The sequence below is a fragment of the Hyla sarda genome, chromosome 10 (genome assembly GCF_029499605.1).
Source record: "Hyla sarda isolate aHylSar1 chromosome 10, aHylSar1.hap1, whole genome shotgun sequence".
NCBI lineage: Eukaryota > Metazoa > Chordata > Amphibia > Anura > Hylidae > Hyla > Hyla sarda.
This window is the reverse complement of record NC_079198.1, coordinates 101,903,923-102,048,101: the sequence shown is the minus strand read 5'-3', so window position 1 is coordinate 102,048,101 and position 144,179 is coordinate 101,903,923. Positions and strand designations below refer to the sequence as shown.

At 43.0% G+C, this 144,179-nt stretch overlaps 1 protein-coding gene across 2 annotated transcripts; it reads left to right on the top strand.

Moving 5' to 3' along the window:
• Positions 1-27,318: 27,318 nt before the first annotated feature.
• SKI (SKI proto-oncogene) lies at positions 27,319-103,365 on the top strand. 2 transcript variants are annotated; one of them, XM_056542057.1, is made up of 7 exons: positions 27,319-28,846; positions 90,663-90,782; positions 91,652-91,755; positions 91,855-92,126; positions 92,954-93,255; positions 94,257-94,487; positions 96,388-103,365. In XM_056542057.1, the coding sequence occupies exons 1-7, from the start codon at positions 27,938-27,940 to the stop codon at positions 96,574-96,576; spliced, it is 2,127 nt and encodes a 708-aa protein (XP_056398032.1). In that variant the 5' UTR covers positions 27,319-27,937; the 3' UTR covers positions 96,577-103,365. The 2 variants fall into 2 exon arrangements, with proteins under 2 accessions (XP_056398032.1, XP_056398034.1); XM_056542059.1 differs by having other exon boundaries at positions 27,320-28,846; positions 91,855-92,120.
• The last annotated feature ends 40,814 nt before the right edge of the window (positions 103,366-144,179 follow it).

Sequence of the window (144,179 nt, the reverse complement as noted above, 5' to 3'; positions counted from 1 at the left end):
TACAGTGGAAATTCTTTTCCGTTTGAAACACAGAGCTCTCTGCTGACATCATGAGCACAGTGCTCTCTGCTGACATCTCTGTCCATTTTAGGAACTGTCCAGAGTAAAAGGAAATCCCCATAGCAAACATATGCTGTTCTGGACAGTTCCTAAAATGGACAGAGATGTCAGCAGAGAGCACTGTGCTCATGATGTCGGCAGACAGCTCTGTGTTTCAAAAAGAAAAGAATTTATGCTGTAGTATTCAGCAGCTAATAAGTACAGGAAGGATTAAGATTTTTTAATAGAAGTAATTTATAAATCTGTTTAACTTTCCGGCACCAGTTGAGTACCCCTTTAAGCGTAACGGTAGCTTAACTGAGGTAAGACAGATGGTACAGTCTATGCAGTTCAGCCAATATCCCAGAGAGGTGGCCAGTGGCACAGGGAGACCTCGCAGGCTTGCTGGGACTTGCAGAGACTTGACAGACTATAATGCAGGCCACAGTGACTATACATGACTTGACTTGAGATGGTGACAGACAATTGAGATGACTTACTCAGGACCGACTGGTGGCTGCAGTAATTTAGACTTGAGGCCTCCAATGACTGAACACAGGCACTGGAACACTTGACTGCACTGGATCTCAGCAGAAGTAGCAATGTGCTAAGAGAGAGATTGCAGCTCCTCTCCTTATATAAGGGGGGCTGTGCAAGGAGCCCATAGGTCATTTGGGAGGTCACCTGGTCACTGGGGTTCTCTGGGTAACAATACAATCATGTGGTACAGATTTAAGGGCATATTACATTTATAATACATAACTACACATAACCTGTAAATACTATATGATTTGCTGCAGGAGAGCCCCAAGGGCACACAGGGACTCTGCCTGACAGGGCAGAAGTACAGTACGGCAACATCCTGTACTGGGACATTACACACCATAAGGTGATTTTAGTACGTACCTGGCAGACAGTGATGGACATGCTTAGGAAGGATCTGCGCTTGTCTTGGGGCTAAATGGCTATGTTGTGAGATACCATAATACTGTTTGAGTTTTTTTCTTTGCCTACAAATGTTTTGTTAATAAATCCCATCTCTGCTCAAGACTTGTCGCCTGTGTGACAGTGGCACAGAATATTGCAGATTTGGAGCAGAAAGATTACTGTAAAAGATTACAGTAAAAGCCTGCCGGCATACCTTTGTTAGCAGTCTCTTTATTTTATTTAAAAAAAAAACAAAAAACATTTGATGGGGTGTGCGAGTGTCAAGGAGGCGTGGGCTAGGATATGCTGTGCCATAGCCCTGCAATGCCTTTGTGGTGTTCCTAATCCCCACCCTGTTACAGCTTGATAGACAGGTAGGTGTCAGCTTGCAGCCCCGAGCCCTGCTAAAATCCAATACACATGTTGTTGTTTCCCAATGCGGCACAAGGATGGTGAGCTATTGAAGCATCAAAATAACCTCATGATTGTGCTAAGAGAAATCTGTTCCAATCTCTGGTGGTGCAGGTGCATTGAAGGTGGCAAATAAGGTCACAGCTCCAATACATCACCGTGTTGGTGCCACAATGGGAAACAACGGCACGATTTAGCGCGGTTTTGCATTGTAAGCCGAGCCCTGCCTGTCAAGCTGCAGGAGAGTCAGGGACTTGACAAACCTCCTTTGCGTTCAAATGGCTGCAAACAAAGGGGATATGGGTAGGTTTTTGCCATAAACGTTGCAACAATGCTCATGGGTCAGGTCTTAAGTTGGGGTGACAGATGCAGTTTAAAATGGCAATTCTTCTGGTAGGATTTAGATCAGTATCATGGTCACGGAAATACCCATTTAAATCAATGGAGTCAGATTCCAGGCACAATTCACACTGAATAAAAGTTAGAATATGTGTCAAAATCAGTGTAGCTTCTGTCTGAAAAATTGTCCCTTCCTCTTAAATGTTTATAACTAAAGCTCTTACAAGATCACTACTGTACTTTATGTCATTATTTAGGCCTGGTTCACGCTGCAGAATTTCTGACGGGAATTCCGCTCAGGAATTTTGGTAAAAAATTCCGCTGCATGAAGCTTAACATGCAAGTGAATGGGGTTTCTGTGAACTCATTCACACTGCGGAATTTTCGGGTCAGAATTTCTCCAAAAATTCTGCCAAAACATTGAACCTGGTCAATGTTCTGGCAGAATCCACTCTGCAGACATTTCCTTCTATGGGGACAGCAATGTCTGCGTGGTCTTAGCACTGACTGATTCAGTCGACACTGGACTCGTTCGGAGGAAAAGGCTTTAGCAGCCTTAAAACGCGTTGCATGTACTTAATTAAGTTGTATTCTTATTCATGGTTTCTACTACATTGTATTTACCTGGCAGCGTGATTGAATCTTTCACTTTCCTTTGTTTCTGATTGATTTCCCGTAGATAATAAATATGGCCATATTATAGGTCCACATGTGAGTCATATTTCATGCCAAGAATGCCAGGCGACAGTTCACCTGTTCACCCGCACTATAACTTGGTGTATTGTGTTTAGTGTGGGTGCTCAGGATGACCATTTTTCTTTAATCATTGACTAATCCCCAGTTTGTTCTCACATACAATATATAAAGGGGACTATACACCATCATTAGCTGTTGGCTGGACAGCTATCTGCCATGACAGCTATCTGCCATGATCTGCCATAGACCGCTCTAGCAGTATCTTATCTCTCAGAACAAATGGTTGGGTAGTTGAAATCACACATGCCAGATCTTTCTCTCCTCTGACAATATCTGTTGTGGGAGAGTCACAAGGCCCTCACACACCTAAAGGGGTACTCCACCCCTGGAAATCTTATCCCGTCTCCAAAGGATGTCTGATAGTGGGGGGTCCAGTCGCTGGGACCCCGCTTGATCTTCGGGTGTCCCCCTGGCGTTCAGAACATTTTTGCTGGGTTCAGGAAGCCGTGGGGTTGCAACGCCCCACCATGCCTCCTTTATTCATGTCTATGGGAGGGGGCGTGACAAGCGACCTCTGCCGCCACAGCCCCTCCCATCGACATGAATGGAGGGGGTGTGGCGCAGACTGCAGTGTTTTTTATTTATTCACATATTTTCAACAGATAATTAAATGAATTCTATGTTATGGATCAGATAGCAGAAAACATGAAAAAGGGGTGTCAGAATAATAAATTAATTCAAATATTTGTATTCACTATATATCAATTCTGAACTAAAGGTGGCTGTATATATTAGATAGCTAGCTTTTTCTGAACCCCATACACATGTGCTCTGCTCATCTGAGTATACATGTATTTTAGTGAAGGGAGGCAAGCTGCTGCCAGACTCCTCTGGTGGCTTATCTTTCCTGAGAACAACAGGATTAGACAGTTAAAATCCAACTGCCTGATCCTTCTTTACTCACATAATCTGTCAAGGGGAAGGTCACAAGGCCCCTATACACATTAGACAGGCACCCTGTCTAGACTGATTCTTTGGGAATATTTCTGCAGCCTGATATTTTTGGTTGTGCATGAAAATAACAACTCTCAGTGGAATTATCTCTGTTGCAGGTTGAACTACATTTTTGCAGATAGTAGTTACTCTTTTAGTACTTTATTATTCTGGAGCATTATCTCTGGTCTTGCCCGCATAATTAACAGGACTGAAGTGCCTACATCTACCGTCAGGACCTTCAAAATTCGCCATCACCAACACATGCATACTGTATACAGTCACCAAATTCATCTCTTTTACTTGTCATTTAGATTTGATTAATTTAGTGACTGTTACGCCGAGCGCTCCGGGTCCCCGTTCCTCCCCGGAGCGCTCGCCTCATCTTCGTTGTTGCAGCGCCCCGGTCAGATCCACTGACCGGGTGCGCTGCGGTCCCGCCTTCAGCCGGGGTGCGATTCGCGATGCGGGTAGCGCCCGCTCGCGATGCGCACCCCGGTCCCCGTACCTGACTCGCTCTCCCTCGGTCCTGTCCCGGCGCGCGCGGCCCCGCTCCCTAGGGCGCGCGCGCGCCGGGTCTCTGCGATTTAAAGGGCCAGTGCACCAATGATGGTGCCTGGCCCAATCTTCCCAATTAGCTTATTGTGTTCACCTGTGCACTTCCCTATATCTAGTCACTTCCCCTGCACTCCCTTGCCGGATCTTGTTGCACTTGTGCCTAGTGAAAGCATTCCCTAGTCTGTTCCTAGTCCGTGTTCCTGACCTCCTGCCGTTGCCCCTGACTACGATCCTTGCCGCCTGCCCCCGACCTTCTGCTACGTCCGACCTTGCTTCTGCCTACTCCATTGTACCGCGCCTATCTTCAGCATCTTCAGCAGCCAGAGAGGTAAGCCGTTGCTAGTGGATACGACCTGGTCACTACCGCCGCAGCAAGACCATCCCGCTTTGCGGCGGGCTCTGGTGAAAACCTGTAGTGGCTTAGAACCGGTCCACTAGCGCGGTCCTCGCCATCCCTCTCTGGCACAGAGGATCCACTACCTGCCAGCCGGCATCGTGACAGTAGATCCGGCCATGGATCCCGCTGAGGTTCCCCTGCCAGCTGTCTCTGATATCGCCCGACAGGTCGCCCATCTAACCCACCAGCTGTCGGAAGTGTCCACCATTTTGCACCAACTTCTTCAGCAATCATCTCCTCCGCCAGCTCCTGCACCTCCTCCGCAGCGAGTGGCCACTCCTAGCCTCTGCCTGTCCTTGCCGGACAAATTTAATGGGGACTCTAAGTATTGCCGTGGCTTTCTTTCGCAATGTTCCCAGCACTTGGAGATGATGTCGGACCAGTTTCCTACTGAAAGGTCTAAGGTGGCTTTCGTGTTCTGCCTTCTGTCTGGAAAAGCCCTGTCATGGGCCGCACCGCTCTGGGACCGCAATGACCCCGTCACTGCCTCTGTACACTCCTTCTTCTCGGAAATTCGAAGTGTCTTTGAGGAACCTGCCCGAGCTTCTTCAGCCGAGATTGCCCTGCTGAACCTGGTCCAGGGTGTTTCTTCCGTTGGCGAGTACGCCATTCAGTTCCGTGCTCTTGCTTACGAGTTGTCCTGGAATAGTGAGACTCTCTGCGCGACCTTTAAAAAAGGCCTATCCAGCAACATTAAAGATGTTCTGGCCGCACGAGAGACTCCTGCTGACCTACATGAACTCATTCATCTAGCCACTCGCATTGACATGCGTTCTTCCGGATGGCGTCTGGAGCTCCGCCTGGATATGGACTTTGTTCGCACGAAGCGTTTTTTCTCTCCGGCTCCTCTCTCCTCTGGTCCTCTGCAATCTGTTCCTGTGCTTCCCGCCGCGGAGGCTATGCATGTTGACCGGTCTTGCTTGACACCTCAAGAGAGGACACGAAGCCGCATGGAGAATCTTTGCCTGTACCATGCCGGTACCGAACACTTCCTGAAGGATTGTCCTATCCGTCCTCCCCGCCTGGAAAGACGCACGCTGACTCCGCACGAAGGTGACACAGTTCTTGATGTCAACTCTGCTTCTCCACGCCTTACTGTGCCTGTGCGGATATCTGCCTCTACTTTCTCCTTCTCTACTATGCTCTTCTTGGATTCCGGATCTGCAGGAAAATTTTTTTTGGCCTCTCTCATCAACAGGTTCTACGTTCCTGTGACCAGTCTCGCCAGACCCCTCTACATCTATTGTTTTTACAATAAAAGATTGGACTGTCTCGTACGTTTCCACACAGAACCCCTCCTAATTTGCATCGGACCTCTTCATGGAAAAATCGAGTTTTTTTTTCTCAGGTTCTTTGGCCCCAAGAAGAGGGGGAGACCCAAGGGGGGGGGTACTGTTACGCCGAGCGCTCCGGGTCCCCGTTCCTCCCCGGAGCGCTCGCCTCATCTTCGTTGTTGCAGCGCCCCGGTCAGATCCACTGACCGGGTGCGCTGCGGTCCCGCCTTCAGCCGGGGTGCGATTCGCGATGCGGGTAGCGCCCGCTCGCGATGCGCACCCCGGTCCCCGTACCTGACTCGCTCTCCCTCGGTCCTGTCCCGGCGCGCGCGGCCCCGCTCCCTAGGGCGCGCGCGCGCCGGGTCTCTGCGATTTAAAGGGCCAGTGCACCAATGATGGTGCCTGGCCCAATCTTCCCAATTAGCTTATTGTGTTCACCTGTGCACTTCCCTATATCTAGTCACTTCCCCTGCACTCCCTTGCCGGATCTTGTTGCACTTGTGCCTAGTGAAAGCATTCCCTAGTCTGTTCCTAGTCCGTGTTCCTGACCTCCTGCCGTTGCCCCTGACTACGATCCTTGCCGCCTGCCCCCGACCTTCTGCTACGTCCGACCTTGCTTCTGCCTACTCCATTGTACCGCGCCTATCTTCAGCATCTTCAGCAGCCAGAGAGGTAAGCCGTTGCTAGTGGATACGACCTGGTCACTACCGCCGCAGCAAGACCATCCCGCTTTGCGGCGGGCTCTGGTGAAAACCTGTAGTGGCTTAGAACCGGTCCACTAGCGCGGTCCTCGCCATCCCTCTCTGGCACAGAGGATCCACTACCTGCCAGCCGGCATCGTGACAGTGACCATTTCTTTTCTTGGACCTACTTAAATGCACTTGCTGAAGCCAAGAGTCATATCAGGACAAAGCTCCTGGCATATCCAGAGCAGGCCAACAATAGTTAACAATAAATCTCTATTATATGTCTGTGGGCAGATTACTATGCGACAATTGTAAACATTGGGGTTAGGCTGCTGATAGGTGTGGGCACCAGTGATGCAGAAAGGAACTTTAATACAAAAAGGACTTATGCCAGGAAAAAATGCCATAATTGCCAGATCAGATGATACTGGATTAAATGAACTCTACATACAGTGATCACTGGGTACACACACACAGTATTTTGGTCAGTATTCAGTCTGTAATTTCAGCCATACCAGTAGTGGAACAGACACAGAATATGGTACGGACCCAGCCCATTTTCACCTTAAGGACCCGGCCATTTTTTGCACATCTGACCACTATCACTTTAAGCATTAATAACTCTGGGATGCTTTTACTTTTCATTCTGATTCCGAGATTGTATTTTCATGACATATTCTACTTCATGTTAGTGGTAAATATTTGTCGATTTGTCGATACTGTGTCGATATGTGTATGTCAAGTGTTCAGCGGGCGCAGTAGAGGGCTCAGAAGGGAAGGAGCAACAATGGGATTTTGGAGAGTGTATTTTACTTAAATGGTTTTTGGGGGGTATGGCGCGTTTAGGAAGCCCCTATTGTGCCAGAACAGCAGAAAACCCCCACATGGCATACCATTTTGGAAACTACACCCCTCAAGGCAAGTAACAAGGGGTCCAGTGAGCCTTAACACCCCACAGGTGTTTGACGACTTTTCGTTAAAGTCGGATGTGTAAAAGTGCAGTTTTTTTACCCAAATTTACCATTTTTACAAAGGGTAATGGGAGAAAATGCCCCCCAAAATTTGTAACCCCATATCTTCTGAGTATGGAAATGCCCCATGTTAGGATGTAAAATGCTCTGCGGGTGAACTACAATGCTCAGGAGGAGAGGAAATGCTTCTGGAAAGCAAATTTGATTAAATGGTTTTTGGGGGGTATGTCGCATTTAGGAAGCCCCTATGGTGCCAGAACAGAAAAAAAAACACATGGCATACTATTTTGGAAACTACACCCCTTAAGGATCATAACAAGGGGTACAGTGAGCCTTAACACCTCACAAGTGTTTGACAATTTTTTGTTAAATTTGGATGTGTAAATGAAAAAAAAATTTCACAAAAATGCTGTTTTTTCCCCAAATTTTACATTTTTACAAGGGGTAATAGGAGAAAATGACCCCCCAAAATGTGTAACCCCATTTCTTCTGAGTATGGAAATACCCCATGTGTGGACGTCAAGTGCTCTGCTGGCAGACTACAATGCTCAGAAGAGAAGGAGCGCCATTGATCTTTTGGAGAGAGAATTTGTTTAGAATGGAAGTCAGGGGCCATGTGTGTTTACAAAATTTGTAACCCCATTTCTTTTAAGTATATAAATACCCCATATGTGGATGTAAAGTGCTCTGCGGGTGCACTACAATGCTCAGAAGAGAGGGAGCGCCATTGGGCTTTTGAAGAGAAAATTTGTCCGCAATTGAAGGCAACATGTGTTTACAAAGCCCCCATAGTGCCAGAACAATGGACCCCCCCACATGTGACCCCATTTTGGAAGCTACACCCCTCACAGAATTGAATAAGGGGTGCAGTGAGCATTTACACACCACTGGCATTTGACAGGTCTTTGGAACAGTGGGCTGTGCAAATTAAACATTAAATTTTTCATTTTCATGGGCCACTGTTCCAAAAATCTGTCAGACACCTATGGGGTGTAAATGCTCACTGTACACCTTATTACATTACGTGAGGGGTGTAGTTTCCAAAATGGGGTCACATGTGGGGGGGGGGGTCCATTGCTCTGGCACTATGGGGGCTTTGTAAACATATGTTGCCTTCAATTGCGGACAAATTTTCTCTTCAAAAGCCCAATGGCGCTCCCTTTCTTCTGAGCGTTGTAGTGCACCCGCAGAGCACTTTACATCCACATATGGGGTAATTATATACTCAGAAGGGGTTACAAATTTTGGGGGGCTTTTTTCCTATTTTCCCCTGTGAAAATAAAAAATGTAGGGTAACACCAGCGTTTTAGTAAAAAAAAAAATGTTTTTCATTTTCCCATCCAATTTTAATGAAAATTCATCAAACACCTGTGGGGTGTTAAGGCGCACTATACCCCTTGTTACATTCTGTGAGAGGTGTAGTTTCCAAAATGGGGTAACATGTCGGTATTCATTTTTTTGCGTTTGTCAGAACCGCTGTAAAATCAGCCCCCCCTGTGCAAATCACCAATTTAGGCCTCAAATGTATATAGTGCACTCTCACTCCTGAGCCTTGTTGTGCGTCCGCAGAGTATTTTACGCCCACATATGGGGTATTTCTGTACTCAGGAGAAATTGCGTTACAAATTTTGGGGGTCTTCTTTTTCTTTTACCGCTTGTGAAAATAAAAAGTATGGGGCAACACCAGCATGCTGGTGTCAATTTTTTTTTATTTTTTTGCACAGACTGGTGTATCCCCCAACTTTTCCTTTTCATAAGGGGGTAAAAGGAGAAAAAGCCCCCCAAAATTTGTAGTGCAATTTCTCCCGAGTACAGAAATACCCCATATGTGGCCCTAAACTGTTTCCTTGAAATACGACAGGGCTCCGAAGTGAGAGCGCTATGCACATTTGAGGACTACATTAGGGATTGCATACGGGTGGATATAGGGGTATTCTATGCCAGTGATTCCCAAACAGGGTGCCTCCAGCTGTTGCTAAACTCCCAGCATGCCTGGACAGTCAGTGGCTGTCCAGAAATGCTGGGAGTTGTTGTTTTGGAAACACTGCCGGACAATAAGTTTTCCATTTTTTTGGGAAGGACTGTGTAAGGGGGTATATATGTAGTGTTTTACCCTTTATTATGTGTTAGTGTAGTGTAGTGTTTTTAGGGTACATTTGCACTGGCGGGTTTACGGTGAGTTTCCCGCTAGGAGTCTGCGCTGCGGCGAAAAACTTGAAGCAGAAAACTTACTGTAAACTCGCCCGTATGAATATACCCTGTACATTCAATTGGGTGGGCAAACCTCCAGCTGTTTCAAAACTTCAACTCCCAGCATGTACTAGCAGACTGTGCATGCTGGGAGTTGTACTTTTGCAACAGCTGGAGGCACACTGGTTGGAAAACCTTCAGTTAGTTTCTGTTACCTAACTCAGTATTTTCCAACCAGTGTGCCTCCAGCTGTTGCAAAACTACAACTCCATGCATGTACTGATCGCCGAAGGGCATGCTGGGAGATGTAGTTATGCAACAGCTGGAGGTGTGCAACTACATCTCCCAGCATGCTGAGACAGCTGTTTGGGCATGCTGGGAATTGCAGTTTTGCAACATCTGGAGGGCTACAGTTTAGAGACCACTGCACAGTGATCTACATACTGTGGCCCTCCAGATGTTGCAAAACTACAAATCCCAGCATGTCCAGAAAGCAAACTGCTGTGTGGGCATGCTAGGAGTTGTAGTTTTGCAAGATCTAGAGGGCCACAGTTTAGAGACCACTGCACAGTGATCTCCAGACTGCAGCCCTCCAGCTGTTGCAAAACTACAAATCCCAGCATGCCCAAACAGCTGTCTCGGCATTCCCATAAAGCACTGCCTGAAAATAAGTCTCCATAAACCACTGATCTCTTCAATGAGATAGAGCACATTCATTCCTCTCACCCCAACAAAGTCAACCACATATAGGCCTGCTCCGCTGATTACATATACATGCCACAATTACAACGGCTATGGAGATCAGAAGAGAAATTTTTTTACTCGGTCACAAAAATTTTACGACCAAGACATAGTTTTTTTTAATTGGTCGTAAATGTTTATTTAATCTGCAGATCATTTATTACTTTGTGGGTGTAAATGCACCAGATCTTATGGAAACTGCTTGACAAAGTAGCAGGCAAATGTAGTGTGCTAATACTTAGGGATACATTTACACATAGCATTACAGTGGTCCCTCAGGTTACAATATTAATTGGTTCCAGGATGACCATTGTATGTTGAAACCATTGTATGTTGAGACCATAACTCTATGGAAACCTGGTAACTGGTTCTGAAGCCCCGTAAATGTCATCCAAAAATAGGTAAAAGTGAGGATTAAACAAAAATCAGTAGATAACTAATACAGATAAAGCAAATCCTTACATATAAAAGTAAGAAAGATCTGCTGGGAGCTGTAAATCACTGTCTATGTAGAGGACAGGAGCTTCTTCAGGGTCCTGTACAGTGAACAGTGTCCAAAAAATGTAAAATGGTGCTACACCCACTTGGAGCACCTATCCCTATCACAGGTAAAGAGTAGTACAGAACATGTAGTACCTCTCTATACTGTAGGGGGCGCCAGTGGCGTTGCGACCGGGGTGCGGGGGGTGCGGCCCGCACCGGGTGACACCATCCTGATGGGGTGACACCAGGTACGCCGCCGGTCCTCAGTTGCGCTGCCTGTCTCCATACTAGCAGCCCCCCACTTGCGCTGCCTCTGTAAGAGCATCCCCCCGGTCCTCACTTGTTGCGTCTCCGTACTAGCACAAACCCTCCCCCCGTCACCTGCACAGTGAACCGGCCTGCGCCCCCACGTCTTCTGTTGCGCCGGTCCGACGTCACTCCGCAGGGCCGGCGCAGGAGGACGTGACGTCACTCGCAGAGCGACCGGAGAGAAGGAGCGCTGCGCTGGATGGGTGAGTGAGTGTCTGTCTCTCTCTGTTTGTGTGTCTCTGTCTGTGTGTGACTGTCTGTGTGTGTGACTGTGAGTGTGTGTCTCTCTGTGTGTGTGACTGTGTGTGACTGTGAGTGTGTGTCTCTCTGTGTGTGTGACTGTGTGTGACTGTGAGTGTGTGTCTCTCTGTGTGTGTGACTGTGTGCGTCTGTCGCAATCTCTGTGTGTGACTTTCTGTCTTTGTGTGACTGTGTGAGTGTGACTGTGTGTGTCTCTCTGTGAGTGTGTGTGTGTGTGTCTCTCTCTATCTATCTGTGTGTGTGTGTCTCTGTGTTGTGTGTGTGTGTGTGTTTTTTTTTTTGTGTGGGGGGGGGGGGGGAACCAGCGATCTAATGTGGGGAGACTTTGACCTATTGTGGGGAACATGCAAGGGAACCTGCGGCCTAATGGGGGGGAAACTACTACCAAATGTGGGGAATCTATGCTACCTAATGTGGGGAAACTGCTACCTAATGTTGGAAAATTGCTACCTAATGTGTGAAGGCTGCTACATAATGTGGGAAAACTGCTACCTAATGTGGGGATTCTGTGCTACCTAATGTGGGGAAACTTCTACCTAATGTGTGGAATCTGTGCTACCTAATGTGTGGAATTTGTGTTACCTTATGTGTGGAATTTGTGCTACTTAATGTGGGGAAATTACTACCTAATGTGGGGTAACTGGTACCAAATGTGGGGAATCTATGCTACCTAATGTGGGGAAACTGCTACCTACCTAATGTGGGGAACTGCTCCCTACCTAATGTGGAGAACTGCTACCTACCTAATGTGGGGGAACTACTACCTACCTTAAGTGGGGGAACTGCTGCCTACCTAATGCTCCCCCCCCTGGCAGTAGCACCCTCATCATCCACCAGCAACCCCCCACCCCCAGCAGGGGCACCTACATCAGCAGATCCTGATGGTGGATGATGGGGGTGCTCCTGCCAGGAGGATGATCCTGCCGATGGACGATGGGGGTGATACTGCCAGGGGGGATGGCCAGTAGCACCCTCATCATCCTCCAGCAACACCCCCCAGTACTAGCACCCCCATCATCCACTAGCAACACCACCAGATTTATATTCAGAGGGTACAGTATGTGGCAGATTTATATTCAGAGGGCACAGTGTGTGGCGGTATATTCAGAGGGTACAGTATGTGGCAGATTTATATTAAGAGGGTACAGTATGTGACAGATTTATATTCAGAGGGTACAGTGTGTGGCAGTATATTCAGAGGGTACAGTGTGTGGCGGTATATTCAGAGGGTACCGTATGTGGCAGATTTATATTCAGAGTGTACAGTATGTGTTGGTATTCAGAATGTACAGTGTGTGGTAGTATTATATTCAGTGGGTATGGTGTATGGAAGGTTTATAATCAAAGAGTATAGTGTATAGTAATATTATATTTAGAGGATACAGTGTCTGGCAGGTTTCTAATAATAATTGTTTTCATATAGAGGATGAGAATGCGCTGACATAGTGAGGAGACGTCTGGGCGTCACATTCTACAGACAGAAGTTTTAGCTGGACCAGGCGGTATGTACCATCTGAATTAGATAAGGGAAGACTATAGAGAAGACGTCACCTGTAGTCACTGATGTCATTGTACATTCTCCTCTCTATGTCCTATCAGAGCAGTAGTCACTTGTCAGTTCTACAGTTATGGTCAGTGAAACTACAACTCCCAGCATAACCTCACCACTGCATAAAGGGGTACTCTACTGGAAAAAACATTTTTTTATCAACTGGTGCTACAAAGTTAAACAGATTTATAAATTACTTCTACTTAAAAATCTTAATCCTTCCAGTACTTATTAGCTGCTGTATAAGTGATTCACAGGAAGTTCTTTTCCTTTTTAATTTATTTTCTGTCTGACCACAGTGCTCTGTGCTGACACCTCTGTCCATGTCAAGAACTGTCCATAGTAGGAGCAAATCCCCATTGCAAACCTCTCCTGCTCTGGACAGTTCCTAACATGGACAGACAGAGCACTGTGGACAGACTGGAAAGAACTACACAACTTCCTGTGGAGAATACAACAGCTTATATAAGTACTGTAAGGATTAAGATTTTAAATAGAAGTAATTTAAAAATCTGTTTAACTTTCTGGCACCAGTTGATATAAAAGTAAATGTTTTCCAGTGGAGAACCCCTTTAAGTAATTCTGGGAGCTGTATATTTAAATGGTGAAAACTTCTTTAACACTTTCCCATTCTGTGGCAACTGGTATATCTGATTATTATACTGGAATTTCTCACAATGCGCTACAACAGTGGTGTCTGTCACAACAGGCTAAAAACTTACTGAGGGGGGGGGGTAGGTATGGGGGTGACACCATTTTCTACCGCACCGGGTGACACCAACCCTAGCAACGCCACTGGGGGGCGCTACCAGACAGCCAGTCAGTACATACACTTCAGTAATACAGGTGTTGTCCCAGTGAAATGCCCACTCTGAAGGGCATTCTGTCATTTCTTCCAATCATTGACACGTTTTGCAGATCTGGACTGTCTGTAGCATTGTATGTTGAGTCTGGTTTCAAGTTACAAATTACAATGGTCCAGAAAAGACCACCGTATGTTGAAAATATTGTATGTTGCGGCCATTGTAAGTTGGGGGATTACTGTATTTGTTTATTTTTATATAATCTTTATTGACAGCAAATAAGAAAGACCCACAAAGAAGATTGTTAGACACGTATATAAAAACGTACGTCGTGTAGCATACAATGTATAAGTAGGTCCTTCATCACACAACCTTATTTTACACCACCAACAAATCCACCTTCAAAATTCACATTCTGATCTTGATGTGGATTTAGGTACGGATTTGCTGTAGATCACTGTGAATTTTACCCATTAAAATCTAGAGCAGGTACCATATTTTTCGCCCTATAGGACGCACCGGCATATAAGACGCACCCAATTTTAAAGGTACAAAATCTAGAAAAAAAGATTCTGAACCCAACAGTGATCTTCAACCTGCGGACCTCCAGGTGTTGCAAAACTACAACTCCCAGCATGCCCGGACAGCCGTTGGCTGTCCGGGCATGCTGGGAGTTGTGGTTTTGCAACATCTGGAGGTCCGCAGGGTGAAGACCACTGGATACTATAGGAGGTAATACTCACGTGTCCCCGCCGCTCTGGACCCGTCACCGCTGCCCTGGATGTCTCTCCATCGCTGTCGCCGCGTCTCCGTGGTGTCCCCGACGCTCCGGACGTCTTCTTCCCCGGGATCCACGTTCTCCGTCTCCATCATCACGTCGCTACGCACGCCGCTCCTATTGGATGATGGGACGGCGTGCGCGACGACATGATGATGTCGAAGGAGAGCGCCGGCCATGCAGGGGATCCCGGCACGGAGCAGACACCGAGGAGGCAGGTAAGGTCCCTCCCGGTGTCCTGTAAGCTGTTCGGGACGCCGCGGCGGTCCCGAACAGCCCGACTGAGCAGCCGGGTTAGTGTCACTTTCCCTTCAGACGCGGCGGTCAGCTTTCATCTCTGCGTCTGAAGGGTTAATACAGGGCATCACCGCGATCGGTAATGTCCTGTATTAGCCACGGGTCCCGGCCGTTGATGGCCGCAGGGACCGCCACGATAGGTGTGTGTATTCGCCGTATAAGACGCACCAACTTTTTCCCCCCCAGTTTTGGGGAAGAAAAAGTGCGTCTTATACGGCAAAAAATACGGTAAATTGCAAACCCACATCCGAATCTATAAACATAAATATAAAACATAAAACAAAAGCACAAAAATACAAAATATTTTCAATAGAAAAAAAAATACAAAATACTTTCAATTAAATATATATTTTCTTAAATAGTTCCCAACGTATATCCTTATCCTAGCATCCTATAATGACTTATGTTGTACATTTTCTTCTATTATTGAAATTCTCTACCGCCGTCGATCCACTCAGGAAAATAGCACTAAGGGCGCACGTCGGATAATTGTATGTATCCATCAGGCCCTATAGTTACGACTTCCAGAACAAGAATGCGTTTGTTTTAATAAAGCCGTGAAAGACTTTCCCTTCACTTATTAGAAGGCACAGGGGACCTTCGCCCAATGAAATTACTCAGCCTGCTGGAGAGAGCTGCTCTCTATCCAACGCATATCAAAACAAGCGAGGGAGGGCTCCCAGACGGAGCAACCAGAAAATTTACCTCTGAAATAATCAGGTTCTTCTCCAAAGTGAATGAAAATAGTGTCACAAGTGAACCTGGAGTCTCCAATGTGGGGCAAGAGGCTGTTCCATCTGACATGTGAGGACTAGAGATGAGCGAACTTACAGTAAATTCGATTCGACACGAACTTCTCGGCTCGGCAGTTGATGACTTATCCTGCGTAAATTAGTTCAGCCTTCAGGTGCTCCGGTGGGCTGGAAAAGGTGGATACAGTCCTAGGAAAGAGTCTCCTAGGACTGTATCCACCTTTTCCAGCCCACGGGAGCACCTGAAAGCTGAACTAATTTATGCAGGATAAGTCATCAACTGCCGAGCCGAGAAGTTCGTGACGAATCGAATTTACTGTAAGTTCGCTCATCTCTAGTGAGGAACATGTCCTAGGTGCGACTGGAGAAAAAAAAATGGCTTAATAATGCGTTTATGCAATTTCTCCATCCTCATGGTCACTGAGGGGATTCCATATACAGTGTAAGAGCATCATTACTGGATAATACGCTATTACATCAGTCTATAACATCAATAATAATGCTACAGTGATATATGGTTGGAGCATTAGTGCTTTATTAAATATAGGATTTTAATTAATGCTGCATAGGTGAGCTATAATACGGAGCGGACATTACTGCTCTTTAGTGCTATAGAACATCATCATCACTGGGGTATCTGTATTTCATTTGAAACATTGCACCCCACCCTTACTCCAGCCTATGGCACTACATTCCTATCACCTTTATGGTAGCGTTTCTGAACCAGTGTGCTTCCAGCTGTTGCAAGACTAAAACTACCAGCATGCCCGGACAGCCTTATCAGCAGCTGATAAGACTGCTGTATGCTCCATAGGAAATTGTGTAGTTTTTTTCCAGTCTGACCACATTGCTCTCTGCTGACACCTCTGTCCAAGTCAGGAACTTTACAGAGTTCCTGACACGGACAGAGGCTTCAGCAGAGAGCAATGTGGTCAGACTGAAATGAACTACCGTATTTTTCGCCCTATAGGATGCACCGGCATATAAGACGCACCCTATTTTAAAGGTCCAAAATCGAGAAAAAAAAAGATCCTGAACCCAACAGTGATCTTCAACCTGCAGACCTCCAGATGTTGCAAAACTACAAATCCCAGCATGCCCGGACAGCCAACGGCTGTCCGGGCATGCTGGGAGTTGTAGTTTTGCAACAACTGGAGGTCCGCAGGTTGAAGACCACTGGTATAGGAGTTAATACTCACGTGTCCCTGCCGCTCCGGACCCATCACCGCTGCCCTGGATGTCGCTCCATCGCTGTCGCCGCGTCCCCGTGGTGTCCCTGACGCTCCGGACGTCTTCTTCCCCGGGATCCACGCTCTCTTATTGGATGACGGGACGGCGTGCGCGACGACGTGATGACGTCAAACGAGAGCGCCGGCCATGCAGGGGATCCCGGCACGGAGCAGGTGGCAGGTAATCTCCCTCCCGGTGTCCTGTAAGCTGTTTCTCCGCGGCGGTCCCGAACAGCCCGACTCAGCAGCCGGGTTAGTTTTATTTTCGCTTCAGGCGCTGCGGTCAGTTTTGATCGCCGCGTCTGAAGGGTTAATACAGGGCATCACTGCGATCGGTGATGTCCTGTATTAGCCTCGGGTCCCGGCCGTTGATGGCTGCAGGTATTCGCTGTATAAGACGCACCAACTTCCCCCCCCCCCCACAGTTTTGCGTCTTATACGGTGAAAAATACGGTACACAATTTCCTCTGGAGCATACATCAGCTGATAAGTACTGGAAGGATTAAGATTTTTAAATAGAAGTAATTTACATATCTGTATAAACTTTCTGGCACCAGCTGATTTAAAAATATTTTTTTCCACCGGAGTACGCCTTTAAGTCTGCAGAAAAGAAAAACAACCTATTTAAATAATAATCATTCCCACCCCCTACATAGCCTTGATCCCAGCATTCATAATTGCTTTGCCTAAGTGCTATCTATATGTAGAACATACTCCTCAGTCTAGGCTGTGATTCAGGTTAGAGTTACACAGCACCCACATCGCATGGTGAAAGATTGTTGCATCGTACTGCCTGCATCGTGGCTAATGAAAGTGAATATGGTTGCATTGGGGCATGTAAATTGTCCTGGACTGTCATCAAAAATCCATCTGTGATAGACAACACTGCGATCATGTCAGAGTCACTATGCAGCCCAGAGTTTTGCAACCAGGGTGCCTCCAGCTGTTGAAAAATACAACTCCCAGCATGCTGGGAGTTGCAGCTTTGCAACAGCTGGAGGCACCCTGGTGGGGAACACTGATGAACATCAGGTCCATGCAGCAGACATACACCATGATTTTCTTTATTTACAAGATGCATATATCTGTATGAATGTATTCATATCCTTTCCCCATTAGAGCTGGCAACCCAGGTTCCGCAACACCAGTGCAAGCATGTACTCAGACAAGCTCCCTAAAGCACAATTTAACAACATGTCAGCCTACTACTATGTTTTGGGATAAGGGTGGAAACCAGGAGTGCCTTGCATGTGGGAGTCGCTGCTAGAGAATTCAGCATATTATTATATAAAAGCATGTGTTATCCAGTCTGCAGAAAAATGTTTGTCTGAACAAGCCTAGAGTGCTGCTGGTATGATACAGTCAGAGGAGTATGGGTCATGCAGCTTATCTTCTGTATATGCTCCTACTGTATATGAACTGCAAAACTAATCTTTACTTATATAGAACAACATATAAATATATATGTGTGGTGTCCCAGTACGGGATATGCTCCTACAGTCCTGTCAGGTTGAGTCCCTGTACGTCCTCAGGGCTCTCCTGCAGTGTTCCCCTATAATGTGAATAGGTTGTCTATTAAGTGTAAAGGACCTTTGACGTTGGTCACATGATTGTTAGTCACATGATAATGTTTGTCACCTGTTTAAGTCATATGTTTGTTACCCAGAGAGCACCAGGTGACCCGCAGGTAGCCAATGGACTCCTTGCACAGCCCCCCTTTATAAGATAGGGAGGAGCTGCAATCTCTCTCTTGTGATTTTTTCCTGCTGAGGTTCAGTCCAGTCCTGACGTCTCAGGGTCAGTGTCCAGCACATCTGGAGGCCTCAACCTAAATTGCAGCCACAAGTCATTAAGTCAAGTTGTCTTTATCATCTGTCATCATCTTCAGTCAAGTCAATTGTAGTCAGCGTGGCCTGCACCTATAGTCTATCAAGTCACTGCAAGTCCCAGCAAGCTGCGAGGTCCCCCCGTGATACTGGTTACCTCTCTGGGATCCTGGCTGAACTGTATAGACTGTACCATCGGTCTACCTCATTAAAAGCTACCGTTAACCTTAACCTGGCCTTGGACTATTATTTGCCCCTGCCTAACCTAGGACTAGTGGTGCTACCTTCGGGTGATTAAGGTTAAATCACGCCCTGATGTCACGAACACGAAGGGGTTAATACCATCTATCCCATACACCTCACCTCACACCCCTTGGCTCACCACATGTGTTAGGCCTCACTAAAAAGATGTGTTTTTAGGGCACAATTTAAATTGTTAATGATGGGAAATAACCTGATTGTTCTATTCCATCCCCCCCCCCCCAAAAAAAATATGCAGAGAGCACTCCCCCTTCCTGTGGTGCCTGAGCAATAGTGTAGTTCCTTCAATAGTGTAGTTCATTTAAGGTGTTTGTATTCTGTCTGCTGATTTGTGTTCCTGACCTCAGTGTGTTATGTTGACTCTGATCCCTTGGTACCTTTCTGCTTCTCATGTACATGACCTGAATTGTTGATCATGCTTTTATCTGCTCATCAAGCTTATTCCATCTGGCTGCATCTGAGCTCCTCAGCTTTGTTGTTCTAACTGCACTAGCTCTGCTATACACCTATCCAGCTCTGCTTCATCTGGCTCTGTTACTGCGCTTTTTCCATCTATAGCAGAAGCTTGCCCCACTAGTCTGTATCCCCGGGACATCCTGGCCTACTTGGCCAGCTGCCACTTAACCTGGACCACTATTGTGGTAGCGACCTGGTGTCACCCTTGCAGCTAAGACCAGCTTCCGCATCCTGGAGCGGCATAAAGGGTAAAAACCAGGGGAACACTTAGGCTCTGTTCCCCGAACCACATGGCAGAAAATGTGTGAAATGTCCGCACGGAAAACACGTGCAGACATTCAGCACATTTGACTAATCCGGCAGGCGCCAAGTAATTAATTTCCTTGGGAAATCTGCAGAAAGAATAAACATGTATATTTTTTCTGTGGCCCACAGAATCAAAATTTTGCCATGTTAACAGTGCAGCAGAATCCCATTTAAATCAATGGGACTCTTCTGCAGCGTAATGTCTGTGTGGAATATTCTGTGCGGACATTCCACTGTGTGAACATACCCAAAATTACACAGCGAGTGTAGGATGGTGTAGCACTGTGGAGAGCCATGTGGTTGATGAGATTTAATTATATCCTACATTGAATGGGTACCCAGTGGAGTGACTGGTACAGGGTAGAGGCACCCAATGCTACATCATTCTTATGGAGCTGGTTGAGAAAACTACTGCATGCCACACCGTCACTCCAACAAGTGGCAAATACAGGAAGGGCTAACCTGTGAATGTTGTATCATTTAATGCCATTATGTTCTAATAGGACCATAGATGTTTAGACACAAATCCTTAATATAACTTACTTGTCTTCTAAAGGAAGAAAACCTGTCTTAAATTGATTATGTTGGTTGATGAATCACTGACGAGTCAAATTTTCACAGTTTGGCTCATGTCTACTAATGTCTGATTCTTCTGCAGACACATTGTGGTAAAAGAGTCATAAAGGAAGGGTTCACCAATAAATAGTTTCTGATGCTGAACTGTAGACAGGTCAGGAGGTGTTAGGGTCTGTGCTTTCACTAAAAGGGACTTTAATGCACACACAATCCAACTGCAATTGAAACAGAGATTTAAAGGACTACGAGTGGCCATACACATTAGATGTAGGTTAAACATTTGAACGATCATTCGACGAACAATCACTTCACATATGCACCTATACACATTTTAAGTCCACATTGGTCATTAAAATTATTCAAACTAGGCCATATATTATTAATGACACCCGCCGAAAATCGAAAGTTCTTTCTTGGAATGTTCTAAAAATATTCTTTCACAAGCAATCCTTCATCAATGAACGTTCTAACGTCCAACTAACTGCCCAAAAAATCCAACATGGCCAACTTTTCTCTGGATGATAGTGGTTTGTCATTGGTCGGCTAAAAACAATTGTTCATTGTTAAATTTGACTTTATAAACAATTATTTTGGTTAAAATCATCCACTTTAATCCAACTCTATGGGAACCTTTAGAATTCTCAACATTTCCAAGCTAAAAGACAAAGGGACATAGCAGTCGCAGGAGCAATCAGAGGGGATCCATTATATCTTTTGATATATCTCAGTAAAATGTCAGAAAATGTGAACCCCCTTTTAATAATCTATGGGAAAAATTTATATAGACCTGTGCAGAGGAAAAGTTGGCCTGTTGCCCATAGCAACCAGATCACTTTTATCATTTTTAAAGGTCTTTTTAAAAATGAAAAAAGCAATCTGATGGGTTGCTATGGGCAACAGGCCAACTTTTCCTGTCATCAATCATTATAAAGAAGAGTCTTGAGTCCTAAAGATCAGTATAGTATAGAGCAGTCTGTTGTAGAACTAAAACTCCCAGCATGGAATTCTGAGAATTGTCATTTTGCAACAACTGGAAAGCCTGGGGAAAACTGGCCCGTGTTTTGTGTTTGCAACTAGTCATTGTTTTAATCTGCACCTTCTTCAGAACGCAAATTGTCAAAGTGTGGCGCATTTTGTCTGTTTCAAATTCACTATTGTTCTTTACTATACATTCCTTGTTTCTAGATTTGACTTTCGGCAAGACAGCAGTGGGTGCGTCATATGCAAAGTCACTTTTTAGACACTATTATTGTGTTAAGTTTGTTGTCTGAAAAACAATCACAAATTAAAGACAAAGGCAAACTGGCATAAAAATAGGAATTTTGTCTAATGTCATCCATTGTGTCCTCATTCTACTAACATTTTCTATGAATCTAAAAAGTGTATGCATTGTATTTTTTTTTAATATTTTTTATTAAATAACACAACTCATACATGCTCTTTAAATGGGTTTAAACACAGAGCTGATGTCTTCCAAAAACAGCGCCACCTCTGTCCTGTGTGGTTGTGTGTGGTATTGCAGCTCAGTTTCATTTGAATGGAGCCAAGTTGTAATACCACACACAACCTGAGGACGGAGGTGGTGCTGTTTTCGGAAGAAATTCTTCTTTAGTAAAGTAATATTTTGCATTTTCATGTACAATATCACATTAACATTACTTTGTTGCGGACTCTGTAGCTAAAGCACACACTTTTTAGCCAAAAAATCTTTGTGTCAAGTGAAAGAGTGAGGTTTTTATTTTGTAACTTGCCTGCTATCATAAGGCCCTGTGTCATGTATGTTAACCCTTAAGGCTAGGTTCAGACTATGGAATTTCCGCCTGCAATTCCTCTTTGAAATTGCAGGCAGAAATTCCGCTTGCTAAAATGTATAGTGTAGTGAATGGGTTTCCGTTCACAAATTCACACTTCGGAATTTGTGAACGGAAAATCCGCTTGGAAATTTCCGCCTGAAGAAAGGGGTTGCTCTTTCTTCAGGCGGAAATCCGCGCGGAACACATTGCAGTCTATTGGAGACTACAGTGTCTGCGCCGTCCTGGCGCCGACTGATTCAGTGAGCGCTGGCCGCACTCGGAATCTCCGGGCGGAAATTTTCTGCCCAGAGATTCCGTAGTCTGAACCTAGCCTTAAACTGTTCTCCATGGTAAAGGTCAGAATTTGTATGAATTCTTATCACTTTACAGCAATGTTTCCCAACGAGGGTATCTCCAGCTGTTACAAAACTACAACTCCCAGCATGTCTGGACAGCCAAAGTCTGTTTATCAAGCAGTGTGCCTCCAGCTGTTGCAAAACTACAACTCCCGGGCATGCTGGAAGTTGTAGTTTTGTAACAGCTGGAGGCACACTGCTTGGGAAACACTCGTCTCAATGTTCCAGCATGTGCATTTTTTAGCAGGACCAGCAGGGGGCACTCTGTACTGTGATGCACGCAGCCTAGGCACACTTGGGCACTGATGTCTAGGCTAATGATTTGTGATGGATAAGAAAATGCAAATTCGCCTTGTAATCCAGGCCTATGCCAAGGGGCATAGAATGGGAACAGTTGTGACAAATAATTTGTGCCAGAAACAGAACAGAGAGACAAATTTTTTTTTTGCCCTATGGCATTTTTATCTTTTATTAAAGTGATACATATAGAAAAAAATCCATTCAATATCAAAATAGGAACCAGAGAGGGAACTATATTTGAGCAGTTTTTGCCCTACCCTTGAAAAAAAAAAAAGAAAAGCCAACTGCTGCCAATGTATCGGCTTCCACGTTGTATCTCAACGTTAAATATGGAGGTAAATAGTGACTGGCCATATGTGTCCAATGTAGTGTCTGACACACCAGGCACGTAGGAAAATCGGATGTTTATAAGCTGCATGTTAATGGGATTTTGGGAGCCTCGTACACGACCCTCTGTTGTTGTAAGTCTCATTTGAATATTGTTGATCAGAAACCAGATGGCGTATCTCACGGCATTATGACCAAACAATATGTAGCATATGATAAGTGATTGTTCTTAAATAGATTATTCTCTCTGGAAGAATGACGGGAATCCAAGTAGATTTGTAGACAGACTAGGAAAAGCACTTGACCGTGAATAAAGAGCGTCCGGAGAGGACTTAATATAGACTACTAATGTTAATAGGCGCACAGCATGGCCGAAGGTATGCAGACACTACATTCCAAAGTTCAGGGGCAAAAGTATTGTGATACTGTTAAGGATTCGTTAATGTGCGGCCTTAATCTGTGAGTGACTACCACTGTACTAATTTCCGAGCGTCGACATAAGAAAATTCACACCAGGCCAGGTTGGTATGAGTTCCCTCCTCGGTACCCCAGGGAGTTCTGTTTATTACAGGAAGTAAATTTGGTTTTTACATTGTAGAAAGAAGGAGGGTGAATTATGACATCACAATTAGCATATTACATTCTGATTGGTTGTTTAAATATATCAGTATTAGTATATATATTGATCGGCAGTCAGAATCATTTCCGCCATCCATTCCATTTACTACTTTGTCAGACATTGCACCAAACAGAATCCCATCAGCAGACCCAACCCACGTCCCACGTTTCTTTATGCCCTTGTAGATTGTCAGCCACTGTGGTTTGGGATTTCATGTGTCTCTTTGCTGCTACAGTTCATAATGCACACAGCCGCGTAAGGTTTTTTTCACACTACTTTTTTTTGCAGTATCTGGTGGTGGTATACAACAAGCAAATCCCTGATGTATCACTTTGCTGTACACCTATGGGGCATACCAGTAAGTGGCCACCGTCACACAGACTTCCACGTTTAAAAAAAAACTTTATCAAAACCGGTCCAGAGGAAAAGTTGCTGAGTTGCCCATAGCAACCAATCAGATCGCTTCCTTCATTTGTAACAAGGCCTCTGCAAAATGAAAGAAGCGATCTGATTGGTAACTCAGCAACTTTTCCTCTGGACTGGTTTTGATAAATCTCCCCCATAGTGCACGGTGAAGAGGTCTGCAGTTTTTTGTCCAGCAAACAAATGGAAATCTTGGCAAAAATGCTCCAACAGAGCATTTTTTTTTTTTTTTGGGCCCAGGTTGTTGGTTGGGGGCTATGGATATGTTTGCCATATGCTTTAGGTGAAAAAAAGTTAAATAGATAATAATGTATTGCAAAACCAAGAACCAATGGAGCAGGGAAAGATGGTTAAGAAATTAAAATGGTGATATGCTATTCTTGTAATCCTGGTGCTGGGGCTAAATATGTCACACTGCCGCTCAGCCTATCTCCAGGACATCGCTGCGGCTGACGATTAGCTGAGCGGCAATGTGACAAGTCGACCACAAGAAGCAGGAGGAGGATAGCTGCAGAGGCCAACAGGAGGTAAGTCCAGTTTGTAATATAAATGCCAGCATTCTGGGCAAGTTGGAAAAATAAAACTACATCCCGGAGTACCCCTTAAATTGGTTATTTCCAATTATAACAATTATCCTCTATCCACAGGTTTCGCAGTCTGATTGTAGGGGGTCTGACTGCAGGGATCCCCCTGTGATCTCAGGAACCAGGACCTGAGTCTCCCTTACTAATGGAATTGGACAGTGCTTTACAACCAGGGTGCCTCCAGCTGTTGCAAAACTACAACTCCCAACAAGCCCGGACAGCCGGAGGCTGTCCGGGCATGCTGGGAGTTGTAGTTTTGCAACAGCTGGAGGCACCCAGGTTGGGAAGCACTGGAAAAGGAGGTCACTGCTGCTCCATCTATTGTCTGTGGGAGCTGCAGGAGATGGCCGAGCACTGTACTCGACTATCCCTGGCAGCTCCCATAGACAATGAATGGGGGGGTTGCATGTTTGCAACCGGCCGCTTCATTTTGTCAGGAGATTCAAGCCTGACTTCTCGAGATCACGGAGGGTCCCAGCCAACAGAACTCCCTCCACCTCCCTACAATTAGACACTTATCCCCTATCCATTTTAGCCATATACGCTATTGTAAATGACCTAGACAACACACCAAACCACGCATTTGATAACGTATATGGCCCAAATGGAGTCACTGGGGGAGATTTATCAAAACCTGTCGAGAGAAAAGTTGCCAAGTTGCCCATAGCAACCAATCAGATCGCTTCTTTCATTTTTAACAAGGCCTCTGCAAAATGAAAGAAGTGATCTGATTGGTTGCTATGGGCAACTGGACAACTTTTCCTTTGCACAGGTTATGATAAGTCTCCCCGACTAAGGGGGAGATTTATCAAAACCTGTGCAAAGGAAAAGTTGCCCAGTTGCCCATGGCAACCAATCAAATTGCTTCTTTCATTTCGCAGAGGCCTTGTTAAAAATGAAAGAAGAAAGCTGATTGGTTGCTATGGGCAACTTTTCCTCTGGACAGGTGTTGATAAATCTCCCCCTAAGTCTTTGTTTGGGCCACAGAAATAAATGGCACACTGGCTGCTCTCCTCCACGGTATACATTGGCATCCTGCTCTTGATGGAGACAGTGGAAACATAGTATAAACCTTAGCATTACGGGCAGAAATTCACCAAGGAAGGGATATTTCTTTTACAGGGGAAAAAAAATGCACAATACATGTAATTTCTGTGAGTCTACCATTAAAATCAATAGGAGGTGGTTTTTAAGTGAAAAGTGTTTTTTAAGGCAAAAACCTGAAAAACCACATTGATCGATTTGTCTGTGTGAACATGCCCCTAGTTCTGTTTAAGGTTCATGTTTTCTACACTTCAAAAAGGAAAAATCTGTATATGCTAATGAATGCTAAAAACAGATGCTTCTGTACGTCATCTATTTCCCACTTACTAACCTTATTTAAAAAATGGCAGCATATACAGTGGTCCCTCAACATACGATGGTAATCCGTTCCAAATGAACCATCGTTTGTTGAAACCATCACATGTTGAGGGATCCGTGCAATGTAAAGTATAGGACAGTGGTCTACAACCTGCGGACCTACAGATGTTGCAGGTTGTAGACCACTGTTAAAGAAAGTTGTACTCACCTGTCCCCGCCGCTCCGGACCGTCACCGCTGCCCGGGATGTCGCCATCCATCGCTATCGCCGCGTCCCCAATGCTCCAGCAAGGCCTCTGCTTCCCCGGCAACCGCGCTCTCCGTCGCCACCATCACGTTGCTACACACGCCACTCCTATTGGATGACGGGACGGCATGCGCAGCGACGTGATGGAGAGCACCGACAATGCAGAGGATCCCGAAGAGGACGCGCCGGAGCTCCGAGGACAGGTAAGAGACATCACCGGAGCTCACGGGGCACCGTAAACGGCTATCCAGTGGCAACTGAAGCAGTCAGCGCTGCCGGATAGCCGTTTATGCGATGGCCCCGACATAAAAAAGCATTGTATGCTCATGCTGCCTTCAACATGCGATGGTCTCGGAGAGGCCATTGCATGTTGAAATTATCATATGTCGGGGCCATCGTAGGTCGGGGGGTCACTGTATAGTTTTTCTTTACCATTTAACGCATACATTTTATACACTTACAAAGGAAAAAAGTATGTATTAATGGATGATAAAAATGGATGCTGCTGTATACCATTCAACATAATCCATTTTCCACTGGATAAAAAAAAATGTCAACACATATGTTTGTTTGTTTTTTAATGCTGTACACAATTGCATAGTCAATCACATATTTGCATGCAGCAAAATTAAACATACTGTAATGGAAAAAGGGAACCGGAGTCAAAATTTATTTCATTTTCCGCATGCATTTTTGGTCATTAAAAATGCGACCACAATGCAAGTGTTAAATTTAAAAATGTACACATAAAATGCGCCACTTAATTTTACACTGTGTGAACACTGGCTTAGTAATTCTTGATTCACGGCTAAAATGAAATTCTAGCAACTCATACTACAGAAAAGCTACATGTAAATATAAAAGTATATGACTTCAAAACAAACAAACACAACAACCCGGGAATTCCATACATCTCTTACAACAAAACAAACCGGAGAACTCTGAGAACGTATTGATCAGAACAAAACCTTCCCGAGGTCAAAAAGCCACAGATGAGAACGATTACCTGGCTGAACCTGTCCAACCTCCTCCCGCCTCACTTTTTTCCTGGTCCATACTCCCTCAACCACAAGATTTACCTTCCTTTCCACAGACAATTTTTTTTTCCATTTTGCAGCAAGAAAAAAAAGAAAAAAAGCCAGCAGGGAGGGTAAGAGAGAGAGAGAGAGAGAGAGAGAGAGAGTGAGGGAGGGAGGGAGTGAGTGAGTGAAGGGGGGGAGGTTGTTCCTGGAAGAGCCAGCCTGGGGAGTTGGTCACATTCTTGGCTGGGATTCAATGACTGAGGCAGACACCAACAAACAGAGAGAGAGAAAGGGGGTGGAGGGGAAGGGAGAGGAAAGGAGGGAGGGGATAGACACACACACACTCACGGGGGAGGAGGTAGCTCAGGCACAGACAGACACAGGGCATTAGCTAAGCATTCAGGCAGAGTGCATGGACAGGAGCACAGCTCTGCTCCTCCAGGAACTTAATGTAACAACATGAAGACCAACTCCTGAGAACGGAAAAAAGAACTGGAAAACAAAAAAATTTCATTTGACGTCATCGTCCCAACTCTTTTTGGTTACATTGGATTCCTCCCCTCTCTCCCTGCTTGTGTAATATTCCTTTTACTGGCTATGGACAAGGGCCACATGTAGACAGGACACTTGGAGAGAGTTTGGGGAACAGACACTACTATCGCCTGGTGGACATGGAGCTCTTGTGATTTTTTTTTTTCCTCCCCCTTCTTCCTTTTCCATATTGTGGATCTGTCTTGTAAGTGGTTTTGAAGAAGAATTCTGAGATTTGTTACTTTGTATCCCGGCTTTCTTCAGTGATGGAGACTGTGAGCAGGAGCTTTCAGCCTCATCCCGGGCTCCAGAAGACCTTGGAGCAGTTCCACCTGAGCTCCATGAGCTCCTTGGGCGGCCCGGCTGCCTTCTCAGCGCGCTGGGCGCAGGATATGTATCACAAGAAGGACAGTGGCAAGGAACCGGAGCCTGTCCTGCAGCTGCCGGTGCAGCCCCCGCCCGTCATCCCAGGGGGACCCCTCTTTATCCCGTCCGATCGCTCTACGGAGAGATGTGAGACCATCCTGGAAGGGGAGACTATCTCCTGCTTTGTGGTCGGCGGGGAGAAAAGGTTGTGTCTCCCACAGATCCTCAACTCTGTGTTGAGGGACTTCAGTCTGCAGCAAATCAACTCCGTGTGCGATGAGCTGCATGTCTACTGCTCCCGATGCACGGCCGATCAGCTGGAGATCCTCAAAGTCATGGGCATCCTGCCTTTTTCTGCTCCCTCCTGCGGCCTCATCACCAAGACGGATGCCGAGCGACTCTGCAACGCACTGCTCTATGGGGGCAGCTATCCGCCACGCTGCAACAAGAAGGATGGCGGGACTCTTGAGCTGGAAGTCACCGAGAAGAGCTTCAGGGTGTACCACGAGTGCTTCGGCAAATGCAAGGGGCTCTTCGTGCCGGAGCTGTATGCCAACCCCAGCGCCCCCTGCATTCAGTGCCTGGACTGCCGCCTGCTCTATGCACCGCACAAGTTTGTGGTGCACTCACACAAGGCACTGGAGAACCGGACGTGCCATTGGGGCTTTGACTCTGCCAACTGGAGGGCATACATCCTCCTGGCACAGGACTACGGCAGCGACGAGGAGCAGGCCCGGCTCGGCCGGCTGCTGGACGAGATGAAGGACAAGTTCGACTACAGCAACAAGTACAAGAGGAAAACAGCCAGGGTAAGGGGCTATAAAGTTTGTGTCGGAGCGTGCAGGGTTGCCCGTTCATTTTTAAATATAAATATATCATTATCTTTTAGCAATAGTTTAGGATGATTGTGTCAATAGATATGTTCACAACAGTTGTCCGGCTTAACTTAAGGAGTAGTAACTCGAGCTGTAAAAATCAGGCTGACCACACTTTCTGTTGTCCATATTTTAGTGGTTCATTCACATTTACCAACATGTCCTTAGTATGACCAGCCTGATTATGTCAGCTTCAGGGTTAATAATCCTATGTCATTGCCATTCTGTCTGCCAAAAAAATTGATTTGGTGCAACATTAATTTTGTTACTCAGTATAACAAAGTAGAACACTGACCTGCTTCTAGTTTATTTAAATTATTTTTATTTTATAGTTGTATTTTATTATCAAGTCCTTGGATCAGCAAAAAAAAAAAAAAAAAAAAAAAAAAGAGAATTTGGAAGTTTGTGGTCATTGACCTTTTGTGTTTGGTAACTTAGGGGTTAATAATGTTATGTATGTCTATATATAAGTTGTGCTAGAGGGCTGTATAGATTGTAGACGGTATTGGTCAGTCTTATTTTCGGCAGAGAGGGGCTAATGCTGTATCTATAGGGGGTGTTGTATGTACAGCTTCTTGTGTGTGATGTATTTGGCTTTTTCCTATTTACAACTGATGGGTTAATTGCAGTTCAAGTTTGTTTGGGGGCAGTGAAGCAGAAGTTATTACTGGTCATAAAGGTGTAATTTGCACTTGTCCAGATTGTGGGTGATCAGGGTGACTTCCTCCCATGTCCTGTAACTGTTGTTGTAAGATGAGCTGGCCTCCTGGTAACCTAATTCTACGCTGTTTGTGTCTTACAACTTAAAGGGGGATGATCTGTCACCTATTGGTGCTAGGAAGGGGACCTAGTTGTCACCCGGGCTGCAGTCAACAAACATTCGTCCTTTTACTGTGACCTGATGGCAACCCTGCTTCAGGTTCTGTGCGTTGATGTCATTTGATGATATAAATAATTGGGGAGGATTCTCTGCGGTTACAGCGATTGATTACAGAGCTGTGGATGGAAAGTCTGTAGATGCAGATGTGGTCATTTATATGGACAGGACAGGTGCAGACAGTCTTCACCTCCCATCCCCCCAACCAAGTGACTGTAGGTGCTGACATGATAGTGGTGCAGACAGATAGCTCTATATAAGCCATCCTTCCTCTGTCGTCTACATGACAGTTTCCTATTCCGGTAATTTTGCATATAATAGCATGGGCATAGAATAAGTTTGGAGACCTATATGTTCATATCCGTTAATGGCTACAGCCAATTCTTACTAGGAATGAGAGTCTCTTATTTTATTGCAGTCCACTCTTGAAGGCACCTGGCACCAGACTGCGGACGGTCTTCTGCATTGTGTGTAGGTGGTTGTATACATAACTAGGGCAGCTGATTGAGGAGGGCCTGCCACCCAGACTGACTGTCCAGACACTAGCGGTTTATTTTAGGCGTCTGGACTCAGCCATATGTGGATGCCAGTGTGCGTAAAGCAACTTGGTAGCTGGCATGGATCCGATTTAGTGGGCAGCACTTAAGGGCCTTGAAAGATGACATACTGTACTCCATCCAAAGCCCTTTAAGCTCATCCCCTGCTTTAATCCTTCCTGTTATTTTTGTCTATAATTTATCACTAGTTTGCATACTAATGGCAGGGAGAATTTAATATTTTTTGAGGAGTCATTATATAAGGCAGCTTACTTAACCCTTTCCATTGTTACACATTTTGAAGAAACAAACCATATGACTATTTTGCTACCTTGGTTTCCAAGCTAGAGAAAATAAAATTACCAATTATTATTATTATTATTTTTTTTTTTAGAAAAGGGGCGCCTGCCTTTGTGCCATTGAGCAACTGTACAGTTTCACATCCCAATCTGATATAGCTATTCATTTCTAGTCGACATAAGACGTGTGTGACGTTCCCGATTCTCCCGGCTGATTATTCCTTGAGAATAATAAAAGTTGCATTTACCAATCTCTTCTTGGGAGGCCAATTAAATCACATTATGGCTTAAACCCCTTTTTCCCCGTCCCCCCTCACTTATTATCAGTGAATAGACTCCTTCCCAATTTCCCTAGGAGTTTCTTACAACTGTGTGTCAGAGCCATTGTGGCGATGTTAACATTAATGAGGCACATTATCTGTGATAGTTGGAGGTGGATGCGTTTTTAATGGCTTGTCTATCCCCGGCTAATCATGGATTGAGTTTGGAAGCTTTGAATAGCCTAGTTTGAAAGGATGGGCCATTTTTTTTCCCCCCTCTCAACTTGCTTGGGGGGAAATGTTAACCCATATGTAGCCAGACCCGAGCCTATCCTTAATGATACACACTTGAACAACTTGTTATGTGTTTACAATTTTTTTTTTATAAATCTTTTATATAATAAACATATTTTGGCTTTCAGACTGTGCAATTACAACCACCTCTTTCCCTTCTGAATGGGCCTCCTTAATGCAACTTGTCTATTCCTCCCTTGTCAAACCTGCTTTGCCTGCACTTTTGCATGCTGCTATCTTGTGAATGCAGACCAAGAATAGACTGGTGTTTTTTTTCTATTCCATAGGTCCGCTGGATACTTTTGTGCATTCCCCATCTACTCTTTCCTTTTACAGACATAGTGGGGTGCACACATCCTAGTCAGTGTTGCTAGGTTACTGGTGTGCGCCAAGAATTTGCTCATGTGTGGGTGGTGCGCGTAGTGACAAATGGCGCACATGTATGGCACTGCTATATGGCTAGAACACAACATGCTCCAGTTTGTCTACTTTGTCCCAGTGCCATTCACTTGAGTATCATGTGTGCATGTGTGCATGTGAGTTGGATAGACTGAAGCTAGACTGGAAATTGCCTCATTATAATATCTTTTAGACTGCTCTTCAATAGGGAAGAATGTGTGTGTGTGTGTGTGTGTAGGGGGATGGGTGCAGGTTCTAACTGGCCTTTGGGGCTCAGTATTACCGGTCTGGTATCTACTGCACAGGTGAGCGCACCTACCTTTTGTCCCAAGTTTAGAAATCTGGTCTGAAGTAAAATTCCAACTCCCAGCATGCACTAAGAGCCATGGAGTTGTAGTTTTGCACATAGACAGTTGGTATTGTCTTCATTCTTTTTCCTGCCCTTGTGGCTGCAGTGTTTCTTTTCAACTTTCTGTTTTATCTCAATAGATCTAAATCTCATTTGGCTTCTCTCCCCCCCCCTCGAGCATCCCCCTCCCCATTATCCATCTCTTCCTCTCTCTCTCCTTTCTCCCGGGATCAGGGACTCTTTGCCTGTAAATGGCACTAGTTGCTCCTAGCAAAGCGCTCTTGAGATTAAATAAGATGGCAGCACTTACTAAGCCAATGTCTCATGTAGCTCTTGCACAGTGCGCTCAATAGCACTTCAGAACTAATATAAGAAACAAAGCATATTGCAGCAGCTGGTCCTATAAATAGCTATTCCATGGAGGAAATGAGGGGTACAAATGTCACCCCATAAACAAATGCATGGCAACAAATGTCTCATTATCAAACATGCGTTTGGCGGATTTAACCAACCGATAAGCTGTGTACGGTGCAGGTGGTTTGCAGAAAAGAGATCCTCTTATGGCAGTGTTTCCCAACCAGGGTGCCTCCAGCTGTTGCAAAACTACAACTCCCAGCATCCCCGGACAGCCTTTGGCTGTCCGGGGATGCTGGGAGTTGTAGTTTTGCAACAGCTGGAGGCACCCTGGTTGGGAAACACTGTCTTATGGATTGGTCTCATGTATGTAGGGTTAGATCCAGTGTTATCTACTATGTGTATAGTTTTGAAGGTGGGTTGGTCTTTTTTGTTGATCAAGTATATAGAATAGAGTGTAAGGTCTCTTCTTTATTGTGCAAGGTTTCCTTGCAGACAAAAAAAGAAAAGCGGTCACATCCTTTTGTGTGGTGTCTGCTGGAGCGTTGAGAAAGGACCCTGATACAGCAGACAGGATATCAAGTGTTAGGAAGTCTGGGTTAAATAGGGCATAGACTACTGAGCTGGGCAGACAAGCGGCCTCCTTGAATCATCTGCATAATGGATCTCTGGATTCTTTGGTCCTCAAGGACACTGTTTCTGGGTCAGCTGTCTGGTGTTTTGGTCCATTTATCTGTTCCTAGAATAGCTGGATGACCATCATGGCCATGGTTACAGCTATGGCTTCTTACCGGTTTTCCAGGCTTCTGCATGGCAAGTCTTAGTTAACAACATGTGATGGTTTCCTTAATTTCTAGCTGCATATGCATTTGTGCAGAATCCTGGGAAAGCTGGATGACCACCCCACATTACTTTTCTATTAACTTGACAGAAGAAGACATCTTAAGGGCAGATGGTATTGGTTTGTTTGTAAAGGGCAACTTCTCTTTATGGGTGTGTGGAAAAGTTTTACAGCTCAACTTCTCCAAAAAAATCCTTTTTTTTTTAATTTTTTTTTTTTTAAATGGTTATCACGTATGAGTCAACTATAGGAATTGCTCAATGCAGTGGTGTCTCGAAACTAGCAGATAGCTAGACATCCTATTGCTAGCCTGTGGTGGTGTTAGGTGGATGACTTGGGCGGGAGTGGGGGAGATTTCATTAGAAATGTGTTTTAGCAATATCCTAAGAGCAGCCTTGTGCAGAGTCTGCACATTCTGTATATCAGAGAACAACGTTATCATTTATAGGGTCAGGCGCAGAGATTCTTTTTTTTTTTTTTTTTTTTCTTAACTATCGTATAATGGAGAGCTTTAACCCTCACAGCGACAAAATGCATGTTACGGATGTTAACAGGAAATCTGTGACTTGCTTTTGCCCATTGATTCTTGTGGAGATGTAGCACCTCCAAGTATCGATTGTCGTCAGTAGGATATAATGAAATATTTAAGATTACGGAGCCTGACGGGTTTTACATTTTTATTTTGTCGTCAGGGACGCGCCACCTTAATCATTTTTCTCCTGTAACATAATGAAACAGTGGCTTGAATGCCATTTTTCTTCTTTAATTATACAGGCTTGAATATTAAATAAAATATTACTTAAATTGAAATCACGCTGATTACGACAGGAGGGATAATGTGAACAGGCTGCGAAACCACCAATTACTCTTAATGTTGACAGACAGAGGGGAATGCCGCAGCTGAAAAGAGAAGTGCAGGCTATTGGATTACATAGGCACTTATTGATATGCCAATGGAGGGCTAGTAAGAGCTGGTAGTAGCGGTCTTAGGCTCTTGGCGGAAGGAATGTTTTCATGTCCTGTTCTTACTGCTGTGTGTTTGATCTTACTGTAAGGATGTATACATTTCCTCTTAAAGGTCTTCCGTGTCCTGATTTTGACCAAGTGAAATCCGTTCCGTCCATTGGAGCATTTAGCGGATGTCCTTGCAGACGTCAGCAGAGAATTTGCATGTGTGCAGCACTGGTAGCAGTTATATGCATGAAGGAAATTCTTTTTATTACACCAAATAATATATGCCCCCACCCACCCTTCCCATGTTTGATGCTGACTTCCCTATTCTTTCTTGAAATTTGCTGTTCCTTGTAAACAGGGAGAAGCCTTAAGCCTGGTAAAAGGTATTATTACCTTATCTTTCATCTCTCTCAAGTTCTCAGAATCTCTTAATACATTTACATAATTATGTGAGATATTAGAAGCTTTATTGTTAACATTCCGATCTATAAGCTTTACCTCTGCTCCTCTTGTCTACATCCTACATTCTTAGGGCAACCCATGGCCCCATAAATGGTTAATGAGGAGAATACAATGTGAGTTTATTTTTTTATTTTTTTTAGGTTAAGCTTATACAGCCTGCAAAGAATGCCAGCAAAAATAATGCAGCCATCCTATCCAGTTTCCCATTCACTACATCACATGCGGACAAGGTGTATTATTCCTGCCTAATCTTGGGCTTTAACTGGCAGATCAATACAAGCATTAAAAATCTAAATCCCCCATGAAAACCTAACAAAGATTGGGTAAATATAACTGCCAAGCCTTCTACATCCATCGTCCCCTCCCCTCACCCTCTCTAAGCCATTCATCCCTTCCATATCTTCGCTGTAGGCTGTTTACATCACCCCCCCCCCCTTCTTTACTTTACTTTCTATAGAAAAGACTTAGTGGATGACTGAAGGAACTTGAATTTCAGGCTGTGGCCATGGGGGGTGATTGATTTAATATTAAACAGGTGTGTGGTATGCGTTTACTCGTGTCTGGTCATGATCACCTTGACAGACTAAACAGCACTGCTGTACCAATGTAACCCATACCCCCTTTTCTGCCAAGTGGGCTCATCGGCCAGTCTCTAGGGTGTGGAGCAGGAGAAGGATCTGGCAGCGACTGTAAACTAAAAAGTTTGGTCATGAGTGTTCTCGCATTCCTAGAAAAAGGCCATTTGCTTTGCCAAGAGGGCAATGTCGAATGCTAAGCAAGGCCTGTAGTGCCTTATCTGTGTCACAGCCATTTGTGACGCCTCACGTGTCAATGGGACCTCATAGCTGTTATCAAAGACTCGGGTACAAGTCTCACCCTACAGTGACATATATTTAACAGTGGAAGTAAACTGCGACTGAGCCATAGGGTCAACTGGGACACCTTTGCAGTTTAAGTGTAATTGGATAAGGTAGTCTGTCAAAGAGGAGCTAAAGCAAATAGATAGTATTTGCTGACAGTACAGGATGACTTTATTCTGGAAATGCACAATGCTTGAATAAATGTGGCCATGTGATTGCCAGGATCCTACCCATTAAATGGTGGCAGAACGATTGCTTCTGACCGGAGGATTTAGCAGATATGAATACTCAGTCACTAGGCAGAAAAACTACAACCAGAGAATGAGAATTCCCCAAGTGGGGCGACCTAATACTAATTCAGACCTATGGATTTCTGATCCGATTCTAGAAAGCAATGTCGCAAGTCTCAGACAAACCTTCCAATAATGACTCCATATAGAAATGGTCATCTGATCGAGTGGAAATCATTACCTTTATGGCCAGTTAACACCATTGTGTCTTCTATCGAACAGTCTGACAGTCTCATCTAGACTAGAAGACTGAAAGGGTCCTTCCAGAGGGGGTATATCTGGCTCTTCTGCCTCTTTCTTTACCTTTTTTTTTTTATACAGTAGATTGTCAGCGTGAGCAGACAAAAATAGTCTATTAATCTGATGGATAAGTATGATGCACCAGCAGGGGTGTTCTGTAGGTTGCCCTCTTGTAAATCTAGCAGCCTCACTGCAGTATTGTAACTTTTTTTTTTTATCTCTCCTTGCTGTTCTGCTGCAGTGCATCGTGGGATTTCCATTTCTGCTGAATGGGCTGCTTGTCTAAGGGGGAGGAAGTAAGTTCCCTGTAGGATAGCGGTGGTGGTGGTGGAGGGGGGATGTCCTGTTTTATATGCAAAGCATTTTAAAAAAATGTAGTAAGAGAAAAGAGAGGATCTCCCTGCATAGATCTAATATCTTATATGTAAAGAGCCACTGCAAGATGTTTATAGTTTGGGGGTAATGTTGTAAGGGATCTTTTGATATTCTGCTTGCCATAAGCTAATGATGCATTGTTGTATTGAGCAGAATTTACCAAATAAAAAGCCATTTAACTTCAGTTTAATAAGATACACTCTTGGCTTGCTTGTATTAATAGTGGATCTACAGGGGTCCTCAAAGAAGCCAGGAGTTAAGAGGTCTTCAGTGTAGCCCGATGAAAGGAATTTGGTCAAATACGGAGGCTTCTTTCAAAAGGGGCCCTGAAAACATTTGGAAATGTGCAGCTTTTTAAATTGCCTTCAGTCTCAAACAATTCACAGGACAGGCATTTGACGTAGAACTTTTGAAGTTTGTAAGACCCTCGTTTTTGCATAATCAGTCTGAATTTCTAATGCTGAAGTACTTTTTTTTTTTTAGATTTTTTCTTCTTTTTAATCTGGCTATAGGCCTTTGTCAGGATGGACACATATTTCTGGGATAAGCTCCATGGGCAATTCCTAGTTTATAGAAAAGAACAATGCAATATGGCGGACAGATTTTGGACTTTTATTTGTAGCAGAGCTTCCAATGTAATTAGAAGGGACTTTGCTAAAAAAAAAAAAAAAAAACACACACACACAAACAAAAAACATTCTTGTAACTTATGGTTTACCAGGAATCATGTTTTTTTTTTACTTTTTTTAAAGACGTGAAAAATAAAAATCCCACCTTTTGCTGCATGCCTGTCTCCCCTATTTTAATTATCCATTTTAGGCTGAGTGGTATGCAAATATAGTCAATTAAGTGGGAGGTTTTTAATTAGCAGTTGTAAGTTCATGTGTGAAATGCCTCGACTTAATCACTTTTCACAGTTTTGTCGTTAATTTGTGAAGTTTTTGGTGTTTTTCAATGTCTAGGAAAGCAGTGATTTCAGTCCTGTTTTGTGTGCGTGAATTTTTTTTCTTTCTTATTCACCCAGTTGGAATGCATAGAGTGAAAGTACAACCCAGATGACCGGTAACGGTTAATACTATCTGATGATGGATTGGTACAGATGCATAAATGCCTCTCCTGTGAGAAGGGCGCCAGCGAACTTTGAGAATGAATCATTGTGCCGGGTTACAATGTCTCCATAGAATTCAAGGTGTTAGCAGACGCAGTGAGTGGATGTGTTTGTCTGTCCGTCCTCTGGTAGTAATACTTTGCTATTTGCACTAGTGACTAGGGAGTTTAGTGCAAATCCTGAATCCTAACCTGCAATTTAATTATTTATTTTTTTCATGGTAAAACCTGCTGGATGAAAGACCCTTAACATAATACACAGTAAGGCAGGTTCCCCTGTCTGGATTAGCGCCATTCAAGTGAATGAGCCTGGTATCTGTAGCCTAAGCAGGCTGCTATTAAGAGCCCCAGCAACAGGCTGGTGTTTAGTACGTTTTGAAGTTCAAGTGTTCTTTGTGAGGCCATGGAGTGCAGAGTCCACGAGACAAAAGAGTCTTGGGCTTCCTTTATGGAATGCTATTTTGTGCGTTCTAGAGTGTCCCTTGAAAGGCTTTAGTGGAGTGGGGCCTTGCAGCTAGATTATGACCTTCCTAGTAAAATAGATCTTATCCTTATGAGAATACATCTTTTGTATTGTGCCAACATATTTTGTCATATGCTTAATGATAGCAACCCTCATCGAGGATTGACTAAAACGTCTACCAGCAACGTAACCTTTGTATGCAGGGAGGTTGCTGACAATAGACTGGGTGATAACTATTGACAATGCACCACGAATGGCAGTCATTAGGATGGTGGCTTTACAGAAGTTCACCATCACCAATAGACATGTGGCCCTTGGGATGGGACAAGTAGTAAACATTGGAAATTAATTTCAGGTGTTGAAGATGGAGCTGTTGGTTGAATGTCAGGACAAACTTTGGTGCCCATGGCTATCTGCAGGATAGCTGTGACCTATACTCTCACTTGTACCGCCATCAGCCATCTTTCCAGATCACACGATTTTTAAGAAGATAGCCATTGCCAGTCTCTGGCAGCAGCTTATCTCCTGGGGAGCAAAAGGTTTCGTTATCCTCTGTAAGAGAAGAGTTTGAAGGCCATCATTCACTAGATGGTTAGCTGGTTCCACCATAATCGGCAGGTTCGGCCAACTTGTATCTAGTTACTTTGATGCAACTTGAAAAGTAAGTGTAGATGTAATGTGAAACGGTTTTTCATAGCAAACCACTTGAATTATAATTATTAGTGTTAATTGGTTGCTATATGCAACTGCATTACTTTCTAGCAGTGCTACCCTGCATGCAGCATGTACTTCAAGTTTGCATAAACAATAGTGAACTATAGGCACCGAAATGGAGTAGAACAGGAAGATGTGACTACAACCATGCTCTCCTGTCAGCAGTTGATGTATAATACATTATGATAGTATTTGACTCCTTGTGTCTGCCACTTCCTGTTTACAAGATCCCTGTTCCAGCCTCCCTACTGCTCCTTCACATTATGACACTTACATATGTGTAACAGTTCCCAATGTAAACATAAAGTACAAGAACCCAAGGGCTGAGCCATCCAAGCTAAATATATATTTAAGGGCTCTTAGAGTGGCTGTGAATTACCTATTAGTGTCTACAGCCGAGGCATTCATAATAACCATGCTGCACTGAATGTGCCTCTGGACGTTTCCTTGCAGAGCTCAGTTGCAGTAGTTACTATTATGCAGCGACGGGGAGGAATTTTTGTGGCAGAGGTTGAAGATAGTAGAGTTGTGAATATATTTTGGCAACGATGTAATATTTTTAGATGCGCATTGCCCGAACAACTGTTTAGGCATATCTTATTTTATTAGGCCAAGATATCCTCAGGCAAATACCTTTTTTTATGTATCTGTTTATGCGCTTTATATCTTATGCTTTTTAGTGTGTGTGTGTGTGTGTGTGTATATATAAAGGGAGCCTTCACTAGTCCGTTTCACTTTGCAGACAAGGGCATTTACTTCAGAAACAGGATCTGTTGTCTTTGCCGCGTCTGGGGAACACTTCCTGGACAGACATCAAATTACACCATGCGGGTATTTAATTCCAGGTTTTGTGGCTTTTTTTTTTTTTTTATCCTGGGGAGCATACATGATCTTCCTACTTGAATGCCCCCAGTATTAAAGTGTAATTTCTATAGGGCTGAGGATAAGGTGGGGTTTGCAGACCTGTATGTTCTCTTTTATGTGTGTATGCATTCTGAGGTCTTAATATTCTCACGTCTGAGTATCTCTCATAGGACGGAGATGGTGAATAATTTAACAAGTGCAGGCAGGGTTGTCTAGCGTAGCCACACTGTTAGAAATTCTCTAGTCAGCAGACAGCTAGTCTGGGCAGGCATTGAGGACACTTAGTCAATATTCCATCATCATCTTGCTGTTAACCGTTGCAGTGCGAGACGGTGGTGGAAAGCCTGTAGGTTGGAATGCAGCTGTGGATCCTTCCAACTCTGGCGTAATACATGGTGTAATTGTAGAACTGAAAAGGGATAGTCTTTTCATGGATCGCTGGGTTTAGCTATGGTGAAGCCAAGAACTCATTCCATTGATAAGAAATACAACCCTTGACTCTTCAACTGGTCCATGCGCTCATGGAAAGTTGCAAGTTGTCCAAGCCCGTCTGGTTGCCATGGCAGCATTGGTAGATGCACAGTTCAAATGTACTATACCACTAGGTGTGCCCGATTTAACTTTATTGTGTCATACTTTAAAATGAGGTCCACAGAGTTTGATACACTTCAGTTTGCACAAGGTTCAAGAGTCCACTATAATTTTAGAAAAGAGCCATCCTGCATGGCTGCATGTGCAGCATCTACGCTGCCTGCTTCTATCCTATCCACAGCTATTTTTTTGTCTTTTGGAGCTTTTTTTTTTTTTTTTTTTATATAAACGTGCTTAAAGGCCACTGACACTTGGCCTACTCGCAGGCTTCAATAGATGCCAAACATACTCGCCCTGTTTCAAACTTGTCAGACGCACACAACCATCACCCTCTCTTTAACATCCCAGATGGTAAATAACAGCAGGAGATAGAAGGGACAGCATTGTCCCTTTTCTTATGCCTAATTTAAGTCCTTCACTGTCTGTCCATCTCTCTCTTTTCCAGTTCCTTTTCTTTTGCTCCTGACTCATTCTCTAAATGATCAAATTAGGCTGTCTATTTTGAAGTCTTAGGGGGTGGAGTGTGTTAAATGAATCTACCACACTCCGGAAAACCTGTATTAAACTTGCATTGTGCTGCCTTGTTGCTTGAGCTTTTTGCTGACTAATGCAGTTTAAATAGTTCTTGCGCATTGTTTTTGTTTTTTCACTTACAATAATAAAGTTTGCGTGAATGTGATTTTGAACTTTAAAAAGTTTTTGTTTGTATCTTTTAAAATACCTGTATATGGTAAATGTACAGTTGCACCTGCTTACAGACCTTTGGTTTGTAGCTAGAACCTAATCTGCTGAAATAATGCTGTGTATTTATATTGCGGAGACATTTTAAGACTCTTGTTTTGCTTTTGTCTTCTTTTCAGAGCTGTGTCAGGGTTACATTCTGGTCAGTTTTTTCCCCCTGTGGTCTGAGGCCCCTTATCCCTCTGCTGCCCTCAGTGTCCCCCAGGTATTAGGGGACCCTAGTTGTCACAGCATGCTGGATTTATGGTGAGATTTTTGCTACCCTTCCATGACCCGGAGTGATGCCAAACGCTGGTCACTGCTTTTCTTTCCAGCTTCACGCGATTGAATCCGAGTGCTTGGTGAATTGAAAAATAGAATGGATTAATGAATTCCCTGGGTGCAAGGGTGACCATCTCTTTTGTCTGCTTTTGTTTTACACTGTTGAATATTAATGAAAAGGGGGTGCAAGGCCTGGTTACAAGTCGCTGGTGCTTCAAAAGGTGAAGGGGGAAGGGGCCACTTTTTTTTTTCCAGTTTTTTTTTTTGCAATTATTAGCATCGATGAAAACCTATGTGGCTGTCAGATTACATTCTTTTCTGTACATGCGATGAGCAGAGCAGCTGTGTTGGCTGTTTTTCCTTTTTTTCTAGAATAACAAAGTAACATTTTAATTATCTAAAACCGGCCATAGGTGCCTTTTAGTGTGTCTGTATAATAGAAGTTGGTTAAATTGGCTGCCTGTATCTCGCTCCTCCCATTTCATCTACATTTGTGAATTGTATTTAATGAAGGTAGAAGTGACTTATTGACATGGTTTTGGGAATACAATTGCTTGCATGTGTACAATTGTGTTATGTGGCAACTTGGTTTATTTCTTATGTGTATTCACTCCCTTCCCCTTTCTGAGACTTTTATCTTGCACAGCTACCGATTTAAGCTTCGTTCAGAACTTGGATCTGCCTGGTGTGTATGAATAGAATGCACTGTTCCTTTTGTTAAGGAAGTCCTCCCTTTCCTCCTACTCTCCACTTATGCTCGACAAGCTCATGGGGACTTTTCTGCTTGCTAAGGAGGATTGGAGGAAAAAAGGCCATCCCATTTAATGTGGAGCCATCTGTATCTTTACATAGACAATGCTGTCTTCTTGTATCATGCCAAATGGTTTACCTTCAGTGGTTTGGTCATGGCTTGATATTGGCAGTATCTAATGGTACCTATCTTTCTGTTTCTAAAGGCTACAGTAGTTTTTTTTTGTTGCTACAATTAGCATTGTAGATCATGGAAAATATTTGACTGCCTTTTAGATTTTACATCTTCATTGAGCATGAAGTAGGCTACAGTAGAGGGTGAAGGGAGATGGACTTTGGACAAGAATGGACCAGACTGGGGGGGGGAAATGTTTCTCCTGTAACAAGACTGCATCCTTTAGGCCTCCTACAGGATGTAACCCAAGTATCTGGAAATAACGTGAGAATGGTAAACAGAACTTAACTGCTCCCTTGGTAATCCATCCCTCCTCCCATCTGCTGTGCAATGGAGATCTAGCGGGTCCTTGTTTGTCAAAGAACTTTATAAAGAACTTTTCCATGAAGTCAGTAACAATTCTTGATCCTTCATTCACAGAAATAGTTGGGTATCTCCTATCATATACAAGACTGTATTCTACCCTCCTGCTTCTCTTAATCTCCTTTGGAGTTTGGTGCTCTTGACTTTATTGAAAAATGTTGTCTAGAGGTGCATCTACAATATTCATGACTGAATCGCATCATACACAGTACCTTCAAAGTGTAGACTTATGGAGGGCATATTATAGATCACATATCCCTTAAACTCTAGTGCAGTCTCCAAGGTTTTAACTACAGTTGTGCATTGAGGATTGAGTAGTTCTCCAGGGCCTAGGCCTTGTATTGCAGACCCAGCAACTGCAACATTAATAGAAACAATAGTCTAATATTTTGCTAGATGTAAAACCACTTGATATTCCAGAGTCCTACGTAGTTGCCTTAGCTGAGCCGCAGAGAGTAATGCTCATCTGGCCTGCAAATCCGACATCTGACGGATGTTCTTTGATAACAAGGCAGCTAGCTGTCTCCATACAGTGTCTGCTCTAACTTCCTCTTTTTATTAATATTGCCTGTATCAGCGGTGCCAGCACAGTGCTCGGCTTTTGGTAAACTGGATTTCTTGTAAATAAAGGAGGAAAGAAGAGAACAAACCATTTCACAAATAGCTTTTTATTCTTGGACCTCAAAGTAATTTTATTTATTTTTTAGCATGGAATATTTGGCTGCCTCGGTGAATATAAAATTAGATAGTGTTGTTTATTTGCTGGTTCTAGACATTTTAGGATAAAATTCTTTATACATCATGCCAGGTTAGGTAACGTGATCTTACATAATAGCATAAACTGTCTGCGCTAATATAAGTGTAGTGCCTTATCTTTTCAATAGGGACTATATCTGTCTTGCAGCCTGAAGTGTACTTCAACCTGTTGGAAACATATTGTAGGTATACCCCTATGGAACCATGGGTTGCATCATTGACATCTATGAACCATGCTTTTCTTCTAACTTGATCACGTATAGCCCACTGGACCAGTTCATGGCTAAATGCACTACAATTGCTCTTGCCTCAAAATCTGCATGTTGCAAATATGTAGTATTTTTACCATACAGGACTTTAGCATAAAGGTTGCAACCTAAATCATATAGATTTCTAAGTAGACTGTATCATGGAACAGAACAGTTTGTGTTTTTGTTTATATTTTTTCCAAACCAGTAATTTTTTTCCCTTTTTAATCTCCAACGTATCTGCCTTCCCTTCACTAGTAAAGCCAAATGCATCAAGTTACGTTGAGTTATTTTTAGATACATCTGTTGTGTTTGTCTTCACTTAACCTAGTCCTATCAAGCAAATATTGCTGTGTTGTAAAGGGAGATTGGACATTCTGTACGATTTGTGAGCTTCCTACGCTGTACGAGTGCTTAGTGTACAGATTAAACTTTAACTACTACCAGCTCTTATCTGTGACCTCAATGGATCTTTGGTCCCGGTTGATGTGTTTATGAAAATAGCCTTTCTGTCGTCTGTGTAATTGTGTATCTGCAGCAGTCACATGCTATATAAAGTGGTGCGGTGGCTCAGTAGCGTTTTCGTCTTGCAATATTAAGGTTTTGGCTTGGATACATATTTGATACAAAAACTGTGTTTGTGGGTTACAAGGTGCCCATACACTTTTTAGATTGAAGTTCATGAAAGTGATCAATTATGACCAAAATGAAGTTGAAAGTTTCTGGTAACAGTTGGGCTAAAGATCGATCACAAATGACCTTATGGGAAAGAGTATTCTCAGAGCATTCTCAGGAAGATTGTTCTTCCTTTGGCCATTGTCTTTTAACGGCCAAAATGGCTAAAATGTATATGGCGAAATGATGGTTCATCAGACGATCATTTGTTCAACCATCAAACTGCTTTTATCTAATGTGTATGGCTGCCTCATGAAGTAAATGTGCATTTTTGTTATCTTGCTACCTTTTTATTTTGAAGTGCTTATATACTGTGTACACACCCAGATTTGTGTTGTGACTGCAGTGGTGACACAGGGCTTTTTACTTTGTTTGTGATCTAGAGGCTTCCAAAGCGGAGGCATGGATTACTACTGCTCTATTGGGGGTGGGGTGTGATAGATAGACCTTAGGCAGGGCCGCTGACTGTGAAGTGGTCACTGTTTTGCACACAAAAGAAATAGCTGGGGCACGATCAGGCCAGGTTACAGCTGTTGACTGAGTTGGCAGTGGCCTGTCGAGTTCAGGGGAACTATTGTTTGTTGAGTCTCTTGTGTTGAGTTGGAATTGTGACAGACTGTAGCTGTCTGCACATCACATGAGGCTTAGGGCTTGACCTGCCAACTGTGGGCAGGTCAGTGTGACAGAGCCCACATTACTATCACAAACTGCGATTTCGAACAATGGCTGAAATGAAATGTCTGAGTTACAGCCTGGTTGATCTGGAGGAAATTCCTTTTTTTTTTTTTACTTTTTGTTCGTCATTGCCGTCTACCTTGAAGTTATTGAGTTTCTTTTGTCTTTTTTTCCCCTTTTTTGATGTTGTAACTTGTGTCTGAAACTTTTCATTACCACACACAGTCCTTCCTGAATGTCTTGCCGTCTCTGATCTAATCCAAGCATGTTCTTGTGTGGTTTTTAAAGGTGTCATTAAACACATCCTTGTGTATGAAATAGCAAGCTTATGTTTCATAACACAAAAATATTCGCTCGCTATTTATGACACACATTACAAATTCTCTCTCTGCGCCTGTCCTTGTAAAATGCGAGCCTTGTCTTAGTTGCCTTTTAACCAGAGTTTAGTATTGTAATAAGGGTTTGTAGCAGGATCCTAAAAGCTGAAGGAGCCTATTAGTCTGGGTGTTTGTTGTCGTCTGATTATGGCAAGGTTTATGGTGGATTTAGATGTATAATGACGCGCATCATCCAATTTTGCACCTCTGTTGCAGGCGTGCAACCCCTTCCATGGGGTTGCACAGTGTGTACCACATCGATAGGCATAGTGACCTAGTAACCACTGCCTTGTGAGGCCATATGGTGGCACATGAAATGGTATGTCCATACAGTACTCTCTCTATCCTAAAGGCCTGAAATCACATTTGTACAGAACACCATGTAACATATTGTTTGGAATTGTGATTTGCATATGTCCACAAACCTGTCTTTTAAGTGCAGGTACCTAGTTCCTAAACAAATAGAAAAAAGGTAGTCGCAGCACTTCGTATAAGTGAAAAAAATATGGTGGCTTTATTCCATACAAAAACAGGAGCAATGTTCAAGGATACCATGCTTGAAAGGCTGCACAGGCAACCGAAACGTTGCTCCTGTTTTTGTATGGAATACAGCCACCATGTTTTTTCACTTATACGGAGTGCTGTGACTAGGTTTTTTCTATTTTTATTTGGGGTCCGTGACCTAGACCAACAGGTCACTTGCACCCATCCACACTGCATCTTTTGCTTGGTTGTGCTGCTTATCCGCAATTTTTTTAATTGTAGTTCCTAAACAAGATTTCTATAGAAGACGAAAAGTGATAAACTATAGCCAAAACGTAAAAAAAAAAATTTTTTTTTAATTATATTACTGCTTTTCACATACTTTTTGGCTATGACTTGGTCACATCATCCTTCTAGCACAATGATCATCCTTCTAGCACAATGATAATAAACTAAATCCACGCAGCGACTGTCACGTCTTCTCCATCTCCCCGAAGCTTAGATGATGACCAAAGAACACAGGATCCTGCCTATAGCTGCCTGGAAGTGACTTGTGCTTATAGCCTGGCCTCTCCAAGAGTTCATTTATACTGGAACAAATCGTACAAGACAATGCTTTAGGATCCAGCTGGAGGAGGTTTTAATAGTACTGCAGCATCAGCGAGATGGAAATAAGTGGAAAAAATTCCTTCTCTTAAAGCAAAACAAAGTGTTATAAAGCTTTTATCGTGGTATCTGTCAACATAGAAACTGCTGGGATGAGCCCTTTTTATTTATAGACTGAAATGTATCATAAAGTTGGTCACCATTTTACCTTTAATTCCTGGTCCATGGATCTGTGCACAAAACATGATTGGCATGCTGACACTTTTAAAAGATAATAATTGTATTAGTCCGTGGAAACGATTGCATATGCATGTTCTGGACAAAGTTTCTGCACCTACTAGTCTCCACAAATGGAAATTTCCAGCTGAGAAAATGTGTATTGAGACAAGAACATCATACAGAACATGTGTGCTTGTGGTAAACAGGGGATGATTAATGACCTTAGTTTTTGGATGCTCCATAAACTATGAAACTATGACCAAAAATATGTCTAGCCGTCCATTTCACATATACTTTTTTTTCTTAAATAACTGGCTGAGGAACACCTCTCTGTTTCAGTAAACCTATCTGATCCTTGGCCGATTCCTTAGGGATTCCGCTCCTCTAAAACATGAAAGTTTTCTTCTTCCCCCCCTCCTAACGGCCTAGTGTCAGATGGTGAACTGTTAATTAAATTACCGACAGCACATTGCTCAAGGTCCACCAAGGTATTGAGCTGTTCTGTCAGCAGGCTAGCATCTGGAGGTGAAGTCTTTTATGGCGTGATCTTCATCAAATGTCTTGCTTTACATATTTCTCAGAAGATATTTCTTCTTTCTCAGTAGATTGTTTTATTAAAGGGGTACTTGGCCCTAGACATCTTATCCCTTATCCAAAGGATAGGGGATAAGATGCCTGATCATGGGGGTCCCCCCCCCCACCCCGCTGAGGAACCCCACAATCTCTTTTCCAGAACCCCCTGTCATCAGCCTCACGGAGATCGCCCCATGTTTGATAACTCATGATACAGGGTCTGGAGTATCGGGACCTCACGGCCCCACCCTCTCTTGACATCACGCCCCGCCCCCTCAATGCAAATATATGGGAGGGGGCGTGGTGGCGGTCACGCCTCTTCCCATAGGCTTGCATTAAGGGGGCATGAGGGGGCAGAGCCGTGATGTGAAGATACTCCGGCCCCTGTATAATGAGTGCAGCCCCGATCTTCGCTCCGTTAGGCTGATGACAAGTGCTGCAGGAGAGTTTGCGGGGGTCCCGGATCAGACATCTTATGCCCTATAGTTTGAATAAGGGGATAAGATGTCTAGGGCCAGAGTACCCCTTTAAGTCTAGAGTTGCATTTTGTTTTTAAGGTAGCTGCAAATTGCTTTCATACATAGGTATTAGAAAAGGGGTGTCAAACTGTTGCCCTCCAGATGTTGCAAAACTTCAACTCCCAGTATGCCCGAACATCCGTTGGCTGTCTGGGCATGCTGAAGTTTTGCAACATCTGGTGGGCCACAGTTTGAGATCACTGTTTTAATTAGTCTAGCTACCTTTTAGAGCAGTGCTTCCTGGGCTGTAAGGCACAAAAAGGTAGCAGTTTAGAGGTACAGACCTTTGTAAGGCAAGCACCAATTACCAATTTGGGGATGGTTTCATCTGCATGGGACAACTGCAATGTCCTGCCAAAATGGCCATTGGCCAGTGCATTTGAGCATAGATTTGTCCACATGGGGTGAACTTTGGAACATTCATTAAACCAGGATCTGGAAGAAAGGCCTATACCGCCTCGTATTTGGTACAAAGCTCCTTACGAATTTTTTTTTTTGTTAAACTTTTGCCATTATCTACGACTAGTCAGTATGCTTAGGCATCACCATATTCTTGCCCGTGAGGCCCTAGAAAACACTAGTGGCTTCCCTCTCCTACCTGTGAACAATAAGCAGCATTTTGCATTCAGGTACGAACAGACACAACTATTGTGTGGCTGTGAAGAACAATGCCACCAAAATCTGCCCCTTCCTTTTTCTCCTGCAGAGCATGTTGTGATTTTGACCCTTAGCCACTGATTTTTATATTTCCCATCTTGCTGTATCTTTTTTTGACCCAAATACAGCACCATGCGTCAAGATGGTGTTTTGTTTTTAGGCTTTTTTTTTGTTTGTACAAAAACACCCTGTTTTCAGCTGTAGTGCAGTTTTTCCTTTCTTAGCTTATACTAAAACGTTATGTTTTATTTATACCCTTCCTCCACCTGCTTCTAGTACATCTAGTTAGATTACGAGGGGGCGGCTGTGTTGTAGGATGGTGCTCACTCTGTGCAGCATGACCTTTGGCCCAATAAAAAGCTATGCCCGTGCCTCTGATGCCCAGTAGTTTTATAAGTCCTCTGCATCAGCTTATGCAACTGTCTTCTGAGCAGGAAGGGGTCATTTGAGGCAGCTGTCTCAATCTGGCAGCTTTCTCATCTCCTCTCTCCGAGGCTGTCTGGGAGGATTTGTTCTGTTTCGTTTTCAAGGGGCACATTGAGGCAGTTATGAGGATTAAAGTTAAAACAAAAGTTTGTTTCATCGTTTCATTTTTTTTTCCTTCCTCTCTTGGCCTTGGCTTGCTGTAAGACATTCCCATTTCAATAGAAATCTGGAACGCTCTGAAATACAGGCCACTTGTTTTTTTTTTTTTTTGTATGTGTTTTTCCCCTCTTTGTTTTCAGTCTGTCATGATCTGCATTTGTCTATACACATGAAACACTTTATACTATGTATGGGGGTAAAAAGTTATTGTTATCCCACACGTTTCGTATCTTTTCTTTCAAACACTCCCGTCATGGCTACAGCACTGTGTTTTGCTTTTTATGTTGACAATGCAATTTATCATGCACCTACCAGCGTCCCCACCCACATATACTATCAACTTCCACTCTGACTGCACCCCATCCCAGTTGATCCATCATTCAGCACTTTATTAAAACTCGCAGCAAAGAGGCCTCACACAGTAGACAGGAAGGTTTTGTGGAGTATAATTAAATCTAAAGCTGCTGTAGGGATTAACAGGTCCACCCAGGTAACCATCACTTCCTCTGCCACAGGGAAATTTGCTCGTATTTTGGCAGGCAAGGGCAGCTGTAGTATAAACAAGAGGGAAGGCCATAGAGCTTTACATATGTACTGCAAGACCCCGAAAATGCAGTGGGGAAAAATAACTGCTTGTACTGTCTTGAGTTTTATCCTCTGTAAATAGAGTAATAATAGACATTTAGCCCTACGGGACATACAGCGTTTGATCTAATTTCTTTGTTGCTTTGCTAAGAGCATTGTCGGCCCTTCAGGAATTGCAACCTATGATTATAGTGATTTGCGGAATGGCCTGTCACTTGACAGCCCAGTGTTGTGATTGACTTGGTGGTGGCAGAGAGAGGATGCATGTGCAAGGTAATTTTATACTGACTCAGTAGGATATAACTTTTTGCAAAAAGCTGGATAACCCCTTTTTAACACAGTGGAACAAAAATGTTTTATTAATTATTTATCCATACTCTCGTGCATAGGATGTATTTAGTAATATACACATTATTTTTTTTTTTTATAATGCTTGATAACCCCTTTAAAACTAAAACCCTATACGCAAAGGCCATCTGGTTTTAATTACCAACAAAACTCCAAACTATAAACAAAAATTGCCTTTTTATATAGGCTTTAAACTTTTCGACATCTGCCTGTTAATGTGATTTGAAAAAAAAAATGCCACGGGGTGTTTCCACGTAAATACTTTTTTCAGCTATTTTACATCTTTCCTTCTTCATAGGTTTTAATATAAATGCTCGAAGGACTTGCCTTTCCTTGGAAAATTATGAGTTTTTTTTTTCCCTTCTATTACTGGTGCCGAGTTATTTATAGGGGATGTACATGCTCAGTAAATAACCTCCCGTATTTTTTTTAATATGGAGGCTTAACTTTTTTTAAAATTTTTATTGTTCATGTTGTACTTGACCATCTCTGTAGATTTTTCTTCTTTTTGTCGGTAGTGGTGTTATCCATCATTTATTTTTTTTTATTTCCTGTGGCTTTATGGAAAAGGGGATTTCTCCCGCCATCACCTCCTTCCCTATATGTCCATGTGGGAATGAAGCGGTTAAATCTGCGGCTTCCTTCGTTCCAGTCAGTTCATTCATATGGTTTTTGTTTAGTATTAGGATGTAAATTACATCAGCGTAATATATAAGCGGATATATCGTCCCTTCTGCTGGCCAGATGTTGGAGGGATAGGATCAGACAAGGGGGAGAAAAATGCAGGAGAAAAAGGGCCATTTGTGCAGAGTATTTACAGCAGCGCCTGGAGCACATTTTGAGCAGACAGGGGTAGAAGCGTTTATTATGGTGACAAGGCCCAGGCCTGCTGAACAGCAGAAAACATACCAGGAACACTAGAAGACATGTGCTTTCTCAGGGATTTTAGTCAGGAAATACTAAAAATAAATAATAAAAAAAAGTGGTTAAAAATGGAGCAGACAGCGATTGGGAAAATAGTTGATTTAAGGTAAATTGATATGGTGCAAATTAAAAACTAAAAGTTATTTATTTTCCAGTCTTGCCATGTGTAGAAATACTGGGGTCACCCCAAAAATGCTAAATGTTTTGTGCTAATCCATTAGACCTGAAAAGAGAATGTCTAGGATTGGAAAACATGAACAGCACCACTCTTGTTCATGGGCTGTGTCTGGTATTGCAGCCCATCTCCATATTGCAGTCCTATAAATTGCAACATCAGACACAGCCCATGCGCAAGAGCGCGCATTGTTTGACGACAACCCCTCAGGCCCCTTAGATCAGAATTTTTTTGGGTTCAATGTCAGCTATAAGGCTTGTTTCTTGTGGGCTTGTTACATGTGTGTTTGGCCTTACCAAGGGTCTGATGGCCCACACTGACTGCTGTCTGTTCAACTTATCAGACGTGTGGTCAGGTTGGGTCAAAAATGCACATGTAACACACTTGTGTGAAACTAACCTTAGAATGTTTTTGGAATTACAAAAGAACAACATTTTATTTAACCCCTTAAGGACCAAGGACGTACCGGTACGTCCTTGGTCCTGCTCTCCTGATATAACGCGGGGTTACACAGTAACCCGGCGTCATATCACGGCGGGCCCGGCGTCATAGTGAAGCCGGGACCCGCCTCTAATTAACCCTTTAGCCGCGCGCTCAGAGCTGAGCCGCGCGGCTAAAAGTGAAAGTTGCCGGCTAGCTCAGTCGGGCTGTTCGGGATAGCCGCGGCTAATCGCGGCATCCCGCACAGCTTACAGGACAGCGGGAGGGCCCCTTCCTGCCTCCTCACTGTCCGATCGCCGAATGACTGCTCAGTGCCTGAGATCCAGGCATGAGCAGTCATGCGGCAGAATCGTTGATCACTGGTTTCTTATGAGAAACCAGTGATCAATGATGAAGATCAGTCTGTGCAGTGTTATAGGTCCCTATGGGACCTATAACACTGCAAAAAAAAAAGTGGAAAAAAAAGTGAATAAAGATCATTTAACTCCTCCCCTATTAAAAGTTTTAATCACCCCCCTTTTCCAATAAAAAAAAAAAAACAGTGTAAATAAAAATAAACATATATGGTATCACCGCCTGCGGAAATGTCCGAATTCTAAAAATATATCATTAATTAAACCGCTCGGTCAATGGCGTGCGCGCAAAAAAATTCCAAAGTCCAAAATAGTGCATTTAAAAATGAATAAAAAGCGATTACTAAGTCCTATCAATGAAAAAATGGTACCGTTAAAAACTTCAGATCACGGTGCAAAAAATGAGCCCTCATACCGCCCCATACATGCAAAAATAAAAAAGTTATAGGGGTCAGAAGATGACAATTTTAAACGTATTAATTTTCCTGCATGTAGTTATGATTTTTTCCAGAAGTCCAACAAAATCAAACCTATATAAGCAGGGTATCATTTTAATCGTATGGACCTACAGAATAAAGATAAGGTGTCATTTTTACCGAAAAATGTACTACGTAGAAACGGAAGCCCCCAAAATTTACAAAACTGTGTTTTTTTTCAATTTTGTCGCACAATGATTTTTTTTTCCCGTTTCACCGTATATTTTTGGGCAAAATGACTGATGTCATTACAAAGTAGAATTGGTGGTGCAAAAAATAAGCCATCATATGGATTTTTAGGTACAAAATTGAAAGAGTTATGATTTTTTAAAGGCAAGGAGCAAAAAACGAAAATGCAAAAACGGAAAAACCCCCGGTCCTTAAGGGGTTAAAAAAAGTTTATTTAACTTATGTCTCATAATGATACCATTTTGCCCATAGCATTTGAACTAGTTTGCTCAGTGTTTGTCTTTATACCTGCTAACTATACAAAAATAGCCTTGCAGAGCTAGTGTGAGACTTATGAAACAGGTGCAACCTCACTTGGGCCTCTCTTCCCTAGGTGGGGCCTCACACAGGACTAGATAGGAGAGAACATAAGTGAGCAAGATTAGGAAAGATGTGGGGCTGCCTGTGGGAGAGGAGGGTGGGGGTGGAGAATGCTGCATTATTGTTGCGTGCACATTCTGGTTTGTAGCAATGCGCTTGAAGGTGAAACACACAAAAAATAAAAAATAAAATAAAAACTTAAATTATTGCAGAGGGCAGACTAACAAGTATGTTTACGCAGAAAAGTCAGATGAGAACAGCAGGCCTAGCCTGCCATTAATCATTCTCCACATCCAGGGAAACCTCAGGTTAGATTAGATAGTCTAGAGATGATTTATAAAGCGAGTTCCTGAGCAGAGGTCTCTGAAGGAGTCATGCATTATCTTTGTTGTTCCTGTTTTATATTGCTCCTAATGTAAACCCTGCATATGAATCAGTAATGCAAGGATGTGATCAAAATGCAAACGCAATGGTGAGGGCTACAGACACAGGATTATAATGTAGGACAGGGAAGGATCTGATAAGATGGTCTGTCAAAGAGTACTTGTGTTCAGTCCAAAATAATTCGGCCTCTTATATCTTTTTGTAGCCTCAGGTCCTTAATTTCAACTGTCCTTTTGACTTAAGTGCTGCCCCCACCCCATTCCATAGGGGTTATATTATCTGGTTGCCTATCTAAACTTTATCGGACTATTAAGTAAATAGTGTGTATAGTATAACCTCTATTTCTATGGTGTGGGAGGGACACATCAAGTAACTCTGTTGGAATCAGGACAGCCAAGGATACAAAACATTTAAAAACATTTTAACTGACCACAGATCCCCTATAAATTGGCCATTTGGGCATGCTTCCAGGGGTTGGAAGGGATTGATAAATAAGATGCTCATATGTTCATTTTCATGATACATCCAGTTTCTTGGAAGGGCAGTGGTGTGTCACATAGTAGGCTTGAGGGTGTTACCACATTGGTGTAAAACATCATTTAACAGCAGAGGGAGGGCTTTATTGAGGCCACTGGAATACATGCCATGTATTCTCTTGGCCATAGCTCTAGTTGAAAAATGTCAGCCTCCGGCAGTTTAGCTTCTCTCTAGAGCCACGTTTTCTTCTGGAATAAATCTATATACGTGAGTGTTACTGTATTGCCATTCTATATCTCCCCAGAGCTATTGAAAGTTATGTTCTGCAAAAAATCCACCACCTTGAATAGGAAGAAAATAAAAAAATAAGCCGTGTAGTTGCTAGGGTTATGATGGCCTGATGAATGCCAAACCCTGGTAGAAATATATGATCCTTCAAGTTGAATTTATTTCTAATACATGGAAGGAGATGGTGCCATAAATTGTTCAGTGCAAAGCGATGAAGCATCACAATTACCAGAGGTGGTACAATTTATAGTGTTTTATTATGGTAAGGCTATTTCTTGTGTTTGCCCACTCATGAGCACTTAAGCAGGCACTTTCCGACTAACATTCTGTAATATGAGCAAAAGTACAGTTGCCCATGAAATATTATCCCACTAAAACTTGGGTTGTTAAAAACAATGGACATCCTTAAATGTTGACCCACATTTTGTAAATTGGGACGGTGATTGTAGCTATCATGACCACCAAGAATTCTAGACTGATGGATTATATTTTTGAGATCTTATTTCCATAGAATTCAGATGGCCTCATCATTAGCAGAATTTTGGGTACTTCATTTGGAATATGGATTTTAGGAGATACTTATATTTTTTGGATATCCTTTGCAGTAGTGGAAGTGACGCTTTTAGATCTGGACCACTGTTGTAGTTTACAGTTTTATGTGAGGTCAGACAGTCACTGGGTGACAGAGGACAGGCCCTGCCATCTGGCAATCGTAAAATAACAAGGCAATACACACTTTTTTTTTTCTCCTGGTGGACAGGAGAGAGGTGTCGGAATTGATGCATACAGCTGACTGTTGTCACTAGCAGACACCATTTTATGGACCTTATTTAACTCTTGGGTGCTGGACAGGGTGGGTCAAAAGTTCAGACTGTCCATTCCCCTGCACTCTTGCGATAGAAGGCCAAGTGGGGGGCTGGTATGCAAAGACTGCAAATGACTAGATTCTGCATTCCCCCCCCCCCTCCCATCCATCCATCCTTCTTCCAGACTAATAGTTTTTACCAGACAATGCAGCCTTTGATTGTTAAAACCACTTCAATGGGCTAGATTGCAAGACTGGAGGCTGTGATTTTTGACTCTAACAAAATGGCAGCCCCCATTGTGAGCAAGTGTCAATCTGATGCGTCTGCGTAAAGCTGGTTCCATTTTCTGCCAAGATTTCTGTATTTCTTATCAGTAAGGGTATCGGCATCTTATTTTTTTTTCTGTGTTCTGATTACAAAACTGTTAAATGAGCAAAAAATTTGGAATGCAAAAGCTACATCTGTTCTGTGTTATTGTGCAACAGAAACTGTTGCCAATATCACTCTGTACTGGTATTTCTTTTTTTTTTTTTTTTTTTTTTTTTTTTTTTTTACAAAACTGCTGTTTGTTACTGCCCTTAGTGGCATAGACCATAGAAAATGTTTTTGTACTCGTTTTCTTTGACTTTTTTTCAGGATAACCCCTGTTTAATAAAATGGCAGGAGAAAAAAAAAAGCCCAATGGGTGTGCTACCTGTAATTACTGGTTTATAGCTGAGCTAGTTGGACGAAAGCCGTCCTTGTGTACTATGTTATGTAAGGTGTCCTTATTTGTATGTTTGACACACTTTCATAAAGATTTGATCTGACTAGCATTAGTGCAGTCAACACCTAAATATTCTTTTGATTTTTTTCTTTAAACTATGCGCTGTAGACATTCCTGGAAATGCTACAGAATTGCTTATGTACCGGAATAATCCCTTGGGTCATATATTTATTTTAAATATATGTTTATTCCACAAGCCTGGTCTACTTTTAATAGTTTTTGTTTTTCGAATCATATCTTTTTATTTTTTAACACTTTTTTTTTGTTGTTACATTTTTAATTTCAAACCGTAGAACAAATCCCCCTCCCCTGTCTGTAGCACCTATATTACTCATTTTAATAAAGAACTTTTTTTTTTTATAACTATTTGCCACAGTATTTTTAATTACATAACTTTTTGCAGTTCTACTATCTACAGCAACCACTTCTTCAAATTAGTTCCTTGTATGTTTATTTTAAAGCTATCTGCAGCTTGTATCTCTTGCTTGGGTCATGCCAAGCTCCTTGCATGTATACTGACACGTAAGTGACCTTAGATAGCTAGGAAACCCATCAATGATCTTGACAGCCTACAGTGTTTTTTGGGCCTGTTGTCCTGGCATCTTCTTTCTAGACGTATACTAGCACGACAAGTATGCTACTTTTTAAGCTAATGACGACGTAAGTGCTGCAACCTACCATTATGGCAGTGTTGTCCACAAACCTGAAACAGCTTATTGGGAGAATTGGCAGAGCCACTGTGCCAATGGGCAATTGCAACACTTCAGAAAAATGCCTTCCTTCTCTACTGCCTGGATTTAATGTTTTTGACAACACAAATTTCTTTACAATTGCTTATAGAACCTTTCTATTAGATACTTTTCTTGCCTTTTTATTTTAATGTACATCTGAGTTCCTTCATCAGTCTTAGAAATAGAAGTCCAGGGGGTCATTGATGGGACATATGGGAACTCTTTCTTGCTCAGGGCGGCACAATTCTCAGATGGGCGCCTGGAATGATATAACTGGCTCCTGAAGTCTGAAGTATTTTGCCCATCTTTTCATCCCTTGTTGTGATATTCTCAACTTTGGCAAATTGCTCTAATTAGAATTCATGAATTCCAAATGCAATACATTTCACTTGCTGCTCAGTGTTCCTGTGTGAGGCCCCTTCTTGTGCCAGAATTTGTTATCTTGGAAAGTGTTAGCGGTTGTTATCAATTGCCACTCAAAGTCCCCACCAGCAGGTCTTAGAGAATTACCTCTTTTTGATGAGTAAATTAACACTTCATGACTGCACAGGACATACACTCTTTTCCAAAAATAGAAGCCTATTTACATCCCTGCTGGGCAGCTGTAAGGGCTATAGATGTAATTAAGGGTTCCAAAATGTAAACTTTTTGTAAGTGTCTGATCCCCAAGCTCCCCTTCCCTTGTTTTATAATTTGGCTTCTTATGTTTTATTGATTCTTTTTATACTTAATGCTGCATTTTAGGTACAGCCTTCCCTGAAACTGAATATTAATTATTTTTTTGTGTGGGGACTTTTTTGATTTAAAGCATGATCTCTTCAAAACAATTTTAAATTGAACTATCTGAACTCTGAGGGTCCTGGTGACGATTGGAAATGGAGAGTATGTGAGGAAACTGTACATGCCGGGGAAGTTCCGTGGTTTAGGTACTCAAAATATCTAGTCATTTCCTGGGTGTGCACTGTGCGATGAACCAAAATGCCGAGAAAGTATATGACTGGAAGGTTTCAATTCTGGGTTTTGAAACATGTGCCAAGTGGCTGATGGCAAAGCAGTGGATGCTTTTCTAAAAGTGGTGCTCAAAAATAAGCCAAAAAAAACATTTTCCACTAAAAGTTGGCTAACTCATTCAATCTGTTGTGCTCCTACAAATTGCAGTGAATTACTTGTTCATTGAATTTTTTAAAATACATTTTTAATAAATACAAATCAATTTGCAAACATGGCAGTTGTAATGTGGAAAAATGCTATTTATCCCAATGACACAATGACATTGATAGATGGAACAGGCGACTGAAACCCAAATTAATGCGGATGTTTAAGCTGCTAATATCCAATTGTGACCACAGCTGATGGCAGACCCTACATTTTCCCAATTCCCCTGGTTTTCCTGTTTCAGTCCTCCGAAAGGATAAAGTTGAAAAGTTCACAGCCTCCTTCTCTTGTTTTGTTTTTATTATCTCCCATTTGTGTTCTTGAGATGACCTGGCCCGAGGGCAACAGACAGGTCAGTGGCGTTATCTGTTTTACAGCAGCGTCTGTCCAAAGAACAGCCATCTACTTATTTATTTTTTAACTACCTATCCTTTCAAGAAGCCCATAAAATACTTCTATCCAATCCACAAATAACCTAGACAGGACTACAAAGGGTAAAGGGAGGACAGGCTGTATGGAACTGTCACAATGTGTTTTGTACTAATGCATTAGTGTATGTTTTATGCATTTATACCGACACATTTATTTTTGTCACTTTTTTTTTATAACAAAAATTTTAACCTTCCTTATTATAATGCATGTGTACCAGAGAGATGGCATTACAAAGATATTGTGGATTTTACAGACCACTAACCTTAGAAATATAGGCCCAGGATTTCCAGTTAATCTCTGGAAAAATTGGATGACCTATTCATGATTCACACATAGCATATGAAATACCTTGCCTAAGGGTCTTGGGCAGATTTTGTTGATGTCTCCATACACCAGAGACAATAATTTGTACACTTTAGGCAGCCATTTGCCATACGATTTAACTGTTCAGGTTATCATTTCTACCATATGTTTATGTACTGTCCTTAAAAAAATAAAAAAAAATAAAGTTTATATGTTTGCAACCCACTAGGGGTTCTCAATCATACACAGCACTATGATATTATGCAGTTTTGTTTGATGGACAGTGAATTGATTGTAGAATTTGGCATTGTTACAAGTTCTAACAAAGCTTCTTTCTCTTCTCTTTTATGTTCTACTTTTCGTCTTGTGCTGGATGTGGGCAAACAGGTAAGACTTGATTTATGTTGTATGTCACTCATATGTACGCTCACACCTGCACATGAACTCAGGTACATAGTGTTAACCCCTCCCATACATTAGAGAATTCTGCCTCTGGCTTTCCCTAGTATATGTATATGCTCTTTTGTAAAACATTACTATTAATCTATACAGCATTTCTGCAGCATTTCCCTCCTGGCCCAGTGCTTTTGCAATGTATTTAGACATGTCTGCCTTGCTTTTCTCCTCCTGGGAGTTGACGTAGGCTGTCACTCTGCCACACGGTGGGTAAAGATGTGATAAAAGTGAGAAAAATAGTCACAAGCTCAACACCTGATCCTCAGCTGCACAGCTCATCTGGATGATGGGAAAGCAAAATGCCTAATGCGGAAGTTAAAGGGGTTGTTCAATAAAAAAAAAACTATTGATGGACTATCCTCCAGCACCCCAACAATAAGCTGTTTGGATGAGCCCCATGCACCTGTGCTGTACAGTGAATGTAGTGGCCATGCTGGGCTATTTTAGCTCTGATCCCATTGAAGTGTATCCCAACATTACCGATCAGATATTGGAGTGCTGGAGGAAATCGGTGTACCCAGAGAAAATGTATACAAGCATAGGGAGAACATGAAGACATTATGCATTTGTTTTCCTTTGTTGGATTTGAACCCAGGATCCCCGCACTCCAATGCAACAGTGCTAACCACTGAGCCACCCAAGCTTTAGTTTTAGAGACATGGTTTACCAGGGGGCTGCAGATCCCCACCAATAAGTGGCAAAAAAATGCAATATTTTTTTAATTGCGTTCTAAGAACAAATAAGTTACATTTAAGATGTATTTACCCCAAAATTAATATACATTATAATATGACTCGTCCTGCAAAAATTAAAGGGGTACTCTGGTCCTAAGACATCTTATCACCTATCCAAAGTATAGGGGATAAGATGTCTGGTCCTGCTGCTGGGGACCACGGCTATATCGCATGCAGCACCCACCTCTGGGAGCTGCATGCAGCGCTGAAGCCTGAGACTGCCGGGTCATGACTATGGGGCCGGAGTATCGTGATGTCACGACCCCGCCCTGTGTGACGTCACGCCCCTGCACATAGACTCACATTGCGGAGGCGGGGTGGAGTTGTGACGTCACGATACTCTGGCCCCATAGTTGTGACCCGGCAGACTCTGTAGCGCTGCGTGCAGCTCCCATAGGTGGATGCTGCATGCGAGATAGCGAGAGTCCCCAGTGGTGGGACCCCCACTTTCACACCTCTTATCCCCTATCCTTTGGATAGGGGATAAGATGTCTTAGCGCCAGAGTACCCCTTTAAGCCCTTGTGTCATTGTAGAATTAGAACAATATGACAGCACAGCCTACGAATCTAATAAAGTTTTGCACCTCTGCCCTGGACCCTACGGGTGCGGTGCTAAAAATATAATCTAGGTCACAAACCTATGACTTGAAGATCAGATTCCTAGAAACCAATAGTCTGTTGCTCTGTGTGAACTTTGAATACTTTTTTTTTTCTAACTTGAATTGTACTCGAGGCCCCTGAAATACCTGATGTTTGCCTGAAGTGAGAAATTTCTTTTGAGATACAATACCAAGTACAACATAGTGATGTGTAACACGTTATGAGTTATCGCAGGGTATGTCAACAATCTTGACGTGCCTTATTTCTGTGAAAGATGAGAGAATTCAGTAAGTTATTGGAATGTTGAAAGTACAGAGCTGACCAAATATTGAACTAACCTCTTACATAGCTTTTAGGCTTGGTGTGGAAAGATGAAGCAAGGTGGTTACCACCTTGCTAGTAAGCTGTAAGACTGTCTATCGGGGTGTGCCTGATTGCACAGAAACCATTCATAGTTCTGAATCGTCTGGTTGTTTGCCTTTTATACAAGGTCTAGTAGTGATAGTTTGCAACCATGACAGTAAATATGGCCTCCCATTAGATTGTCAGCATTCACCAATGGTAAGCTACCACAACAATTCCCAACCTTATATGGAGGAACCTTTAAAAAAAAATTCCACTCCAAGGGAACCTACACATCAAATAAGTCTGGAGTAGGGAGCTGAAGCACTCTTTCATTATTGACTAGATTTGTTCACTGCTTTGACAAGTAAGATGAAACTAGGCCTTATGGGAACCTCTGACCAAGTTCCCAGCTCGGAAACACTGGCCAGCATAAAATAATCTTCTCCATAAAGCTTTGTAGAATGTGCCTGTGATGTGTAAATACAGTAGAAAGATATTAAAAGGAAAACCTTGCCGTTGTGTATCCTACTAGACTTCAGAGTTTGGATGAGGTATGGTGAACAGCATGTGTATTTTCCATTTGGGTCTACTGCACAGTAAATGTCTACAGTGCTCAGTCTCTTTTGCTTACTTATTTTTCCACTACTGCAGACTTTGTTCCCACAGTAATTAGGGCCGGCATGTTTTCTGGGGTTTGTAAGTCTCCAATAGAGACAGAGAGTCTGCAACTCTTGTTGGAAGTATGACGTACTTTCTTCGTGTGGTGACCCATCTCTGTAAAGTAGTTTTTGTTCACTGGAACTTGTTTGAGACTAAAGGTCTGAATTTTTTATGGAAAAAACTGTGACTGTTTCTAATGCTGCATGCCTATAGGAATTTTTTTTTCCATGATTTTCCCCCAGTATTATCCTGGAGCAGTGCTCTCCCACTTTGTACTATACCTCCAGTTTAAATTTCTTATTGATTAGGTAATTTCTGGTTTCTTTTTGTGGTCAGGTTCTGCTTCTGCTTTGATTATTTTTCTTTCTTTTGCATGCCATGTGTTGTACACCTGATAAGTAATATCTCCTATGTGGTCCTGTTTTTAATGGTAAAACCTGCAGGCCAGAGGGTGGATTGCTATGTAAATTTCATATATTGTGAAATAATGTGGCATGCCATGTTTCTTGGAATGTGTGTCGGAGATGCAGTATACCTATTAGCCCAATTGAATGGGACTGATCAGTGCCCATGACTGCAATTAAAAATAAGGTCTGAAGTACACAGCAGAAATCCAAGGCTACCCTTGAAATTTCTGCCTTGTATTGCATGTCCTATTTCTCCCCTCGGGCATAATATGTTGTGTGAACATAGACTTCAGTTTCCCATACACATTAGTCAACAGACAACGGTCATGTACAAAGCCTACTAACTTTCCCCTGACACGTGATGTCAGGGAGAGATGGATTGGATATGTTGGATTTCTACTGCCCAACATTTTTGTTCTCAGAGAGATACGTTGCCACCAGAGGAATCTGGCAACTTATCCCTCATCTCTCCATTTAGAATACATGAATGTTTATGTGTATGTGGGAACGGTAGGAAGAGCTGTTGAGCGAAGTGACAAACTGGGTGATAAAATTAAGTTTTTATTGAGTACTTTGAGTTATCACACTTATAAAGGGACAGTACAAATTTTTGTATTGGAATGTAGAGAAATAACATTTTTGAAATGGAGACCAGTGCTATATTCTGGGGGTGTCTGTGGATTTGCAGTAGGATAAAGCGACAGCAGGACTAATAAGGGCTTATCTTCTGTTGTGAATTGTAGGAATTTGCCATTTATCAACTTTAAATGGCTTGCTATGGTGCTTTTTCTCTTGGTACCATTCCCGCTATCTTTTATATTTCTTTCAGTTGTATTAGAATGTGAAGGCGATACATTTAATAGGGGATTGTGATAGAGGTGATTCCTACTTTCTTGAAAACCAAGGTTGTCTTTTTATTAAAAATATTTTCATGGGAAAAGTACTGTAGAGCTTCCATGGAAGCCATCATTCAGTAACATGTCTTTAATACCTGTTGACGTCGCATAGAGTGATTTTGAAGGACAGCAGATGTTTTTTATTATTCCAGTACAGAATATTTATCTACTGTTAATTTTACTTGCTGTGTTATTGATTAATGCAAGTAACCCCCCCCCCCCCCCCCCGAAAAAAGTTTTGATCACATGTCCCCTTTACTTATGGAAATATCTGAGACGCTCGGACTTGCGTTCATAGCTGTGTCCTGTCTACAATTTTTTTTCAGTCACAAGTATTTCCTCTGTTACATTGCAGTTCTGCTGAAACTTCCTACTTTTGTACTACCCCCACCCTTCTGTTCTCTCGAACATTCATTCACTGAGTGATTCATATTTAAAAAAATAAAATAAAAAAAATCTTTTTAGGTTGTGAAATGTAGGAGACACATTGGATAACCTCCCTGGGCTGCCATGACAACTAGAGAATTTTCAACCAGATGGCTCCAAAATGACACAATGGTAAAGGAACGCTGGAGACAGGATCACATATGAAACCATTTTATATTCTGCTGGAGGCAACACTAGTCACTACGCACCGTCCAATGATACACAGACCTATTTTTAAGTGTGCTGCGATTTTTCACAATGAAAGTCCTAATGACACAACAGCCGTTTTACAAGTATTCTTGTTGGAAAGGACTCTTTGTAGTTGACTGCATTATGGTAGGAGCATTATTTGCTCAAAATTATGAATTGCTTGAAACTTATTCTAGAATTGTCCTAAGGATAATACGTTAAGTGTTGGAATCTTTGCCGAAGGGCTTCAGTTCTCCCCGAACATGGCTTCCCAGTCTTGTTATGAGCCTGGCTGTTGTGTATCGGTGGAATCACCCGACCAGGTCTTGTACTTTTCAACTTTGATTTATCAGTAAAAGCAGTAATTACAGCTATAAAACTAATGTCCCAGGGTGCCTGGAAAGTCAGGGAGCATGTGGAGGGCAAAGGCCAGAGGTCAACTCTGACTTGCTTCTGGTCAATCAGAGCAGACAATCGAGCTTATGTCTGGAAATACACTAATATCCCACGCTTTGCTTTATAACAATATGAAGCCAGCCGTAGTCCTGATGGCAAAAATGGCCTAATATGAAGGATTGAAGTTGTCCATTGCTTATTTGTTAGATGTCTAATTTTTAGAGTTAATATTCTATTTATTTTTTTGTCTACTCCAGCAATCTTCAAATTATAAATATTTTGTGGTAGGCTGCTCTTTCATTAAAATAGTGCATACAATGGTAAAGGTATAGTTATAAAAACCCTGTGCTATTCTCGTAAGATTTCAGCATTGGCTATTTTAGGTGTGGTTGCAGTAAGAAATGTTTTACATTATGCAAATTGGGTGGTTCTACCTCAGTCCCTTGCATCCCGTATTTACACTACACTGAAAAGCAGAAGTTGGCTACATCCACTATTACTGCTGCAGTATTGTCCACCCACAGCTTCTGCTAGTTTTTGCCACCCATCATGGAGGAAAAAAAAAAGTTTTCCTGTGTTTCTTTGTGTTCATCTCTTCTGAGTTCATGCCCTAACCACGTCCCATCAAGTTAGTGTCTTAGGAATATGAAGGGGAAAAAAACTAGCACTGCTTAGACAAATTGAGAGTAAATTTCCTGGGTCAAGTTTACACTGAATAGAGAGCAAGCTTTTCACCCATAAAGGTGCCCTATAATTCTGCACATTTGACTGCAAAATAATGTTCATAGCAATAACATCTATCATTAGCTCTGTCTATATTATTATGTGTTTTCCCCTCTTTCTATTTGCATGTTTGTGCATAGCAGCTTAAAGTAACTAGCCTTCTAGCTGTGCAACTGTACTAGGTTGTGGATGAGAGCAAGCCAGGGACGGCTGGAAATATTCCTTGTAATCCACAGCCATCTGGTCACCTGGCTGTGTCAATTATATAACATTTACCAGAACAGTTCTGCTTTTTTTGGGTTGCTAAATGCTTACTAAGAGCTTAGAAGGGGGAGCTTGCAGGGGCTATTGAAATATAGCCTGTGTACGTTTCAAAAGTTTGAGCCTGATTTCATGAGCTTACGTTGGGGCAAGATGAATATGCACATGTGCATCACTGGGAGGGGGAGTATTTATTACTGGGAGAGCACAGATCTTGGGTACATGGATGTAAATTTCAGTATCAAAACTAGTGGTTATGGAGGCCCCTTATCACAAGTGTTATCAACAAAGCCCAGAGTGGGGAAGGGATAACAACAAATTTGCAACCCCAAACCCCAGTCACCTAAGTGAGTGGGTATAATCCCCCTCTTATCGAATTTTTGTGTATTAAAACATCACTTTTATTAATACTTATTAAAAGGTCCAAAGAAGTGTATTTAAATTGCCAGCACAGTCCCCATAATATCAATTCAACTCTCCTATATGGAGTAGTAATAGTGTATCAACATCTGCAGGACGTCTTATTTGGGGACTGTATGCTGTTATTAAAACCACAACTACTATGTCTCCCCTACATGTTTTTTGGTACCAACCACGTCCTCAGGGGCTATGAGACATACTGAGTATGTCTCATAGGCCCTGAGGACGTGGTTGGTAACACGAAACATTGTAGAGGAGACGAATTAGTTGTGGTTTTAATAACAGCATACAGTCCCCAAATAAGACGTACTGCAGATGTTGATACACTATTACTACTCCATATAGGAGAGTTGAATTGATATTATAGGTAGAGATGAGCGAACTTACAGTAAATTCGATTCATCACGAACTTCTCGGCTCGGCAGTTGATGACTTATCCTGCGTAAATTAGTTCAGCCTTCAGGTGCTCGCTCATCTCTAATTATAGGGACTGTGCTGGCAATTTTTATACACTTCTTAATAAAAGTGATGTTTTAATACACCCAAATTCTATAAGAGGGAATAAGTATATTGGGGTTTTATACCCCATCACCTAGGTGACTGTGGTTTGGGGTTACAAATTTGCATCTATATTACAGTCACAGGTTCCAGGTTTGATGATCCAAACAGAGTTGATCTATAACTTTTTTTCAGGTCAGGCCACGTGCATGCTTCCGTTTTTTGATTGTGCGAAAGTCGTCTTAATGTGGTGCACAATGGGGGGAAAAAATGTAAAACAAATTTTTGGGACATGTTACTAGTTGATGTCTATGAGTAGTCCTGTCAATCCCTAAAATAGCATGGCTTAGCACGCGGATAACACTTGTGTCCATCTCTGCTGTTGCTATGAAAGTGGAGAGTTTATTTGACAAATCACTGTAGATCTCTTGTTGGGTGGTATCATGGAATGATTTTGGCACTTTTTTTTGACTGTGTTGGAAAAAAAATGATATTCCCCCTATCCCTAACCCCCTCTCTGTATCACAAGGCTTGCGTGAGATCTGCCTTACCTTACCATGATATTTTCTGCTGCCTCTTCTGCAGTTTCACTAGACCCTTCCCAGAAGACCTGGCTGTCTTGGAAATGTTACTAAGGGAATTGTGTGTGTGTGATTCTAAGACACAGCTGCGGTAGTCTTGAGGTTTGTGTTCTAAAGCAGGGCAACATGCCTTACTTCTGAAGCCAGATTTCATTGCAGTATATTTATGCTTCCTGCCGTATGTTGTTGGCCGGCCCCAAGTACTGATGTGCTTGCTTTGAATTCTAAAAGTAGCCCATACCTTACGCAACTAGAGGATTTAAAAGGCTCAGCGAGAACAATTGCTGTGTGTTTAAGAGTGGCGCCCTGGTTGTACGCTGTCAGTCTTTTTACCTTTTCAGAATACGCTCTGTCCCTGACCTCATAACACCCTTGGGTGCTTACCGTCTTTCACAATAGCAGGACATGAGGCTGACCCAGAAAATTTCCTATGGCATCTGGTCTGCTTCATTGGAATCTCCAAAGGCGTACTGTGATTCAATACACGAATTGTGACCTTGGAGCAGGTTATATCGCATTGACATTGCGTATAAAAATATATGAATATGTCCTCTTAATGAAAGACTTCCTTTCATAGTGCTAGTTACTTTGTGCATATACCATTTAGCTTTAACACTGATGCTGCGAATAAAGATTGTGTATAATAGAGGGAACGCTGGGAAGGAAAGGGTAAAAATTAACACTCCAGAGGTTTGTGTAGGTCTTAACATTTTTAACACTATCATTTCTAGCCTTGGTGAAGAATTGGGGGTGTTAACATGCCGCATTTCTAAAGTCCACTCTACGCCTTTCCATCAGCGAGGCTGTAGTACAGCTTTAAGTATTTGTGCAGCATGCGTCAGCTCGAGGCGGCAGACAACTCTGGCAGACTGTGGAGAGAGAGAGAGAGGAGGGAGGAGGCGTATAGAGGTTGGTGGTGGTGGGGAGGGGGAGGAAGAGGAAGGAGGGGGCACGGAGGACAGAACAGCCACAGTCTGGGCTCCCAGCCTCCTGGCTAGACTGCAGAAACTTATAATTGAGTTCCTGAGCTGTTCCTCCCCTCCCTGCAGCTCAGCTGAAAAACACTCTGGCTCCCAGCCATGCCCTTTCACAGTGACCTTGCCTGCAAATAGCAGGCAGGAATTTTTACAGTCACTGTGCACTTGGGTGAAAAGAAGTGTTTCAAGAGTTGGCAGGAGGGTATACCTGTCCCTCGCTTTATTCAGTGCATGCTGTAAAAAGATAAATGTGTGTGGAAATGCCTACATATGTATGTACAGTATAATACTTTTCTTATACTATATTTGTTGTCGCAAGCCCGACATTCTCCGACCTTGCACAAACTTCCGGTTGTTAAATTTTTTTTTTCTCAGATTTATTATCCTCACATGTGCTCATTCGGAATTATAGGTGTCTGCGTAGAGTAGCAGGAACAAAACCTATCTAGGATATGTCACAGTCGCGTTCATTGTGGCTTTGAACACAGACATACTATACACCAGGTAGACTTGGGTGACTCACTGGAGAGAAGGGTTTTTGTGGGGAACTAGAATTTCTCGTCTGCCCACATGTCCTGTGTATGGAAACCGACTAGCCAGCCAAGCTGTAGGTGCTCTCTCTTTTATTTACTACATAGGCTGTGTATGTCACAAGGAAAGATAAATAATATTTTTTGCGCAAGGCAAGCACGGCTGAAAGGAAAGTTATGCAGTTGTTATGGTGAGAGTATTAACAAAAGACTAAGTCAATACAGCAAATGCCTAAGAATGGATGCATTGTTTCCAAACTGTTGTGGGCCCAGGTTCACTCTTGCAGCAAGAGGTATCAACACTCTGCTGTCTGACTGCAAAATAATTGTATGTTTTAGTCTGTCATTGCAGCCTACCATGGATAAGGTATCAATAAATGCAGAATTTGGCATCTGCAATGCACTGCGGGAGCAAAGTAAATACTATAAAGTGTCTTTTTGTTACTTTTGACTTTTTCCACTATACAGCATAGTGTTTTGCTGAACCTGAGCAGAGCAGTGTTGCTTACCCTACAGCATATGGTAACCCAGCACCTGTTTTAAAAGCTCTACGCGGGAGCAGTGCATTAGTGGCTCCAGACAGGCAAAAGAGGAAGTCTCAGATACATTCCCCCTCCGATTCCACCTGACTGCCACCTGCTCTGCCACTAAAATTGGCATGTCTACTGAGTTTCCTTGGCAAGGCACATGCAAGGGCAGAATTCCTTCACAAAGAGAAGTCAAATGAATAATGCATTTACACAGGCTGGAACTTATAAGAGGGAAAACGTGTCTCTACGCGTGCAGTAACTTATACATTTTATGATTTCTTTTATAACTTCCTCCTTTGCTTCTAAAACCAGATTTTGTGAAAACACATTTAAGAATTAAAATTGTAGTGTAAGTTTTTGTATGTGTTGTAATAACACATTACGGTAGATTAGCTGGGGCCTCAAGTGTTATTTTAGTTTAATGTAGTAGTTGTGAGTAACCTCCTTTTTAGCCTTCATATTGATGATGGTAGCCGTTTGGTTAATATGCCGAAATGTGTATGAATGTACTATATCTTAAATGAAAATCATGTTTGTTTGTTATGAAATTGGGTGTCTGTCATCGTCGTCTTCCCAAATGCATGTTAATGTCCTTTCACCTCCCCCCCCCCCTTAAAGAGCAGAGGCCATTTTAAGATCAAGATAGATTGGTTTCCTCAAAGGAACAACCAGGTTTGATTGTAGGTGTCAATAGCAATTTAACAAAGAAGAGAAATCAATATGAGATCTGGATATCATGTCTTTTCCATTCCTATAAGCACAGTATAATTCATTCTCTGCTTGGACATGGAATGTCACTTCCTGTGCTTCGATTCCCCCAGCAGCTGGAGCCCTACGGAAAACGTCCTTCTAACCGTGACCCCAAACTAAAAGTTTCCTTATGACTTTCCAGCTTCCATTGTTAGTTTACATTTCATTCTACTTGATTTTTACATTATAGTGGTCATAAAATAGGCATCAAAAAAACCACACAGAGTATAGTAGTAGTAGAGGTGGTTACTAGTATGAACATAGTTTGATTGATATCCAACAATTGATTTCTCAGTAAGCCTAAAATGTAGTAAAATTAGTAGGCATTAAGACGAGCAGGCACTCCCTACAGTGAAGATCTTATTTAAGTGTCCTGTTGCTATATTAATTTCACTTGGTAAGTGTGTGTGCACTGCTTTATCCATCGTTCTTCAATGCATGGCTTCTTAAAGCAACAAGGACCTTCACATCGCAGTTTCGAGCTTATATTGTACCGACAGTTTACATGAGCAGTATTAAGACAAGATGTTAAAAAGAGGTCCGTATCTGCCGTCATGTTAAACATGATTAAAGGTATTCTTCTTGAGAGCTGGGGAAAAAAGCAGTAATATAAATATAGTCTAGAAGGGAAAGAGGAATGTTGTTGGTGAGAGAGAAAGCCTCTTTACCGCAGGAATTTGTTTAGTCTCCAGTGTCATTGAGAATGTTAGATTATATATCTTCCCAGAGTGCAGCGGTCGTCTACCCTTCATCTTTCAAATGTAGAGAAATTTTACAGTATTGAAATTAAGCTTTTTTACACTTTGTCCTTTTCTTAACTTTTCCTATTATAATTTTTTATTATATTTTTGTACTTGGTTATGTTAGGTAGGGCCAAATCAAAATGGTGGAATCCTGATTCCGACGTTGGTTTAATTTGCAGTCCTGTTGAAAATCACAGCTTGTGATATGACAAGCTCCATTAATATACATACACATTGTATTCCAATTTGTCCCTTAACAGCAGTATTGGGGCCCCTTACTGTGTTGCTGGTGCACAGCCAAACTTCTTTCTCTATCTATCCTCTATCCTCTTGCTCTTTCTCTCCTTACTGATTGCCAAGAATGTGGGAAAATAAAAAAAAATAAAAAATGCAGGAAATGCCTCTTCTTTTTTCTCTAATGACATCCCCAGCTGCCAAAGGATGGGAGAATAGATGTGTAGGAGGGGTCAGAATGGTGGAAATTTGCTGGGTTTGCCAATTCTGGTCCATCCAAAGTATAAAGACTGAAGATTCTTTTATTTGCATGTTTACAGCTTCCTAGCCAATTGGGTATTGTCACTATTTTTGCTTCTGTATTTTAGCCTTATTTTATATCGTGGTTTGGTCGTTGACCATTGTGTATTCTTTGCCTGGGCTTTAACATCACCTATTTCCTTTTGTTTTGTCTTCTTTGTCCTCTTTATAAATACATATGCCATGAGAAGCCTTCCTTTGTCTTATTCATACAAACTATGTCTGCACAATGTAATAATATTTGTCTGGAATTTTGATTCTGTGTTCTAGACAAAGCAGACAGAACAAGTAAAAAACAGACTTTTGTTTATGGCTTTCAGCAGTTTAAGGGACTTAAGTCAAGAACGTCCGTCTGGAGCAAAAGGGAGAAAACATAAGTAGCTGATTGATGAAGAAATTATGGAGCTTCCTAGAATGGTAGGGAAATGGACTATTGAGAAAAAAAATCAAAAGTGAATTCCCCCGTAAGAGGAATTTAGTCGATCAATCATCATAGGGGGCAGTATTCTGTTGGTAAGGGCCTGGCCCTAAAGGGACTTGATCCATTGTATGACCCTTCCATAGATAATGCTTAAATCAGAAGACTGCAAGTATTAGTCAGTAAAAGCAATGGCATTTCTCTCTGTGCTAAGAAATCTTATAATTTGAGTCCTGTTGTAGAATTCAAACTCCAGTGTTTTGGATCAAAGCTTTTCAGAAAAGGAAATAACAAATTTTTCTTTCCATGCCACATTAACAATAAAGCCTAGAACTAGCCATGTAAAATCCTCCAAACAGTTGAATCACATGCCTTAATGGAAGAGTCAAACCACAACTTCTCACAACCAGACGCCTCTTGTAATAAAACATCAAATGTCCGGGAACTTTTTATGGGCAACTCTGTCCATGGGTGCCTGTAGTTATACGTTTTGTCATTATCTTTGAGACCAACACTTTGGCAAGTTAGAACATGTACACATATACCTTGTAAAGTCTCCAATCCAGGGCATGTAAAGCAACCTAATATGGGGTCTAGGAGCCTCCTTGCCAGGATTGGTTGTATTCTTACCATGCAAACTTCTGGGTTTTGTTTAATATCACTCAACCTGCCCGACACACAAGAATAAAATATATGTCTTGTTAATACATAAGGTGGTCATGGCTTTTTTTTTTTTCTTTTTTCAATTAAAATTTTATGCACAAGTCAACCGGCCTTAGTAGATGTTCCAGTAAACCCTTTCAGCGCTGGAGTGTGCAGCGAAGCATTTAATCCTCTCCTGGGTCAATTGGAATAAATTAACATTTGAGCTAGTTGACCCTGCGTACTTCTATTCTAAGGTGTTCTTATATAACACTAACCTCTTTGTGGCATGATTGAGGGCCTTCTCTGATGTCTTAGGGAGAATAATCAGTTAATGGGATTTGTACTTTTACCCCCGAGGCACAGGGACGTTTTGCAAACATGAGGGGCATGTTAATATAGACCCTCCCCACCCTTTGTGTTATTACAGTGTGTAATAGGTCTGGAGTTGACTGTCATTTATCTGTTAGGTTGCAAAGTCCATGGAAGAATCCTGTAGCTGTATGCTAGTGGTAGAACAAGAAGCGCAAGCAGGCAAGTGGTTTGGAGAACCATGTTGGAATCTGCATGTAGCTGGAGAGCCCACAGGGTGTTAAAAATCTGTGACTTTGTTTCTTTTTCCTCTCGCCCTTTAGTGCATCTCGGGAATTTTAACAGGGAAGAAAAAAAATCCTGTGTTTCACAGCGTACTAACACCTGCAATCCGTAATTACCAACAGCTTTCTATGGGAAGCCATAGATGCAGAATGTTGCTATAGTTATCTCTGCCAGGTTTAATTATTGTTCTAGAACGACAGAAGTCATTTTTTTTCTTAGCAAAATCTATTAGCAAGACGTATAATGGCATATTCATTTAACAGGTTAGATATCCGATGCCAGATGTAGGTTCCAAGGTGTGACATGGTAGTAGGTACACTCATTAAAGTATCTGGTCATCCTTGTCAGTTGTTTACTTGTGGATTGTTGTTGTTTTTTTGTATTGGATATTATGCAGTGTTTGCTTCCATTTCTTTCTCCCTTCTTAGTATAAAATCAGATAGTTGCCAACCCACTGACTAGAGCTACAGTTCAGTTTATGCGCAAAAAAAGTCCATAAGGTTATAATGAAATTGAATAAAGGCTTGGGTACAGAATGTTACTTTTGATGGAAAATAAAAAGAAACAATTGGAGAATACCTTTGCAAGTCACGTGCGTTGGCAAGCTGTCATGATCCTGGGCGGTTTTGCTGGACCTGCTGTAAAAAAAATTTTTCTTCCTTGAGATGAAGTTGTCTCAAGCTCTCTGTTATGTCTGTTTCTATGGAGAGAAAAAAACACTCTGACTGCCAGACTAGGGAGGGTTGAAAGGGGGGGGGGGGGGGGGGAATAGCTAAAGCTGAACGGCATAATACTGTTGGTTCAGTTAGGGCAAAACGTTTTTCTTCCTTTTTTTTTTTTTTGTCCAAGACTTAACTTTGCTTGGCTGATTGTAGATTTCTCTGAAAAGCTTGCATCACATTGCAGAAGCCATCAGCACTCAGGAGGCACCGACGTCCCTGTGATGAGACGCCCAGTGCTCTAAGTCAAACTAGTAAAGCTGTATTGCGCAGTAAAATCCATAATTATGCTGTCCTCCTTACCTCTTAATTAAAAGCCTTAGTACTTTTCCTGTATTATATGTTGTTTAGCTGCAGCTCCTGTTGTCCTGTGGTTACTGATTAATGTAAGGAATAAATATAGTCCATGACTAGGGCTGTTCAGAAGGAGGAGTCCAGGACCCTAAAAAGCCCCTGAATAAGGAACAATATGGCACCTCAGAGGTTAATGGGCTATATATGGCATTGCAGCTCAGCCCTATTTAAGCAAATGCAGCTGCAGTACAACATATAGTCTACAGACAAGAGTGGCGCTATCTTACAAATAGAGTATTAACCTGCACCCCCTCCCAGTGTGAGACTTTTCCTTGAGGGTAATAACTGGTTTATGTCAAGTCAACTCTACCCTCTACCTCCATTCTTCTACAAAATCCATTATTATTTCATTACAATGCCAGGATAGTAAAACCAGCATGCAGAAAATGCTTTTCCTAGATCCATGTCCAAAATCTGCACCCCCCTCTAAAGAAAGGCTATGGTTTGGATTTGTACTCTCTATTAAATGATCTTTCATTCTATTGAATGCTTTCTTGATGTGTGTTGCAGAGCATTTCAGGGAGATGAGAGAATTTATTTTGGCCATAAAAAGGTGATGGATTAGCAGCAAATGTAGGGTTCAATATTCTCCTCTGGTCCTGGAGCCAGATGCTCTTGCAGCCTTCATATACATCATTCTTATTACCCAGAACACTTCCTGTGCCCCACTCCCTCCTTAGATCACTAGCTCTCCTAACTAGGATCACTAAGATTCATACGTGGTTCCCATGTGTCCTCTTGATTATGTGGACAACTCGGTGAAGTGTAATTATTTTCCCAATGGATTATTTTTGGTGTAAATCTTCATGACCTTGGAGCTTTTTGTATTTATTAGTGCTGTGGATGTGAACGAATCGCATGGATTTCCATTAAATTAATACTTTAGCTCACCTAATCTTGGGTATTGACTGGTCCAAGAATGTTATACTTGCAATGTCGTTCCTACTGCTTTTAGGGGACTTGTGTTTTTTTTTTTTTTATAAATAAAATAGAGACTATAAAATAGGGTTAGCTCAACCTTTCTTTAGGAGTCTATTTTGATGTGGCCCAAAATGGCTACATCTTTGAGTTAGTAACCTCAATGTGCAAATTTCTTTTTAAACCTGAAACTTGCTATACATATAGGTTAGACTTCAGTTGAATGCTAACTATCTTTACCCCCCCCCCCATACCAATGCATGCTTGGTTTGACCGAGCATGCATGTTTTCTCAATAGGGAGAGGGTAGAAAGCTACTGCAAGACTCCTCCAGGAGCAGCTTATTTCTCAAAGAACAAAAGTATTGGGCAGTTAGATCCATTTGTCCCATCCGTCTCTCCTTGACATCAGGAAACAGTTTGGAGGCCACCATGTACATTTGATGGTTGAAAGGTCTCTCCGAAATTGGCAGATTTGTCTCACAGTAATCTAGTGTGAATGGCCAGGTTAACTTGGTTAACCATAGACTCTTACCGAGTCAATGGCCCATTGGGGTTGTTGTTAGCATAATATGGGCCGGTGTAATTGGCTTACAGAGCTTACAAATAACCTGTTCCTATCATATTAGAAAATTTACATAGGCTTCTACCACACTGTATTCATGGTGGTTACAGCCAGAAAGCTCAGTGGCCCTGAGTATTGCCATGTTTTTAAGGGCTTTAAAATATTAATCTCACCCTGTGATCTGAGGCAGCTGCGTCATGTACCAAGGTGTACTGAGGATCCAACAGTGGGCCGTCGCTGGAGAGCGAGAGCAAACATTCCCCTTGGTAAACAGAGGCCTCTGCCTGGCAGGCTTTGCGAGACTGCAGTTTATTTTGGTTTCTTGGAATTCAGCAGACACAAAATCTCTGTTAAATGTTAATGTTTGAAAAGACGCACAGATCAGCATTCTGCTGCAGCGGAGGCAGAGACGGAAAGGAAAGGGGGGGGGCGAGAGGCGAGATTATGGAGAACTGGAAATTCTGATTGATTTATAGACTTTTATATTCTTTTCTTTCCTTTTAAAAATACACTTTTCACTTCTAGCCCTTTTGGTCTGTTATATCCCCCTGTTGTCTCCTCACCTCTGCCTCCTCTTTTCTCCGCTTCTCCCCAGGCAAAGCTGACCAGCGCCTCTTTTTAGCAATACTGACACGGAGCGTAAAATCAGACAGACAGGTTGAACAACCATTCAATTGTTCCATTCATTTTAGCTTTATTCCGAAACTTCAAGCCGATGGAGGCCTCTACTTTGTACTTTGTATGCTACTTGGAAAATCTTATAGGGAATCTTTATCAAGTAGGAATTGTTGAATCAAATACCCGCTTTTTATTGTCGCTCATTATACATTTCAAAGTCTAGGGCAGCCACAAGTATCGCTAGACGGTAAAACATTCTGCCATGAAACTGCTTCATGTAGATTTCCTGGATATTATTAATAATGGTTGTACTGTCTGTGCATGTAGTGTTGTCCTTTTAGCAAATTATTAGAATTATGCCTATTGCCTATGGAAAATCTTTGTGCACAGTACTCCGGTGGAAAACTTTTTTTTTTTTTTAAATGAACTGGTGCCAGAAAGTTAAACAGATTTGTAAATTACTTCTATTAAAGTAATTATTAGTACTTATTAGTGGCTGTATACTACAGCGGAAATTCTTTTCTTTTTGGATTTCTCTTCTGTCACGACCACAGTGCTCTCTGCTGACCTCTGCTGTCCATTTTAGGAACTGTGCAGAGCAGGAGAAAATCCCCATAGCAAACATATGATGCTCTGGACAGTTCCTAAAATGGACAGCAGAGGTCAGCAGAGAGCACTATGGTCGTGACATAAGAGAAATCCAAAAAGAAAAGCATTTCCTCTGTAGTATACAGATGCTAATAAGTACTGGAAGAATTAAGATTTTTTAATATAAGTAATATACAAAACTGTTTAACTTTCTGGCACCAGTTGATTTAAAGTTAGTTTTCCACCAGAGTACCCCTTTAAACAGATTTGTAAATTACTTCTGTTAAAAATTTTAATCCTTCCAGTATTTATCAGCTGCTGTTATGATCCACAGGAAGTTCTTTTCTTTTTGAATTTCCTTTCTGCCTGACCACAGTGCTGTCTGCTGACACCTCTGTCCATTTTAGGAACTGTCCAGAGTAGGAGCAAATCCCTATAGAAAACCTATCCTGCTCTGGGCAGTTCCTAAATTGGACAGAGGTGTCAGCAGAGAGCACCGTGGTCAGGCAGAAAGGAAATTCAAAAAGTAATGAACTTCCTGTTGATCTTAACAGCAGCTGATAAATATTGGAAGGATTAAGATTTTTTAATTGAAGTAATTTACTAATTTGTTTAACTTTCTAGCACCAGTTGATTTAAAAAAAAAAAAAAAAAAAATTTCCAGTGCAGTACCCCTTTAAATCCATATGGCACTAGATTACAGAGGTACCTTCAATATGAAAAACATTTCCACAATAGGATATGCAACCCCTTGTGAGTCCATAAGTAAAAACCTAACTTAAAAATGTAGGCAGGTGGATATACAGCATGGGTCTATGGATATCTTTTAGATGCCATATTATAGATACATACATAATACGGCTCTGTGCATAACCCTTTATTTATACACATGATGGGCACCCACCAAGGTTTTGCAAACCTACATACGAGAACTGTGTTTTCTATAGTATGTATAGTCCTGTATGTCCTATTATCATCTTTTCCGTTTTTTCTTTATAATAATTTGTGCCTTGACTTATACCTAAAAAATTTTGTCCATACAAAATTGGTACTCTTTTCCATACAATGCTTTACTGGGTTCCATATGTACTTCCTCATGATGAGAATGAAGTTGGGGGAAGGTCTATTGTGTTATATAGGAGACAGAAAGCCTTCTGAAGTGTAAAAGCTGCTCAAGGAAGCCTGATGAATGCTGCTGAGATTTCCTTGAGTGCCCATTAGGGAAGTGTCACATGAAAGCATAGTCCATACTAACCACCTCCTGACAAACCTGATGGTGAACATTACATTTCCTTGCAGGTCCTACATTAAGCAAGGTAATGAAGTGAAAATGTTCTCCCCTTTTTTCTGTTTGTCAGCTGGAAAGCTTTTATTTTCTACATTTCTGAAAGCCTTATCTGCAAGTATTTTGATGCATCGGAACATTAATCTTGTTCGGAGTTTCGCACTTGTGGCCTGAGGAAGTCTTCATCAGAAGTTCCTCCTTAAAGGGGTAGTCCACTGCCCCAGTGTCCAGAACATTTAGTTCCGAACACTGGGTGCGGGCTGCTGGAGGTCATGACATCAAGGCCACACCTTTTCAATGCAAGTCTATGGGAGGGGGTGTGACCTTCACCACTTCAAAGACAAGATAATCTGATTTCTCGTTAAAGACCATTGCACCGAACTGTTTTGAAGACCAATGTAGTGTTGGCCACTAGCAACCTACTGTATGCGTTTGTCATGAACCTTTTTCCTCCTCCTCTTCCAAAGACTGTAGTTTTCTAGTTATGCAAATGTCTGTTTATGCAGTTTGGCTAATGTGTGCGTTGCTTTTGTGTGCGTTGTAGAATATGATGGTTTGCATAGATTGTTGACCGAACACCCTTCTAATTTAGGTATTTTAGAATGGTAATCTAATCTACTCTCATGAATGGAAATCAGCTCTAATCACTGCTCAACAAATGTGTTTCCTGTGCTTCTTGCATTCCATTCTAGTTTCCTTTCTAAAACTCTTACAAATTTGACTGGGGATATATAGTTTACATCACTTTGCAGATGTCTTGGGAAAAAGATGTATGTGCCCCCTTGCCCTGCCCCAGTAATACAACATTTATACTTTATTACTCTACCTCAAAGTTTGGGACATCAGCCGCCTTCCTATACATTCACATATAGTGACCTTTGTGCTTTCTTTTTGTTTTTCCCTTGGTTTAATTTCTTATTCTCCCTCCGAATATTCTGGTATAATTGACTCCATGTATAATTCATCAGTCCTTGCTGAACCATGAAGATTTTTTTTTCTTTAAGCAAAAGTGTTGAGCTATTTAAAAATTGTTTTTTTTGTTGTTTTTTTTGCATGGAAAACTTGACAGGCTTGCAGAAAAAAAATCTACAACTCTGAAGTCTCTGGCATACTCAAGGTCCTTCTTATCATATTTTTAGCATTGAAATTTGTATTTGTTGCATAACTGGTTGTTTCTTTGCATTGATTTCTGTGTATTGAAACATTTTTACCCTTATAAAATAGGCTATGTGTATGAAGTCGCAGCTCTTCTTTCTATTTGTTGCTCAGTTTTCATTTATTTATTTATTTTTTTTATGGGGGGGTGGTTAACATTTTTATAAAAGAGGTCACTTTTCATATATTCATAGACCATTGATTCGGCCACAATTTTTGCATTAATTAAGCTAACTAATAAATGGGGCAAACTTGGACTAGACAGTCTAAAGTTGTACCAGACTGTCTGTCTTAGTTCCCTATTACATGGGGTAATCATCAGTTGAACAGGCCAATGATCACTCTGTGTAATAGCCCCAGTGATCAGCTAACAAACAAGTAAACCCTCGTTTGTTGGCTGATCGAAGGGTGGCTATCCATTGCTCCATCTAATAGGACATGTTCATGCAACAAATAATAATAGTAAATGGCTACGCTAACGATTGCTGATCTGAATGAAGTCCAGATGCAATTCCACACACAACCTGTAGACCATTGTGGTGCTGTTCTTAAAAGAAAGCAACCATATTTTACTAATCTTGTCAATCACTTTAAGGTATCACATTGATTGGTGATCCCCAACTCAGTCCTCAAGGCCCACCAACATTCCCTTTTTTTTTTCTTCCAGTTACTCAATTGGAATAGAACAGTGAAAAATTTGAATCCTGGCCTGCTGGTGGGCCTTGAGGACCGGGTTGGGTACCTCTGACATAGACCACAAAATTGGACGACACGATCAAACATTATTGAGAAAAACAACGAGAAGGCAATAATATTGTCAATACCAGGGCATCACAGAAAATGCGCGCCGCTAATAAAAATGTTTACGTTCATTTACCCATTCTGCAAAGTATGCATAGTTTTTCTTTCACAAAAATAGGAAAAAAAACATCTGTTAAAGGAATGTTTCAGGAGGGAAAAAAATGGTAAAAGATTAGGAAATTGAAAGCACTAAAGTGGGGTTAGAATGCCAAGTGATAAATCTGTGTGGAATGTAAGTTCAGAGATGACAGTACAGTGGACATGTCTGGTTTATTTTTTTTGTCTGCAGCATATTTTAAGTGTGAGTGAGAAGCTGCTAGGCTTTTGGTAAGAATTTACTGTTTTCTGCTCCCACATGAAGAAGTATGTGGTAATATTTTTACCTCGACATGTCCTACAACCGGTGGAGTCTAGCACACAGCTGCATGTTTTGTCTAGAATTCACAGTCTCTTTAACACCTGGCTTTTTTAGTGTGTATGTACATTAGGTTATATGTGCGGGTATGTATACGCCCTGGAATCTGGAGTCATACAAAATCTTCTTTTCTACTGAATGAATCGTGACTGGAAAAATGTAAGATTTACAAAAAAAAAAAAAAAAAAAAAACTCCAAAGAAATAAATCTTTTTGTAAACTTTTCAAGCTGGGTCAGGAATTTTAATGATGTCAGGTCTGTGAACATGATGAAAAGACATACAGCAACCGAGGGTGGAATATATGTTTTGAGTAAGCATTGCTTGAGTTTTCCTCTTCAGAACTTTCTTTGGGCCGGTTTCACATGGACATAAATAAAGCTGCTTATTTGCATCTGTATTACTGTCCCAAGTCCCGGTCTGAACTGTGGGTCTGAGGACCCAAATTGACAGCTGTTTGGGTCATAAGAAATGCAGTCAGGCAGGGACTTGGGGCATTAATAGGGATGCAAAAATGCAACTGTATTACGCCCCTGTGAAGCTGGCCTATGTCAAATCAGTTTTTGTATGAAAACGGTTGAGCATATCATTCAACATCAGTTGACCTTACGTGTTTGGTGACCACTACTGCGGTGTACCTGTCAGCCACTCTGTAGCGTGCTTATGCTTTAGTTTTTTGTTGTTTTTTTTTGTCTAAGAAACCCTATTTTAGGCAACACAGCCATAAACAAAAAGTCTTGCTTCCTTGATGTTCATATTAAAACATTCTCTTTTAATTAACTTGGATTCCTACTATATAAACCTTCCAAGTGCTGTGACCACAACATCCTGTATTTCATTCTGCTTTTCTCATCTTGGGCAACATTTCCTTTAATCCTGAATGGAAAAGTTTGCTTGTTGCATATTGATCCTTTGTGAGGAAGGGCCCAGTGCCAGAACTCCATTAACTTGTACACCCCACAACTTTGGCAAGTAATGTCGCTGGAATGTCTGATGTGAAACAGCCTCAGAAGCTTGAAAGAACAGCCATCAGCTCCACTGGGATTGCTGAGAATAAAGGATTTGCATTTTGTTGTGGCTTAACTTTTTTTTATTTTTTTTAATTTAACATTTTTATGTCAGTGCTGTAACCTGTAGCAACCAGATGTTTTTGTTGTCCACTAGACTGGGAAAAGAATGATGTTGCTGTTTTTAGGTCAAAGATTTTTGCAATGTAATTTTTGGAGCTTGGCATGGAATCCTTTTAGGGGGTTACAAAACATGACCCTTACACACCACCTTCTGGAACTGGCTAGTTATAGGCCTGGTGAATGAGCAATCGGCACTAATCCTGCATTGTGCTTTTTTGTGAGGGTTGATTTTAGCCACCAAGCATTTATTGTGTCTGGTCATCAACTTGAACAAAGAGTTAAGAATCAGTGTCCTCCTTTTAGTGAAAGAGTTTCTGTTTTTATTGGCCCTTGTCTAGCCATTTACCTCAGGTTGAACTCCAGCCCAGAAAACAGGGCTGTGGTGACCCTTATAGGCTTGAACGTTCTCTGTTAGGCCCTTGCACACCCACTGGAATGCTCCTGAAAGACAGTGACCTTTTCTCACCCCTCTTGGTCTCCATGGAGCTTGTGTTTCTCTCCAAGTCAGAATTTTTCTTTATGGTTGCTGTCTCCCTAGGGACATGTTCTTACAGTCCATTTTTTCCCCCCTCTCCCCTCATTCACATCCGGTTGTATAGCCATTTGATCAAAGCACATATTAACCCTTCTTTTTGCTTTTGTGATAGTTGTTAGGGTTTTTTTGTGTTGAGATTTTTTTTGTCTGTTAAATTGCAGATATTGAAATGTATTTTACCTCCTCGCAGCAGCCGCACACTTTCTCTCTCCGTTTTTTCCTTTTTCAAAAACTATTTCAACATTGTTTTGCTTTTCTGATCTACCGTAGTTGTTTGACTGCCTGGAAAACACCCACATAATTATAGATTTTCCAGATTGTACTTTCCCTGTGGCTTAATTGAAGCAAAAAGAAGCTTGATGTTTTGCAAAGGACATGGTGCCTGCGATTTCTCTGCATAACGTACCTCTTGACCGCTGGAGTCCTTTGCTCATTCTCTGCACCTCTGCCTAATTTTATTTCACACCCCTTGCTAAAATTTTGAGTGGGCTCCACTGTTACCAAGCAGGTGTGAGGCTTGGATGGCAGCCAGAGTGTAAGTAGAGAGAGAGGACAGATTGTCGCCATGCAGTTCCAACACACGTGGAGACTGCTTATTGATGAATCTCTGGCAAGTGGCCAGGCACCCAGCTCCCTCCTCCCCCACCCCCTGCAAGGCGCGAGCGTACGGAAAAAATGGCTAGACAGAAAAATTGATTGTTCATGTAATTTGATTTGACATAAGGCAAAGTGGAAAGGGAGGACATGGAAAAGCTACAACCTCAGCACTGCATTAGCAGAGCGGCATTGATGTGAAAGAATTTATGGCTGCCCCGTTCCTCCTCAGGAAGCACATTTACACAGCCCTTACCAAAAAGGGGGTCAGAAGAACCTCCAGTAATATTCAGATGAATGGTCCCTCTGTAGTCTAGGAGACACTGTGGGTTTATTGAGAAGTCCCCCCCCCCCCCCCCCATTACTGACTAGAACAGATTTTCTTGAGATCACACGTTGGGCAACATGTTACTGTTACATGTTAATGTTGCTCGATTACAATTGGCCCTTATTACCAGTGCTGCACAAATAAACCTCCAGGTTTACGGACATTGAACAGGTTTGTACTGCTGTAAAAAACGTCCCTGATATATATTTTTCATTCCCTCGGAGGAGCCCTGCTTTTTTGACCTTTCTTATCATTGCTGGAGTGGTGGTTGGAATCTATACACACCTATATCTTGGCATTTTAGGAAATTCATGTGCACCACATGAAGCTTATAATCCATAACAGTAGACCCCATCTCTAACAAGTAGAGGCATAATCAATTGTGATTGCTTTTTTAGTTACATTTTGCCCCATAATGTAGAAGCTGTGTAGGCCTGTTAAATACACTGCAGTGTTGTAGTTGAATAGGCTAGGTCTAGAGTTTAGTAGAATATGATCAAGGTGCCACTATGTAAACACACACTATATAGTTACCCTGGAGTTTGCACTTACAAAACTTATCTGTTTTACTATGAACTACTCTGTAAACATCTATCACGCTAAACACCCATAACTGAGAGAGCAGCAAAGATGTGGAAATATTTGCACAAGTATGCAGACTCGCAAAGCTCTAAGGGCAGTATAGCATGTCCACCATTCTAGTTTTCCGTTAACTGCAGATGATTGTGGTCATGTGCATTGACAGAATGGAATTTGTAGCTTTTATGGTATCGTCTACAGTTAGGACGTAACAATTTGTCAAAAATAGTCAGACATTTTTAAAAACCTCTATATTGTTGTACTAATAGATCAGTTGGAAATCTGGTTTTTAGTTTGTAGATATCCACTGTAAGGTTTTTAATGTTGTGATTGTATCGTTCTAAAGCTTGAACATAAAAAAAAAAAATACATTTATCAAGGCATCAGCCTCTATAATTATAGTAGACAAAAGGAATCTTCACGAAGCTGAAGTCTTTACACCAGAGGGAATATTAACTACAGTTCCTATGACAGCACAAGAGCACTGTTTGTAACTCCAAGAATAGAGTATGGATAGTATCGCCGCAGGTCTGGGAACAGTTGGGATGTCAGGAACAGCCTCCAGTTGTCACTGTATTTTATGAATCTTGCTTCTGCAAGCATATGTAGATGGGCTCTGAATCCTCTTTGGCATTATCCATCCCCCTTCCGCTGGCCCTGAAAGCAGACATTAAATATAATTGGTCTTGAAAAGAGAGGCTTATTACGGCAGGCTGACCTGCAAGGACTGAACGATCTGTCTGGGATTTCATCACTACATTGACCTGGGTAAATCCTTTCATCGCAGGGAAATCTTCTTAACTATCGTGTCTCCCCTTGAACCTGGGCATGACATTCCTGCACATTAGTTGCTCTAATAAAAGCAACACAGATTATGCAAACTTCTTAGGAAAAGACACATGAACACATATATACTATACATATAGGCTATACATGGTGCTTTGCCCTTTCCTGTGCAACAATAAATGAGATTTCTTTGTTGTACTCTTACGACTAGGTTCATACTACTGTTTTTTTTCAAGTGAATTCCACTCGGAAATTCCAGTGCAGAAAAACTTCATTGCCATCAATGGGATTCCACTGCACAGTGCACGTTACGAAATTTCATCACCGGAGCTGAAATCTGTGCGGAATACGTAGCGGTCTATGGGGACAGATGTCCATGTGGTCCTATTGCTGATTTAGTCGACACAGGCCGCTCTCAGATTCTCTAACTGGAATTTTTCTGGCCGGATATTCAGCAGCATGAACCCTGCCTTATGATTTGTATCCAGACTACATAAGAATTGTTGCTGGCAGCTATTTGGTTAAATAGCCCAATCTGAAATAGACTAGTTAAGTCCTTAGTCTACCTAGGCGCCTGCAAGGCTGCCATTTAAATCTCCCACGAGTCTTGACATGCTGTATGTTTTTAAGAAGCTGTACTCTGTGTGTCTGAGCACATGCACTGAGCATCTAAATGCTTTTCCTCTGCTCTGTTAAAACAAGTTCCATCCCTCTAAGCGCAAGAGCAAAATCGGATCCTTCCATGCTGCATCAGATAATTGCATAGAGACTAGCAGGTAGGCTTTTTCTGTCTCCCCCTGGGTGCAGCATCTTGTAGAGTGAACACGTGATGTACCTAAAGGCAGCCAAAGGAGCTTTCAAAGTCTAAGACCGTAATTGGTTGACTAGCTTTGTCCTCAAAGCCGCGTGGAGGTTTCCAAAGTCATGACAATTATTTAAAGTAATGAGGCTAGCTGAGATTTTCATGTGCTAAGTCGTCTCCATGCATCTGCTCTGTGTATTTATTTATATTTCCCTTTAAGTTGAAAACTACTAAAGTATAGTGTTTTTTCTTTTTGTCTCCGACTGCTGTGTCAATTATTTTGCAGAACTTCCGTAACCAGTCCATTATTTGTTCTATGGGCTATTTGGCTCTTCTTGCCCCAGCAGTCCCCTAAATATATACCATACGAGAGATTTCATGCAAGAACACAGAGTCTGCAAAGTTGCTTTTCACTGTGGAAAGGTATCGATTGGCCCCGGCATAGAAGACGAAGAGTTAATATATAAAGCGTGTCGTTTAGTGTGTAATTTGTTAATGCTTTCGGGAAAGCACAGGATTGTAATGTAGGTTGAACTGGCTTCTGCTGATCCCGAATCAATACATTTTAATGTCCATTAGCTGTGCATCCAGGTAAAAAAAAAAAAAAGATAAGTAAAGAATATCCTGAGCTTCTCAGCAGTGCATGTTTTGGAGATTCCCCCCCCCTCCCCCCGACTATAAGACATTCTGATTGTATTAGATTAAACTTCCATCTCCCCAATAATAGTGGTGCCAGGTCTCCTAGTAAGACATCGACTGCACTAAAGTGATGCTATTTCTATATATTCTATATATGTTACACAAAAAATTTAAAAACCCATAACCACTGGCTTTGGCAACCCTAAACATTCCCGTACTTCCATATCTCTCTACACATAGTAGTGTGCAAACACCTCCGCGGTAGTCAACATAGAACACAAAGTTCCCACACAGTTCTTGCCAAACAAAGCACCAAAGGAAAGTGCACTTCCCTTACACTATCCCCTTTACTGCCGTCTCTTGACCTGCTTTATACATTGGCAGCATGCCACCCTTTTTGGTCCACCCTTCTCACAATTGGCGTTACTTAAATAAATAAAACAGAAAAAAAATCCTTCTTGGAGAACTAATCATTTATTTGGCCGTAGGTGTATGTTTTACAAATTTACTGCTTGGTGCTAGATGCAAGGGGAAAGTATGCACAGGATGGTGTGACATTACTTATCTAAAATTCCAGCCTCATTACGTGGGCTGATACCAAGTGCAGATGCCATAAAATCCTACCAACCAACGATTTGTTGGTGGTCGGGTTGACTGACTGAGCTATGATTTAGCAATGGTGACTCAACTTAAACAACAAAGAGCGCACATTTTCCCCCAGCTTATTCAGAGACTGTTATTTCCTTAAGTTTCTAACAGAACAAAATGATTGTGGAGATTCAGTCGATAGTGAGCCAAGGGGCCGGCATAATGCAGAGTGAGGCACACACATTTGTGTGGATGAGTCAATTTTTACTTCTATTGGGGAGGGGGTTGTGTAATTGGTACCATATCTAAATCGGCTTGCAAGCATATGCCTTGGCTGAAAAAGCATGTACAGCGAGTATTTCAGGGGCTTATAGAACATTTTAAATTAACTTCTTCTACATGAAAGTGAAATAGTCAACTTTTTAAACAGATTTTCCCATAGACAGTTGATTGCAGGAGACTCTAAGTCGCAATGGCCAGTATGACCACGTCTTGTGAACGCTTCCCTGTCTATTTTCACTTCTTTATTTTGGAGTCTACTGATGATATCCCTTGTTATAGGAATGGACTATATGATAAAACAAAAATCTCTGTTATGCCTGGAAGGGGTGGGTTGTGTTGGTAGTGTTCATGACTGCAAGCCCATACATTTCCCCATATTTGGTGGCCATACACATTAGCCAGAAGTCGATTTGGTTGAACAGCCATTGAGTGATCGTTTTCTGTTCCTATTGGTCTTACAGTTGTTTAAACTGACCATATAAGAACAATGACATGAGGCAAAGCATAAATAATCTTTTTGAGAGATGATTCATAGATAAAAGATCTTTCATCTAACTATTCCCTCAATTTGCCATACAGATTATTGAAGTATTTCCTTGGAACGGGGATACACCATAAACATGGAACCAGATAAGGTCACTACAATATCCTGGTTTCATAACCTATGTATCCTAGCTTAATTTACCTGATGTCCGTTAACCTTTTCTCATGTTATGAGTACACACAACTTGGTTTTCTTATTGCCTCGGACATGTCTCGAATCACTATGCACGTCTTGTAGCTTCCTGCTCTTGTAAAATACAGCATTGCCTCATTTATGCAGTTTTTACAAGTTTTTATTGCCTGGCATTTTCCTAGAAGACATAAACTATTCCAGTCATTTTATTTGCTTCATAAGATTTAAAGCCTTTGCAGAACAGTGTGTAATCATTTTAGGTATGTGGCACTCTCTTCCTATATATGACATTGTGATTTTGTCTTCGCAGCGAACAAATTATGGAATTTTTGAGCAGTCTACAGTTCTTAATATTTGCTTCATTGGAAGAGTGTCTTGTTTATACTTAACAATTAGGCTATGTTCACATGATCGTAACTTGCAGTGGGAAATTTGCTGCGAGTTGCGCTACCATTCACTTCAACGAGTCTGCCGACAATCTGCAAATCTCCCACTTTTGCGTTCTTTTGGCAGACCAATTGAAGTGAATTGTAGCATAGCCCGCTGTGAATGTACCTTAACCCCTTAAGGACCAAGGACGTACCGGTACGTCCTTGGTCCTGCTCTTCTGATATAACGCGGGGTTACACAGTAACCCTGCGTCATATCATGGCGGGCCCGGCGTCATAGTGAAGCCGGGACCCGCCTCTAATAGCGCGCAGCGCCGATCGCGGCGCCGCACGCTATTAACCCTTTAGCCGCGCGCTCAAAGCTGAGCCGTGCGGCTAAAAGTGAAAGTGAAAGTTCCCGGCTAGCTCAGTCGGGCTGTTCGGGATAGCCGCGGCTAATCGCGGCATCCCGAACAGCTGACAGGACAGCGGGAGGGCCCCTTCCTGCCTCCTCGCTGTCCGATCGCCGAATGACTGCTCAGTGCCTGAGATCCAGGCATGAGCAGTCATCCGGCAGAATCGTTGATCACTGGTTTCTTATGAGAAAACAGTGATCAGCATAGAAGATCAGTGTGTGCAGTGTTATAGGTCCCTATGGGACCTATAACACTGCAAAAAAAAAAGTGAAAAAAAAAAAGTGAATAAAATCATTTAACTCCTCCCCTATTAAAAGTTTGAATCACCCCCCTTTTCCAATAAAAAAAAAAAAACACAGTGTAAATAAAAATAAACATATGTGGTATCACCGCGTGCGGAAATGTCCGAATTATAAAAATATATCATTAATTAAACCGCTCGGTCAATGGCGTGCGCGCAAAAAAATTCCAAAGTCCAAAATAGTGCATTTTTGGTCACTTTTTATATCATTTAAAAATGAATAAAAAGTGATCAATAAGTCCTATCAATGCAAAAATGGTACCGTTAAAAACTTCAGCTCACGGCGCAAAAAATGAGCACTCATACCTCCCCATACACGGAAAAATAAAAAAGTTATAGGGGTCAGAAGATGACAATTTTAAACGTATTTAATTTTCCTGCATGTAGTTATGATTTTTTCCAGAAGTCCGACAAAATCAAACCTATATAAGTAGGGTATCATTTTAATCGTATGGACCTACAGAATACATATCAGGTGTCATTTTTACCGAAAAATGTACTACGTAGAAACGGAAGCCCCCAAAAGTTACAAAACAGCGTTTTTTTTCAATTTTGTCGCACAATGATTTTTTTTCCCGCTTCACCATAGATTTTTGGGCAAAATGACTGACGTCATTACAAAGTAGAATTGGTGGCGCAAAAAATAAGCCATCATATGGATTTTTAGGTGTACATTTGAAAGAGTTATGATTTTTTAAAGGCAAGGAGCAAAAAACGAAAATGCAAAAATGGAAAAACCTCCGGTCCTTAAGGGGTTAAAGTAGACATTTGATGTAGGGTAGGGTGGCTATATCAAAGAGATGGACTTTATCAGTTCGATGTTGGAAAAAATTCCAGAAGACTGTGAAAAAAAACCTAAATAATCCTTTGCCTTGAATGGAATTTTCACATTTGTACTGCAAGGCACAATATATAGTAATGATACACATATTGTATATCTGCACAGAAGAGCTCCTATTAAACACAAAGGGAGGGAGGATCTTCAGGCCAGGAAAGCGTATTAAATAGAACAATTGTTCTTATTCACTGTCTCATCCACACTTCAGACACTGGGTGTCTCTGATTACACATACTGACTCTCTAAGTTTAGTGGCAAAGTCTGTTTTGTCTAGTACAATGGTATCCAGACACTGCTTGCCTGGAAGCAGCTGCATGGTGTGTTGTGTCTTCTTCTCAAAGGCGGGTTCCTGGATTTGCTTTATTTTTTTTCCTTTTCTGTGAGATGCTACAATGTAACATTTGATTACGTGTCCTTATGTCTCATTTAGTCCTTCGAGAGCATGTATGTACACACTAGACTATAACATATTACTTTATATTAATTTACCCGGACTGTGAATTGCTGAAATTTCCATTGCCTCTGGGTGACCACAGAATGTTGTGCATTTACGGAACAGAGATGGGTGTGACTGGGGCCATTATATTATACAGACTGAGCTTCTTAGTTGATCACCTTTCATGAAAAACTGTGCTATTCTGTCTAGCACGTTGACACTTAGAAAGGGAGTAAAAAGAGACCTACAACTTTTTGAGGTTTGCGTTAAACAAATAAATAAGAACTATTAGACCGGCGCCTGGCGTTGTGGTTTTGCTGTTGGTGAGAACCTCTTAAGTTTTTGTTGCTCACAAGAGATTGTAGTAAAACAGGAAGACCTCACCCTAAGTCTGCTCAGAAAAACTACCTCTACTTTCTGCGAGAATAGGGTGACTTGCGAAAAATGGCATCTGTGTATCAGATGACACTTTATTGTCATGGGTGACTATTAGAGATGAGCGAATTTACAGTAAATTCGATTTGTCACGAACTTCTCGGCTCAGCAGTTGATGACTTATCCTGCATAAATGAGTTCAGCTTTCAGGTGCTCCCGTGGGCTGGAAAAGGTGGATACAGTCCTAGGAGACTCTTTCCTAGGATTGTATCCACCTTTTCCAGCCCACCGGAGCACCTGAAAGCTGAACTTTTTTACGCAGGATAAGTCATCAACTGCCGAGCCGAGAAATTCGTGACGAATCAAATTTACTGTAAATTCGCTCATCTCTAGTGACTATTCAACATAGTTTAGTCATTGTTGATTCAATACAATTCTTCAAAAACCATTAAAGGAAGACATACTGTATATGCTAATAACCAGAATTCCCCATAGGGTTCATATCTGGCAGTGTAGGAGTTTACACTTCTAGTGGTTTAGCTTGGTTTACTTCCCATATCTTTGTGATGAACACTAGAGGTCGATGCTTTGTAAACTGACTTGACCTTTTCCAATCAGTTTTCGTTTTGGTAAAGCAAAAGCTTTGCTTGCAGCTTGTTTGGGCTTGTAACCTACACTCCGAGCATTTGGCTTGCCATAGCTTGCTTTTTACAAACTCAAACAGTTCATCGGTATTTCCATGAGGCCGCCTGCATGGTCTTCCTTATGCTTGCCTTGTCATGTGTGTTCCTAGGAAATGTCCCACCTTTTTTACATTCTTGCCTCTCATTATTACCGTGTCGCTAGTTTCACCTTACGTTGATTTAGCATCTTGAAGTAACATTATAGCTTACAGCAGAAGCGAGTCCTAAAACTTCTGGGTCCCCATCTACCATGTGCATTTATATCATGAAATCTTATGTAGCCCATGGTTTTTTTGGTACCCCTGGGTGCAACTGCTTCCAAGTCAACCTTTTATAGCTACTCCACTTGCTTAGAGGGTCCAAGTAACTTGCATATAGAAAATTCTGAATTTTATCAGGAGACTAGATGTGTTGGTAGAGTTTTATAAGATGTCCCACCCTCTTAAGGTTCCAATATTGCAGCTTTTACCGCACCTGCTCGTAAGTCACGCTGTCCTACTTCTGTGTGTGCGTTGAAGGAATCATGGTTCTTGCCAAGACGTTTCTTCTATGCTTTAGGGTGATTTACAGTCCAAGCATCAAACCACTTGTGGAAAAGTCAAAGCAGGATTTGGCATTTTACCCAGAATCCAGTGCAGCTGTGGCAGGGTAAAGTCATCTTCATAACAACCACGACAAATAAACAGTCTTCGCTGTTCACGCTGTTCTTGATTCATACCACATAAAATATTCCTTCTATGTGCAGGCAAAAAAGCAGACATTTGTCATTTTCAGGGCGGTTTGGAGGGGGGGGGGGCACTCGTCCTGACTAGCTCCATTTCTGTCATTGCTAAAATCAGTAGCGCAGTGAAGTCATTTTTGTCCTCTTGTAAGGTATTGGTCCTTTGGAAAGAAAAAATAAGAGTTCTGTGAGGTGAGGACTAGTTTAGGGCTGGGAATGGGTTCACCCCTTATAGTCACAAATACCACACCAAATGACTGTTTCTTCTCAGGAGACATGGCAAACATTATTTTCAGTTGTACACTGAGAATACTACATGAGGAACAGACTAGCTAGAAGACTTCCTTAAATGTATAGTTCCTTGTCTAATCTACCGTGCTTATTTTGACATGTTCTTGTAAATATGTATGCTTTTACTTGGTAGTGTATACAGCCCAGTAGAAGTATACATTTTATTACTCAGTGATGTAAGGACATCTCCTTTATATACATAACTAGAGAGGTGTCTGCTCTTTGGCCCAACTCTGCTTCATGTCAAGGGCCTTATTAGATGGCTCAATCTTGTAGATTGGCTCTTGTTTACATTGCCTTATACAAGGCTCAAGCATCGTGCAAGGAAGGCTACATGAATGATCACTAGATCATTCTTGTGGCCCTTTGCTGCCATCACTCGTCGGCCACACATCCCCTATTACACGAGCATTGTGTGTCCGACAAGCAATGATGTTTTGGTTGGTCAAATAGACCTGATCAGCTGACGAACAAGCATTCGCTTGGCTGATCGCTGACACTATTACACAGGGCGATGTCTGCCTGTTCAACCGGTAAATACAAAACCAAATGTAGAAAGAAAGTTAGTAAGCTGTACATATAACACATACACATTCACTAACTGTCACACATATATGGCACCAAGTTTCTGATGAAAACTAAAATGTTTTATTTCTTTTTTCTCCATTTAGATTTCTTCAGAACCACCACCCAAAAAGTCAAAAATTGATGAATCTATCATCCACTCCCCTAGTTCAGCAGAAAAAGACAAATCCTCAAGTTGGTTACGGAATTTGTCAAACTCCAGCAAGGTAAGCCTCTATTATATTAGAGACACGTGGGGAGATTTATTAAAAGTTGACCAGTGGTCCAAAGCAGCAAATCATATTACTACTTTTATTTGTTAGATGCCTTTTTTAATATTGAAGAAGCAAAATGGTTGCTATAGGCAACTTGTCAACTTTTTCTATTCAGAGGTTTTGATAAATCTTCTTAAAGAGTGTTGTCTTGAAATGCTAGCATTACTTTTTTTTTTTTTTAATATGCTATGGAAAGTGACTTTCCTCTCTGTTAGTGTTCTGGCACATGTAGTAGATGAGGTAAGGGGCTTTTTAGTGCCTTAGAGACTGTGCAAGCTGCAAGGTCCCCATCCCATAAAACCAGCAGGATCCTCATATTATGTATTGGCAGGCAAATCTAATCAGGTTGATCCCCGCCAGTGAAAGTTACTAAGCAATTAAGGGCAACATGACAAACTAAGGAAGGGATCGAGGGACATTCCACCCTTAACACTGTAATTTGTCCAAAAATCCTGATCACCTGCGCTGAAAACCTGGCAGATATATTTTTTCAGCAGCTTCTTCAGCTTAATTTTTTTCATCAGTGTATTTGTTACCGATAATGGTAGATCTTTTATAAAAAAAGGATTTTTTAATTATCCTCATGAGATAAAGATGACCGTTTAGTCTTAAAGAAGAAACCAAATTCTATTGTCATTGCAAATGTTGTCCAGCAGAGGGCTGCGACTTTTTCTTCATTCCCAAAGATCTGTAATTCTTTATAGCAAGTTAAGGGTATACAAACTCTTTGATGCGAAAGATTCCTTATATGTACCTATTATTTTAACCCTTGATTTATGTGTTTTTTTTTTATATTTATTTTTATTTATTTTTTAATCCAGAATCCAGCATATAGTCATCCTCGCCAGCGCCTGTCAGCTTTCCGGCCCTGGTCCCCTGCCATTTCAGCAAATGAGAAGGAATTGCCTGCCCTAATCAGAGATGGGTAAGACCACTGTGTTATAATGAAACCTTAAGATTTTTATTAATGCTAAAACACATAACAAATTTGGCTTCAATTTATATATCTTTTGTCTTATGACAGTTTTTATAGTTACAAGAGCTTTGAGCACTTGGTTGCCCCCAATGTCGCTCTGGCACCCCCTGCCCCACAGAAAGTCATCACAAGTCCGTTGTGTGCCCCGACTGTGCCAAGAAGCATTCAGGCATCGAATAGTCCTGCACAGTCTCGAAAACGAAGGCCCACTGCAGAAATGCCTCCAGCACCTGAGGCACCGGCCCCTCCCGTCCCAGCACGGGAAGAAGAGAAGGAGTCTGAAACGGAAATCGAGGTGGAAAGTAGAGAAGAATGTAAGTGTGAGTTGAATTTTTAATTTATTACTTTTGAGTGTGAAATGGCCTCTACTATGCAACGTATCAAATTCTTCTGGGAATGACCCTTATCGGCTTTGGTTCACAATTTGCTGTGCTAGTGCTTTTTTTCTCTGGGACCTTTAAGAGAAATAATCATGTTGGTTGTAAATGATGATTGCTGTATACAGCTCCAGAGGGTGGGTGATGAAATTGAAATTACAGATCAAAGATTAAATGGATTATGTTTACGAGTCAGGTTCCTGGAGTTAATCTGGGCTGTTCTTCTGAAGCTGGGTATCACCTTGCCTGGTGGATGAATCACTTAGGTCACACTCGGGTCGTGTTGTACTTCTCCTGTGATACTTTGTTGTGCCATACACAGAAACTCTGGGCAGGAATTTTTATTGCTGACATTTTACACACTAGTTTGTACATTACACGAGATTACAAATTGTCACAGTTGTAATTGAATTCAGATGTTCATTAATGTTGAGGTATTGTGGGAACAGCGTATGTAGATCATGGTCGTTGTTGCAATGCACTTTTTTTTTTCCTGTAAGAAACCCTATTCTTGGAATTTTTTTCCCGCCACTGCCAGTGGCTACCTACATATTCCACTGTGGTTGTTTGAATGTAACGCACCTCTTGGATGCAGGATGGAGTATACAATTTTATTTGAGCTGCTTTGTAACTTCCTTCAACTGTTTATGAATCCCAGTTATCTTGGTTTAAAAGATGTACTTGACTTTTTTTTACTTGAGAAGACTTTAACTAAACAAGAATGAGTTGGTTATATCCGTTCTTATTATCTTGGTTTTCCTGTCTTTTAGTTACCTCTTCGCTGTCTTCGCTCTCCTCTCCTTCCTTCACATCCTCAAGCTCAGTCAAGGAGTTGAGTTCTCCGGGCATGTTGGCCCCGACAATAATCAACCCTTCCTTTGAGGGGGCACATCATGGTGACTCTCACAGCAGTGGACTTGAGGCAGAATTGGAGCACCTAAGGCAAGCCCTGGACAGTGGTCTTGATTCCAAGGAAGCCAAAGAGAAGTTTCTTCATGAAGTAGTAAAAATGAGGGTGAAACAAGAAGAGAAACTAAATGCTGCGTTGCAGGCCAAACGGAGTCTCCAGCAGGTAATATTTCAGTTTCTTGTTTGTTTAAAGATCAAGCGCATTGTGCATTAGTATATAAGGTATTAGGCGATCTAGTACTGGGAACCTGGTCATGGTATGATGAAAAGTGGGCGTAGCTGACAACGTTGTGGTACACACGTTGCGTGAGATAATATGCTGGTATGTTGCTATCTTTCATCCCTGGGAAATGTCTCTGAGGGTGCAACCTGCTCCCTATTAGGTTAGCCAGTTACAACACAAAAAAAGGAAGGAAAGCACCATGGAGACTGTTTCCAAGGAAGGATGAGTTGGAGGCTAGGGCACCTTCTGCGGAAACAGTATAGTCAAAGGTGAATCAACTACTACGTCTTCCAAATGTATTTTTTTTTAAAGAATAACCCACGTTCTCCACCTGTGAGATGATGGCGCCCCAGATAGGAGACAGTAGTGCTCCTTGCAGTCTTCAAGATGAATCATGGCAGCTTCCTTCCCCCATGCTATGCAGATCCTAATTTTAGTGAAGAGAAAGTCAGGAGTGCAGTGAAATTAACAATGGCTTGGCTGGGATGTCATATTATTGTAAAGGGAAAAGGATTTCCCATGACCTAGCTGCAGGGTGTTACTTAACAGAAATATGTTGTTGTGCATGTCCGTATCAGAGAGCAAGAGGAAGTCTCATTTTTATCCAGTTTTTGCACCCCCCCCCCTCAATGATTTATACTGTGAATCCAGTCACAAATGGAACAATGATGAATTGAGTAATTTGCACCGTTTTGGTTGGTTACCATAATCTACACCCATACTTATGTCAACATTTGCTTACATTTATAACCTCAATTCCCTGCCCCCCTACGATATTGAACACTTCATATATACATGAGAAGGTCTTAAATCAATGACTCACACAGCAGACTGATTGCTTTCAAGCTTGTTTTATTTTATTTTATATTTGTTTTTATAGTGTTCCAAGCTTTTAGCAACTTTATTAGATTTAAAAACATTTTTTGTATGGTTACCATTAGGAGCTTGAGTTTCTCCGTGTTGCCAAGAAAGAGAAGTTGAGGGAAGCAACAGAGGCAAAACGCAACTTAAGAAAAGAAATTGAACGTCTCCGAGCTGAAAATGAGAAGAAAATGAAGGAGGCTAATGAATCACGGTTACGCCTGAAGCGAGAGTTGGAACAAGCCAGACAAGTTAGAGTGTGCGACAAGGGCTGTGAAGCTGGCAGGATACGGGCTAAATACTCTGCTCAGGTACATTTTTTTTTTTTGTACATTCTTAAAATATGAAACCGAGTACTTCAGAGCAAAATATAGGGCTATGTCACATTCATGTAGTAAATGTAAGCTTGTATGTAAGCACACTGACAAAAATGTGAAACAATTTATGCTTCTTTGAAAATACTCAATAACGGGAAGGGGAGTAGACTGATTCTACTGATGTGAGACATGCCAAACCAGGAAATGATGTGAACTTCCTCCCCAGCTTTAAGCTGATAAGAGGCCTCCAGACTAAACATTACCAGAGTGAGAACTCTGCAATGGGTGTAGCTGCAAGTCACTTCCAGGGTACATGAAGTGCCAAGCTGCAGCTGTGCGCCTATAGGAAAACCTGTTCCAGTGAGGTGCGTCAGAATGGAAGTTCTTCAAAGTCAACCCTATCCAAAAAGTGCTAGAAGGTTAGGTGCACTAGTTTTTTGTGTTCGGATGCAGGTAGGAAAGTTCAGTGTTGCAGATTTTGAAGTACTCTATGGACCCCAATGTTTTTATGGCTTGGGTTACACACTGACCTTATGTCTGTGCGACATAAAATTCCAAGGTAATGCTGCTAAAATGACATATAGTGGCCATGAAAAATCTAGCATGTCTTGATTTCTATCAACTGCTGTGTCGCAGTAACTTGCAGGTCATAATAATGTGCACTATTATTGGTTGCGATGTATCATAAAACATTGCCTTGCGTGACCACACCACGGCTCCCCATAGCTCTAGCATTAGGCTTAAAGGGGTTATGCACCTTATAAAAAAATGTATTATATTGGCAACGCTGGAGGCTTCGGAGCCCGACCACAATGGCGGATGAGCGTGACATTATGACTCCGCCCTGTGTGACGTCACGCCCCGTCCCCTCAATGCAAGTCTATGGGAGGGGGCGTGATGGACCTCCCATAGACTTGGATTGATGGGGCGGGGCGTGATGCCACATGGGGCGGAGTCATAATGTCACGCTCGTCTGCCATTGTGGTCAAGCTCCGAAGCCTCCAGCGTATCCGGTGTGAGGTGGAAGCCGAACAGGTGGGTGCAGAAGCCGAGATCCCGGGGGCCCACAGCAGCGGGACCCCTGGCGATCTGACATCTTATCCCCTATCCTTTGGATAGGGGATAAGATGTCTAGGGGTGCGGAGTACCCCTTTAAGTTTTGCTCATGGAAAAAGAGTGAGGGTCTGAATTAACGCCTCACCGTCAATCGGCTGATTAATTGCTGTGATGTGGCTTCTTTACAGCACAGCGCCATACATTTTGTATTGGTTGTACCTGGAAATGCAGTTCAGTGCAGTTCACCGACATAGCCAGTGGAAAATATATGGAGCTGGTCTAGTCTGGTCATCATGCCCATTCAATCACCCGATCACTAGGGGTATCAGGAGTTGCACCCCCACTAGTCAAATAATGATGGGTCATCAGTATTAAAGTCAAGGCAGTGGTTGCAGCCCTCAATACTGTAGAGGGTATAAAAAAATTTAGAGGCGAGTAGGAAAAAAAAAAAGGATCTATTCTAGTGGTGTCTTGCTTTGTGAAATAATTAGCAGCGTGTTTCTTCACAGCCAGCAGTCAGGGGCACGCAGCTTCCTCTGTCAAGGTCGGAGTAGGGTCACTTAACCAGCATCCTTCTATAGAAGATGCAGAAAGAGGTCACAGATAAACACACTGTATTTGTTACAGCATCGCATCCTTGAGTTTACTTCCTTTGAAATAAAGGTCATTTGTTAATGCATTACCATAAAGCTCAGTGCTGTTTTCTTGAAATTACGTTGCTATTTTAATTTAACAAAAAATATTTTACATTTGCAAACCTATTTTTCGTTTAATAATTTTTGAAACTTAAAAAACACTTCCTGACTAATTTTTTTTTTCTTCACCTGCCCTATTTTAGATAGAGGAACTGCAAGCAAAACTCCAGCACGCAGACAGTGATAGAGAAAAACTTCGGACAGATCTTGTACAGGAGCGAGAAGCCAGAGAACACTTGGAAAAAGTTGTCAAAGATCTACAGGAACAACTTTGGGCCAAGCCCACCAATCTTTCCAGCAGTGAACACACACGAAAAGACATTGAGAACTGATGCAAATTACATTAAAAAAAAAATCCTTTTGAAGCAAAAAAGAAGAAAAAAAAAGAAAAAAATATCTATTCATAAACAAAATTCTACGTATATGCACAGGAAGAGGAGGAGATTGTCCGATGTATGCATGAATAGGTGCATGTGTGAGTGTATGGAGTGTGTGCATTGAGCATGCACTAATAAATATGAACCTTTACAAGAGTGGAAAAAGAGAGATCCTATCCAACAGAAGCACTGAACTATGCCTCGTTTGATCCCACACAGCACAACATCTTACTGTGCCTCAGACAGAGTGTTTATAAAAGGAGCCGTTTAGGCTCAAAAAAAATTTTTTTTTTTGTATGTGTCAACTACAAGATAACGCAGCATTCAAGTCAAAGATTTAAACAAAGCAAGCATGATCAGTCCTTTAAAAAAAAAAAAAAAAAAGAGAAAAAAAAATCATTCTTACGCTTGCCTGGATCACTTTGAGATTTACATTTTCTTATAAGCTATTTAATATAAAAAAAAAAGTATATTAAAATGATGAGGACATTGTAAAGACTCCATATTGAAACGGTGGGAAAAATTTTTTGTATAACAGAACTGAAACTTTGATGCACAATTTTAACTGACTTGTTACAGGCTTTTTGGGGGTTTATTATAAAAACATCAGCCCTTCCTTGCTACTCCAGAATCCACCCTTCCTCTCAACGCCATATTCATGTCGACTGTGCAATGTATTGGTAGCAAGCCATCAATTCTGAACCCTTTGAATTAGAGACTCTACTACATTAGTGGCTTCTCCAACCAATTTTGTTGCCTGGGAATTATCAATATGCTCCACCTTTGTTTTTTTTTTTTATCCTTTTTTTTTAACCTATATATATATATATATATATAAATATATGTACATTTTTTATTTTATTTTTTTATTTTATTTCGCTGGGACAGGTTTATCTGTGCACATATATAGGAGAGGGTGAGAGGCAGGAAAAGAAAAAAACAACAAATAAAAAAGGAAATGGAACTGTTTAGCCGTATTGACCAGTGTTTTTTAAATCCCGCCATATTGGAAAGAGATCTCTGGGTGTATAATGAACCTCAGGCCTCTTGACTAATTGTTTATAAAGTGAGGGATCAGATTGGAACAAAGAATATTGACAGACTGTTAAAAGGTTGTGAAAAGTACACCAAGTATTTGGAAGTGTATATTATCTAATCTGTTTAAAAAAAAAAAATTTATCCAAAAGTTTTGCTTTGTTACATTTTTCTTTTCAATAATTCAGTATTTAATCTTCTATGACTGTGTTGGTGTGTTTTGAGTGCATTTTAACACAGACAGTGTAATACTGAATACTAAATAGAGAGATGCAAACACTATCGTGCTGCTTAAAATTCATACCCTATACAGATGGCTGGAATTATGGGATAGTATTCTGCATACAGGTAAAATAGCATCACTTAAAAATACATGTAAACAACAAAGCACAATAAGCTGTATGCAGTAGGCTGTGTCCCCCACAGGTTAACCGTGTTACTTGAAAGTCCTTTTTTTTTCTTTCCTTTTTTTAAATACCAGAACAGCACCACCCCTGACCATAGGCTGTGTCTGGTATTTCATGTTAACTTCTATCCATGTTAACTTCTAACGGGGCTCAGCTGCAATACCAGACACAAGATATGGACAGGAGCAGCGCTGTTTGTACTAATAAACCCCTTTTAAGTACAGGAAGCCAATATGTAGCCAGTGGATACATTAATTTTTGGCTGCATTGATATATTCATCCATCTTAAAATATGGCTTCTTGCACGGATCTTGTGAATTGGCCCCTTTTTAATGAAGCTTGACATGGCTCGATTATCATGCATTAAGGGCTCTATGGAAAATCGGTGGATCATTTGTGCTGCCCTATTCGTCAGCCAATCGCTGGGCCTATTACACTGGGCAGTATCTGCCTGTTCGACCGATAAGTGCCCTGTGTGAAGAACAGATAAGGGGATTCTTGAGCCAACAAATGTGTAATTTCATCACAGTTACCCTCAAATTACAGCTATGGTGCTAGGAAGTATTGAATTACCTTAATACTAAAGTCCGTTGAACAGTTTAGGTACTGACTTGACCAACTTATTTGCTGGTTGCTTGACATATTTGTGAAGGTGTTAATATTGCATTGTGAAAGGGGGTAAACATCCTTGTATTTAGGTTGGTGGTGATTGGCAAGTGTTTGTATTAGGAATGAATGGTCTTACTCAAGAGTATATTGCGATGTTCCCTCAATCCGTGGCCCTCCAGCCAGAGAGTCTTGGGTTGGGAGGACAGTGGTGTAATAGAAAGAAATCCAGTCTGATGAACATATTACATCTGTGAAAGAAACTTTATAACCCAGAGGAGATGGCCAAGTTGTGTCAAAGTAACTTATGGATAAAATAACCTAGTTTATTCACGTATTGGTTTATAGATATAGCGGACATGCTTGGCCATCTTAATTCTTCTTCAGTGGGGACAACTTGTGGTTCCTCAGCTGCTGTGGAGCTATGAAATCCTGTATTTTTTTTTATTTTTATTGAAAGCCGCGGTACGTGCTCTCAAATCAACCAAGTGCAAGTAAAAAGTACAAGTGTTCACACAAAAAAAGTGCATGAGTATGCGGTCCATCGCAAGCCCTTCTCCAACAGGAGAGAGGCCCTCCAACAAACCAAACCCTTCGCCTCCAGGCCAAAAGGCACCTGCAAGGTTCCAGGTACGATGTCCCCTTTGGCCGAATCTACTCAGGGACCGAAAAGTGTTCCTGGTGAACAACTAGGCGTTTACCAAGTTGCCACCGAGGAACCAGTAAAACCGGTTCAGCATTCCTGCCAAAGCAGGAATGCCACGGGGCATAGCAAGGAGGTATGAAATCCTGTATACCAGCGGGAACTAGGAGGCAATCCAAAATGTTAATAGCTCCATAGTGACTGAAGGGTCATTGGTTGCTCTAAACCACCCCATCCTTGGTGTTATGGAGAGGAGTTCTATGTCCAGATGCAGAGACATTTCTTTTCCTTTTGTTTCTTCAGGGTTCTCTGTTTCATTTTTATTTCCATTTTATGTGTTTGTAAAGCCTCAGTCTTCATTTTATCAGTTATGTTGAAATGCCTTAATGGGCTTTCATGCTACATATGTACAGGAAATATTTATACTCTATTGTAAAGTTTACTAACTGCTCTTTAAAAAAAAAAGTGTAAAAAATTATTCTATAATGAAAAGATGTCAGAATAAAAAAAAAACAGAACTAATAATAATAAAAAATAACTTTGGTAACTGATGCATTGCTTTTGGGACTGCAAAGGTCTGGTCTTAATCCACCAAAATCTTTTTATTTGTTGGTTTTTTTAAACTTTTTTTTATTTTGTTTGGTTGTAAATAATAAATATTGGTTGGCATTTGTTGCACCTTTTAAGGTAGACAAATGAACCATCTCAAAGGTGCAGTGCCACTCGAAAGTCAGAACATCACCTCATACAATTACTTTTTTTGGGTGTTGCATGGATTTCCTTCTAGTATAGTGTTCAAGAGGTCCACCTGAAACTATTATGGGTTTACTAGATCTTCGGTGTCAATATAAACAAGCTATTTTAATGCAAGTATTTCCTAAGGGGCACTAAAATGGTGTCTCTATTTTGCCTTGGTGAAAGCAGCACAATATCTCCTGATACTCCGTGTTCTACCCAGGTTCTATGAGGTGTCTATGTTCAAAGTGACTTAACCCCTTTTAACCTTAGGTTGTATACTGCACCTTTAATAATATCCACTGATATTCATGGGTTAGCAATTTTTTTTGGTTTCTGCACATACAATGCAATGAAACAGTGTCTCACAAGTATGTCTTTTTTTTTTATTTTTTATTAACCTATCTGTTTTCAGTATGTCTCTTTGGGGTCCACCTTCTCGCTGCTAGTGGGTTCCTCAACTCATATAGAATGTATTTACGTAAAGGCTGCGCTACAGGTCATGTTTCCCCAGTCAGTAACCTCCTTAAAATAAGTTCATTGTACAGTCCTCTGAGCAGCTTTCCTAATGCTGCTGGTACTGGAGGGTTCTGCATCACATTTGCATGCATTAAGTTCTGCAGCTGTTTAATGTATTATGATTATTTTTGTATGTGTCTACATGCTTTTATAACTTTTTTTATTTCAATATTTTTTTAAACAAAATGCATGAAAATAAGACACCTGCCACTTCTGATAACACAAAATGGGCATTAATGTTTTTCTATCTTTTTATTTTTTTTTATTTTTTTTGGTCTTTACCCAAAAACTCATCTACCTATGTTTTTTTTTCTGTTTCTCCGCTGTACTAGTCTCTAGCACTGATTTTAGGTCTATAGAGGAGGGAAAGTTGTGTAATCTGTCTCCATTTAGAAAGAAACCAAATATGTTGTGCAAGTGGAGCAGCAGAAATGACACATAGGAAAATTGAGGCTGTAGGGATATGTTGGTGGTTTATGCAGCCATGGAAAATATAGAACATAAGTCAAAATATGCATCCTTTTTTTTTTACGTTCATTTACATGTAGCCTAGTGGAAACCTATGCTCTGCGTTTGTATATATGGTGCTGCCTTAGCAGTCAAAAAAGTTGAAAAATTTTACAATTGAGCCCAGTGCTACATTACGGTCTCAAGATACTATCATATCTTTTATAAAAGCCACTATATTTCAGAATTTTAGACACCAGTTGTCCATATACACAGGTAACTCTCTACCGTGCCTTCCTTCCTAGTGGATGTGTGTGCCTTTTTAATAAAATCGGTCTCTTACTTAAATTTTCCGAAGGTCTCCCAGGAATATCAGGGCTCTTTACCCCATTAAAAGATGTGAAGAAAATGCCCCGTCTATTAGATGAGGGTATTCTTGAATACTTAATACTATCCTTTTAACTATGGGTGCATAACTCATTGAAAGGGGGAAAAAAAATTAAGCCATAATAGCGCTGCATTAAATGCGGCATACAAAGCGCTTGAAGTATATACATTTGAAACTAAACTGGATGTTCTTTAGAAATCAATCATTGTACTGCAGGGCATCATTATCGTCCGCCATCTTTTTCTCAGCATATATTTAATGTTGCATTTTGTAGTATTTTTGTTTTTCAAGACACTAAGTCAATTACCACTAAACCAAGGAAATTTTTATTTAACCCAGTATAGTACAGCCTCATTTTTATTTTATTAAAATTTTTTTGGACACTGTTCTACATCTGCAATTCATAGGCAATGCCTACTATGTTCTTAAGGGACTTTGCAAATGACTCTTACACTATCTGATCTACATATAATACGTAAAGCCATTTTTTTTAAGAGTAGAGTTTTAATGAAAAGAAAATACCCTATACTCTTTTGCCTTACTAACGTTTGCTGCTACCAACATTGTAAGTTATTAGGTCCTTAGAGCATATGTTGTTTACAATGTTACACTTGCTTATAGCTTTTCAAACTCTATATTCTACAACTGTTTGGGAGTTTCCATGTCGGATCAAAGTAAATTCAACTGAATGCTTCGATCTGATTGACCCAGCAGGTACATACTGTTAAAAAAAAGGAAAAAAAAAAGAGGCCTGTACCTTTTTTAAAAAAACAAAAAAAATAAAAACAAAAAACAACAAAACTACTCACTCCTGAGCGTGCTACCATTTTGGTTTGGCGATGAATCCCGGATTCGAGGGATGATGTTTTTATCGGCACAGGGGTTTGATGTGTAATTCTTATGTACAGTTTTCTCCGTTACAGTGTTTTTTTGTTTTGTTTTTTTGTTTTTTATGTTCCTGGATGTGACTGCTTTGCTTGTTCATGCAAAAGCTGTGACTTTCCCTCTGCTTGAAAAGCATTACTTTGAAAAATGTGCATTCAATTTAATAACAATGTTTCTGTACTGAAAAAAAATATATATAAAGGGAAACATAAACCAACAGCAATAACATTAATATCTATTCAGCAGATTACTCTTGAGCATAATATTCTACTTTTAAAAGTCTAACTAGCCAATTGTACAAAGAAACTCAATTTGTAAATATTTTTGTTTTATCCTTTTTCTTTTTACACTGTTGTATTATACATGTATATGGTGTTTTTCTTTCTTTTTGTTTTTATTTTATTTTTTTTCTCCTTTTTAAATGCTCTTTATTACCTGCTAATTGTCTGGTTTAATTGGTTGTGTTTAACTATGAAGAATCTGTTAGAAAAAAAATTATTATTATTATAATTTTTTGCAATTTATACATGTAGTTCGACCTTTTTATTTTCCATCACACTTTGTCCATATTTTCATTGTAAAGTATTTTTATTACAAAACTTTTTTTTTTTCATCTTTTCTCACATTTTAGAGGGAGTTTTTTGTATCAGAAAAAAATTATCAGAATTAAATTTTTTTTATTTGATGAAACAAAAAAATACATCTGCATATGTTATAGCCAATGTCATTTCAACATATTTTATCTTTTTTTTTATCCTATGCTGCTGCTAATGACAATATTAAAAACTTACTATTCTAGAATTATTTTTATGTAATTAATGTATGCTTTCTTGTTTTTAAATGCCTGATTAAAAGAAAAAAAGTAAGAAAAAAGCTTAGCATATTTATCTATTTCGCTGTGTACCGTCAGTTCCTTTTTTCCCCCCCCAGATTCTTTGCCCTCACACAGTTAATATTGTAAAATAAAGGACTTTATGAGATTATGTATGAAAATAGCTATGCTTATATACCACAGTGACTGAATGTACAGTGTATAGACGCATTACCTAAAATAAAATGTTTGTCCAGAAAAAAAAAAAGTTGCCCGTGTTTTGTATTAATTTAAGGGGAAGGGCAGTTGAAAAGGCAAGGTCATTCTTTGTGAAGCTTTTCTTGTTAGGCTTTTGTTTTTTAAATCTTGTTGGACTACAGCTTGCTGAAACCATACTCTTCAGTCACCCCGTTGTCCTTGATCAGTTGCGGTTATACAACAGCTGAAGAACGGCCAACGAAGACCAGGCGTTTATGGAAATAAAGAAGTGTGGCAAAAAAATCACTCACTCTGTTACACAGCTGGGAAACGTGAATTCCTTCTTGACCTATTAAATGATAGAGGTTAATCTCCATGGATCTTACCTCATCATTCAGCGTGCCCCCCGCATTCGTCCTCTTTATCTATGCATAGAGCACAAAGCGGGATAAGCCTGGTGTGTACACATAAGATGCTCTGAGGCCTCACAACTTCTTTAGGGTTCATAGACACTGGCAGTTGAGCAACTCCGCATGGCACATTGCCTTATGTTTAACATCTCATGATGAATGCAAGTTGAAAAAAAAAACCCTAAAGAATTCCTTTAAGAAGTAGAGATTCTTTTCAAACCCGACATCTGACATGTCTCAAACATTACTTGAGTTATTATGAGTGGTTGTATATTACGCTCATTTTAAGTAGACCTTAAGCAGTGTCCGCAGCACAATGAATGCAAAGTATCTCCAGATTGATATATGTTGTATCGCCAATGCGTGAGGCCCATTCTTCACAATGTTCATTCAAACGTTAAATGGCTTTCTGTGAAGTCTGTACTGCACATCTGTATGTCACTCTATTGTCCTGCAGGGACAATGCACACCTAGAAATTGAGAAGACTTAAAAAAGAAACTGCACCTGGAGCATTTAGATCTGTGTTATATGGCTTCATTTAATATTTCACGCAATTAAAACATTAATGCAAGTTGCACTTAATTTACAATTCAGGCAGGGAGCATGTGCAACAAAATCAGACATTACAGACTAAAGGGCTGAAAAAAAAAATGTAAATAAAAAGTATGATACTGGGGCTGCCTTAAAAAAAGATTTCAGATCAGGACCTCTGTTAAGCCAAATAATGGCTGAGACAAGAGACCACTGTGGCCAGTGATTGGCTGAGCTGCCTGGTCCTGCTCCAACCGCAGATAAGGAGCCGTAATGGGACCTTCAGGAGACTGGTGCAAGTAAGTATCATTTTCTTTCTTTACAGCAGTCCCAGTATATATAATTTTAACTACTCCCTTAACTTATTCATTTAAACAGTATTGAGGGCTCTGCGTACATCAGCTTACAATTGGAGAAAGAAGGGATAACCCGTGATATCAAAATGATTCGTACAATGGTTCAGTCATTGTTTAATTCACTGCTCAAAAATAAATAAAGGGAACACTAAGATAACGCATCCTAGATCTGAATTAATGGACTAATCGTATGAAATTCTTTCGTCTTTACATAGTTGAATGTGTTGAATGTGCTGACAACTAAATCGCACAAAAATTATCAATGGAAATTAATTGTATTAACCCATGGAGGTCTGGATATGGAGTCACACTCAAAATCAAAGTGGAAAACCACACTACAGGCTGATCCATTTTATGTAATGTCCTTAAAACAAGTCACAATGAGGCCCACATGACCTCCATACAACACCTGGGCATGCTCCTGGAGAGGTGGCGGATGGTCTCCTGAGGGATGTCCTCCCAGACCTGGACTAAAGCATCCGCCAACTCCTGGATAGTCTGTGGTGCAATGGAGCGAGACATGATGGATGGAGCGAGACATGATGTCCCAGATGTGCTCAATCGGATTCAGGTCTGGGGAAAGGGCGGGCCAGTCCATAGCATCAATGCCTTCCTCTTGCAGGAATTGCTGACACACTCCAGCCACATGAGGTCTAGCATTGTCTTGCATTAGGAGGAACCAAGGGTCAACCGCACCAGTGTATGGCCTCACAAGGGGTCTGAGAATCTCATCTCGGTGCCTAATGGCAGTCAGACTACCTCTGGCAAGCACATGGAGGGCTGTGCGGCCCCCCAAAGAAATGCCACCCCACACCTTTACTGACCCACCGCCAAACCGGTCATGCTGGAGGATGTTGCAGGCAGCAGAACGTTCTCCACGGCGTCTCCAGACTTTGTCACGTCTGTCACGTGCTCAGAGTGGACCTGCTTTCATCTGTAAAGAGCACAGGGTGCCAGTGGCGGATTTGCCAATCTTCGTGTTCTCTGGCAAATTCCAAACGTCCTGCACGGTGCTGGGCTGTAAGCACAACCACCACCTGTGGATGTCGGGCCCTCATACCACCCTCATGGAGTCTGTTTCTGACTGTTTGAGTGGACATATGCACATTTGTGGCCTGCAGGAGGTAATTTTGCAGGGCTCTGGAAGTGCTCCTCCGGCTCCTCCTTGCACAAAGGCGTAGGTAGCGGTCCTGCTGCTGGGTTGTTGCCCTCTTACGGCCTCTTCCACAGCTCCTGTCTCCTAGTAGCGCCTCCTGCTCTGGACCAGTGATGGCGAACATTTTTGAGCCCGAGTGCCCAAACTTTTTTTCCCTCAAAGTGCCAGCACAGCAATTAAATCAGAATACTGAGGTTTAAGTTTAGAAAAAACAACACCTTGTTGCCATAACTAATTAACATCTTTTCTTTTAAAAGAAGAACACAACAACAGAGTTCAATGATCCAAACTTTTTTTTATTTTTTATTGATAGTTTATAGTTCCCCCACATTAGGTTGTAGTTCCCCCAAATTAGGCTGGCAGTATAAGTCCCCCCCCCCCCACATTAGGTTGTAGTTCCCCAACATTAGGTGGGCAGTAAGTATAGTTTCCCCACATTAGGTTGACAGTATAGTTCCCCCACATTAGGTGAAGTATAGGTCCCCACATTAGGTGCAGTATAGTTCCCCCACATTAGGTGCAGTATAGTTCCCCCACATTAGGTGCAGTATAGTTCCCCCACATTAGGTGCAGTATAGTTCCCCCACATTTGGTGCAGTATAGTTCCCCACATTAGGTGCAGTATAATTCCCCCACATGTGCAGTATAGATCCCCCACATTAGGTGCAGTATAGTTCCCCCACAGACATACAGTCATCAGCCATATACAGTGTATGGCTGTAGGCTGTATGTCTGTGTACTGCCCCACTTCAGTGCTCCGTCCACTGCTCTTCCGGCCAGAGGTCACAATCTACTGCTATGGCCTGCAGGCCATAGCAGTAGGTCCCGGGACCGGAGGAGCAGTGGTCGGAGCACTGAAGATGACGTACATACAGGTAACTTACCATGCACGCTCATGCGTCCTCCTCCTTGCTGCTCCGCTCCACTCTGCTGTTGCTATGGACGCACGCACGGTGTGTCAGTGACCTCCCTGTGTGTGCTACCTCCAGGCGGTCCCAGTGTTTTAAAAGTAAACGCGGGACCGCAGAAAGGTAACGGGGGCATCCTTGTGTCCCGAAAAGATCTTTCGGGACATGGGGATGTCCTGAATGGGCTGATGGCGAACTATGGCCGCGTGCCCACAGGTTCGCTCTGGACACTACGCTGACAGACACAGCAAACTGTGCCACAGCTCGCATTGATGTGCCATCCTGGATGAGCTGCACTACCTGAGCCACTTGTGTGGGTTGTAGACTTCGTCTCATGCTACCACTAGAGTGAAAGCACCGCCATTATTCAAAAATGACCAAAACATCAGCCAGGAAGCATAGGAACCGAGAAGTGGTCTGTGGTCACCACCTGCAGAATCACTCCTTTATTGGGGGTGTCTTGCTAATTGCCTATAATTTCCACCTGTTTTCTGTTCCATTTGAACAACAGCATGTGAAATTGATTGTCGATCAGTGTTGCATCCTGAGTGGACTGTGTGATTTCACAGACGTTTGATTGACTTGGAGTTACATTGTGTTTATTTTTAAATATTTGTAAATAAAACAGTCAACCAGCCAGTATCTGGTTGTTTTCGAATATAAAGTGCATATGAGTACATTGAGGCTAGTGTATACTCTTAAATGAGTGCAGTAGTGGAAAAAGGAAGGGGAATCAATTTAGGAATGTGGGAAGCTGGTCTAAAAAAATGTGTATCTTAAAATTTTAGATGTTGGGAATTACTCGGATGGTGAAGGGTAGGATGTTCCAAGGGACTGGTGCAGGAATATTCTAAAGGCTAGAGTGAGAGTTTCGGATTGTGGAAGATGTTAGTCTTAAATCATTAGTGGAGTGTGAAGCTCAGGTAGGGTGGTACAGCACTGTAGACAGCTTTGTAGTTGAGAATGAAAAATCTAAATTTTAAGAGGACAACCAGTGCAGGGACATTCACAGGGTATTGGTGCAGAGGTTGGACAGTAGTGTTGAGCGGCATAGGCCATATTCGAATTCGCGAATATTCGCGAATATATGGACGAATATTCGTCATATATTCGCGAATATTCGCATATTCGTTATATTCTCGTTTTATTTTCGCATATGCGAAAATACGCGTATGCGAAAATTAACATAGGTGAATATTGGCATATACAAAATTAACACGTGCGTAAATTCGCATATGCGAAAATGTTCATATACTAATTTTCGTATATGCGAATTTTCGCGCGCCAGTCTCACACAGTAGTATTACAGCCTTCTTTACACCACACAAGCTGGAAGCAGAGAGGGGTGATCACTGTGATGTGTACTGTGAAGAAAAAAAAAAAAAAAAACGAATATTCGTAATTACGAATACATAGCGCTATATTCGCGAAATTCGCGAATTCGCGAATATGCGATATTCGCGAATAATATTCGAATTGCGAATATTCGCGAGCAACACTATTGGACAGAAAAATTTGCCTAGTTGCTAAAAATGAGGAACCATTAAAGAGGTTTAAAACAGGAAGATCAACTGGTAAAAAGCAAGATGAGATTGTAGCAATAATAGGTTCCCATACACGTCAGATTAACCAAAATGATAGATCATCATGTGGCATTATAGATTTTATCAGTATAACGATGGGACTAAAAGCCAAGTTTGCAGAGAAAGGCAAGTTTGTAATAAAGGCTGTTTAGAGACAAATAAAAATGCAGGTCCTATAATGTGTATGCTATGTATATATGGGATTGGCTGGTCAGACAAGTAAGGGAAAGGAAGTAACTCTGTGTGTGCTACTGTTTGCCAGGGGCTCAATAACAGCAGTGAGAGCACAAAATTCCCATTGTCAACACTAGGTTTTGAAATGACAGGTATGCTTAACTGCAGAATGTGGTGTGGAAATGCTGCGGATCTCCTGCTGTAAAATAATTGCTGCGGAAAATCTACAGTGTGTTTGTCCTAAGTGAACATAGGCTAAGTATTAAAAAGGATTGTAAGTAGCCCAAGCATTCCAGAAGTTTAGAGATGAAGGGGAGATTAGAGACAGGTTGATTGTTAGCTGTACAGGGTGAGTCCAGAGATAACTAGGCATTCATTAATGAAAAATAATATTTGCTTACCAGTGTACATATCACAATTTTATTTATGGAATATGCTAGCTGAGCACTTGACGTTACCTGGCCTTTCTACCTAATCCATGTGGGAGTGAAAGAGCAGCAATGACGCTCTCGTCCTCATATCCCAATCTCATATCCCATACTCATATCTAGTGTTGAGCGGCATAGGCCATATTCGAATTCGCGAATATTCGCGAATATCTGGACGAATATTCGTCATATATTCGCGAATATTCGTATATTAGTTACATTCTCGTTTTATTTTCGCATATGCGAAACTTCGCGTATGCGAAAATTGACATGTGGAAATTAGCATATACAAAATTCGCATATGTGAAATTTCGCATATACGAAAATTAGCATATGCAAATATTCGCATATGCGAATTTTCGCGCGCCAGTCTCACACAGTAGTATTACAGCCTTCTTTACACCACACAAGCTGGAAGCAGAGAGGGGTGATCACTGTGATGTGTACTGTGAAGAAAAAAAAAACAAAAAAAAACGAATATTCGTAATTACGAATATATAGCGCTATATTCGCGAAATTCGAATTGCGAATATTCGCGAGCAACACTACTCTCTTGACCCCATATCCCAACCTCATATCTCTGGAGCAGGGTCTGGACACGGAACTAAGGGTCAGGACACGGCAGAGCAACACGGAATATACTTTCACTAAGGCACAAGGCAACAAAGTAACTGAGGTGCAGGTGAAAACAATAATTAAGGGCGTACTGGCCCTTTAAATCTTAGAGCTCCGGCGTATGCGCCCTAGGAGGTGTGGGCATGCGCGCCGGGGATGGGAGAGCAGAGAGGGAGCAGCAGAGAGCGGAGGCGAGTGACGGGCTGGGATTCACATAAGGGCGCATCCCGTGATGCGAATCCTTGCCCCGCTGGGTGGGGTGGACAGAATAGGGAAGCGCTCAAGGCCAGCTTGTCTTACCGGAGCGCAGGATATAACAGTATCCCCCTTTTGTCTCCCCCTCTTTTTGGGACACAAAAAGTTCCAGAGCAAGTCATGGTCCAGGATATTTTCCTCCGGCTCCTAAGATCTTTCCTCTGGACCAAATCCATTCCAGTGGACCAAAAAGAATCACCTCCCTCACACGGTTTTAGTGACTAAAATTTATTTGACTCCGTAAACATCCGAAGAACCAGAGACGGGCGTGGGAACAGTATTCATTTGTGAGTAACGGTTGATCACAAGAGGTTTGAGGAGAGACACATGGAACGAATTTGGGATACGGAAAGAAGGTAGAAGTAGTTTATAGGAGACCGGATTCATTTTTCACAATACCTTGAACGGACCAAGGTAGCGAGGACCAAACTTGTAGCTGGGAATCTTGAAACAGATGTATTTGGAGGAAAACCAAACCTTGTCACCGGGAGAGGACGGAGGAGGTCTTCTTTTCCTATCTGCCTGGGCTTTCATACGTGAGGAGGCTTGAGACAAAGATTGCCGAGTTTGTTGCCAAATGGAAGAGAAGTCTCGGACAAGTTCATCAACAGCTGGCACACCAGAGGGAACTGGAACAGGAAGAGGAGTACGAAGATGATGACTAGAGATGAGCGAATCGAAGCTGACGAATCCAAATTCGTTACGAATTTCATGAAAAATTCAATTTGCAACGAATGCGAATATCGCAGCGATTCTATTGCGCAAATCGCTTCATTAAACTATATTTAGTGCGATTCAGGCTCCATGGGATCTAAAATGGCGGATCCACATGTTAGGACATGGGGCAAGGAACTCTGGGAAGGCGGGAACAACGGTAGGCGGAATAACCCTGAATCACATGCAGGATGCAGCCTATCAGCAGCCAGTCACCCCTGTGATGTCACAGCCCTATATAATCCGCAGCCATCGGCACTAGTAACTTCATTCATTACACTGCAGAAAGATAGGACGGACAGCCTGTGTGTGTGTTACACAGAAAAGCTTTTTCCAGCCGAGTTTAACCTCCTAGTCACATCAGCGTTCTGGTGTACAGAGATCAGTGCTTTTTTTTTTCACTGAAAAGGATTTTTACTGCAGCCATTGACCTCCCAGTCACTTTCTACAGCATTGTTTTATAGAGAGGAGCAGAGAGCTGTATGTTGCCTCATACATTTCAACAAGCTGCCTCAACTTCATAAACCTTAGCAGAGGAGGCAGGAATAATTTTTCAGTCCAATTCTGTGTCTTTGTTCCACAACAAATCATCTGCTGGTTATACTAGTCTTTAGATGGTCTAATACCCAGCAGTCCATTCCTAATAGTCTTTGACAGAATGCAATTTTGGGTTTTGTACACAGGTTTTGTGTGCTGCAGCACTGTTGTGTACTGCTGGTGTTGTGCAAAAGTTTTTTTTTTTTTTTTTAAAGCATACTGTAGCACATTTGTCTGCCCTCATAAGTGCATACCACATACCTACATCTAAGCAGTATACTATTTTGTAGCTGTTAATCTGTAAAGGGCCTAGATACTGTGAAAGTCCAGGCAAAAGTAATCACTGGCTGGTGTTTCACTCCAATAAGTTTTTTAAGCATACTGTAGCACATATTTCTGCCCTCATAAGTGCATACCACATACCTACATCTAAGTAGTGTACTATTTTGTACCTGTTAATCTGTCAAGGGCCTAGATACTGTGAAAAGACAGCCAAAAGTACACACCTGCTACTGTTCTAGACAAATACTGTTTTATGCGTATTGAAGCGTATTGTACTCCCCTCATATACGCACTAAGTATGTCAGGCAGAGAAGTGCCAGGACGTGCACAGAGGAGTGTCAGAGGCCTAAATTCATCAGGCGCAGGCAAAGGTCACAGCAGACTAGGGGCAAGTGGCAGCAGTAGTCGCAGTGAGAGGCCTGAGCTCCCGGTATCAGCTAGCTGTCGTGTCTCGACCAGCAACCCATCTGCCGTCATCAATTGGTTAACACGGTCATCCACTTCACAAGTGACATCTGACACCCCCCAGTCAACAGTCGGTGCGTTCCTCAGACACAACCCTCAGTTGGCATGGCCCGGGAGCAGTCCCTATCATCCCATTGCCTCTATCCTATGCTGTTCCCTCCTCTAAAGAAGTATCTTATGCTGTGGGTTCAGCTCCACTATTCACTGAGGGCAATCCAATAGAGGACAGTCAGCAACTACTGCCCAGCCAAGACGTGGAGGAGACATCCGCCGCTTCCGTCGCTAGGCAGGCAAGTAGTGATGAGGAGAGTGACATGGGAGACGGTGTTGCCAGCATTCAGGATCAAGTTCCTCCGGTTGAGGAACCTGAGGAGAACATCAGTGATGGGCAGAGACTTGTTTATGATGATAATGAAGCCGATCACAATTGGGAGCCGGGTGCAGAAGAGGCTACAACATTATCTGGTAAGCACAGTTCACATTGTGCTTTTGTGCCCTATACTTGAAGATATTACACTACGGAGCACATCCTCTTGTCTTTTTGTCTTTATACCACCACTCAATGTGACATTTGCCCCGATCATCCGGGCCTCTGCATTAAAAACTGCTTCAGGGAAGATCACACTTCCATGCAGTACAAAATTTTCCCTTTTCATTTTCATTTCCCATAATTTGACCCCTATGTACCAAGTCCAGAGTACATTCCAAGTTTTAACCCCATAAGCCACTAAAAAAAAACAAAAAAAAAAAAAACTGATAAGACTTTCCAAAAATTGGTCATGGGTCTCTTAGTCACTTTCATCTGGGACTTTTTTTCTGTTGCCCCAAATGCGCAGCACACTCTCTTTCTACCTGAGCAGGGTGCGCATTTGAGGAGACAAGTTAGGGATGGCCACACACCTCACATTCCCAGAATGATGATTCAAATCATAGGGTTTGGGTTGGGCATATTTTTTAGCTTCGGCTATGCTCTGGGTCATCATTCTGGGAACATAACCTATTTTATTATTTTATGTCCCACTGTACCCCATTCAGTAATTTACCCCATGTAATGCTCCTTGAGGGGGGGGGGGGGTCCCGCTGTTCTGGCTCCATAGGCAGCTATGCAAAAGCTCAAGGCCCCTGACTGCGCTCCTGCTCCTCCGAGACCAGGTGTGCACCCGCAGAGCCCTTTATGACCAGATATGAGGTATGTCCTTACTCCAAAGAAATTTACTTAAAAATTTACAGTGACATTTTCTCCTGTTGCCACTTGTGAAAATGAAAAATTTGAGGTAACCTTCGCATTTTAGTGTAAAAAATCATTTTTTTTCTTTTCACATCCCAATTTAATTAACATTTATCAAACACCTGTGGGTTGTTAAGGCTCACTGGACCCCTTGTTATGTGCCTTGAGGGGTGTAGTTTGCAAAATAGTAGGCCATGTGTTTTTTTTTTTTTTTGCTGTTCTGTCACCATAGGGGCTTCCTAAATGCGACATGACCCCCCCCCCTATTTCAGCAAAATTTGCAAATGTGACTCCTTCTCTTCTGAGCATTGTAGTGCCCCCGCAGTGCACTTGAGATCCACACATGGGGTATTTCCATACTCAGAAGAGATGGGGTTACACATTTTGGGGGGGCACTTTCACCTATTACCCCTTGTAAAAATGTAAAATTTGGGGCAAAACCAGCATTTTAGTGAAAAAAAAAAAGAAAATAATTGACAAATCTAACTTTAACCCCTTAAGGACGCAGCCCTTTTTCACCTTAAGGACTGAGCCCTTTTTCGCAATTCTGACCGCCGTCGCTTTACGAATTAATAACTCCAAAATGCTTTTACCGAATATTCTGATTCTGAGATTGTTTTTTCGTGACATATTCTACTTAATTTTGGTGGTACATTTTTGGTGTTACTTGCATCCTTTTTTGGTGAAAAATGACAACATTTCATGAAAATTTAGAAAATTTAGCATTTTTCAAATTTTGAAGCTCTCTACTTGTAACGGAAATGGATATTCCAAATACATTTTATTTTTATTCACAAATACAATATGTCTACTTTATGTTGGCATCATAAAATGGACAAATTTTTGCTTTTTGAAAAAATTAGAGGGCTTCAAAGTAGAGCAGCAATTTAAAAAAATGTCATGAAAATTGCAAAATCTGAAGGGACAGATGTTACAGAACTACAACTCACAGCATGCCTGGGCAGTCTAGGCATGCTGAGAGTTGTAGTTTGGCAGCATCTGGAGGGCTACCATTTGGGCACCACTGTAACAGTGGTCTCCAATCTGTGACCTTCCAATTGTTGCAAAACTACAACTCCCAGCATGCCCAGACAGCCTTTGGCTGTGTGGGCATGCTGGGAGTTGCAGTTTGGCCTTCCTAGTGGTTGCACAGTAAAGATCACTTTACTTTCACTTTCATTCCCCGCCCCCCCACGGTAGTTTCCCTACCTGAACCAAGATCCAGCAGTCTCCAGCTCCCCAGGCATCTTCTCCTCCAGGTAATGGCCTCCATCTTCTCTCCATCTTCCCCTCGACATCCAGGGGTGGGCAGAACGGGGGGTTGCCATAGCAGCCCACTGCCCTGCCATTGGTCAGAATCAGTTTTGACCAATGGCAGGGGATAGGAGGAGATCGCAGCACTGCGACCTCGCTCCTAGCCCTCAGGATGATCGGGGCTGTCCCTGACAGCTCCGATCATCCCTAATTGACATTCGATTTTCTGCGATCGCCAACATCTCAGGACCCCCCTCGGCGATGTGCCGGGATGCCTGCTGAATTTCCACGGGCGTATGCATATGCCCCACGACCAGAATTCCCACGGGCGTATGCATATGCCCCACGTCTGTAAGGACTCGGGATGCAGGGCGTATGTATACGCCCGGCGTCCTTAAAAGGTTAATGAAAAGTCGTGAAACACCTATGGGGTGTTAAGGCTCACTGGACCTCTTGTTACGTTCCATGAGGGTTGTAGTTTCCAAAATAGTAGGCCATGTGGGTGATTTTTTGCTCTTCTGGCACCATAGGGGCTTCCTAAATGCGACATGCCCACCAAAAACCATTACAGCAAAATTTGCTTTCCAAAATCCCCCTGTTCGCTCCTTCCCTTCTGAGCCCTCTAGTGCACCCAAAGAGCACTAAAAAATGAAGCTCTTTGCTGCTATTCCTGTGAAACACCTAAAGGGTTAACAAACCCTGAACAAAATTTCTGAATGTCATTTTGAGTTCTTTGAGGGGTGCAGTCTTTATCATGGGGTCATTTGTGGGGTATTTCTAATATGAAGGCCCTTCAAATCCACTTCAAAACTGAACTAGTCCCTGACAAATTTCGATTTAGAAAATGTTGTGAAAAATTGAAAAATTGCTGCTATATTTGAAGCCCTCTGATGTCTTCCAAAAGTAAAAACATGTCAACTTTATGATGCAATCATAAAGTAGACGTATTGTATATGTGAATCAATATATAATTTATTTGGAATATCCATTTTCCTTATAAGCAGAGAGCTAAAAAAAAATGCAACATTTTCATTTTTTTCATCAAATTTTGGAATTTTTCACCAAGAAATGATGCAAGTATCGACAAAATTTTACCACTAACATAAAGTAGAATATGTCACGAAAAAACAATCTTGGAATCAGAATGAAAAGTAAAAGCATCCTAGAGTTATTAATGCTTAAAGTGACAGTGGCAGGTGTGCAAAAAATGGCCGGGTCCTACACTGAAAATTGGCTTAGTCCTTAACCTGTTCAGGACCCAGGGCATACAGGTATGTCCTGGCACTCTGGTACTTAAGGACCCAGGACGTACCTGTACTCGCAAGTTAATTCACACCTGCGATTTGCGCGATTCCGGGTCATTACGGGTCTATGGTGACCCGGAATATAAGGGGGATCACGGTTGTCCAAGACACCGACGATCCCCCTGAAGGGATAGGAGTGAGGTGGCAGGGGTGCTACCCCTCGTATCCCTGCTATTGGTCGTATAGACGCGACGACCAATAGCAGATTGGGGGTGGGGGGGGTTTACTTTCGGTTTCCCCATTCTGCCCACCCACAATAGGCGGGGCAGGACGGGGAAACCGACAGGGACCCGTGCCGAAGGTCACTTACCGATCTGCGGACGCTGCGGGCGACGGTGATGGGCGGGCGGTGATGGAGTGCGGCTGGCTCCCTGGATCCTACGGAAGGCGGTGAGTTGCCTAGCAACATCTGGAGGGCCACAGTTTGGAGATCACTGTGCACTGGTCTCTAAACTGCATACCTCCAGCTGTTGCATAACTACATCTCCCAGCATGCCCTTCAGCGATCAGTACATGCTGGGAGTTGTACCTTTGCAACAGCTGGAGGCACACTGGTTGGAAAATACTGAGTTAGGTAACAGAACCTAACTGAAGGTTTTCCAACAAGTTTTCGGGGGAGTTCACGATCTCCAATAGAGTAATTATTTTCTGCCGGAGAGAAAGTCTTTGAGAAAAAACCACAAGTAATGTTCCGTCCAGTAGCTTTTTTTTGTAGAAGAATGGCTCCGGCTCCGACTGAGGAAGCATCTACTTCCAGGAAGAATGGTTTCAACGGATCAGGTCTGGACAAAACTGGTGCAGAGGCGAAGGCAGCTTTGAGACGTTTGAAGGCCTCTTCCGCTTGTGGAGGCCAAGACTTTGGATTAGCATTCTTCTTAGTCAGAGCCACAATAGGAGCCACAATGGTGGAGAAGTGGGGAATAAACTGTCGATAATAGTTGGCGAATCCCAGGAAGCATTGGATAGCATGGAGTCCAGAAGGGCGTGGCCAATCCAAAACCGCCGACAGTTTATCTGGATCCATTTAAAGCCCTTGGCCAGAGACTAGATAACCTAGGAAAGGAAGACTGTTGCATTCAAAGAGACATTTTTCAAATTTAGCATATAGGTGGTTTTCTTGGAGTCTTTGGAGCACTTGACGGACATGACAACGGTGTTCCTCTAGGTTAGAGGAAAAAATCAAGATGTCATCCAAGTAGACCACAACACAGGTATACAATAAGTCCCGAAAGATCTCATCAACAAAGTCCTGGAAGACTGCAGGGGCGTTGCAGAGCCCAAAGGGCATGACTAGATATTCAAAATGTCCATCTCTGGTGTTGAAAGTGGTTTTCCACTCATCACCTTTACGGATGCGAATAAGATTATAGGCGCCCCTTAGATCCAGTTTGTTGAAGATATTTGCTCAGCGTAGACGGTCAAAGAGTTCGGAAATCAAAGGCAGGGGATAGCGGTTTTTGATGGTAATCTTGTTTAAACCGCGGTAGTCAATACATGGGCGTAAGGATCCATCCTTTTTAGAAACAAAGAAGAACCCCGCTCCAGCAGGGGATGAGGATTTCCGAATAAAACCCCTCTTTAAGTTTTCTTGGATGTACTCCGTCATGGCTTGAGTCTCTGGGGCTGAAAGAGGATAAATCCTGCCACGGGGCGAAGTGGTACCAGGAAGAAGGTCAATAGGGCAATCAAAAGGTCTATGTGGGGGTAAGACCTCTGCTTGCCTTTTGCAGAATCCATCTGAATAGTCCTGGTAAGCCTTGGGAATGCCCGGTAAAGAAGAAGCCGCGGGGGTTTGACTAGTGGAAGCTGACTTGAGACATAGCTTGTGACAAGAAGGACCCCAACTTTTGGTCTCCCCGGTGGTACAGTCGAGGGTAGGAGCATGACGCTGGAGCCACGGCAAGCCGAGAAGAACTTCAGAAGTGCAGTTAGGCAGAACGAAAAATTCAATTCATGGTGAAGTCCAATGCTCATGGGCAGGGGTTCAGTGCGGTAGCGCACTGTGCAGACCAATTTCTCTCCATTTACTGAAGATATGAAGAGCGGCTTAACGAGACGGGTTACTGGAATACTGAACCTATTAGCGAAAGAGGCCAAGATAAAGTTTTCTGCAGAACCAGAGTCCAAGAAGGCCACTGCTGAGAAGGAGGAGTTGGCGGAAGGAGAAATCTGCACAGGTACAGTCAGACGTGGAGAGGCAGAATTCACACCAAGTGTTGTTTCACCCACGAGAACTAGGTGCGTGCGCTTCTCCTGACGCGGAGGGCAGATAGGACAGTCTTTTAGGAAATGTTCGGTACTAGCACAGTACAGGCACAAATTCTCGTTTCGGCGGCGAGTCCTCTCTTGTTGGGTCAGGCAAGACCGATCCACTTTTCCTGACGAAGTTCCTGGCGTCTTTCCGAAAAACGCATGTCGATGCGGGTGGCCAAATGGATGAGTTCAGACAGATTAGCAGGAATTTCTCGTGTGGCCAGGACATCTTTGATGTTTCTGGATAAGCCTTTCTTGAAGGTCGTGCAGAGGACCTCATTATTCCATGATAGCTCTGAGGCGAGGGTGCGGAACTGGATGCCGTATTCGCCCACAGAAGAACTCCCTTGGACAAGATTCAGCAAAGCAGTCTCGGCTGAGGAAGCCCGGGTTGGCTCCTCAAAAACACTACGTACTTCAGAGAAGAAGGACTGGATTGTAGCAGTGGCAGGATCGTTGCGGTCCCAAAGCGGTGTGGCCCATGACAAGGCCTTTCTAGACAGGAGGCTGACCACGAACGCCACCTTAGACCGTTCAGTAGGGAATTGATCTGACATAATCTCCAGGTGCAGGGAACACTGGGACAGGAATCCACGGCACTGTTTAGAGTCCCCATCAAACTTGTCTGGTAGAGACAGGCGGAAGCTGGGAGCCGCCACTCGCTGCACATGAGATGCAGGAGCTGGCGGAGGAGAGGGTTGCTGTTGTTGCGGCAGAAGCTGTTGCAGCATAGCGGTCAACTGAGTCAACTGCTGTCCTTGTAGCGCGATCTGCTGTGATTGCTGGGCGACCACGGAGGTTAGGTCAGCGACACTGGGCAGCGGGACCTCAGCGGGATCCATGGCCGGATCTTCTGTCAGGATCCGGACTGGTATGCGGAGGGGACACTGGTGGTGGATCCTCTGTGTCAGTGAGGTGATGGCGTAGGACGTACCAGGGGAACGGAATCTAAGGGGTTACTGGTTTTCACCAGAGCCCGCCGTGAAGCGGGATGGACTTGCAGCGGCAGGTAACGACCAGGTTGTTCCACCCGATAGCGACTCAACCTCACTGACAACTGAGACAGGTGCGGTACACAAGGACTAGACAGAGGCAAAGTCAGACGTAGCAGAAAGTCAGGGCAGGCAGCGAGGTTCATAGTCAGGGGCAACAGAAGAAGGTCTGAGTACACAGGCTTGGGAACACACAATAACTCTTTCTTAGGGCACAAGGCAACAAGATCCGGGAGGGAACGGAAGGGGAAGCAGACTTTTGCCGCGCGCAACGGGACCCAGCAGGAGATCGGAACAGGTGAGTGGGACGGGATGCGATCCGCGGACGGGCACGTCCCGCTAGGCGGATCGCATCCCCGCCGGGCACAACAGAACAGCGTCTCCTGTCAGCGCTGCTGACCGGAGCGCTGCAGGGCAGAAGACGCCACGAGCGCTCCGGAGGAGGAGGGGGACCCGGAGAGCTCGGCGTAACAATGCTGGGGTTGCCCCATACTTTTTATTTTCACAAGCGTTAAAAGGAAAAAAAGACCGCCAAAATTTGTAATGCAATTTCTTCTGAGTACGGAAATACCCCATTTGTAGGCGTAAAATGCTCTGCAGGCACACAACAAGGATCAAGAGTGAGAGTGCACTATATACATTTGAGGCCTAAATTGGTGATTTGCACAGGGGTGGCTGATTTTACAGGGGTTCTGACATAAACGCAAAAAAAAAAAAAAAAAAATGCCCACATGTGACCCAATTTTGGAAACTTCACCCCTCACGGAACGTAAAAAGGGGTATTGTGCATCTTAACACCCCACAGGTGTTTAAGTAATACTCTTCAAAGTTGGATGGAAAAATGAAAAAAAATAAAATAAAATTAATTCACTAAAATGCTGGTGTTACCCAAAATTTTTCATTTTCACAAGGGAAAATAGGAAAAAAGCCACCCAAAATTTGTAACCCCATTTCTTCTGAGTAAGAACATACCCCATATGTGGATGTAAAGTGCTCTGCGGGCAAACTACAATGCTCAGAAGAGAAGCAGCACCATTGGGCTTTTGAAGAGAAAATGTGTCCGGAATTGAAGGCCACGTGTGTTTACAAAGCTCCCATAGTGCCAGAACAATGGACCCCCCCCCCCACATGTGACTCCATTTTGGAAACTACACCCCTCACGTAATGTAATAAGGGATACAGTGAGCATTTATACCCCACTGGTGTCTGACAGACTTTTGGAACAGTGGTCCCTGAAAATGAAAAATGTAATTTTTAATTTGCACAGCCCACTGTTCAAAACATCTGTCAAACACCAGTGGGGTGTAAATACTCACTGCATCCCTTATTAAATTCTGTGAGGGGTGTAGTTTCCAAAATAGGATCACATGGGGGGGGGGGGGGGGGGTCCACTGTTCTGGCAGCACGGGGGACTTTGTAAACGCACATGGCCCCGGACTTCCATTCCAAACAATCTTATTTTTTTTTTTTTTTAAAGCTCAATGAGCATTGTAGTGCGCCAGCAGAGCACTTGACGTCCACACATGGGGTATTTTCATACTCAGAAAAAATCGAGTTACACATTTTGGGGGTCATTTTCTACTATTACCCCTTGTAAAAATTTAAAATTTGGGGGAAAACCAGCATTTTAGTGATTTTTTTAAAAATTCATTTACACATCCAACTTTAAAGTCGTCAAACACCTGTGAGTTGTTAAGGATCACTGTACCCCTTGTTACATTCTTTGAGGGGTGTAGTTTCCAAAATAGTATGCCATGTGTTTTTGTTTTTTTGCTGTTCTGGCACCATAGGTGCTTCCTAAATGCAACATGCCCCCCCAAAAACCATTTCAGCAAAATTCGCTTTCCAAAAGCCAAATGTGACTCCTTCTCTTCTGAGCATTTTAGTGCGCCAGCAGAGCACTTGACGTCAACACATGGGGTATTTCCATACTCAGAAGAGATGGGGTTACAAATTTTTAAGGCATTTTCTCCTATTACATTATACTACAAGCATGGGGAGAGCACACTAATCGGTGAAGAAAGACAGGCAACGTATGGCGGGTACTAACTTGTAAGTCCCTCGGCGGCGATGGACTATCAGGGAGTTCCAGCATAGAGCCGAGCTGCGGGGTGCCGAAAACTCATGACAGAATCATGAAGTAAACCACAAAAGAAAAGAACATCTGCACTCACCGCTCAATATCAGCTATCGCGTCCGGGAGTCCGGGAATCACAGGCTCAGCGTGAAGCAGGAAGCGAGACTATACCGGTATTTTGCACAACAATGTGCTTCGTCTGGTCATTGTTGTGCGAAATACTGGTATAATCTCTGATTGCTTCCTGCTTCACGCTGAGCCTGTGATTCCCGGACTCCCGGACGCGATAGCCGATATTGAGCGGTGAGTGCAGATGTTCTTTTCTTTTGTGGTTTACTTCATTTTTTCCTATTACCCATTGTAAAATTAAAAATTTTGGGGGAAAACTAGCATTTTGGTGAAAAAAATAATAATTTACACATCCAAATTTAACAAAAAGTCGTCAAACACCTGTGGGGTGTTTAGGCTCACTGTACCCCTTGTTACGTTCCTTATGTATGCCATGTGTTTTTTTTTTTTGCTGTTCTAGCACCACAGGGGCTTCTTAAATGTGACATGCCCCCAAAAACCATTTCAGAAAAACTCACTCTCCAAAATCCCATTGTCACTCCTTCCCTTCTGAGCCCTCTACTGCGCCTGTCGAACACTTGACATACACATATGAGGTATTTCCTTACTCAAGAGAAATTGGGTTACACATTTTATGAAGATTTCTCTCCTTTTACCCCTTGTAAAAATTCAAAAATTGGGTCTACAAGAACATGCCAGTGTAAAAAATGAAGATTTTGAATTTAATTTAATTTGCTGCTATTCCTGTGAAACACCTAAAGAGTTAACAAACCTTTTAAATGGCACTTTGAATACTTTGAGGGGTGCAGTTTTTATAATGGGGTCATTTATGGGGTATTTCTAATATGAAGGCCCTTCAAATCCACTTCAAAACTGAAATGGTCCATGAAAAATTTCGATTTAGAACATTTTGTGAAAAACTGGAAAATTGCTGCTACACTTTGAAGCACTCTGATGTCCTCCAGAAGTAAAAACATGTCAACTTTATGATGCAAACATAAAGTAGACATATTGTGTATGTGAATCAATATATAATTTATTTGGGATGTCCATTTTCTTTATAAGCAGAGAGTTTAAAAATAAAAAAAAATGCTAAATTTTAAATTTTTTCATCAAATTTTGGAATTTTTCACCAAGAAATGATACAATTATCGACAAAATTTTACCACTAACATAAAGTAGAATATATCACGAAAAAACATTCTCGGTCCTACAGTGAAAATTGGCTGGGTCCTTAAGGGGTTAAGGAGTTAAAGAGGTACTACGGTGTAAAACTTTCTTTTTTTTTTAATCTGGAGCCAGTTGATATATATAAAAAGTTTTTTTTTCCTGGAATACCCCTTTAATCCTTCTAATACTTATTAGCTTCTGTATACTACAGAAGAAATTATTTTCTTTTTGGAACACAGAGCTCTCTGCTGACATCACAAGCACAGTTCTCTCTGCTGACATCTCTGTCCATTTTAAGAACTGTCCAGACTAGGAGAAAATCCCCATAGCAAACATATGCTGCTCTGGACAGTTCCTAAAATGGACAGAGATGTCAGCAGAGAGCACTGGGCTCCAAAAAGAAAATAATTTTCTCTGTAGTATTCAGCAGCTAATAAGTACTGGATTACGATTTTTTAATAGAAGTAATTTACAAATCTGTTTAACTTTCTGGCACCAGTTGATAAAAAAAAAAGTTTTCCACCGGAGTACCCTTTAACGGCCTAACAGGTCCAGTAAAGCCCAGATCGGACTGTGGGAACACTACAGCCGTTCCAGAAAAGAATCCATTAAAGTTGCATGGCAGCTATCCTAACTACCCACAGGTCAGTAACCTACTGTTACTGACTAAAAATGCTCTTTTTCCCCACCGGACCCTGGGATTTCGGTGGCACATACATAGCAGTTTCTTTGCTGCAACTTAGCTGCATGGAAATGCTGAAGCATACTGCCGGATCGGCCTCCTTGACAACCCTGGAAGTTTACTAGTTGATACAGCAACCTACTTGGCACATATCTACCTTCCACCACTTTACCTGCTGGCCACCCACATATCCCCCCCCCCCCCCTCTGCCCAAGGTCAGGGGCCTGGGCACTTGAACCCATTAGACAGTGGTCCTTGATAGAGCATCTGCATTTGTATGATTTTTTCCCGTCCTGTGTTCCACTACAAACTTAAAATCCTATAATGCGAGGAACCACCTTGCATTATTACCTTTATTCCTGTACATCATGGGTGTCAAACATGCTGCCCACAATGAATATCTTTGTGGCCCAGCAAATATATTCATTGCTCTGGTCAGGGCCGGATCATCATTGGCGCTCCTGGAGCACCTGCTCCAGGCCCCGTGCCCACAGGGGGCCCCAGTCACATTCGGGGCATTCCTGTGTCCCGAAAAGTCTTTTCAGGACACAAGGATGCCCCGGTTACCTCTCCGAGGCCCCGCATTAACTTAAAAAATGTAGGGGCTGCCGGTAGGTAGCGCACGCAGGGACGTCACTGACATCCTGTGCGTGCAGCCATAGGAGAAGAGCAGAGCGGAGCAGTGAGGAGAATGTGCTGGTATGGTAAGTCACCACTCACCAGCACATCATCTTCGGTGTTCCGACCACCGCTTCTCCGATCCCGGACCATAGCAGTAGATTGTGACCCCGGACCGGAGGAGTGGTTGTCGGAACACTGAAGTGGGGCAGTAAACAGGAATACAGCCTCCAGCCATACACTAGTATATGGCTGAAGGCTGTGTGACTGTGGGGGAACTGTACTGCACCTACTGTGGGGAACTATACTGCACCCAATGTGGGGAACTATACTGCACCTAATGTGGGGAACTATACTGCCAATCTAATGTGGGGGAACTGTACTGCACCTAATGTGGGGGAACTGTACTGCACCTAATGTGGGGAACTATACTGCCAACCTAATGGAGCGAACTGTACTGCACCTAATGTGGGGAACTATACTATACCTAATGTGGGGGAACTGTACGGCACCTAATGTGGGGGAACTATACTGCACCTAATGTGGGGGAACTGTACTGCACCTAATGTGGGGAACTATACTGCACCTAATGTGGGGAACTATACTGCCAAGCTAATGTAAGGGAACTATACTGCCAACCTAATATGGGGGAACTGTACTGCACCTAATGTGGAGAACTGTACTGCACCTTATGTGGGGGAACTGTACTGCACTTAATGTGGGGGAACTATACTGCACCTAATGTGGGGAAACTATACTGCACCTAATGTGGGGGAACTGTACTGCACTGTCTTGTGCAGAGGGCAGGGTCTTGTGCAAAGGGGGGCATGGGGTCTTGTGCAAAGGGGGCATGGAGTGTTGTACAAAAGGGGCATGGGGTCTTGTGATGGAGGGTCATGGGGTCTTGTGAAGGGGGTCATGAGGTTTTGTGCAGGGAGACATAGGGTCTTGTGTAGGGTGGGCATGGGGTCTTGTGCAGGGGGGCATGAGAGGTTGTGCAGGGGGGCATGGGTTGTAGTGCAAAGGGGACATGGGGTGTTGTGCGGGGAGGGCATTTTTTTTATTTTTTTTTAATGCGGCACACATAAACTTAATGTTACGCTGAGCGCTCCGGGTCCCTGCTCCTCCCCGGAGCGCTCACGGCGTTCTCTTATTTGCAGCGCCCCGGTCAGACCTGCCGACCGGATGCGCTGCGATAATGCTCCCAGCCGGGATGCGATGCGGGACGCGCCCGCTCGCGATGTGCATCCCGACTCACTTACCAGACCCGTTCCCCGTCCGTGCTGTCCCGGCGCGCGCGGCCCCGCTCCTTAGGGCGCGCGCGCCGGGTCCTTGCGATTTAAAGGGCCGGTGCGCCACTGATTGGCGCATGTGGTTTTAATCAGTACTTTCACCTGTGCACTTCCCTACTTATACCTCCGGGTTTCCAACTGAAAGGTCAAAGGTGGCTTTCGTAGTCAGCCTTCTGTCTGGGAAAGCCCTGTCATGGGCCACACCGGTCTGGGACCGCAATGATCCTGTCACTGCCTCTGTACACTCTTTCTTCACGGAGATTCAAAGTGTCTTCGAGGAACCTGCCCGAGCCTCTTCTGCCGAGACTGCCCTGCTGAACCTGGTCCAGGGTAATTCTTCTGTTGGCGAGTACGCCATCCAATTCCGTACTCTCGCCTCCGAATTGTCCTGGAATAACGAAGCCCTCTGCACGACCTTTAAAAAAGGCCTATCCAGTAACATCAAAGATGTGCTGGCCGCACGAGAAATCCCTGCTAACCTGCATGAACTTATTCATCTTGCCACCCGCATTGACATACGTTTTTCCGAAAGGCGTCAGGAGCTCTGCCAGGATATGGACTTTGTTCGCACGAGGCGGTTTCTCTCCCCGGCTCCTCTCTCCTCTGGTCCACTGCAATCCGTTCCTGTGCCTTCCGCCGTGGAGGCTATGCAAGTTGACCGGTCTCGCTTGACATCTCAAGAGAGGACACAACGCCGCATGGAGAACCTTTGCCTGTACTGTGCCAGTACCGAACATTTCTTGAAGGATTGTCCTATCCAACCTCCACGTCAGGAAAGACGCACGCTGACTCCGCACAAAGGTGAGACAGCTCTTGATGTGAACTCTGCTTCTCCACGTCTTACTGTGCCTGTGCGGATTTCTTCTTCTACCTTCTCCTTCTCAGCTATGGCCTTCTTGGATTCCGGATCTGCAGGAAATTTTATTTTGGCCTCTTTCATCAACAGGTTCAACATCCCGGTGACCAGTCTCGCCAGCCCCCTCTACATTGCCTCTGTTAATAATGAAAGATTGGACTGTACTGTGCGTTACCGCACGGAACCCCTCTTGATGTGCATCGGACCCCATCACGAAAAAATTGAGTTTCTGGTCCTCTCTAACTGCACTTCGGAGATTCTTCTTGGATTACTGTGGCTTCAACGCCATTCCCCAACCCTCGATTGGACCACCGGGGAAATCAAGAACTGGGGTACTTCTTGCCACAAGGACTGTCTTAAGCCTGCTCCCTGTACTGTCAGTCAAGACCCTGTGGTTCCTCCGTTATCTGGTCTCCCCAAGGCCTATCTGGATTATGCTGATGTTTTTTTGCAAAAAACAAGCAGAGACTTTGCCTCCTCACAGGCCTTATGACTGTCCTATTGACCTCCTCCCTGGTACGACTCCACCCCGGGGCAGAATCTATCCTCTGTCTGCTCCAGAAACACAAGCCATGTCGGAGTACATCCAGGAGAATTTTAAAAAGGGGTTTATCTGCAAGTCTTCCTCCCCTGCCGGAGCTGGATTTTTTTTCGTTTCCAAAAAAGACGGCTCCCTACGCCCTTGCATTGATTACCGCGGACTTAATAAAATCACTGTAAAAAAACGCTATCCCCTACATCTTATCTCGGAACTCTTTGACGCCTACGAGACGCCCACATCTTTACCAAGCTGGACTTAAGAGGTGCATATAATCTCATCCGCATCAGGGAGGGGGACGAGTGGAAGACAGCATTTAACATCAGAGATGGACACTTTGAATATCTGGTTATGCCCTTTGGGTTTGCAACGCCCCTGCCGTCTTCCAAGACTTTGTAAACGAAATTTTTCGTGATCTTCTATATACCTGTGTTGTGGTTTGCCAATTATTACAGACAATTTATTCTGCACTTTTCCACTATTGTGGCTCCTATCGTGGCCCTAACCAAGAAAAACGCCAACCCTAAGTCCTGGCCTCCTCAAGCGGAAGACGCATTCAATCATCTCAAGACTGTCTTTTCTTCTGCTCCCGTACTCTCCAGACCTGATCCATTTAAGCCCTTGTCGCTGGAGGTAGACGCCTCCTCGGTGGGAGCTGGAGCAGTACTCCTACAAAAAAATTCTTCCGGGCATGCTGTTACTTGTGGTTTCTTTTCTAGGACCTTCTCTCCGGCGGAGAAAAACTACTCCATTGGCGATCGAGAACTACTGGCCATAAAATTGTCGCTTGAGGAATGGAGGCACCTGCTGGAGGGATCCAAATATCCAGTTATTATATACACTGATCACAAGAATCTCTCTTATCTTTAGTCTGCCCAATGGCTGAACCCTCGTCAGGCTAGGGAAGACCTTCGTCTCTCCACGCCAGCGCCTCAGGATTCTCAAGTGGGGACACTCCTCACACCTCGCAGGCCATGCTGGTATCAAAAAATCCATCCAGCTCATCTCTCGATTTTATTGGTGGCCTACCCTGGAAGCTGATGTTGGTGATTTCGTGCGGGCTTGTACAGTCTGTGCCCGGGACAAGACCCCTCGCCAGAAACCTGCTGGTCTCCTCCATCCTCTGCCTGTTCCTGAACGACCCTGGTCTCAGATTGGTATGGACTTTATTACTGACTTACCGTTATCCCATGGCAACACAGTTATTTGGGTGGTCGTTGATCGATTCTCCAAGATGGCACATTTCATCCCTCTTCCAGGTCTTCCTTCTGCGCCTCAGTTGGCGAAACAATTTTTTATACACATTTTTCGCCTTCACGGGCTGCCCACGCATATCGTCTCGGATAGAGGCGTTCAATTTGTGTCTAAATTCTGGAGGGCCCTCTGTAATCAGCTCAAAATCAAATTAAACTTCTCATCTTCTTATCATCCCCAATCCAATGGGCAAGTAGAAAGAATTAATCAGGTTCTGGGTGATTATTTGCGACATTTTGTTTCCTCCCGCCAGGATGACTGGGCAGATCTTCTAGCATGGGCCGAATTCTCATACAATTTCAGAGTCTCCGAATCTTCCGCTAAATCCCCATTCTTCGTGGTGTACGGCCGTCACCCCCTTCCCCCCCTTCCCACTCCCATGCCCTCTGGTCTGCCCGCTGTTGATGAGGTGACTCGGGACCTCTCCACCATATGGAAAGAGACTCAAAATTCTCTCCTACAGGCCTCATCCCGAATGAAAAAACATGCCGATAGGAAAAGAAGAATTCCCCCAATTTTTCTCCCGGAGACAAAGTATGGCTCTCCGCCAAGTATGTCCGCTTTTGTGTTCCCAGTTATAAACTGGGACCACGTTATCTTGGTCCTTTCAAAATCAAGTGCCAGATCAACCCTGTCTCTTACAAACTCCTTCTTCCTCCTTCTCTCCGTATTCCCAATGCTTTCCATGTCTCTCTCATTAAACCACTCATCCTTAACCGCTTCTCTCCCAAAGTTGTTTCTCCCACTCCAGTTTCCGGGTCCTCTGATGTTTTTTCGGTGAAAGAAATCCTGGCATCCAAGACGATCAGAGGTAAAAAATTTTTTGGGTGGATTGGGAGAATTGCGGCCCAAAGGAGAGATCCTGGGAACCTGAGGACAACATCCTGGACAAAAATCTTATCCTCAAATTCTCAGGATCCAAAAAGAGGGGGAGACCCAAGGGGGGGGGGGGTACTGTTACGCTGAGCGCTCCGGGTCCCTGCTCCTCCCCAGAGCGCTCACGGCGTTCTCTTATTTGCAGCGCCCCGGTCAGACCTGCCGACCGGGTGCGCTGCGATAATGCTCCCAGCCGGGATGCGATTCGCGATGCGGGACGCGCCCGCTCGCGATGCGCATCCTGACTCACTTACCAGACCCGTTCCCCGTCCGTGCTGTCCCAGCGCGTGCGGCCCCGCTCCTTAGGGCGCGCGCCGGGTCCTTGCGATTTAAAGGGCCGGTGCGCCACTGATTGGCGCATGTGGTTTTAATCAGTACTTTCACTTCCCTACTTATACCTCACTTCCCCTGCACTCCCTCGCCGGATCTTGTTGCCATTTTGCCAGTGAAAGCGTTTCCTTGTGTGTTCCTAGCCTGTGTTCCAGACCTCCTGCCATTGCCCCTGACTACGATCCTTGCTGCCTGCCCTGACCTCCTGCTACGTCCGACCTTGCTCTTGTCTACTCCCTTGTACCGCGCTTATCTCAGCAGTCAGAGAGGTTGAGCCATTGCCGGTAGATACGACCTGGTTGCTACCGCCGCTGCAAGACCATCCCGCTTTGCGGCGGGCTCTGGTGAATACCAGTAGCAACTTAGAACCGGTCCACCGACACGGTCCACGCCAATCTCTCTGGCACAGAGGATCCACCTCCAGCCAGCCGAACCGTGACACTTAAACCTTGTTTTTTTGGCCCATGTTAGCATTTGAGTTTGACATGCATGCTGTACATCCACTGTAGGGGGCCATGGTTGGACACCAATCTAAACTTCCTACCAGCCACGTAGTATCGTAAGGATTCCAGAACCCATTTTATGGCCAGGCATTCTCTTTCCACAATAGAATAATTTCTTTCGCAGGAGGTTAGCTTCCTGCTTAAATATGTAATGGGGTGTTCTTTCTCATTCACCTCCTGTGAAATTACTGCCCCTAAACCATCCTCTGAGGCATCGGTCTGTACAATCAATTATTTTGAAAAGTTGGGCGCCACTAACACTGGCTGACTACATAGGGAATTTTTTAGAGCCTGAAATGATTTTTCTGCCACATTGGACCACTAAACCATCACCGCTTTTTTCCCTCTTGTTAGGTCAGTCAATGGCGCAGGTTTGGAGGCAAAGTTCGACACAAAACTGCGGTAATAGTCCACAGTCCCCAGGAATGTTTTACCTGCTTTTTTGTAAGAGGTTATGGCCACCTCTGAATCGCCTCTACCTTATTTACAGTGGGGAAAAAAAGTATTTATTCAGCCACCAATTGTGCAAGTTCTCCCACTTAAAAAGATGAGAGAGTCCTGTAATTTTCATCATAGGTATACCTCAACTATGAGAAACAGAATGAGAAAAAAAATCCATAAAATCACATTGTCTGATTTTTAAAGAAGTTTTTTTGCTAATTATGGTGGAAAATAAGTATTTGGTCAATAACAGAAGTTCATCTCAATACTTTGTTATATACCCTTTGTTGGCAATGACAGAGGTCAAACGTTTTCTGTAAGTCTTCACAAGGTTTTTACACACTGTTGATGGTATTTTGGCCCATTCCTCCATGCAGATCTCCTCTAGAGCAGTGATGTTTTGGGGCTGTCGCTGGGCAACAAGGACTTTCAACTCCCTCCAAAGGTTTTCTATGGGGTTGAGACCTGGAGACTGGCTAGGACACTCCAGGACCTTGGAATGCTTCTTACGAAGCCACTCCTTCTTTGCCTGCGCAGTGTGTTTGGGATCATTGTCATGCTGAAAGATCCAGCCACGTTTCATCTTCAATGCCCTTGCTGATGGAAGGACGTTTTCACTCAAATTCTCATGATACATGGCCCCATTCATTCTTTCCTTTACACCGATCAGTCATACTGGTCCCTTTGCTGAAAAACAGCCCCAAAGCATGATGTTTCCACCCCCGTGCTTCCCAGTAGGTATGTGTTCTTTGGATGCACTTCAGCATTCTTCCTCCTCCAAACACGACGAATTGAGTTTTTTAAATTTTTTTTTAAACGATTTATTTAATTTTTCATATACAGGAAAAGTACCAAACGGTACTAAAATACAATAACAATGAACAAAAATGTCCCGTGGGACTGGTGTGCCCCACGCAGGGGGAATTGAAATAACAACAAAGTAGACTGACAGTAAATGAACATAAGCCAGTGTTTAGAAGTAACAGTCCATAATGAATTCTTTCCGGGAGGACACCAGTTAGTCCTGACAGTTCATATGCAAAACTCTTGTGGAGGTGCTGAGATTGAAAAAAAGAAAGAAAGACCTCGCATCTCAGCAAACAGCAGGAGAAAATAGACACCATATTCGGTATAGGACTTTGTAGTTCAGCTGGAAGAGTCCTCGGTGGTAGGGTTGTGACCACCAAAATACATAAAATAATAACAAATAAAGGAATCAAAGGAAAAATTAGGAGAAAGATAAACAAAATAAAATAAAAGTACCAGGCAGCAAAAACAGTCAGCGAAACCCCCCCAGGGAAGAAGGACTGACAGGAAAGACAGTGTAACACACTGCACTCTGGCCTCTGTCACCGGCCGTGAGCGCACCGTCCCCGTGTCTCCCACTCCCGGCAGGGCCGGGATTCGAATTGCGGGACGCGCCTGCATGCGAATGCTGGCCCGTCGCTTAACTTGCTCCACTCCTGCTTCCTCTCAGCCCCGGCAAGCGCGTCCCCGTCCCTTAGGGCATGAGCCCGCCGGAGCTTTGAAATTTAAAGGGCCAGTACGCCCATAATTAGTGTACATCCCTGTCACGATGTTATACGTTTTTTGCACCTCCCACGCCCCCCTGCCGGAGAAAGTGTTCCCATTGCCTGTTTTGCCTACCCGTGTTTCCAGACCTTCCTGCTACATTTCTTGACTCCGAACCTTCGCTGCCTGCTTAGACCTCCTGCTACGTTGATTACGCCTCTGCCTCTGCCACTTTTCCCAGTTACCTGTGCGGTCGAGCTGTGTCGGGGGTAGCGACCTGGGTGTCGCCTGCCGCAGCATATCCATCCTGCTTTACGGTGGGCTCTGGTGAAGACCAGCGGCATGTTAGACTCCGCTCCCCGATACGGTGTGAGTCATCAGCCACACAGGTAGAGGATCCACATCCAGTTTCGTGACAGCCCACATTCAAATGTGTGGCAGGCAGACTATAGAGGGGGATCAGTGGGCAGCAATTTCCAGGGAAACATAACGAGCACTGTAAATCCACACCTCCCAAAGTTTCAGAAACTTAAGATCTCTATGATGTATCAATGCAAACGTTCGTTGATAGTCGCATGACAGATTGACATAGGCCAGAATCTCCGACAGTATAGGCACTGCCGGTGATTTCCGTTTTCTTGTGATAAAAAATTTGGTAGATATTAGAAGGTGGGCAACTACAGTTCTGAATCCAAAGGGAAGTTTTCCTAAGTCTAACAGTAAGAGGGCCATTGCTGGGGATAGGGTAAAGTTTATTCCCATCAGTCTCGAGATAACCAACTCTATTCCTCTCCAAGTTGTATGTAGGGCAGGGCAATCCCATAAGGTGTGGAGCAGCGTACCCAGCTGGCCGTATCCAATCCAGCACCGACTGGAGCAGGTGGCGTCAACTTTATTCAACCTATAGGGTGTGTAGTACCACCTGTGGATGGTCTTAAACATTGCTTCCTGATGGTTCGCACATTTGAATATGTCACGAACATTCAGAAAAATTGAGTGCCACTGCTCCAGGGAAATCGTAATGTTTAAGTCTTTTTCCCATCGAGACATGAAGGGAAACTGCACAACATTAGATTTGTCATCAAGGAGATCTTAGAAGAGAGAGTTGCCCCCTCTCAAGGGCCCTGGAGCGTTCAAGGTGCCCAGCATACGCGGAGGCAACCTGAAGGATTCCAGCCAGCCCGTATTTAGTAGGCTTCTGATCTGTAGGCTCTTATAGAATTCACTATGGGGAAGATGGAATCAATCTCTAAGAGTCGGAAAGTGGATAGAGTTGTCTAAAATGTCTTGTATCGTATGTATGCCTGCCGCCTTCAATAATGAGAGATCAAAGTCTGTGATATAGAGAAGCAAATGTTCCAGGGGGATGTGTTTCGTCGGACATTTGATTAATTTCGGGAACCTCTTAAGGCTCGACCTCCAGACCCTGTCCATGGTGGCTATAGCGGACAAAGCGACAGGAGCTATATTCTTGTTGGACAGGGGAGCTAAAATCCTAGAGTGCAGAGAGGATTCAGTGCTATAGGATGATTCGAGGGATGCCCAAAGTTTCTGCGAATCTCCCGACCAACAACCATCATCTCATCTGATCTAGTACAGAAGCTCTGTAGTAGTCTTCCAAGTTGGGCTTACCCAGTCCTCCAGACCCTGTGCCATGGGACATTACTCTTTTAGGTACTCTAGGTCATTTTTGTTGCCAAATGAAGTTATCCATCAACTTATTAGTGGATTTAAAAAAGGATGGCGGGACATCTATGGGGAGGGTCCGAAATAGATAGAGCAATTTTGGTAAAAGCATCATTTTGAATGATGCGAGGCGTCCAAACCAGGAGAGCATGTGTTTGCCAAAGGCAGAGAAAGAAGCTGAGAGAGTAGACAGAAATGGTATGAAATTAGACCGAAAAAGAGATGAGGAAGGGCAAGTAAGCTGTATCTCCAAAAAGGTGATAGATCAATGCTGCCAATCCAGGGGAAATTGGGGACGGAGGGCAGAGGGGATTCCCACCGGCAGGGCCTGGGATTTAGTAACGTTTAATATATAATAGGAAAGTTTGCCAAAGGAATCTATGATGGAGAAAAGTGAATGAAGGGAAGAGGAAGGGTTCATAAGGGTCAGGAGCACGTCATCGGCAAAAAGTGCCAGCTTGTGCTCTCTCCCGCCAACTGAAATACCCATGATCTGCGTGCACATCCGAATCGCTTGAGCCAGCAGTTCGATGGTGATAAGGAAAATCATTGGGGACAGAAAATCATTGGGGACAATAGATTCGCTATTTAATCAGACTTTTATGGGTCACTTGATGTTGTTTGTGGTGATATTTTAAACAAACATAATTAAAGGTTAAATTTTAAGAGCACTTCCCTTGGACATTTACCCCTCACTTTTTGATTTATTCTATCGCTGGGAAGCTAATAGCTAAACATTGCTTGCTGTGAGCCATTTGACATTTTCACAGTATTAGTGTAATTGTCCCAAGTATTCCAGTTTGATTAGTTTGTCAGGCTTGATGGTAATATTTTGCTTTATCAAATTAGCTCGCTGCTGATCTTTTTGTTATTGGTCCAGTGCTGGGCAAATTTTTATCGGTATATGGATTTCACTTGTTGGTGATTTTTTTAACTGCGGAATCAATAAAGTTTATGTTTTAGATTCTGCACTCTTTAAAGGGGTTATCCAGGGATAGAAAAAAGAGCTGATCTCTTAAAAAAAAAAAAACAGCACCACGCCTGTGTTCAGGTTGTGTGTGGTATTGCAGCTCAGTTCCATTGAAGTGAATGGAGCCAAGTTGTAATACCACACACAACCTGAGGACAGGCATGGTGCTGTTTTTGGAACAAACAATCTCTGTTTTTCTACTCCTGGATGACCCCTGTAAAGGATTTGGAGGTGAAAAAAGTAAAGTACCTTAAAGGGATGTAGATATAAGGGGTGCAGAGTTAGCAGTCGCATTGGGGCCCTGGTGCTTAAGAGAGCCCCAAAGCACATCTGCCCCATAAGAGACGAGTATTATAATTGGCTCATGGGGTCCTGTAGCAGATTTTTCATTGGTATCCAGAAGCTACAGGTTATGCTTTTGGTACCTAATTCCCCAATATGTACAGCCTTAAAGGGTTTGTCTGGCAATTTATTTTTTCTGCAAACATGCCCAGGCCCCCTTGCTTAAACAAAAAAAACTATATTTACCTCCGTTGGTGTCCCTGAGAGCAGTGATTTGCTGAATAAGTCAGTGCAAGGCATTTGCAGCTCAGCCAGTCACTGCCTGCAGCAGTGTCCCACCTCGGCCAGTGATTAGATGACACCCTGGGAGCAGGAAGTAAAGCAGGGCGGGAGCAGCGATACTGGAGGGCAGGGGATCGAGGCAGGTAATTATAGTTTTATTTGTTTAAGCAGGCAGCCTGGCCATGTTTTTGCTGCACACCTATTGCATGAGATATGTGTGGCCAATGATTTTCATGTCAAAATGACCTGATCGGCCAACAAACTAGATCGTTCTTTAGTTGATCACAAACCCTGTTCAGCCAATAATTGCCCCATGTAATAGGCACCTAACTTATAGAGCTTACCTATGGGTATATACTGTACGGTATATACAGTTTTTGGAGCACTGCCTGTTTTTATACTGTGGAAGTTGAGCTGAGGTGCTGAGGCTTGCACCCAACAATCTATTTATCTATCTAGTGGCATCTTTGGTCAGTCATGTTTTCCTTGTCTGTGTTGATGCTTGTGTTTAAGGTGGAGCAGCGGAGACCTCCTAAAATCACGGTTTAATGAGGTCACCATTCTAATATATCACATCATCTGGAAGACTCCAAGGTTCACATGAAGAACATGCAAAAATATATGACAGTTTTTCTAAGGATTTCTATAGTTACACATCCTTAACAAAGTTACCCAGGGGTCCGTTCTGAATACCTGAGAAGTTACAACGCTTGTTAGCAGATATTATTATTTTTTGGGTAAATCCTCATCTAGCGGTGGAATCTGTGATGTATTACATGTATGTTGGGCCTCAGCTTTACAATGAACAGGTTGAAGAGAGAAATCTGATTTATAGCGGGTGTTTTCTAATGGAAAAATTATACTTTATTAAGTCAGCCCAAGACATTCTGAACTCCTCAAAAGTGTAACATTACCATCTGGCAAATATTCCATCATTGCAGCACATTATAGATGAAGACAAAGTCATAATAAATTCAGATGGTAAAAAGTATGTATGTGTGTGTAGCTGGCCAAACATGAGACGGACGGCAAACGCCTGCTCAGCTTAAGGCTATGTCTCCCGACTTCGCCATGAACATGCACGTCATGGTGGCGGCTTATCTCCTGCGAAAACAGCAGATCAGCTTTGTTAAAATGACTTCAGAACCTGTTACCAGGGGAATAGTCAACATACCCTAATAGGTAGCTTGAATTTAGCTAACTTTTATGTGATGTGTATGGCCTAATTTAAAAAAGGACCTGTGGTCAATATAATGCATTGAGATTTTTTAAATATAATTTTGTAGCCTTGGTGCCCTTCATCCTGTTTTAAGTTTGTTGCTACACCCCCGCCCTGTTTCAGAGATATAGAAGTTGTATTGTTTGATTATTTGCACTTTTCCTTGAATAATCAGATGTGAAGAAAGTTTAAGGATATGTTTACACGTACATATTTAGCTGCAAATTTAGATTTTACTTCCAATTGAAGTAAATGGTACGGCGTCCATTCTAGGACATTGACAGTCGTCAGTCGTAACTCTGTCCCACTTCAGGCGAAACAGCGTCCCGCCTCCTCCCTCGGACCAATCACCGTCAGTCGTCAGCTGCAACTCCCTCCCCCATCAGGCGAAACTGCGTTTTTTTATGTTTAAGAGAACCTGTCATAACTTTCATGCTGCCTGAACCAAGAGTCATCGGACACAGTCCCTGAGGGCTTTTGCCTGCACACCGGCCTTCATTGATAGATATTTACCTATAACCAAGCAGGGAGAGATCTATCAATCAAAGCTGGTGAGGTGGGGAGAAGCCATCAGTACCGCCGTGATGAGTCATGGTTCAGGAGCCCTTAAAGTTATGGCAGCATGGTGGCTCAGTGGTTAAAGGGGTACTCTGCCCTAGGCATCTTATATCCTATCCAAAGGATAGGGTATAAGATGTCTGATCGCAGGGGTCTAGCAGCTGGGCACCCCCGTGATCTCCCTGCTGCACCCAGCATTCATTTAGAGCGTTGGGGGCAGCACCGGAGGCTCGTGACATCATGGCTTCGCCCCGCTTGTGACATCATGGCCACGCCCTCTCAATGCAAGTCTATGGGAGGGGGCATGAAGTATATTGACTATTCCCCTGGTAACTGGTCCTGAAGTCATTTTAACAAAGCTGATCTGCTGTTTTTGTAGGAGATAAGCCGCCACCATGACGTGCATGTTTATGGCAAAGTCGGGAGACATAGCCTTAAGCTGAGCAGGCGTTTGCCGTCCGTCTCATGTTTGGCCAGCTACACACACATACATACTTTTTACCATCTGATAGTGAATTTATTATGACTTTTTTCTTCATCTATAATGTGCTGCAATGATGGAATATTTGCCAGATGGTAATGTTACACTTTTGAGGAGTTCAGAATGTCTTGGGCTGACTTAATAAAGTATTATTTTTCCATTAGAAAACACCCGCTATAAATCAGATTTCTCTCTTCAACCTGTTCATTGTAAAGCTGAGGCCTGACATTCATGTAATACATCACCGATTCCACTGCTAGATGAGGATTTACCAAAAAAAAAATATATATATATATGTCTGCTAACAAGCGTTGTAACTTCTCAGGTATTCGGAAGGGACCCCTGGGGGATTTTGGTAAGGATGTATTACTTTAGAAATCCTTAGAAAAACAGTCATATATTTTTGCATGTTCTTCATGTGAACCTTGGAGTCTTCCAGATGATGTGATATATTAGAATGGTGGTCTCAATAACCCATGAGTTCAGGAGGTCTCCGCTGCTCCACCTAAAACACAAGCATCAATACAGACAAGGAAAACATGACTGACCAAAGATGCCTCTAGATAGATAAATAGATTGTTGGGTGCAAGCCTCAGCACCTCAGCTCAACTTCCACAGTATAAAAACAGGCAGTGCTCCAATAACTGTATATACCTTACAGTATATACCCATAGGTAAGCTCTATAAGTTAGGTACCTATTACATGGGGCAATTATTTTACCGAATAGGGCTTCAGGCAAAAAAGCGTTTTTTTTTTTTTTACGTTTAAGGGAACCTGTCATAACTTTCATGCTGCCTTAACCAAGAGTCATCGGACACAGTCCCTGAGGGCTTTTGCCTGCATGCCGGCCTTGATTGATAGATATTTACCTATAACCAAGCAGTGAGAGATCTATCAATCAAAGCTGTTGTGGTGGGGAGAAGCCATCAGAACCCCCGTGATGAGTCATGGTTCAGGAGTCCTTAAAGTTATGGCAGCATGGTGGCTCACTGATTAAAGGGGTACTCAGCCCCATGTCATCTTATCCCCTATCCAAAGGATAGGGTATAAGATGTCTGATCGCAGGGGTCCAGCCGTTGGGGACCCCCGTGATCTCCCTGCGGCACCCAGCGTTCGTTTAGAGTGCTGGGGGCAGCAACGGAGGCTCGTGACATCATGGCTTCATCCCGCTTGTGACATCATAGCCATGCCCACTCAATGTAAGTCTATGGGAGGGGGTGTGACGGCCGTTACGCCCCCTCCCATGGACTTGCATTGAGGGTGTGTGGCTGTGATGTCATGAGCGGGCGTGACCATGACGTCACAAGCCTCCGCATCGCCAGTCATCCGGCACGGAGCGAAGTTCGCTCTGTGCACTAGATGTCTGGGGTGCCGCAGCCAAGATCGCGGAGGTCCACCGTGGTGGGACCCCCGCTATCACACATCTTATCCCCTATCCTTTGGATAGGGGATAAGATGCCTAGGGGCGGAGTACCCCTTTAACACTGTTTCCTTAAACCACTAGTTTATATCCCACCAAGGACAACATCTGCATGAAACTTATATGGTTTCTTTTAATAATTTTAGATGTTCTCATTGTAGGCAACTTTTATTTCTCTTTATTCTTTGATATGATCGTTCTAGCCGACCTATGTCAGACCATCATCATCTGAAGTCAGCAGTGTTTGACTTCATGTCCAGAACATTTCTAGAAATATATTATTATTCCCTGTCTGGTGTCACTGACCATATCATATGGCTAATATTGAGATTTGTATGGCTGCAGTGGCAAAACAATTGATCACCATATTATCTGTCATTGGCAGAATGGTAGAAAATCCCCAAAACCAGATAAACAAACCTTGTGGCATCATCCCCAAGAAGACTGGAGGTTGTAATATTTAAGTTTTTCCTTTTTAAACCCTTTCCACCCCAGGATGTATGTGTATGTCCTGGGGCAGGTAACAGTGTTTAAAGCGTGATCCGGAAACAATCCTGCTCCATACCAGATGGCACTCGGCTAATATCAATAGCCAGGGACCACCACTAATAGCCTGCTGTTGTGATCGCTGATGAACAGCTATTAACCCTTTGGATCCAGCGATTAAAGTTGGTCGTGGGATCAACTAAAATGGGTTAACTACTGTATGGGATACTGATCTGGACATCCACAGGGAAACTGCGGTGTCCCGATCAGTTAAAAAAGATCTTCACTCTCGTTCTCCAGGCTGCTTCTGTAACAAAAAAAAATAAAAAAAATTATGGGGGACATTTATCATTGTTGCTTTGGTAAGCGAGTTCTGAAGTCATTTTTTTGCCTTAGCTTTGCTTATGTGCTACATATTTATAATTATCACAGGGAGTTAATAAATTTGTCTCACATAAGCTGTGACATATTTTTACCACTTTTTTTCCCCTAAATGTACTAACCTATTTTTCGTGTTCTTTTTTTCTTTCATGTCATATCTGTGTATACAGAGGACTTCCTCATATTCGGTGGGCTACATCATTGACCCGTTTTTCCCCCCCGTTAAATATTATTAAAATAGTTAATGGGGTTTGTGGGAGAGTGTTTTTTGGAATAAAAGTTTTTAAAACGTGTTTTTTTTTATTTACTTTGCAGGCTTAATAGTGGAAGCCGGAGAAGAAGAAGTCCATTACTAAGCCAGGGCTTAGCGTTAGCCCCCAAAACAACTAGTGCTAACCCCCAATTATTACCCTGGTACCCACCGCCACAAGGGTGCCAGGAAGAGCTGGTATCAACAGGCCCGGTGTCACGATTCGGCTTACGGGTTGTGGATCCGCTGTGTCAGCGAGGGATTGGCGTGGATCGTGCTAGTGGACCGGTTCTAAGAGGCTACTGGTTTTCGCCAGAGCCCGCCGCAAAGCGGGATGGTCTTGCTGCGGCAGTAGCAACCAGGTCGTATCCACTAGCAACGGCTCAACCTCACTGACTGCTGAGAAGGCGTGGGACAGAAGGACAAGGCAGAGGCAAGGTCAGACGTAGCAGAAGGTCGGGGGCAGGCGGCAAGGTTCGTAGTCAGGATGGATAGCAGAAGTTCAGGTACACAGGCTTTGGACACACTAAACGCTTTCACTGGCACAAGGCAACAAGATCCGGCAAGGGAGTGCATGGGAGGAGATCAGATATAGCCAGGGAGCAGGTGGAAGCCAATTAAGCTAATTGGGCCAGGCACCAATCATTGGTGCACTGGCCCTTTAAGTCTCAGAGAGCTGGCGCGCGCGCGCCCTAGAGAGCGGAGCCGCGCGCGCCAGCACATGACAGCAGGGGACCGGGACGGGTAAGTGACCTGGGATGCGATTCGCGAGCGGGCGCGTCCCGCTGTGCGAATCGCATCCCCAACGGCCATGACAGTGCAGCGCTCCCGGTCAGCGGGACTGACCGGGGCGCTGCAGGGAGAAAGACGCCGTGAGCGCTCCGGGGAGGAGCGGGGACCCGGAGCGCTAGGCGTAACAGTACCCCCCCCCCTTAGGTCTCCCCTTTTTTTTGTCCGGCAACTGCCTCCCCTGGGACGAGGACACCGGGAAAGAATGAAGGGTTTCCTCAACGGAAGGCAGTACAGCAGGAGTTGGAATGGGGAGGGAGGGCAGAGGGTGAGGCTTGGCACGGGGCAGGGAGACACAAGGACGGGAGCCATGAGGAGGCACAGAGGCTTGCCTGACGGGACTGGGAGGGGGGGAGAGGCACTTCCTGTGGCAGGCAGAGTCCCAGTTCCTGATCTCCCCGGTAGTCCAATCAAGGGTGGGAGAATGAAGCCGGAGCCATGGCAGACCGAGGAGGACCTCAGAGGTACAATTGGGGAGAACGAAGAGCTCAATCCTTTCGTGGTGGGGTCCAATAGACATCAGGAGGGGTTCTGTGCGGTAACGTACGGTGCAATCCAAACTGACTCCGTTGACCGCGGAGATGTAGAGCGGCTTGACGAGACGGGTCACCGGGATGCTGAATTTATTCACAAAGGACTCCAAAATAAAATTCCCGGAGGCACCAGAGTCCAAGCAGGCCACGGCTGAGAGGGAGGAGTTGGCTGTAGGAGAAATCCGCACGGGCACTGTCAGACGTGGAGAAGAAGACTTAGAACCAAGAGATGCCACACCCACGTGAGCTGGGTGCGTGCGTGCGTTTCCCAGACGTGGAGGACGGATAGGGCAATCCACCAAGAAATGCTCGGTACTGGCACAGTACAGACAGAGATTTTCTTCTCTACGGCGATTCCTCTCTTCCTGGGTCAGGCGAGACCGATCCACTTGCATGGCCTCCTCGGCGGGAGGCCCAGGCGTAGACTGCAAAGGATGCTGTGGGAGAGGTGCCCAGAGATCTAAGTCTTTTTCCTGGCGGAGCTCTTGGTGTCGCTCAGAAAAACGCATGTCAATGCGGGTAGCCAAATGGATGAGTTCTTGGAGGTTGGCAGGAATCTCTCGTGCGGCCAGCACATCCTTGATGCGACTGGATAGGCCTTTTTTAAAGGTCGCGCAGAGAGCCTCGTTATTCCATGATAACTCGGAAGCAAGAGTACGAAATTGGATGGCGTACTCGCCCACAGAAGAATTACCCTGGACCAGGTTCAACAGGGCAGTCTCGGCAGAAGAAGCTCGGGCTGGCTCCTCGAAGACACTCCGGAGTTCAGCGAAGAAGGCCTGGACTGTGGCTGTGGCAGGATCATTGCGGTCCCAGAGCGGTGTGGCCCAAGACAAGGCCTTTCCTGAAAGAAGGCTTACTACGAACGCCACCTTAGACCGTTCTGAAGGAAACAAGTCCGACAACATCTCCATATGCAGGGAACACTGAGACAAAAATCCACGGCAGAGTTTAGAGTCCCCATCAAATTTGTCCGGCAGGGACAAGCGGAGGTTAGGAGCGGCCACTCGCTGCGGAGGAGGTGCAGGAGCTGGCGGAGGAGATGGTTGCTGCTGTAGCAGAGGCAGAAGTTGCTGTAACATGGCGGTCAACTGCGACAGCTGCTGTCCTTGTTGGGCAATCTGCTGCGATTGCTGAGCGACCACCGTGGGAAGATCAGCGAGACTTGGCAGCGGCACCTCAGCGGGATCCATGGCCGGATCTACTGTCACGATTCGGCTTACGGGTTGTGGATCCGCTGTGTCAGCGAGGGATTGGCGTGGACCGTGCTAGTGGACCGGTTCTAAGAGGCTACTGGTTTTCGCCAGAGCCCGCCGCAAAGCGGGATGGTCTTGCTGCGGCAGTAGCAACCAGGTCGTATCCACTAGCAACGGCTCAACCTCACTGACTGCTGAGAAGGCGTGGGACAGAAGGACAAGGCAGAGGCAAGGTCAGACGTAGCAGAAGGTCGGGGGCAGGCGGCAAGGTTCGTAGTCAGGATGGATAGCAGAAGTTCAGGTACACAGGCTTTGGACACACTAAACGCTTTCACTGGCACAAGGCAACAAGATCCGGCAAGGGAGTGCATGGGAGGAGATCAGATATAGCCAGGGAGCAGGTGGAAGCCAATTAAGCTAATTGGGCCAGGCACCAATCATTGGTGCACTGGCCCTTTAAGTCTCAGAGAGCTGGCGCGCGCGCGCCCTAGAGAGCGGAGCCGCGCGCGCCAGCACATGACAGCAGGGGACCGGGACGGGTAAGTGACCTGGGATGCGATTCGCGAGCGGGCGCGTCCCGCTGTGCGAATCGCATCCCCAACGGCCATGACAGTGCAGCGCTCCCGGTCAGCGGGACTGACCGGGGCGCTGCAGGGAGAAAGACGCCGTGAGCGCTCCGGGGAGGAGCGGGGACCCGGAGCGCTAGGCGTAACACCCGGAGTGTCAAAAATCGCGTTCTTGGGCCTAGTTGATAACAGGCTGGTGTTATTTAGGCTAGGGAGGGCCAGTAACAATGTTCCTCGCCCACCCTGGTAACATCAGGCTGTTGCTGCTTGGTTGGTATCTTTCCTCCTAATATTATTCTCAGCCAGATACCAACCAAGCAGCAACAGCCTGACATTACCAAGGTTGGGTGAGGACCAATGTTACTGACCCCCGTCAGCCTAAATAATGCCCATCTAGGCCCAGAAGCCCAGATTTTTGATGTTCTGGGACTGTTGGTTCCGGCTCTTACCTGTGGTGATGGGTTCTGGGGTGATTATTGGGGGCTAGCGCTAGCTTCATTGGGGCTAACGCTAAGCCCTGGCTGAGTAATGGAGTCTGTCTATAAGATGGCTTCCATTACTAAGCCTGTAAAGTAAATTTAAAAAAACACAACACGTTGTAAAAACTTTTATTCCAAAAAACACTCCCCCACAAGCCCTTGTTAGCCATTTTATTAATAGTAAACAAAAAAAATGTGGGTCATCATTGTAGTCCCCCATATCCGAAGTAGTCCTCTGCATACAAAGATCTGAAATAATTAAAAAAGAAAAACACAAAAAATTGGTTAGTACATTTATGGCGCTCCCTCCTGGGGAGAATGGCCATAAAGCAGGTTTTCCAAACAGGGAGCCTCCAGCTGTTGCTAAACTACACCGTCGTAATTTAACAACATAGAGCTGCCAGTTAAGCACCAGCTGGAGTCTCACTGTTGCTAAACTACAACTCCCATGATGGGAGTTGTAGATTGGTAACAGCTGGAGGTACCCTATTTCCAAACTACAACTCCTGTGCAGTGGGGTAACAATAAATTTGGTTGCATTTTCTATGGACTTATGAAGAGCATGTGTAGGTAATTCTTACATTTGTTTTTGCCCCCGAGCAGCAGCGAAGCGGCACACAATTCTCGGTAAGGGCAGCGCAGCGCAGTGCAGCGCCAGCGGCACACACAGGACCGTCTTTAATTTTGATTGGACCCTGGGCAAGCAATTTTTTTTGGGCCCCCCGGTCCCCCACCCCCACCTCCATCCCACACACACTCGGGATCAGTACAGGATCAGTAATGTAATGTATGTACACAGTGATCTCACCAGCAGAATAGTGAGTACAGCTCTGGAGTATAATACAGGATATAACTCAGGATCAGTACAGGATAAGTAATGTAATGTATGTACACAGTGACCTCACCAGCAGAATAGTGAGTGCAGCTCTGGAGTATAATACAGGATATAAATCAGTATATAAGTAATGTAAAGTGACCCTACAATCATCGCAATAGTGACATCTTATACAATGTGTGGCACCGATTGAGCAAAATCTAACTATTGCGATAAATGAATTCTCACGTTACATTACTTATGGTGGAAGCAGCAGGTCACTCACCTAGTCTCCTAAGGAAACTTTGAGATTCGACTGTTGTGAGGCTCCTCAGGTCCTGTTATATGCATGGCGGCTCTGGAGTATAATACAGGATATAACTCAGGATCAGTACAGGATAAGTAATGTAATGTATGTACACAGTGACCTCACCAGCAGAATAGTGAGTACAGCTCTGGAGTATAATACAGGATATAACTCAGGATCAGTACAGGATAAGTAATGTAATGTATGTACACAGTGACCTCACCAGCAGAATAGTGAGTACAGCTCTGGAGAATAATACAGGATATAACTCAGCATCAGTACAGGATAAGTAATGTAATGTATGTACACAGTGACCTCACCAGCAGAATAGTGAGTTCAGCTCTGGACTATAATACAGGATATAACTCAGGATCAGTACAGGATAAGTAATGTAATGTATATACACAGTGATCTCACCAGCAGAATAGTGAGTACAGCTCTGGACTATAATACAGGATATAACTCAGGATCAGTACAGGATAAGTAATGTAATGTATATACACAGTGACCTCACCAGCAG

Excerpts from the sequence above, each read along its gene's own strand:
- SKI (XM_056542057.1), top strand. The coding sequence starts at position 27,938 with ATGGAGACTGTGAGCAGGAGCTTTCAGCCTCATCCCGGGCTCCAGAAG. Across the intron at positions 91,756-91,854 it reads CCTGCCCTAATCAGAGATGG|TTTTTATAGTTACAAGAGCT; the intron begins GTAAGACCACTG and ends GTCTTATGACAG. Across the intron at positions 94,488-96,387 it reads GGGCTAAATACTCTGCTCAG|ATAGAGGAACTGCAAGCAAA; the intron begins GTACATTTTTTT and ends GCCCTATTTTAG.